Here is a 124,010-nt window from a genome sequence, read left to right on the forward strand (position 1 = left end):
TTTTACCTGTTTTAAGGGGTAAAGGCTCGCAAGTTTTGAGCCATAGAGAAATGCGAAAAAAAATGTTTGCATCAATTTTTAATATAAAATCAAATTTGTAATCGAAAAGTCCTTTACAGAAATTTTTATTAAGTGCGCCATTTTAATGAATCAGTTTAACTTCAACTAATTTTGAAATTTGTTTGTTAGTGTCCATTTCTTGAATTTTATTGTTAAAATTTTCAGAAAATTTCCTATAAATTTGTCTAAAAAACATTTAAGATTGAACCTCTGATTACTGAGACAACAGACAGAAAAAAATGGAACAATAAAATTTAAGTATTCTAAATTTCACCCCTAGTGATGGAATATTGAAAAAATCGTGGAAAAATGCATTTCTAGAGTTTTTATTTTAATTAGTCCTATAAACATATCCAGAGTTTTTTTAAAGGTCTTATAAACTATTGTCTGTCATATATTTATAAGACCTATTAAAAAAAACTTTAGATATGAAACACTTATAGGCGAGCTTATAGGACCTTTTTAAATAACACTCTAGATTTCGTAATTTAATAAGCAATCGCTATTCAAATTTGACTAAAATGAGGCCGCAGAACTCGAATTAAATGCTAGATTGAAAGATAACAGAAAGAAAATAAAAAATATACGGACAAATAATTGGTTTATTCATGATTCAATTATAAGAAGCCCCATACAAACCTTCGGATAAATGAACTTTGGATAATCAAATCTGTACTGTAGTGACGTTTGACTTTTTTTTTATTCTTCCATGGATACACATTTAAAAAAAATAAAAACTAAAAACTAAAAACTAGGGGTGTCAACCCCTCGGTGGAAAAGTGGTTAGAGCATCTGACTACCAATCCAAAGGTGTGAGTTCGAATCCCACCTGATTCCATGCGTTTTTTGTTCATATTCAAAGTTCAATTATAGTCGAATAATTTCAAGGAGACCGGTCGGAGTCGAACCCGGAACCTTCCGCTTACTAAACTAAAAACTAAAATTAAAAAAAACTAATCAGTTTTAAAATTTTTAGATTTTTAGATTTTTAGATTTTTTTGATTTTTAGAATTTTAGATTTTTAGATTTTTAGATTTTTAGATTTTTAGATTTTCAGATTTTTAGATTTTTAGATTTTTAGATTTTTAGATTTTTAGATTTTTAGATTTTTAGATTTTTAGATTTTTAGATTTTTAGATTTTTAGGTTTTTAGATTTTTAGATTTTTAGATTTTTAGATTTTTAGATTTTTAGATTTTTAGATTTTTAGATTTTTAGATTTTTAGATTTTTAGATTTTTAGATTTTTAGATTTTTAGATTTTTAGATTTTTAGATTTTTAGATTTTTAGATTTTTAGATTTTTAGATTTTTAGATTTTTAGATTTTTAGATTTTTAGATTTTTAGATTTTTAGATTTTTAGATTTTTAGATTTTTAGATTTTTAGATTTTTAGATTTTTAGATTTTTAGATTTTTAGATTTTTAGATTTTTAGATTTTTAGATTTTTAGATTTTTAGATTTTTAGATTTTTAGATTTTTAGATTTTTAGATTTTTAGATTTTTAGATTTTTAGATTTTTAGATTTTAGATTTTTAGATTTTAGATTTTTAGATTTTTAGATTTTTAGATTTTTAGATTTTTAGATTTTTAGATTTTTAGATTTTTAGATTTTTAGATTTTTAGATTTTTAGATTTTTAGATTTTTAGATTTTTAGATTTTTAGATTTTTAGATTTTTAGATTTTTAGATTTTTAGATTTTTAGATTTTTAGATTTTTAGATTTTCAGATTTCTAGATTTTTAGATTTTTAGGTTTTTAGATTTTTAGATTTTTAGATTTTTAGATTTTTAGATTTTTAGATTTTTAGATTTTTAGATTTTTAGATTTTTAGATTTTTAGATTTTTAGATTTTTAGATTTTTAGATTTTTAGATTTTTAGATTTTTAGATTTTTAGATTTTTAGATTTTTAGATTTTTAGATTTTTAGATTTTTAGATTTTTAGATTTTTAGATTTTTAGATTTTTAGATTTTTAGATTTTTAGATTTTTAGATTTTTAGATTTTTAGATTTTTAGATTTTTAGATTTTTAGATTTTTAGATTTTTAGATTTTTAGATTTTTAGATTTTTAGATTTTTAGATTTTTAGATTTTTAGATTTTTAGATTTTTAGATTTTTAGATTTTTAGATTTTTAGATTTTTAGATATTTAGATTTTTAGATTTTTAGATTTTTAAAATTTTGATTTTTTTTTGGTATTTTTTCTATATTTTTTCATACTCTTGGTAATCACGTAGTTATAAGCAATAATCGTTCCAAAATGGATTGAGATTTAACACATAGCTGAAAGAAACTCCAAAACTCTGTTATGAACTGCAAAAGAACTTATTGTAACATGATTATTCACTAATAAAACCGAATTGAAATTGAAAAAAAAATGATTTTGATTTTGAGTCCCCCATCCGGGGCTTTGAATCACAACTAATTAGTTGTTAAGAACCCTGACTTCGTACCGCTGCAAAAGTATCCGATCTCTGGAAGTTTGTTTACGGCGTCCACACATATTTTTCATCAGCGGCACGAATTTTGACGTTTCGTTTTGTCGCACTTCCCCTCCGCGCGCTGTCAAAATCAAGTTTCATTTTCGTTTCATCCGCTTCTTCTTCGCAGAGGAGGAGGCCAAAACCAGCCTGGCTGAAGCAGAAAAGTCCCGTCAGTTCAACCCTCGCGATTTTTATTCCAAATCGTCATCATCATTGTTATTTTTTTTCGCCACTCGCTGCTTTCCGATTAAAGTTTAGCTTTGTCGCGAATTTTTGGTGATAATTGCGTGCTGAAAAGTTAAAAAACAATTCGAGACTACGTTGACATAATTTTATTTTTGGTTTGTCCATAAGTTCAATCAAAGTGGGCTGGCTGGCGAAAGTCGGTTCCCCCTCCGACGGGAGAAGGGAAAAAGGCAGACGAAATAGTTTTGCAACGCAACCAGGTGGAATAATTAGCATACGGAATCGGGCTCGGATTGGTCGGTGGCCACTGGCTGTGTAGTTAGCAAAGTTGGGGCGGACTCATGGCGAGATAAGTCGGCGGCGCGCAGCATCCGAGCTGAGCTAAATGCGTCTTAAGTCACTGCTGGTTGAGCTTATCAGCATCAGCCTACTAGATTAGAACGGAAACGTTCGGGTTGACCCAGGGGGGACAGTTTGTCTCGGAAAAGGGAGATTGTTGGTAGATTTGTGAGGAATCAGAAAGACATAAAAAATGCAGTGGCCACGGTTCTGGACGATGATGCCACTTGTGCTGGTGATAGCGACCCGCAGCGGTGAGTCACGGAGAAAACACCCCTTTGTTATCAAGTTCTAGTTCTAATTTGCTTTCTTTCAACAGTTCTGGCCGCCGATTACACCATTGACCTGAAAACATCCGGCTCGGTGGTGCTGGGAGGAACGGTGGAATTCCTTGCCACAATAATGACCGACGGGAAGCCGGTGAACGACCAGTACGAGGTGACCTGGACGGACGACTTGGGCAACAAGCTGCAGGTGAGGTTCCGCCTAGTCACGTCCAGGAAATTGTCTTTCCTGCTCAATACAAGTAATTTAAATTTTGCATTTGAATGCAACGGAAAGTGCATTAGAAATTACAGTCGATGAGGAGGTACTCTAAACCCTTAATCAGCTTATTGTGCACTCGTTAGAGGTCTTGGTCAGCGATTTGCGACGTGTGTTGCATAACGAATTCAATATAATCGTTTAACAAATGTCTCTCCGCTTCCCCCCCAACAGGCCGAAAGTAAAATCCCAACCTTCAACTGGACGGTATCGTACAGCAACAACATCAACGCCGGAACCTACTCCACGCAGGTCATTGTGCGGCACTATTACTACATCACGTACCTGGAGATCGCACGCAAATCCATTTCGTTCAATCTGACCAGCCTGCTGAACGGCAAGATGGAACTCACCCAGAACACCACCACGGTGGACAGCGAGTACGTGTCCAGTGCGGTCCCGCTGAACCAGACGATCGTGCTGACCCAAAGTGACAAGCGCGTGCTCGAGAAGGCCACCTACTTCCGGACGTACTGGTTCGTCAACTGTCAGTACATTGGCACGTCGGACGAGTTTACGCAGCTGGCGAATTTTACCAAGGAGAACGAAGAGTACACTATTGAGGCGTTGGTCGTGGTTTCGTACGATAAGCTGCCGGAACCGACGACGACGACGACCACAACAACCACGACAACAACTACTACAACTACAACCACCACTACAACTACTCCGGCGACGACAACAACTTCCACAACGTCTACGACTCAAGGTAGGGAGTTCCTTAAAAAATACTTTCCCGTTAACTGGAGATAATCGGGACTACACATGAATATTTCAAATTTGGAATTCGATATGCTGAGTGTGTTGTTCCGTGTATCCGGAGTTTCGATTATCCAAAGGTTTCTTAAAAATTTCGGAAAATCGTATCAACGACATTTTTTTACTGTCTCACTTTTTTAAACATCAAAATCAACTTCTCCGACCCAATTCTAGTCAAATTTGAGCGATCGTGCATAAATCACGTGGTCTTCAAATTTGAAAGAATTGTTGAAATTATTTTTTTTTACAATTTTGAATTGTTTTGAAAATATATGTTTTATTTTTATTTTTAATATTTTAATTTTGTTTAATTTTTTGTGAAATCTAAGATGGCCAACATTTTATTTTTTAACGAATGTAACAACAGGTCAAATTGAACTAATTTGGGATCGCAAAACTGAAATTTCCATATAAGGCCTCTAAATTAAGGCCGTTGCAAATATTTTTCAAAGTTTATGGCTCGAAAAATCAGGAAGCCAATTTTTTTCCCGATAAACTTTAAAATGACAATTAAATTAGACGCGCAATGAACTGAAATCAATTTAAAATGCATTTCCTGCTTTGATAACCATTTAGAGCCATTTTGAAATAGTTGAAACAAAGGCCTAAAAAATTAATGTTTCCATTGTCCATTCTCTTGCTCCAGCAAAAATGGGATATTTTGTTTATTGGATCTTCTATGTATTGATAACATTTTCAATCAATGCTTTTTATACTTTTTACTTATTTTTTGACCACGGATTACAGCTTTGATAATTAAGGATTTTGTACTAACCTTATTATATTTCCATTTTTAGTTTCTAAATTTGTATTTTTTTACATGCAAAGTTCTTATTTTTTGAATTTTTATATTATAATATTAACATTTTTTATTTTTTTGAATCTTTGAACTATTTTTTTTATTTTTCACCTTTAAAGCTTTTTTTTTCATTTATTTTGTTGTTTAAGCATTACTTGAGTGATGTTACTATCCTAAGCTGAGATGTAGACTACCCTTCAACAGCTGATTAATTTAAAGTTGGGAGCAGAGTTTGCTGGAAGAATCGAGTAAATCTACTGAAGGAAAAAATACAAAATAACCTTCAAAATAGCTGATAAATAGGAGAATTTTAAAGAAAACGATTCCAATATTTTTTTTATTTTTAAACTTTTAATTTTTTTTTAATTTAAATTAAAATTTTTCATAGGGGAAGGTGGGGCAAGACGACCATATGGGGCAAGAGGAACAATCGTTCGTAGTTAGTTCATGCATTGTTCCTCTTGCCCCAACGGGTTGTTCGTCTTGCCCCACTATTTGAGTAGAACGTATGGAAAATCAAAAATTTTAAAGTCAATTTTTTACATTAAAAAGCAGGATTTTTTAAAAACTTGTTCTATCAAAGTCTTAGTCAAGACCTGGAATAAGAAGATTATAAAAAATCCGACTGTTTTTTTACGTTTTTAGTGGGTTATAACGAGCATTTCCTTAGCTTGTTACACTTGCCCCACTTTCCCCTATATGAAGTTTTTTTTTATTGTTTAACATATTTTTTAAATAGAAAAAGAAGCGCTCAATTTAGACTACAATTGAGCGCTTCTTTTTCTATTTTTTTAATTGGGTCCTAAAATTAAGCCTAGATTTGGGATATTATTGTTAAAAATGATAAAGCTTATTTTTTTGAGCACAATGACTCTTTGTACAAGGATTTAAAACGGATTTTTAAATCAATTTAAAAAAATTAACCTCGCGGCCCTTCTTGACAGAAAAGGTCCTACTTGACTGCCCATAATTGAAAATTCGGCTATTATGCCAAATCAAGTATTCCGAGAAAAACGCGTTTTAGTGTTTGTGACAAAATCTCCGTCAAGGCAATTTCCCATAAAAGTGGCATATTAGCCGTTTGGTTTTTCGCATCGGCAGCCAAGTCTAAGCACTATTTCAGTAAAATTCAAGTTCCAGAAGATGCGTTGGAACATCCTCTACCACCTGGTGCTAATATCTCGTTTTTGCCAAAAGTGGATATTAGCCGTTTTTTCAATGGTGGGCAGTTGACAGCTCGTTCCAAGGGTTACCATAGTTGTTCCATCAATAAAATGTTGTATTGTCATTTTTTTTTTGCATTGAAATGAAAAAAAAAATGATTAGAAATCAGAAACCGTGTTTTAACCGTTGTACATAAAAATTTACAACGGGCTGTAGGACCCTATTGTAAGATTTTTCATTTTTGTTTTTATTTTTCGTTTTTTTAATGATTTTTTTTAATTCAAGAATTTTGAAAATTTTTATGATTTTTTTTTAATTTTGTATTTTTTAAATTTTTAATTTCGACGGATTTTTTTAGTGGTGTTTCCTTCTCTTTCAATCCCATTGCACAGTGGTCCAGATCGCAAAATTAAGTAGAAAATATATTTTCCGAAAAATTGAGAAGTTTTGGAGCTATGAAAATGTGGATGGTCCGCGGTTAACTTTTCAGGAATATTTGTGGGATTTTTTTTTGTCTTCTTAAAAGTTGTTGGGCTTGCCAATTCAAGCAGCTTTGTTGTAGACACCAAAATTTTATCTAGCAATCTACACCTTTTCGACCAAATTTAGAGAAAGCATCTGAGCAAACCTTCAAAAACCCGTTTTTTGAACGTAGCAATTCAGGGTTTAGTTTTAGAGAAAAGAATTGAGCCGATGTGTCAAAAAAAATGATTTTGTGTCATATTTTGGGTTTCTATGTGAAATTGTCATATCAACCCAAAATATGACCAAAATCAATTATTTGACACTTTGGCTCAACTCGGAGGGCAGATTCAGATTCAGCAGGCAAAATTACATGGAAAAACATATAGTTGGACAATTTTGGAATTTCGATAGGGTGGTCCCATACACATTTTCCTTGAAAGTTATACATTTAAAAATAACTACATTTTCAAATGAAAAAAGCTCGAGTTTAAAGAAAATCACCCTGAGATTTTTTCAGCATTTGTAGTGCTAGATCTTTTCTTTCAAATGCAACCTAGTGCTTAAAATTTGACCTGCGTCTTTTCGAGATATTTGAGTTTTAAATTTGTATCTTTTTTACTTTAAATGGCTTATGTTAAATTGACTTGTCAAAAAAATAAAAATGTGTCTTTTTAAGAGCTTTAAAAGTACCCCCAATACCGAAAACGAAGTTGACTTTATAGCTGTCGGCCACCATTGCTAGTACCAACCACTAGTGTCTTCCTTTTTATCTACAAGGACTTCGCCGCCCTGGGCTCCTAAGTGTATGAAAGTATGGCACGGAGCGACGGCGCCGAATACCCATATTTACACAAAGAATTTTAGAGCGCCCGCCGCGGGATTCGAACCGGTGACCTCTGGATTGTGAGTCCAGTGCGCGGTCCGATTGATCCACACGGGCGGGACCCCCAATACCACTTTTCTCTAAAACTTAACCCTGAATTGCTACGTTCAAAAAACAGATTTTTGAAGGTTTGCTCAGATGCTTTCTCTAAATTTGGTCGTAGATGGCCTAGATTGCGAGATAAAATGTTGGTATCTTCGACAAAGTTGCTTGGATTGGCAAGCCCAAAAACTTTTTTAAACACAAAAAAAGCACAAAAATGTTACTGAAAACATTGATTTTCAAAATCACCCTAATGGCAAACCACCCAGAAGACAGAAAAATACCCAAACATATTCCTGAAATTTAAGATTTCTCCTAATCGTGAACCACCCTGATTTCAATTAAACCAGAAGTTGCCTCTTTCCATTTGCAACAAATCTTCTGAAGACACCAAAGCTCCAAAACATCACATTTTTTTTGGAAAATCCATTTTCCACTTAATTTTACGATCTGGACCACTGTGCATTGTTAGAATATCGAATTACATCCATAGTTGAAAGGAATTCCTCAACTCTATTAGGTAATAAGCAATACGAAATTGAGAACTGATTATCTACTTATAAAATTAAATTAATTTATTGAAATTGAGAATTCTAATTTGAATTAAAAATGAATTTAAATTATAAGATGCTAAATTTATAAATTTCTGAATTTCCTTAATTAAAAAAATCATTAAAAAGTTTACGGCTGTTGCAAATATCTATCAAAATGTTTGCCTCTGATTTCAAATGCTTAGGTCAAGGCTTAGGTATATCTGGAGTTTTTTTTTATTATTTTATTTTTTTGAAAAGGTCCAGTGAACCAAATTTCCAGTTTTTGCTTTTTGGGTGTTTTTAAAACCGCCTTGAGTCAGGAATATTAAAAAACACCCAAAAAGCAAAATCTGAAAATTTGGTTCATTGGACCTGTTTGCGGTCGAAACGAAAAAAAAGAAAAGTCGCGACGAACTCTAAACAACGTGTTGCTCTTTATTCTGCTTGTTCGAGAATGATCGCTCCTAACGGAAGTTTTTGGGGGAAGTGACATTTACTGGGCCTTTTGCTGTGTCAGTGTATGTGTGATGTTGTGTTGGGAAGTGGACTGTACACGGTTAAGGGGTTTAAGTCAAAATTCTACACACTACGTTGGTTCTACCCAAACATCCTCCCCACCTTGAGGCAGTAGCCTCAATCAGTCGGTAGTGGAACCAACTTCTGGATCGGTCTCTGGTACTCCGTTGTTCCTCTGCGCAGCGTGACGGTCCGCACGATTCCATTGCGATCCGGGTGTGTCGCAACTACTCTGGCCAACTCCCACTGGGCCGGCGGGGTGTTCTCGTTCTTGACCAGCACCAAGCGGTTGACCTGCAGGTTGTCGATCTCCGATTGCCACTTGCTGCGCGGTTGCAGGGACGTCACGTACTCGTTGCGCCAACGAGTCCAGATTTCTTCCACCTTCTGCTGGACGAGCTGCCAGTTGTCCAGTCGGTTGCGCGGTACGTCCGAAACGCTGGGTTCCGGCAGGAGGTTCATCGGTTGCTGGATGATGAAGTGTCCGGGGTGAGGGCCTCGCAGCTATCGGGAGAGTTGGAGATGGCGCAAAGCGGACGCGAGTTGAGGCAGGCCTCGATTTGCGTCAGGATGGTGTAGAGCTCTTCGTAGGTGGCCGACTCGTTTCCCAGGACCTTGCGCAGGTGGGTCTTCGCACTCTTGACCGCAGCTTCCCACAATCCTCCCATGTGGGGTGCGGAAGGCGGAATGAAGGTCCACTTCATCCCAATGTTGGCAGCGAAGTGGGCGGCTTTTTGCTTGAACTCGTCGGTTTCGAAAAACTCCTGCATCTGCCGATCGGCTCCGACGAAGTTCGTCCCGTTGTCGGACCATATCTCGGTGCACAGTCCTCTCCTGGCGATGAACCGTTTGAGTGCACCGAAGAAGGCCTTCGTGGACAGGTCGCCGGCGACTTCCAAGTGCACAGCTTTCGTACAGAGACATACAAACACTGCGATGTAGCCCTTTGTCACGTGTGGTTTCCTTGGGTTGCCGCTCTTGACGAGGATTGGTCCTGCGTAGTCGACTCCGACGTGGACGAATGCTCTGGCCGGCGTTGTTCGCACCGCCGGAAGACTTCCCATCAGTTGCTGAGCGGTTCTGGCTTTCATTCGGCAGCAGCGGACGCACTTTTGCAGTTGCTGTCGCACGACCGTCTGGCATCCCATCACCCAAAAGCGCTGGTTGAGGGTTGAGATCACCAAGGTAGGCCCTGCGTGTAGGTTGTCCAGGTGAAGGTCTTGAATGACAAGTGTTGTCAGTCGGTGCTGCTGCGGCAGAATGGGCGGGTGTCTCATGTCGTAGGGGATGTCGGCGTTCTGCAGCCTTCCACCGACACGCAGTGTTCCGTCCCGGTCGATGAACGGAAAGAGCGGGCGCAGCTTGCTCTTGTTGGAAACCTCGGTCGATTTGCGCAGGCAGGCAATCTCCTTCGCAAATGCTTCGTGTTGTGCTAGTCGTACGAGTTGTAGACCAGCTACCTTGAGTTCCGCCGGTGTCAGCGGTCCGGTTAAGCGCTCCACCTTCGGTCGCGCCAGGTTGAACAGGAACCGTCGGATCGTCGCCAGCGTCCGAGTGCAGCGGCGTAGCGAGGAGAACCGATCGAGAAGGTAGCGCTCCAGGGTGAAGTTGCTACGCGGGGAGCCAATCTCCAGACAGAATGTGCGAATCTGTCGTTCTTCGAGGGGTGGTGCCTTCGGTGCCGGTGCTGCGCAGTGTTCCAAGAACGACTGCTCGCTGTGGGCCCAGTAGGGGGAGTCCCACCACAGCGGATGGTTGAGCAGCTCGAGCGGCGAGATCCCTCGCGACGCACAGTCGGCCGGGTTGTCCTTCGATGACACATGGTGCCACATGCTCCTGGGCAGGAAGTCCAGGATCGCTGACGTTCGATTGGCGACGAAAGTCTTCCACTTGCGGGGGTGCGCCGACAACCATTCCAGTACGATTGCCGAGTCCGTGAAGGCAAAGTGTTGCAGCTCGAGGTGGCACAAAGCGAGGGAGACTCGCTTCATCAGGGCGGCCAGCAGCCAGGAACCGTTGAGTTCAAGCTTTGGGACGCAGATCTGCTGAATTGGCGCAACCTTGGTTTTAGCGCAAATCAGCACGATGTGGATTTTCCCGTTGCGGTCTGCAGACCGACCGTAAACAACCGCAGAGTACGCCGACTCCGAGGCGTCCGAGAATCCGAGCAGCTGCAACTTGCCGTTGAAGGCTGGAATTCGGCGGGGCACTCGAATCCGCTCCAGCAGGTGAAGCGTTTGCTTGATGGTGTTCCAATCTGCTTCGGGAAGGGGTGGCAGCGGGTCGTCCCACAGCAAGTCGTACAGCCACAGCAGTTGGAAGATGATTTTGATCTTGACGATCACTGGAGCGAGCCATCCGAACGGGTCGAATAGCCTGGATGCGTCGGAGAGGAGTTGACGCTTCGTGTTCGGGCTGTTGATGTCCAGGTTGACCTTGAACTCGAACCAGTCACTAGTTGGAGACCAGTGAATCCCAAGTGCCTTGACCGATGCTGTCACGTTCGTGAACTCAACAGGGACTGGTCCCTGTCGGCTGTCTGCGATGTTCTCCAGCAGCTCGGGTGCGTTGGAGGACCACTTTCGGAGGACGAATCCAGCTTCGCCCAGGATGGTTGTGATCTGGCCAGCTAGCTCTTGAGCTTCTTCGACTGTGTCGGCGCCGGACATCAGGTCGTCCACGTAGAACCCTTTGAGGATCCTGTCAGCTGCTACGGGGTGCTTCTCAGCGTTGTCTCGGGCCGCTTGTCGGAGAGACTCGGTCGCTAAGTAGGCTGCGCTTGAAGTGCCGTACGTCACCGTCGTCAGACGGTAGTGCTGCACCGGTTGGTCGGGATCATCGCGCCAGACGATCCGCTGGAAGTCCGTGTCCTGCTTGTCCACCCGTACTTGCCTGTACATCTTCTCGATGTCGCTCACGAAGACCACGGGGTAGGTGCGGAAGCGGCAGTAGACGTCGTACAGGTCCTCGTTGTTGTTTGGACCAATCAGCAACCGGTCGTTCAACGACACGCCAGAACTGGTTCTGAACGAGCCATCGAAGACGACACGCAACTTCGTTGTTGAACTGTCCTCCTTCTGGACTGCGTGGTGAGGCAAATAGAAGCACTCGCTGGGGTGCTTGTCGACTTCGGATTGCGGAATGAGCTCCATGTGTCCCAGTTGCTGGTACTCGGACATGAAGTTGCGGTAGGCTTGCTTGAACGGCGGATTCGAGAGGAACTTCCGCTCCATCGCATGCAGCCTTCTGAGTGCCGCACCGAGCGAGTCGCCCAATGCCGGCTTGGAGTCGTCGAAGGGGAGCCGAACCACGAATCGGCCCTCGTCGTTGCGCCTGGTAGTTGTGTTGAAGATGTCAACAGCGCGCTTCTCGTCGACGGTGAGTACCTTGGCCGCTGGCACTTCTTCGGTTTCCCAAAACTTGCGCAGCGTCTGGTCGATGTTGACATCTAGCTGCACCGTGAAGGACACCAGATTTGTTTGCAGCATTGTTTCACCACCGAACTTGCCAGCGACGAGCCAGCCGAGCGATGACTTCTGGGCCACGGGTAGACCGTCCTCGTCTGTAACCTGGCCCGCTTGTAGAATCGGCAGGAACAGCTCGGCGCCTAGGATGACGTCTACCGGTCCCGCTTTGTAGTACTCCGGATCGGCTAGCTGGAGCCCTCGGAGTAGTTCCAATTGCTTGGGCTTGAAGCTTTGGCACGGTGTGGGGGGAGCCAACACTTCGAGCACGTACGCCTGCGTCTTCATCACCACTTCGTCGCTGAAACGGGGTGCAATCTCCAGTAGCGCCATTCCCCGGGTGGTTCCTACTTGTGTCCCGGCAACTCCGGTTACTGGGAACCGCGCGTTGCTCCGGCTGATCCCGAGTCGCGTCATGCAGGCCTCGCTTATCAGCGACGCGCCAGAGCACGAGTCTATCATCGCCCTAGCAGTGTGGAAGACACCATTCTTACCGCGCAGCTTGACGAGCGCAGTGGGTAGAACGGTGATCTTTACAGCTGGATCACTGGTGACCTCCGCCTTGAAACTCGGAACCGTGGGTTGAGCTTCCATGGCCGGTTGCTGGACCGGCATCGCTGCTATCTGTTGACCCGGAAGCCCTGCGGTAGCTGCCTGTCTGCCGCCGTGTTGACAGAGGAGCGTATGATGACGCTGGTTGCATCCATCAGTCTTGCAGGTGTGCTTCGAGGAACAGGTTTTTGCCGTGTGCGACGTCCTCAGGCAGTTGAAGCAAAGTCTGGACTTCTGCACCAACTCCCGACGGTCGGCGACGCTGGACGCCTTGAACGCTTCGCACAGGAACAGCAAGTGCTCTTTGGAACACTTTGGGCAGGATTGCGGTGTTGTGACGTAGCTCTGCACCTTCTTCTCAGCTGGCTTGGCCGGCTGCTTTCGTATCTCCTTCTTCGCCCCCGCTCCACTCAAAGTGCACTTTCGTGTGAATGATGAGCAGGTTTCGATGGCGTCGCACCGGTCCTCAAGGAACTTCAGGAAATCCGTGAGGCTCGGGTTCTCCAAGGTGACGAGTTTTTGCGCCCAGAGCGCCTGCGTCTCCTCGTCAATCTTCTCCAAGAGCAGCTGGATCAGCCAGGGGTCCCGCGACTGGTACTGCTCGCCCAAGACGTCGAGCTGCCGAACTACCTCGTCCGAGGTCGTGACCAGCTTCTGGAGGTTGCCAGCGGTTGCGTCTGACACGACAGGTTGGTCCAGGAACTCCTTCACAAGCGCGAACACGGTGTACTTCTTCTGGTCGTACTTCCTCAGCAGCTTGTCCCACGCCAGCTGGTAGTTGTCATCCGAGATGCCGAATGAGCTAATTTGGGATGCTGCGTCGCCCTCCAGCAGCGACTTCAAGTACTGCAGCTTCTGCGACGGCCGCAGCGACTCCTTGCTGTGGATGGTGCTGACGAACAGGTCCTTGAACGGAAGCCATTCTTTCCGGACTCCCGCGTACTTCGGGATGTTGATTGGAGGAAGCCGGACGTTGATGAAGGGATCCGGTTGTGCTTGAGCTGGTTGTCCTGCTGGAGGTGGGTTTCCCTGCTGAATCTGGTTCAGCTGGGCTGCGTGGGCCGCTTGGTTGGACAGGAGCGCTCGTTGCGTTTCCAACAGCGCCGCTACCGCAGTTTTCAGGTTGTTCGCCGGCTCAGCGAACGATCGATCGCTGGCGCCGGAACCTTCGTCGAGGGCAGCGTAGATCGCCTTCGCTGCATAGTACCGATCTTCAAACTCCTTCCGGTAGTCGAAGACCGAGACTAGGTTTTCCAAGGTGGTCGCTGAGGTTCCATCCTCGAACTGGTCCTGGACGTCGAAGAAACTGTTCCCCAGCGCCTCGAGGCGCACCAGACGCTCACGAACCTCAGAGAGTGAGGGGTTTTGCGTCTTCACTCGTTCCGCGGTTTCGAGTTCGCGTTTCACTTTCGCAAAGAGAGAATTCCGTTTCGCGGTAATCGATTCCATCGGGAAATCGCACGGTTCAACTTATCCGGCTCGAAGGACCATAAATGTTTGCGGTCGAAACGAAAAAAAAGAAAAGTCGCGACGAACTCTAAACAACGTGTTGCTCTTTATTCTGCTTGTTCGAGAATGATCGCTCCTAACGGAAGTTTTAGGGGGAAGTGACATTTACTGGGCCTTTTGCTGTGTCAGTGTATGTGTGATGTTGTGTTGGGAAGTGGACTGTACACGGTTAAGGGGTTTAAGTCAAAATTCTACACACTACGTTGGTTCTACCCAAACAGGACCTTTTCAAAAAAAAAAAACTCCAGATATCTACTTTCAGACAAATCGAAATCATTCGATTTTTGCATCGTTCGATTTTAAATTTGGCAATTTAGTTTTACTATAGAAAAAAATAAATTTTTATAAATGTTTTAAAAATGCAAAGAATTCGAAAGTAAAATGAGCGGCTCCCTAACAGCGATGTGAACTTCGAGTACCTAGAATGTATTAAATTGGGGCTCCATACTTAGCTATAGACATGGCCAGAATTGCAAAGCACACTGTCCAAAACTCAACTTACAAAACAAAAATATTTCAAAAGTTTGAAGGAAATCAGAACATTACCCGTTGAAACTACAGTTTTGGAATAACCTCACAATTGCTCGATTTCAGCCCCAAACACGACAACCACAACAACGCCAGCCCCTACAACTACCAGTACGGCACCAACAACAACCAGCACGAGCACGAGTTCCAGCACAACGACGACCACCGTCAAACCCAACCGAAGAAGACGTCAATCCTCTTCCCTGCGGGATACCCTGGCCAGCGTCAGTCCCCTGCTGCTCAACATGTCCGATCCAACAGGTACGTTCGCACGACTTGAAGTCGCTGTTCGTAGTTATGATCAAGAAAACTGTTTTTTTCCACAGCAATCGTCGGCGAGCACATCCCGGAGCATCTGTTAGAATTGTCCGACGACTCGGGTGAACTCCCAGCCCACATCATCAAAAAGTCCGACTTCAACGTGGACGACTCGCGCCAGCCGTTCGTGTGCGGCAACAGCTCGATGGTGCCGCCCGACCCGAAGAAGACGTACGGCCACTTTGTCCGGAAGGTGATCGTGCAGCGTGAGTGATTTGAGAAAAACTTTTTAGCGGAATTAAAACAGGCGTTTTTTCCACAGATCCAATCTCCAAGTTCAACGTGACCGGTTCGCAGTGGGTCCACCAGGGCAACATGGCCAACCTGGTGTTCCAGTGTTCGGGGACGCCGCCGTTCCACATCTGCTACCACATCGTTGTCGGTAAGATTTGTTAGTTTGAGTTTCAGCGAAGATTGTCCCTAACAGATTCTTCTCTTGGTCTCAAAAGGTGGACACAACATTACGCAGAACGAAACCTGTCCCAGCGTGTGGGAGCAGTCTGATCATTGTAACTTTGTGTTTACGCGCTTCTTCTACACTCCGGATCAGCGTTCCGTGCTGGTCTTCCTGAAGAATCACGTGTCCGAGCACATCGGCCAAGTTGGGCTGCAGTTCTACGAAAGTAAGTCGCACATTTTATTAATTTAAACCTGAAGCTTATTTATTAAACTTCAAATTATAATAAATTATTCAATTCTTAAATTCTTAAATTACGAAATAGTGAAATTGTGAAATTATTAAATAATTAAATTATTAAATTATTAAATCATTAAATTATTAAATTATTAAATTATTAAATTATTAAATTATTAAATTATTAAATTATTAAATTATTAAATTATTAAATTATTAAATTATTAAATTATTAAATTATTAAATTATTAAATTATTAAATTATTAAATTATTAAATTATTAAATTATTAAATTATTAAATTATTAAATTATTAAATTATTAAATTATTAAATTATTAAATTATTAAATTATTAAATTATTAAATTATTAAATTATTAAATCATTAAATTATTAAATTATTAAATTATTAAATTATTAAATTATTAAATTATTAAATTATTAAATTATTAAATTATTAAATTATTAAATTATTAAATTATTAAATTATTAAATTATTAAATTATTAAATTATTAAATCATTAAATTATTAAATTATTAAATTATTAAATTATTAAATTATTAAATTATTAAATTATTAAATTATTAAATTATTAAATTATTAAATTATTAAATTATTAAATTTTTAAATTATTAAATTATTAAATTATTAAATTATTAAACCATAAAATTATTAAATTGTTAAATTATTAAATTATTAAATTATTAAACTATAAAATTATAAAATTATAAAATTATTAAATTATTAAATTATTAAATTATTAAATTATTAAATTATTAAATTATTAAATTATTAAATTATTAAATTATTAAATTATTAAATTATTAAATTATTAAATTATTAAATTATTAAATTATTAAATTATCAAATTATTAAATTATTAAATTATTAAATTATTAAATTATTAAATTATTAAATTATTAAATTATTAAATTATTAAATTATTAAATTATTAAATTATTAAATTATTAAATTATTAAATTATTTAATTATTAAATTTTTAAATTATTAAATTATTAAATTATTAAATTATTAAATTATTAAATTATTAAATTATTAAATTATTAAATTATTAAATTATTAAATTATTAAATTATTAAATTATTAAATTATTAAATTATTAAATTATTAAATTATTAAATTATTAAATTATTAAATTATTAAATTATTAAATTATTAAATTATTAAATTATTAAATTATTAAATTATTAAATTATTAAATTATTAAATTATTAAATTATTAAATTATTAAATTATTAAATTATTAAATTATTAAATTATTAAATTATTAAATTATTAAATTATTAAATTATTAAATTATTAAATTTTTAAATTATTAAATTATTAAATTATTAAATTATTAAATTATTAAATTATTAAATTATAAAATTATTAAATTATTAAATTATTAAATTATTAAATTATTAAATTATCAAATTATCAAATTATTAAATTGTTAAATTATTAAATTGTTAAATTATTAAATTATTAAATTATTAAATTTTTAAATTTTTAAATTATTAAATTATTAAATTATTAAATTATTTAATTATTAAATTATTTAACTATTAAATTATTGAATTATTAAATTATTAAATTATTAAATTATTAAATTATTAAATTATTAAATTATTAAATTATTAAATTATTAAATAATTCAATTATTAAATAATTAAATTATTAAATTATTTAATTATTAAATTACTAAATTATTAAATTATTAAATTATTAAATTATTTAATTATTTAATTATTAAATTATTAAATTATTAAATTATTCAATTATTAATTTATTAAATTATTAAATTATTAAATTATTAAATGATTAAATTATTAAATTATTAAATTATTTAAGTATTAAATTATTAAATTATGAAATTATTAAATTATTAAAATGGTCGTTGCAAATATTTTTCAAAGTTTATCAGAAGCTTACAAACATATTGCCGCTGCATTAAATTATAAAACGTTTTTAAATTATTATTTTTATTTCGATGTATAAAGTATAGCTTTATTTTTTTTACTGCTTGACCTCGTACAGAGATGAGGGACAAAACCCCAAAATTAAATTTCTACTAGCCTTTTAAAATACAATTATAAAAAATAAAAGGTAGGGAAATCAGTACAAGCAAAAAGAAAATTTATGAAATTGTAAAATTATACAATATTAAATACTCCAAAAAATCTATTTCTTTTCTGAAATTGTAACGTTTAAAAATTCTTAAATTTTTAAGTTATTTGAGTTTTAAATTCTTAAATTGTAAATTAGACATTTAAATACAATTAAACTTTAAACAAATAAATTTCGGTTTTATAATTTTAAAATTTCAAATTCATGCATTTGCCTAAATGTCTACATTCTTAAAATGTGCAAAAACGTATATTTTTAAATTGTAAAAAAACGAAACTATTGGCACTACGCCCCCCGGGGCATGGCCTTCCTCTAACGTGGGATTTCTGCTCCAGCGCCTCTGACGAGACAGGAGAAACCGGGACCGACGTTTTACTTCACCATCCGATAGAAGCTCAGTGGATAAGGCGGGAATCGAACCCGCGTCTCATAGCATCATCGGGATCGGCAGCCGAAGCCGCTACCCCTGCGCCACGAGACCCATCATTTTAAATTGTATAATTCCTTAATTTTTTTAATTCTTAAATTTTTAAATGCCTGAACTTTTTATTTCTCAAATTTTAAATTCCTGATTGTTTTGTTCTTAGTACTTTTTTTTTTAATTTTTAAAGTTTTTTTTCTTCAATTTTATATTTCTTTATTTTGTTAATTCTTTACTTTTTTAAATCTCAAATTTAATCCTTAAAACTCCAATATATTTCAATTTCGGTTCTTAAGTTTTCAATTTTAAAATTCCTTAAATTTGAAAAGTTAAAGTTTTATAATTCTTAAATTTTAATTAATTTTACATCATATAGTAGTCCCGCCCGTGTGGATCAATCGGACCGCGCACTGGACTCACAATCCAAAGGTCACAGGTTCGAATCCCGCGGCGGGCGCTCTAAAATTCTTTGTGTTAATATGGGTATTCGGCGCCGTCGCTCCGTGCCATACTTTCATACACTTAGGAGCCCAGGGCGGCGAAGTCCTTGTAGTTAAAAGGAAGACACTAGTGGTTGGTACTAGCAATGGTGGCCAACAGCTATAAAGTCAACTTCGTTTTTTTTTTCATATATTAGAAAACTTTCAAAAATGTCCTTCAATTTTATAATTCAAATTCCTACATTTCAAAATTCCCAAAAAATTCCTACATTTTCACTTTGAAGTTAAAGTTTTGTTATTAAGTTTTGAAATGCCTTTTTTTTTAATTCCCAAATTCCCAATTCAACATTATTAAATTTACAGAAATTTTGGAATTCCGGAATATTAATATTTTTAAATTTTTGGATTTTTAAATTCTTAGATTTTTTTTATAATAAATTCTTAAGTTTTTTAATTCACTGGTTTAAGTATTCCTTAACTATACAATTTTAAAGTTTTTGAGTTTAAATGTTGAAATTCCTATTATTTTAATTCCTATATTTCCAATTCAAGATTATTAAATTTGAAAACTAAAAAAAAACAATTTCGTTTTATTAAAAATTGTAAAATTTATTGTTTCAAATTTTTACTTTTTGAAGCTTAAAAGTTTTAAGTTCTTAAAATGCCTGAATATTTAAATTTTTAAATTTTTTGTAATAAATTCTAAAATTTTAATCGAGAACGCCAAGGCAAAGCAGTAGAGCGAATAATTTGATTTAATTTTTTTTTCTTAAGTTTTTTATTTCACTAGTTTAAGAATTCTTTAACTATAAAATTTTAAAGTTTTTAAGTTGGCATTCCTAATATTTTAATTCCTAAATTCCCAATTCAACATTATTTTTTTTTTTTTTTTTTTTTTTTTTTGGGAGGGTGGTCCAGCCGCACATCGTTGATGTTGAAACCTCTAAACTGGGCCCTCGTCCTGTCACGTCCGTCAGTAGTCTTGTCGTACATTACAACTAGAATCAGATCTGCCAATGAATTAGTACACTTCGACCAAATAAACACTGACGCTGTATGGATCTGACCCTAGAATAAATGCACAGTTGTGTGTTATTCATAAGTCCAACTTATTCAATTATTCATTTAAGTCCAAATATTCATTTGCTAACTACTTTGGATTGAAAATCTAACCTTTAATCTAAAATCCTCTCAACTTAATGTTCAAAACTAAACGTTCCTTTAACTGTTGCAGTACTACTTCTATCAAAAACAATAAAAATTTATGAACAGATATACAAATAGGATAGAAATCGCGTTTTTAAAAAGAAATGATCATTTACGTCAAAAGATCCGTAGTTCCTCGATTCGCAACAATGGTCAATACAACCATTATCCGAAAACCGTTAGTTCAACAGATCAACGAATTTTGTCCGATATCATTACATTATTGATTGATCGAGACTCTATGGACAATTTGACATAAAAGAATGCCTAGTATTCTACATCTATCAAAGTTTATTGACAGCATTACTCTAACTTAACAATTGCAACTAAATTTATCATCAAATAGATTTGGAAAAGATACAGATTTATTTTAAATGCTAGTGCTAAGCAACAAATCAATTGTACTATCCTAAAGTCCCACCTAAATCCCACATTGTGATAGTGAAAAAGTCACAGAAGCAGCGGTGTCTTGTGCAATTGTGATATTTTCACTATCGGAGAACTACCTAGTTCACGAAGACAGCTTATCGGTCAACGCTTAAGCCCTGGGGCTGCGGCAAAGCGAGTTCTCGTAGCATGAAGTGGTGTCCATAGTGCTTATAAAAAAATAATGTATACCCAAATTTTAACTAATGCACTAGGATCAAATCATGCCCCTTGACTTTACAAGGCCCAGGGTAAATTCCCAATTCAACATTATTAAATTTTAAAACGACAATAAACTATTTCGTTTTATTTAAAAATTGTAAAACTTATTGTTTAAAATTTTTACTTTTTGAAGCTAAAAGTTTAAAATAAAAAGTTTCTCAAATTTTGAAACTCCAGAACATTTAAGTTTTTGGATTTTTAAATTGATAGATTTTTTTTTAAATTCTAAAAAAAGTTATTTCACTAGATTGACAATTCTTTCACTGTAACATTTTTAAATTTAAATTTGAAATTCCTTTTTTTTTAATTCCTGAATTCCCAATCCAATCCAAAGTTTCTCAAATTTTGAAAAACTTTTTTTTCAATTTTTATATTTTTAAATTCTTATATTTTTTAATAATAAATTCATTATTTTTTAGTTCATTTGTTTAACAATTCTTTAACTATACATTTTTAAAGTTTTTAAGTTTAAATGTTAAAATATAAAAAAATCTTGTTTAAAAAAAAATAAAATGAAAACTCCAAGCAACTTAACAAAAATTGCGGTTTAAAAATTTTGAAGATGAAAAATAAGTTTTTTTCATAGACTTCGGCCAGAATGATTAAACAAATTCTAACCCCTCTTTCAATTCCTCGCACAGACATTCCCAAGTCGCAGCTGTCCGTCATCGTGGTCCCGATCGGGTTCTGCCTGCTGGCGGTCATTCTGGTGGTGTTTGGCGTGGCCTACTACATCCAGAACCGGGAGCGCTTCATCGTCGAGGTGGCCGACTTTAACTTTGGCGACACGAGCTCGCTGGACGACGAGGACATGGAGTACAAAACGTTCCAGCAGCGGCTGTTCGACAGTCTGCGGGACAATCTGCGGCTGCCGCGGTTCCGGCTGGGCTCGAGCGGCGCTAGCCACGACGGCGGCGACGGGGACATGTCACCGTCGGCCGTCGGCGAAAGCTCGCTGCGTTACGGGTCGATGACCTGAGGCTTTCGTTTCGTATTTTGTCATTTTAGGTTGCTGAATCTGAAGGATTAAAGGGTTTTTTGTCAAATTGAGGCTTTCAGTATTCTTGGACGTACCCGTCCGACGGCCGTTGCTGGCCGGAGTGTTTTTGTAACAGATTCCTGCAGTTCCACGAATAATTCAGCGGAAGAAATTCCCCAAAAAAAGATTGATTCGCACTCTCTCTCTCTCAAAATTTAAAGACTGTTTTCGAATTACAAAGAGTAAGAACCTTTCCTAAACCTAAAATTTAGTCAACCACTTAAAAAAAGAGGGAGGAAGCAGCGTTGGATGAGCACATATTATTCGTCCTGTTTTATTTACTATCTTCCCCCCGCAAACTTATATAAATATATATTGCAGTTTATTTCTTATCTTGAATAAAATTATGATACAAAATGTGATAACGATAGTGAAGTTTGAAGAGAAGAAAAAGATCTTTAAAATTGGCCCCCTTTCTGGCGGCCTTCACGTTGGATACTAGCTTAGGTTTAACAGATTATGTTATTTTATAAATTTAACGAGCGGCAAAGATCATTCTTTGCTACCGATACTAACAATTAGAAAAAAGAATAAAACTATCAGAAACCAGAAAAACAACACAACACAGGTGTGGGTTCGTATAATTGTACATAGCAATATCAAAGCTCCCCGGAATGTAATCATAACTTCAACACACGTGTATGAAACCCCCTAAACTTTGAATTAAAGCGAACACAGCATAAGAGACGATCAAAATTAAGGATTTAGAAATGGTTGCGCGCGCGTTACACGCTTGGCTTAACTAATAGAAGAAAGGCTCTAAGCAGAAGCATAAAGAAAGAAGTAGAAGTGAAAATATCTCTAGCCAACAGAAGAAAATGAACAAAAAAAAATGGGCAACAAATTATGAAATTGTCACGGATTGAAACCAAAAACAAAATAAAAATGAACAAGCTTATTGATATGGAATAAATCGTATAGGAAAAAGTATCGATAACTTCAATTATTTTCTCCGAAATTCCTTGCATGAATGTTATTTTTTATGAGAATGGGCGGTCACGGTTCAAAACGTATACACAAAGCAGAACAAAACAATAAACTATTCTAGGAAAATTTGTAACACTGATCTATTTTTTTTTTGTATGGACGATCGTAAAATCATCATAATCATCACCGATCGCCGATCTAATTATTAAATTCAGGAATTAAAAATTCTTAAATTCCAATATTTTAATATGCAAAATAGCAATATTTAAAAAAACATTGACATAAACTTTGAAAAATCGACGGTAACATTTCAAAAGGCATCATGTAAATTTTGACACTTTCTGGGTTATTGCATATTCTGAAAGTACTCCTAATAAGCTAACTCTCCACCAAAAATGAGCAAAAGTTACTTCAGTAAAGTCTGTTTAATCATGATTTTAAATAAAGTAACATAAACAAAATCCCTGCCATCAGCAGTCCCTGTTTATATAGCCCTGTCAACCTGTCAAATAAAAGACTACATGAACCTCGTGACGAAAAAAAAGCAACATGAACAAAGCGCCATGTACATTCGGCGAAGAAAAACGAATCATAACAAAGCGACCCCCTCAATGACAGCAGGGTGATATAGACGTTGGTGATTTCAAAAGAAGTTATGTTTGTTTTTCTCAAATAAAATTACGGAAATAATGTTTTATTGAATTTGGATGATCAAGTATCAATAAAAGCAACGTTTTTCATCGTTTGTTATCATTAGAACATCTTATTTTGCTTTTATATTAAAATGGGAATTGAAAATGGATGCTATAAATGCGTTTTTCTCAAAAAGGATGGTGTGTACATGATGCTTTTTGAAATGTTGGCATCGAAATATTTGCAACGGCCTAAGTATCAAAGTATAAATACTAAAAACTAAAAAAATATCACAAAATACCGTATTTTCTCGAAATTACTCAAATTTTTATAATTCGCAATATGGTTATCAAATGATTTGAAATTTTGCATGCATTTCCACTGTTTAAAAGTTTTTTGAATGAAATACTCAAATTATCACAAAATACTGTATTTTTTTTTTGATACCCATATTTCAAATTTGGAAAATTCGAGTACTTTCAAAAAACTACAGTTTTTGTTGAAAATTTGAGTATTTCATTCAAACTCTAAAACGGTGAAAATGCATGCAAAATTTCGAATTGCTAAAATTTGAGTATTTTCGAGAAAATATGGTATTTTGTGTTTTTTTTTAGTTTGAAGTATTTACACTTTGAAACATACCATATTATCAAAAAAATATTTTCTTATAGAAAAAAATTGAAAATTCGGGATTGCCTCAAAAGGCCAAAACTCAAAAGGCAGAATCTCGGAAGGCCGAAATTCAAAAAGCCGAATTTTGTCTTTTGCCCAGAATGCAGAACGTCTCAAAAAGCCGAATGTCTCGAAATGCAGAATGATTATGGAATTCATGAATGTTGTTCATTTTTCACGATTTTCTTTGATTTCATGATGATGTTCAAAGATACAGTAAACTAACGAACTGTGTTCTTTTTTTTTATAATTTTAAGCGAAATAAGTACATAATGAGAACATTCTGTTTATCTTTACCGATCATATTGTTACCATGCATACACATGAGTAGAGTAGAATGAATAAAAGCATTTCAAAAGTGTTTCAATCATGTTGTTGATTGAATTATGGTAACGATAACCGAAATTTGATCATTCGTCACCAAGTACTTAAATTAATTCAAATAATATCAATTATTTTTTTGCGGCAAATAAATATAAAATTTTAAAATTTAGTTAGCAGCAATGCTAGAAAGTTATGCCTTCTTTATTTCGAAACAAATGTCTATTACATAACTATGGTTTATAAAAATAACTATAACAAACCGCGCCCAAAAAGGCGGAAACGCATTCCAAACTTCGTTTGTAATGCGTTTCCGCCTTTTTGGGCGCGGTTTGCCTTGTGGGATTTTGCCTTTTGAGCATTCGGCCTTTTGGGATTCGGCCTTATGAAAATTCTGCCTTTCGAGTAATTTGGCCTTTTGAAATTCGGCCTTTCGGGATTCGGCCTTTTGAGATTCGGCCTTTCGTAGGAGACCCGAAAATTCAACATAATTTGGTTGGATTAAGTCAATTTTAGATATATTTTTAAAACAAGTTATCGTCCGTCCGAAATCATCGCCGATAGAATTATCAGAATAACGATAAAGATAACGATAGAATCATCGTTATCGTTATATCGTACCTCGATAAGGGTGTGTTCAAATATTACGTCCATAGATTTTCGAGATTCCAGACCCCCCGACCCTCCCCCCTGTCACGCACTTTTCCTATACTTTTAACATGGGCTGTCACAAACCTCAGACCCCCCCCCCCTCCCCCTATTCGTGGACGTAATTTTTGAACGAACCCTAACAACCTTGGTTTTGAGATGTAACAAGCGCTTCTGTTAAGTTTACAGAATGCGACTCAGAAGGTATTGTTTTGGTTTGCATGGGTTTTGGAAATTTAAAAAAATCGAACTTTTAAGAAAACAAAACAGGTACACGGAAAGAAATATGTTTTAGGGGACTGAAAAGCGACTTTTGCGCTAGAGTTTAGGATGGTGCAAATCTGTCAGCGGAGATATGATTTTTAATGGTGATTGTTGGAAAAATCAAAAATATGAAGCAAAATTTTAAAATCCTTTTTAAGATGCAACTGCGCTGTTTTCAATTTATAGGAATTTTCTAGTTTTTTTTTAATTTAGTGTTTTTTTTTTTAATTTATAAAACTTTTTGAAAAATATTTGTCTCTGAACCGCTAAACAAAAGTTTCCAAAATTTTCCTCTTTTGACTTTGTTGATGCGATTGGTGGTTGTTAAGATGCAACATCTTAAAGCTTCAATTTAAAAAAAATAGTTTTCCCAGGGTCATCTACTTACCCCTCATTTTTGGACCCATCTCATCTCGGAAACTATTGGTTCAATTTCAACGTTAAAGAATGGAAATTTTGTGAAAAAATAATTTTGCAATTCAAGAATCTAGTATAACTTTCTGATAGGGCTACAGTCCGCTACACAAACTTATTTTAAACATTTTAAAAATGTTGGGCTTGATTTTGAAATTCAAGATTATTTTTTATTGAAAAAAGCAAAAATTAGGCAAAATATGAAAAAACAGTTTACAAAATGACGAAAAAAAAATCTAGGGAATTACTGAGCTGTTCTTGTTTGTCAATTCCGATTTAGGCCGTTGCAAATATTTTTTAAAGTTTATGTCGCCCCTCCCTTCAAAATTGGTCTGAAAAATCAGGGGGCAAAAAAAATATTTTTCCAAAAAACTTCAAAATTTCCATGAAAATAGAAGTCTAATTAACAAAAAACAATCTTAAATGCATTTTTCTACATGTTTGGGCTTGTTTAAAAATGTTTTGAATTTTTATGAAATTCCAATGTAAAATAAAATTATCGTCAATACTTAGATATTTTGGAAACTTATGATGGCAAAACAGCTGGACAGGTGTACAATGCATTTTAAAACACTTTGCGAAAAAAAAAAAAAAAAAAAAAAAAAAAAAAACAAAAAAACGGAAATGCTGACTTTTTAGACCTGAGAAAGGTGCACTTTGTCGAATAACTTTGTGGAGTCATTTTTGACTGCAAATTTGATTATGTAACAACAAAAATTATGACCAAATATTCTACGTTTTGCATACATTTTTTTTTTCTTAATTCACCATTTTGAAATGTTAATCAATATTTCAAAAACCTTCAATATTTTGTTTCCGGTGGATCAGAAATTTTTAAAATTGTTTCATTTATTAACAATGAAAATTGGAACATATGAATTAGTTGCTGAGGCTTTAGGAGGGCTAATTAATCTGTTTTTTTCCTTCATTAATCTGCTGAATCTCAGAAACCAGAGGTCCAATCTTCAATGTATCTTAGACAAAATTTATTTAAGAAATTTTCACTCATTGCAACACTCAAAAAAATAAAAACTTTAAATTTTTAGTTAAAATCAAACATAAGGAACGATATCTCGAAAATTGGCAATTTATCAAAATTTCTGTTATGCATCTTTATTTGCAAACTCGCATAAAAACTTCAAAAAATATTTGCAACTGCCCTAAACAATTTTTTTAATGAAAAGTCACAGCTACAACCAAGCAAATTATTGCTACAAAGCGATGTAATCTAAAGTTTTGCTGAAATTAATTTGAGCAGATTTCTAACGATTTTGTGAAACTCAACGAACATCACATTTTGTCTCTATTTTCATCACCACAACACGCTCCAAGAGTACCAAATTTCACGCTTATACGCACCACGCTGAGTGACTGTTATCATACTGGCATGAAGAGTAGTAACTCGCTGCCTCACCCAACACCCCCCGCACACGTGTGCGAATGGGCAACTCTCACGAGCGACCCAACCCAGCGTCGACGTCACGAAACGAGTTTCTTCTTGGTGGTTGATTCACAGTTTGTGAAAACGTTGAATCCGACGAAGGTATGGCAGTCTGTATGTTACACAAACGCTCGTCAGACTGTTTTGCTGCTGCTGCTGCTGATTGCGATAATCCGCACTTGGGAATAGCTCCAACATCGGTGCAAGTGGGTTGTTATCAGTGACTAGTTCAAATTGGGTGGTTCGTGGCATCAGCTGTGCTTAATTTGAGGGAAAATGTCGCAAAACTTTTTCAAATCCACTCGGAAGATTATTGGTGCTGGCGTAAATTACAAGTAGGTTTCGAATTAAGCACTAAGCATGATTCAGCGTAACTCTTCGGAGTCTTTGCAGAGAGATCCTACGCGCCACGAACGGCGCCAAACCGGAGAACCCTGTGATATTCTTCAAACCAATCTCGTCACTCATTTCGTCGAACGATGAGGACACCATCAAGGTCAATGCGCTCGCATAGCATAACATACAACATTGTCGTCATAAATACACGCACAACTCTCTCCTCCTCGCAGGTCCCGAAGGTGTTTGGAGCAATCAACTATGAGGCCGAGCTGGGGGTGGTGATCGGGAAGCGCTGCAAGAACGTGGCCCCGGACCAGGCGATGAGCTATGTGGCTGGGTATTGTTTGGCGCTCGATATGACTGGGATGGATTTTATTTTGGACGCGAGGCCAAAGGGATTGCCGTGGTGTCTGGGAAAGGGGTTCGATACTTCGACTCCGGTGAGCAGGTTGATTCATCCCGAGGAGCTTGAAGATCCGACGAATGTGCGCGTTTGGTGCAAGGTCAACGAGCAGATGAAGCAGGACGATTCGACGAGCAATTTGATTTTTTCGGTGAGTTGATTTTGAATCATAGTAATAATTGAGTAATTTTTTTCCGAATTTCTGCGATTTATTTCAGCTATTGAATTCTTTATGTACCATGTTTCTCCATAAAAATGCAATGATAACTTTTTATGGAGAATCATGGTACTTTAAGTTGGATATATATTCCATAAACTGGAGCAACATCGATTACATGTTTTCTTTTTTAAATTAGGCAAACATTTTTTAAAGTTTATGTCGCCCACCCCTTCAAAATTGGTCTGAAAAATCAGCGGAACAAAAAAATATTATTCCAAAAAACTTCAAAATTTTGATGCAAATGGAAGTCTGATCAACTGAAAACAATCTAAAATGATTTTTTTGCAATTCCGTCGTGAAACTACTTACTTTTCCTGTCATTCTTGAACGACGAAATAGCCTACTTTTCTGTACCAAAAATAACAGAATCGAATAGCAACACTTTTCAAAATAAATGCTGAAAAGTTCTACTTTTCAGCACTGCAATGGGTGCTGAAAAGTTGAACTTTTCAGCGCTTGTTTCGAAAAGTAACACCTTTCAACATTTTTTTGATTTAAACGATTTATTGACAAAATACATGAAAATTCGACCTAAAATTTCACTCAATGGGTGTTTTTCGAAATTGCAAAAAATGGTGTATGGAACTCGTTGCAAAACTTGATTTTTTCAGCACTCGTCGTATTTATCCAACTCGGTGAACCTCGTTGGATAAATGTACGACTCGTGCTGAAAAAATCCTCTTTTTGCAACTTGTTGCATAAACTACTATTTTTCTGCGTTGATAATCATATTTAGCATGTTTGGGCTTGTTTAAAAATGTTTTGAATTTTTATGAAATTCCAATGTACAGCACCGCAAACATTTTATTTTTCGCAAAACATTTTTTTTGTCAATAGGGGAAAGTGGGGCAAGTGTAACAAGCTAAGGAAATGCTCGTTGTAACCCATTAAAAACATTGAAAAATCTGTCGGATTTTTTTATAATCATCTTATTCCAGGTCTTGACTGAGACTTTGATAGAACAAGTTTTTAAAAAATCCAGTTTTTAATGTAAAAATTGATTTTAAAATTATTGATTTTCCGTACGTTCTACTCAACTAGTGGGGCAAGACGAACAACCCGTTGGGGCAAGAGGAACAATGCATGAAACAACATGTTAATTTGCTAACAATTGAACTGTTATCACTTAGATACATCAGATTAGAATGTATTTAAAACGTTTATTTAATTTTTAGATTAAATAATAATATTTTACTAAAAATATTATCGTTTTTACGAAAAAAAAAATATTACTAAGATGATAAATAGTGAATTTTCATAACATCACTACATTTTGTATGGACAATTTTTTTTAACAATTGTTTATCAGTTTTTAAGTACTTTTATGTATTAAGTTCCCAATAAAATATGTTATTGCAGCAATTCGCCTTTTTTTTCCATACTAGAAATACATATGGTACACTAGCCCCACATGAACAAACATTTTTAAAAGTCCCCAATAAACATAAACCTCAAAAAATATTTGCAACCGCAAGCACGGTGTATTTTTTCGTTAAATTTGAGATAAAAAAAAATCGGCAGGTCTGATATTTCAATCTGAACCATCAAAGTGAATTCTTTTCCGACATTATGTGTGGTGCATCAAGGTATTTCGTCAGAGGATTTAGAGTAACTTTTATCTAAAGATTTTTTAACGATTTTATAGGATATATTATCAGAAAGGCTGAAAATCGGGTAGCCACCAAATTTAAATTTTTAAATTCCCGGATTTTTTTTTAATACCAAAATAAATTTTCCCGGAAAGTCTTTACATCAAACTACAATGTATTTTAGTGTGTCACATTTGGTACACATTTTTTGTTAAATATTTGGGTAATTCTCCGTTAACTCACACAGCAGTTGCCCCCTCTTCGATTTGCGTGAAAGTTTGTCCTAAGGGGTAACTTTTGTCCCTGATCACGAATCCGAGGTCCGTTTTTTGATATCTCGTAACAGAGGGGCGGTACGGCCCCTTTCATTTTTGAACATGCGAAAAAAGAGGTGTTTTTCAATAATTTGCAGCCTGAAACGGTGATTAGATAGAAATGTGGTATCAAAGGGACCTTTATGTAAAATTGGACGCCCGATTTGATTACGTACTAAAAATTCCGAAATAACGTATTTTTCATCGAAAAAACAGCGAAATTTTTCATTTTAAAATTTCTTGTTTTTTCTAACTTTGCAGGGTTATTTTTTAGAGTGTAAAAATGTGCTACAATGTTGTAGAGCAGACAGTTACAAAAAAATAATATATATACATAAGGGGTTTGCTTGTGTCACGAGTTTTCGCGATTTTACGAAAAAAAAACTTTAAAAAAGTTATTTTTTTGTTTCTCTTTGTTGTTGAAAATCTAAATGCTCAGCATTTTTTTATGTGTATTTGTGGGGTAAAAATGAACCTTGAATTTTTTTCTTGAATAACTATTCAAAATATCCTATGTACGTTACATATATTTCAGACATTCTTTTCAAAAAAAAAACACACAATAATCTAAATTATCTTAAAAAAAAATTGCAGAAAATTCTCAAGGATTTATTATAATTAGTAATAATTTAATAAAAAAATAACCAAAAGTAAAAAAAAAGTTTTATAATTAAATGTTTTTAGTAAAAGTTGTATGAATGAATACAATTATTTTGAAATTAACTTTGAAATAATTGTTAAAATAAAAAGGAACATTTCACTCGGTTGTTTATTAAATTCAAAAAGGCAGAAGACCAGCGATGGAATAATCATCATCAAAAGAAAATCATTGAACGTTCATCAAGAGCAAAAATCCGAACGGAGCATGGCTCTCCTCTCTCGCGCACGAAAGATCGGTAAAAGGAATCTAAAAAAATCATCATCTTGATTATTCGGCGGAACATCTTTTTCACTACTACACTTTTGAGTGTAACGTCACACGTCAAAAAACGACCTCTCACATTTTGTAGATGGGCAATGTGTGTAAACAAAGTGAAATAAATATTTTTAAGTGGTGCTGATAAGGAAATTCACAAAAATCATCAGCAGATTGATTTTCTTGGAGAATTTCGGGAGCGATTTTCTTTTGCGTGATTTGCCTCCTTTCTCTTTCGCGGGTGAAGAAAGTTCGCTAGCGAAATTGTTTTTTTTTGCGATTATTCCATCCCTGCAGAAGACTCAAAAATACATACGGCTGTGAAAATTATCGAAATTTGATTTTGACAATGAATACGACAACTTTCTGGGAAACTACAACCCAACCTCTAGCCTCTAGACGGGCTTCGATCTTAAAATTCACCAAAAATCAATTTTTCAACCAATTTTTGATCTTTAAAAAGAATTTATTATTTTATGTGACTTTGCCAATGTTTTTTAAAATGTCATTTGTATTTCACGGTTTTGCCGGTTTTTCCCGAGTTGGCCACCCTGATTTAGACCGAGTTGAATGAATCCGCCGAGTTCTGATAAAGTCGAATTTTGCAATGAGTTGCACACATCTTTTTTTTTTTTTTTGCAATTTCGCAAAACAATTTTGAATAGGATTTTTCAGTGTTTCCCCGCTTTAATTTGGGGTCCGTGTGTTTGGTCAACTCAAAAACCTGAACAGTGTCGAAAAATATTACTTTCGATACAAGTGCTGAACGAATGCTATGATGATGAACTTTCTAGCACTGTTAACAACAAAACAATTTAACAATTTAAAAAAAATCGTTGATGCTAAATAATAAAAAAAAATCTTCACATTTTCTTCCAGATCCCGGAGCTGATCGCCTTCTCGTCCAAGTACATGACGCTGGAGGAGAACGACCTGATACTGACGGGCACCCCGGCCGGGGCTGGCCCCGTCAAGCATGGCGACGTGGTCGAGTGTGGACTTGGTGATATCGTACAAATGAAATTCCACATCAAGGACGAAGAGTAGTCGCACTTGCGTTATTTTTCCTGTATTCATGCATTTTTTGTTTGTTGTTTTTGTAAAACTGTTAGGGACGTTTCGTTTGTAAAATCGTGTACAATTCACAATTAATAAATCTACTCACTAAGCTATTGGACTCGTTATACTGTAGTAACGTTCGTTGAAGATCAGGTCCACTTTGAGTCACCTACCTTGTCGTCACCCAGTAGCGCATCCTGCTCGGAATCTACACTGGAAGACTCGTGTTTGAAGGTTCCTTTCCTGGAAGGACACGCCAGCACCAACGCGTCCCCGCTGCCATACGGAAGATGACACAGCTGGGAGTTCAGCGCAGGGTAATACTGCCGATAACCGACGTAAGCCAGAACCGCTCCGATCATCGAACCCACCGAGATGTCCTGCCAATGGTGGTGATAGTCGCAAGTTCGCGAAATCGCAACCATCGCTGCCATCAACAGCGGAGAACCTGCCACCAGCAAACGCCACGATTGGCCTCGACCTCTCCGCGTAAACACGTGCAGCTTGGCGAACAGATACAGCGAAAGGTAGCCCAGGGTGGCAAATGCAACTGTAGAATAATAGTTTCAAAAGTTAGTACCAAACCTCCCAACAACTAAACTTTCAACTTACAGGACGAGTGACCGCTGGGGAAACTCTTCCGCCCATCCCGAATGTCCCGGTAGTCCCCCGTACAGACCATGTCCTCCCTGAAGTTTCCATCCGGAAAGCACCGCCACAGATAGTCGGGCCGGGGTCGTCCGACGGCGGCCTTGATCGAGTGCGTCACGACGCCGTTCAGCGTGTCCGCAAGCGTTATTCCCAGCACGGCACACTTGAGCTCGCGGAAGTTTCGGCTGTGGTAGTAAAAGGTAAGGAAGACCGCTCCCACCAGGCAGAACACGGACGGGTAAAGGGTGGTGAGTGGGACGTAGCTCTCGGTGCGCGGGTTCCGGTACAGCCACATTTCCTCCGGGTGGATTTTTCGCACGAACGGGTCCTGGAACTCGAAGAAGCTGCGGAGGAGAGTCAAGTTGAATGGAAGGTATTAAAAAACTAAACAATATGTAATGCAATCTGTAGAAAAAAAAAATTTTGGGCCTAAAAACAAAGTTTTTTGAACTATTTGCTAATTTCTTTCTAGATTATTTTTTGAGCATGTATAATAATATAATAAATTATATTATATCGTTTTTAAGCCTTTAAAATGTTTTTTTTTTTTGCAAATTTTGAATTGACATGAGCAATTTTCTAGCTTTCGCAATTTTTTTTCACTTTCTATTACAAAAACTCGGTTTGCCCAACTTTACCCCCTTCGATCGCCTACTTTTGAGCTTGACAGCGTATTTATTTTGACCAAGTTTATGATCTTTTTTTAATATAAATTTTTAAAACGCTTTGAAAAAGACTTTTTGATTTTCTTATTTAAATTTATATTTTAATAATCCTGTCTATTAAGAGATAGCTGTGATTTCTCTACAATTTTCTTTTTTTAAGCATTATTGACAACCTTTTGATCATGAAAAAAAATAATATCTAAGCCCTTCGATCAAGGGTCCTGATTGCTCAAAACAGACCCTTTCCCTCTTGAGCACATCGAACGCGACGCAAAACTGCTCTCTTCGCAATTAGGTTTTACAGCGTGACGTCATGAGCGCACACGCACACACATTTTTACTTAGACACACGTGCAAAAAATGTAAACAGTGCAGCCGAACTGTCAAATTTCAAACCTAAAAATCGAGTCGGCGTAAAACCTAATTTTGTTGTTTACACAACAAAGACACATTTGACAGCAATAGAGTTATCTGAGCCCGATCTCACGCACACTAGCACACCATTTGTTTTGCTAGCCGGTACAAAATTTAACCTCAATCTTTTTCGTGTACGTACACGCGATACAAGCGTACGTAGATAACTCTATTTCAACCATATACAAATTTACGGCAAACTTTGGTAGTACAGGCCAAGTGAGCGCCACACTGGTATTTTATTAAATTCTCTCCTCTCTGAGCATATTTGTTGTGACTCGGGTCGACGGACGAAGTAGGCAAAGAGGCTAGCGAGTCAAAAGATTCGTTCGGCGATGAGTGAGTGATTGATTTCTGATCTTTGAACCGAAAATCAGGACCCTTGGATACGATTTTTAATACAAAAAAAAAATGAAACCTCTGTGAAATTTTTTCATCGCAAAATTTTCAAAATTTAATAATCGCACCCAAAATTTCAAAAATTGCTAAATCATAAGTTTTAAGCTCTTTTTTAAATTTAGTTTAGGTTTTTTTATTCTGTTTTAGATTCGAAAAAGCTATTTTTTCGAAAAAATTTAATCAAAAATATATCACAGAAATTTCACAAAAGTACTTTTCGATTGCAAATTCAATTTGACATTCTAAAGTAAGTTCTCGGATTTGTTTTCAAAAAGACGTAAGAGCCAATGGTAAATAAAGCCTTTTTTGCATCGGTATTCGACCTACTTACGAAAAACCAATTTTAAATATGCTTTAGATTGATTATCTACACTTCTTTCAAGTGCTCCAAACTAAAAATTAATGATATTTTGTTACAATTTGGAGAAATTCTAATTTTAGTATCGGAGGTCACGGTGGCTCTTACGGCTTTTTGAAAACTCATCCGAGAGTTAAGGATTTTTCCGGGTTTTTTCGAAACATTTAAAAAATCTTCATTTTTTCAAAAATGTATGACTTGGCCAAAATAAAAACGACTGTCATGCACTTTAGCCAGACATCGAGTTATTGAAATAAAAAGCCAATTAAAAATGTTTTTTTCGCGTGCGCATTTTTTTGACAAGTCCTTAACCTACAACTTCGCTGAGGATATCAAATCAATAAGAAAATCACTTTTCAAGATACAGCTTTCCGGTTTTTTTAATAGCTCTTTTGTATAACATTCATTATAATTTTATAGAAATTGTCTCTCTATATAGTTTGTAAATTATTATAATACAGGCAATTTGATATATTTTTGAGAAAACGTGCCGCGAAGATACAAAAAATTAAAGAAATTTGATTTTTATGATAATTACAAAAAGGCCACAAACTTGTAGTTTTTTTAATATCAACAATAATGGATTTTTTCTGTCAACCTAAGAATAATTTCCTAGAAAATCTAGAATTTCTGACCACAAATCGGAAAAATATGTTCAAGAATTCATTGTTGCTAATGTTTAACATAAATGTAATTGTTAGAAGGTGTAAGGCATTTTGAGACGCTTTTTATTTTAATTTAAATTATGCTTAAATTTTTGCTCCATGTTTATTTTCAATTGATGTTACATTTAGTTTAGTTTACAAAAAGGCCACAAACTTGAAGATTTTTTCTGTCAACCTAAGAATAATTTCCTAGAAAATCTAGAATGTCGCAAGATGTATCGTGCTCGTTTTTAAATATGAAAAAAACACAATAAAATAAAAATTATAAATATTTAGAATCACTAGTTAGGCAAACGTTAATTATTGGTGGTTGAAGGCCTGATATTGTCAAAAAAAACAATATAAAAATAAATGAAATAAAAAAAATAAAAAAATATAAGAAACACGTACGACAAGAGAAGTAAAGTTTTTGTCCAATAAAAGTTGCTCAAAATGACATACTGGACACGAAAAAAAAAAATAGAATGTTGTAAAAAAGAAGCAGTAAAGGGTTAACGAGGAATTTGACATGATTGGGTTTCCCAAAAAGTAATCCCTTAAAAAGTTGTTTTGTGCAAAGTTATAGAGACAATTATTTAGTTATCCTTATGGACTGTTTAGATAATATTTAGTTTTCAGAACGAAACGGAAAAATGCCCTTTTTTTTACTAAACTTAACGGTTTTTTCCTAAATTACGTTTTTTTTAAAGAACTTTCCTCGGCGATTCAAATCAAAATGTAAATTCAGCTGAATGGTTCTCCAAATCTCTGAATTGCCAATGTTATATTCTGTAGTAGCACTGATGAACCCAACTAAAACATTAATAGAAATTTATGTAACAAAAATAACTTTTTGCATAAAAAATACTGATTTTCAAAACATTCTTTAGTACATCATAAGAAAAGTTCCAAAGTTATAATTTTTTACTTTTCTGCTGTTTTTTAAGAAAAAAAAAATCGAATCTGAATCGCGTCTAACTGAAAAACTAACTTAATCCACCTATTTGGTTGGCGCCTTCCTCACTTTTTACCAACATTTGGTGATATGATGGGTTTGGACACCAATTCCATCTATTTCTCAATAAAAAAAAATACACAAATGTCACTTAAGCGGTCATAACTTGAGACTGAACGTTGCCAGATCTTCAAACCTAACCAACGATGGGTCGGATGATGGATCCGGACATAGTTTACATACATTTAAGTGAGATCCGGCTTTAAAAAAGTACATAAATATCACTTAAGTGGTCATATCTCGAGACAGGGTTGCCAGATCTTCAATGTTTTGGACTCATTGGAATGGTCTTTTGATTACCTAACCAACGATGAGTCGGATGATGGATCCGGACACAGTTTACATACATTTAAGTGAGATCCGGCTTCAAAAAAGTACATAAATATCACTTAAATGGTCATAACTTGAGACAAGGTTGCCAGATCTTCAATGTTTTGGACTCATTGGAAAGGTCTTTTGATAACCTAACTAACGATGGGTCGGATGATGGATCCGGACATAGTTTACATACATTTAAGTGAGATCCGGCTTCAAAAAAGTACATAAATATCACTTAAGTGGTCATATCTCGAGACAGGGTTGCCAGATCTTCAATGTTTTGGACTCATTGGAAAGGTCTTTTGATTACCTAACCAACGATGGGTCGGATGATGGATCCGGACATAGTTTTCATATAGATAAGTGAGATCCGGCATCAAAATTCCAGCACCTGATTCGCAACTCTGACACTTTTTTATACGTAACTTTTGAACTACTTATCGGATCTTCAAACAATTCAATAGTGCAGTATGGGGCACCAAAACAAATCGAATGCAACTTGTTTGACTCAAATCGGATCAGCCAGTGCCGAGAAAACTTGGCAAGAATTTTGAGCACCAAGGGGAATACGCACACACATACACACACACACACAGACATTTGTTCAGTTTTCGATTCTGAGTCGATAGGTATACATGAATATAGGTCTACGAGCTGTTTTTCAAAAGTTCATTTTTCGAGCAGGATTATAGCCTTACCTCAGTGAGGAAGGCAAAAGATGAGGATATTTTAGCCATTAATTAAAAAAAAAATGGCTGTCATTAAAAAAAGAAGTAGGTTTCGTTAAAATTTTAAAACTTTACAAATTTATTGGTTACAGTTTTTTAAACCATATTAATTCTAGATTAACTTTTCAAAATGTCCATATGCATAGGAAACCCATGAATCACAGGTTGTTTTGAAAATTTACTCTAGAATTTATTTTTAAAGAAGTAGGATACAATTGCTATTTTTAACCTTTTGTGTCTCGATTTTTCTTCTTCTAAAATTCAGTGAGTAAAATAATATTGCTAAAATTATTTTTTTTTTTAAATCATAGATAACACTTGTTTAAATGATTGGAAATTAATACGAATACATTTAAAACTTTAAATTAAATGGGACTCTCTACCAATACTAAATTTCTTACCACAAATCGGAAAAAATATGTTCAAGACTCTATTGTTGCTAATGTTTGACATAAATATAATTATTAGAAGGTGTAAGGCATTTTGAGACGCTTTTTATTTTAATTTAAATTATGCTTGAATTTTTGCTCCATGTTTATTTTCAATTCATGTTACATTTAGTTTAGCTTTTTTTTTTCTGGCTGAGAAGTCTCAGCGCGTAGTCGTGTTTTTTCGTGCTCTATCGAGTTGTGTTTGGCGCGTTTTTCACGGCGATTCCGAGGCGTGTGCGAGCGGACAAGCCCGTTCCGGTGGTCAGAGGAGCCACAATCTGGTCGTCGTGGACACGGCGGCGGTGCAGAGGCGGAGAAGGAACGAGTTCCCGAATCCGAGCAGCAGCAGCGGCTGCGGCGGCAGCTGAGACGAGAGACGGTCGTTGGTCGGTGGAATCGGCCCCGGAGAGTCGACTGCGGTCGGCGGACCAGTTTTCGGCCAGGCCAGGTCGGAGACATCCCCGTTGTTTACGTGGCTGGCAGCAGGCAGCACAACAACAACAACAAGCGCGCGAAAACGAGCTTCCCGCGCATCCCGCTGCGGGCGGCAGCCAGTGCGGCCAGTTCGGCGGTGAGTGTGAAAGGCGAGTTTTTTGTTTGCTTTTAGTTTTTTTTTTTTTTCTCATAGTTTTTTTTTTGTTAGTCATATTTTTTTTCTCTTCTTCCTTGGGTTTTTTTTTTTCTTTTTCGCGTAAATCTTGAGTAGCTTTTGTATTAGTTTTTGTTTCGTTTTTCATTCCAACCATGGATCCGGATGAGGACCAGGTGGAAAAAATGTCCGAGTCCGAAGACTGGGACACGGACAACGAGGGTGAAGTTGATCCTCTCCCAGGAGTGCCTTCTAACCAAACCGCGTTGGAACTCTACGGAAAGGACACCAAGGTCGTTGTGAAGGGCACTGGTGGGCGCAAGGCGAAGAAACGCAAGTCTCGACTGTCTCCGAAACCATACCCAAAACCTGATCCCACTTCCCCTCCAACACAAAAACCGGATCCAGCTCTTCCACTGAATCCAAGTCCTCTGGTCCCAACAAATCCAACTCCTATTCCAACGAACACAACCCCTCCGATCCCGCCAAATACGAATCCAATTCCACCGGCTCCAACCCCTCCGATTCCGCCAAATCCGAATCCTATTCCACCGGCACCAACCCCTCCGATCCCTCCAAATCCAAATCCACCAGGTGACAAGGAAAGACCAGTTCAAGCTCGCGCTCGCCAGTACGTGGGGGGCTCGCAGACGGAGTGGGTGGTCTTCTTCCGGCCCAAACAAAAACCCCTTAACTTCGTTCGGATCACAAAAGATCTGCATAACCATTATCCTGGGCTGGTACAATGTACTAAGCTGAACAAGAGCAAGCTCAGCGTGATCGTGAACTCCGCGGAGGAAGCTAACCAGATCGTGAAAGACATTCGGTTCTGTGTCGAGTACCGTGTTTGGATTCCGGCCCACAAAGTCGAAATCGACGGCGTGGTGACCGATGACAGTCTGTCGCTTGTCGACCTCTCAAGGGCGGTGGGACGCTTCAAGAACCCTAAACTTCCAGCTGTGGAGGTACTCGAGTGCCGGCAACTGGGCAACGTCACCACCGAGGGTGGCCAGAAGAAGTTCATTCCTTCTGCCTCGTTTCGGGTGACTTTTGCAGGGTCAGCTCTGCCGGACTACATTGAGCTGTACAAGCTTCGGCTTCCAGTTCGATTGTACGTTCCGCGTGTGATGAGCTGCGAAAACTGCCAGCAGTTGGGACACACCAAGACCTACTGCAGCAACAAGAGCAAGTGCTCAAAGTGCGCAGGCCCCCACAAGGACGTGGAATGCCAAAAGCAGGCTGAAAAATGCCTGCTTTGTGGCGGGGAACCGCACAAAACTCGGCAGTGCCCAAAGTACAAGGAGCGCGAGGACAAGATGAAGCGATCCTTGAAGGAACGCTCCAAGAAGTCCTTCGCGGAAATCCTTAGTCAGGCTAACCAATCCAATCGTTTCGCCCCCTTGGCAGATGATTCGGGGGACGAGGAAAACGAGGAGGAAGTCCTCTTCCGGAGAGACGAGGAAAGTGACTCTTCCGGACCAAATCCGAAGCGCAACAAGGTTTCCAAGTCCACAAAAGCCGCTGGCGGCAAGGGTAAGGAAAGTGACTCGTTGAACTTCGAGGAGGATTTTCCTTTCGGTCCGTCGGGTAAGCCCGCTCCGAAGCCGACACCGAAGCCGGCACCGATTCCTCTCAAGCCGCTGAAGCCCGTTCCCAAGCTGCCAAAGATCCCCCTAAAACCGGTTCCTCAACCGAATCCGATCACCGATGCCTTCAAAGGAGTCCTTCCTTTTTCCACAATCGTGGAATGGCTGTGCTCTTTCGTGAGTGAACCGACGCGTTTAATCATAAAGCGGTTTGAGCCTCTCGCTAGACACATCGGGAAACAGCTTGCTACCACGATGCCCCTCTTGTCGTTCATTTCCTTTGATGGGTAATACACCAAAAACGAAAAATGGCATCTCCTTCCTACAATGGAATTGTAGAAGTTTAACCCCCAAGTTAAACGATTTTCAACAATTCGCATTCGAACGGGACTGTGATGTGTTTGCGCTGAGCGAAACGTTTCTTATCGGAGATGAGACGCCAGCTTTCCGGGGGTACAACATCATCACAGAGAGCAGGGCAGGACCAAATAGAGGTGGAGGCGTACTGATTGGGGTCAGGAAATGCCACACTTTTAGAAAGGTCACGCTCCCGAAGCTAGGAGGAATCGAAGCAGTCGCAGTACAGGCCAGGATCAGAGGACTGGACATTTGCATTGTGTCCGTCTATGTTCCCCCACAGGTGTCGTTAACTCGACAAAAGTTGTGGAGTATGCTTGAGCTGTTGCAGGCACCGCGACTGGTTCTGGGTGACTTTAATCTTCACAGCACCGAGTGGGGAAGTCACAAGACAGACCCTCAAGCATATCTGATTCATGAACTGTGCGACGACTTCCAGATGACCCTCCTAAACAGGGACAAGCAAGTTACGCGGATTGCAACACCACCAACGCCAACTACGTCCGGTACGAAGGCGAGTGCCATCGACTTGTCGCTCTGTTCCAACAGTTTGGCAGTTCTCTGTGACTGGAACGTGCTTCAAGATCCTCGTGGCAGTGATCATTTGCCGATCGCTATTCTGGTTAGCCATGGCCCACAGCAATCGACAACGGTGGAGATGCCTTACGATCTGACGCGAAATATCGACTGGAAACAGTACGCGGAGGCAGTCTCCATTGGAGTTGAGTTGCGAGCTGGGTTGGCACCGCTTGAAGAATATGCGTTTCTGGCTAATACGATCTATGACAGTGCGTTACAAGCTCAGACGAAACCCGTCCCGGGACCATACATCCGAACGCGCCCTCCACTTCCCTGGTGGAACAAGGAGTGTACGGATCTCTCGGCGGCCAGGTCTGTAGCTTATGTGGACTTCTGCAAGTGTGGATCTCCAGCGAACTTCCAAAGGTATAGAGCTCTCGATCGAAGGTACAGTAATACTCTGAAGCGGAAGAAGCGAATGTACTGGCGGGAGTTCGTTGAAGGACTACCAGCAGATACGTCCATGAGCACTCTGTGGCGCGTTGCGAGGGCCATGCGTAGAGGTTCCGTTCCGAACGAGAGTGTGGAAAAATCGGACAAGTGGATATTGGATTTCGCCAAGAAGGTGTGCCCGGACTCGGTGCCGACACAACCATCATTCGACGTTGTTGATGGGAGCGATGCTAATCCTCCCTTCTCGATGGTAGAGCTCTCCATAGCACTATTGACGGGCAACAACACTGCTCCTGGTCCGGACAAGATCAAGTTCAGCTTGCTGAAGAATCTTCCGGACGTTGCCAAGCAGCGTCTGTTGAATCTGTTCAACACGTTCGTGGAGCAGAACGTAATTCCACACGAATGGCGACAGGTCCGGGTGGTTGCCATTCAAAAGCCCGGTAAGCCGGCGTCCGACCACAACTCGTATCGTCCAATCAGCTTGCTGTCGTGTCTACGCAAGTTGCTGGAGAAGATGATCCTCGACCGCCTCGAACCATGGATGGAACGAGAGCACTTGCTGTCTGACACGCAGTATGGCTTCCGGAGAGGCAAGGGAACAAGCGACTGTCTAGCCTTGCTGGCCACAGGGATCGACATAGCCCGTGGTAAGAAACAGCAAATGGCTTCTGTCTTTCTAGACATCAAGGGTGCATTCGATTCAGTCTCCATCGATGTGTTGGGAGTAAAGCTGCGGCGGAGCGGTCTCAATGCGACGATGTGCAACTTCCTCATCAACCTGTTGTCAGAAAAACACATGCACTTTGTGCAAGGTGATCTGGCAATCACCCGGATAAGTTACATGGGTTTGGCACAAGGCTCACGCCTTAGCCCATCCATGTATAACTTCTACGTCAGCGACATCGATGATTGCTTGACCGGAGACTGCACCCTTATACAGTACGCAGATGACGCAGTGGTTTCAATCGCTGCCAAGAAGGAAGTCGATCTGCTAGAACCCTTGCAAGATACCCTGAACAACTTGGCCCATTGGGCAGTTGAAAAGGGTATTGAATTCTCTCCGGCGAAGACGGAACTGGTCGTTTTTACGGGGAAGCATGAACCGCCGCAGCTCAATCTTTCTCTCTCGGGAAAGACTATCGAGCAGTCGGACCACTTCATGTACATGGGTACCATCTTCGATCAAAAGGGAACATGGGGGAAGCACATTAACTACCTGAAGCAAAAGTGCCTGCAAAGGACTAATTTTCTGCGCAGCGTCTCTGGCAACCGGTGGGGTGCTCATCCTTCTGACCTGCTTCGACTGTACAAGACAACGAAACTCTCGGTGCTGGAATATGGCAGTTTCTGCTTCCAGTCAGCTGCGAAATCACGCTTGTTGGTTCTCCAGCGGATACAGTACCGAAGTCTTCGCATTGTCTTGGGATGCATGCACTCAACTCACAACATGACCCTCGAGGTCTTGGCGGGAGTATTGCCTCTGCGAACTCGTTACTACGAACTGTCTTACCGGTTCCTGATCCGGTGTGATTACAGGAATAAACTGGTAATTGACAACTTTGAAACGTTGCTGAACCTTCACGTTGAGTCTCGGCGCATGCTTCTATACTATGACTTTATGTCATCGTGGGAGTGGAGCCCGAGCACAACGGTACAGCGCACGCCTCCGTTAACCAACAGCACCCTGATTGGCTTCGACACGTCCATGAAAGCCGATACTCGCGGTATCCCAAACCATCTTCTGCGGGGAGTTGTACCGTCGATCTTCGCATCAAAGTACAACCATGTTCCTCCAAACAACAGATTCTTCACCGATGGCTCCAAGCTCGACGGCTGTACGGGCTTCGGTGTTTATCATGAATCTTATCAGCTGTTCTTTAAGCTGAAGGACCCGAGTTCGGTTTACGTCGCAGAGTTAGCCGCGGTTTACTGCGCACTGCGAATCATCGAGACCATGCCACCTGACCACTACTTCATCTTCACCGATAGCTTTAGCTCTGTTGAGGCTATCCGGTCTCTGAAGCCGACCAGGGAGTCTACGTTTTTCCTCACGGAAATACGCAAGACTTTAAACAACCTGGCGGCTCAGTCCTTCAGCATCACGGTGGTGTGGGTCCGCGCTCATTGCTCGATTCCGGGTAATGAGAAAGCGGACTTGCTCGCCAAGAAGGGTGCTGAGAGTGGAGACATTTTTGAAAGGCCAATTAGCCTACAAGAATGCTACGGTTTGCCGAGGCAGCGTGCGCTCCTGGATTGGCAAAAACAATGGGACGACGACACCAAGGGACGTTGGATGTATTCCATACGACCTAAGGTGCAAAGAAAAGCCTGGTTCAAGGGAATGGACTTGACGCGTGGATTCATCAGAACGATGTCCCGCCTTATGTCGAACCATTACTCGTCCAAGGCTCATCTTTACCGTATCAACATGAGTGATACAAACTTATGCGACTGTGGGCAGGGTTATCAGGACATCGACCATCTCGTATGGGCGTGTCCAGATCACCAGGCTCACAGAATTAAGTTGAAAGATACCCTCAGGGCCCGAGGAAGACCACCAGAAATCCCGATGCGAGACGCGTTATCTCAACTAGACCTTGATGTTCTCTATCCGATCTATCAGTTCCTCGTAGATTCCAAAATATCCATTTAGTTTTCTTCCAGTTAGTTTTCCTTCAGTTAGTATAACTCGCCTTCACACAAAGCCGTCGTTTCTGGATTGCACCGGAAGCAAAGCAAGAACGCCCCAGCAGCTGGACACCGAGTTGCGGCTGAGGACAAAACGCAAAGGCCAGCAGAGCCAACCAAGACCCCTACACAATCCCCCTTCCCTTCCCACGCCTTGTCTTTAACATCAATCCCTTCCCTACTAACCCCGAGTAGGCCGCGGGTAATCGGCTCCCCTCCCACTAACATTTACACACAAGATCCTCTGTAATTATTAAGTCAAATGTAATTACAAAAGCCGACTCGGTCCTAACCAGGTCCCAGTACCGAAAAGGACCTAATAAAAATAATTTTATGAAAAAAAAAAAAATACATTTAGTTTAGTTTCATCTACCGCTTTATCAAAAAACTTTGGGATGCATTAAACCTCTACTGCCCAAATTTTGTTTTCGATTTATTATTTTTCCCGTGTTTAGGAGGTCATTTTGAGAAACTTTTGTTTTACGAAAAACTTTACTTCTATTGTTTTATGTTTTTCTTCTTTTATTTTTAAGTATTTTAATTTGCATTTATCCTGTTTAGTTTTTGTTTGTTTTTGGTAGAATTTGGCCTATTCAAAATCAATTACAAAAAACTGCTTCTACATTTCATAGTTTTTGACTAAAAAGTCAATTTGAAGCGCAGCTTTTGTTGAATAAAGTAATAAATCAGCTTGATAATTTAAAATTCGTCATGGGACTTGTTACTTATTCTTCGCATTGGATATTTATTATTTCCATCTGGTATATCACCAATTACCGCCCAATTCATGTGCATGTGCAAGCAAAAAAGTTCCCCAAAAAATAATGACCCGCTGATTTCACAAGTCAATTTGCGTGAATTTAAAAGTCATCAAAGAAGTTTTTTGCACTTCACTAATCCAAGGGTTTGTTTTAAGATTTTATGATCATCGTCTGAGGACTGAATCTTCCATATTGAGTGTCTAACGAAGCTCTCTTGAACTTGCTGTAGTCCCATCCACTAGAACGACAGATAGCACACATGCTAAACTAAACAAACCGAGTCATCTGAGTAAACAACACTAAACACTTACATGTACACCGCAAACAGCGCCAACCGGAGGATGATTTCCTGGAACAGGTTGATTTCCGGGCTGGAGTTGGATCGCTGGGTCACGGCAGCGGTCGCCGTCGCCGTCACGGTCCCAGTCCCGCCAGTTCCACCGTTTCTGTTCATCTTGTTTTTTTTTGTCGTAAATTTAACCCGACCACGTCATCCGGAACTTGCCAAAAATGTTTGCCAATTTGGCACACTATTTCACGAAACTAGTTTAGAGTTGCGATGGAGAAAGCGAATAAATTTAGAGGCTCCAAAAAATGATTCCTCTTCCTGGGTGGAAGATTTTTGACACTCTTCACCTCCGGCTGGCTTCGACCCGACTGTGCACGGTTTAGTCACACAAAAGCCGTCATAGCGGGTTACCTGTTTTTTTTTGCTACTATTTTTTCATTTTATTTCCTCTTCTATTCTCTTCGTCTCGCGGAATGAGGCATAATCACACGGCCGCGGCCTGCGACAACGTGAGAGCATCGTGAGAGTTTCTCTATCCTCTGCTCTCGGGTTCGTGCAAAAACATCACCACACCAACGAATCAGCTGATGAGATGTTGTGTGTACGAGAGGGAACCAGTTTCAAATACGTACGGTAAAATGGTGTGCTGAATGGATCTGCTAGGGATGGCATGATTGTGAGCTGAAGAAATTTAATAAATTTATATTTCAAAAGTAAGGAATGTTGGTCACGTACTTGAACCCGAATGTCGGAGTGCCTTCCGATCAATGGTGATAGAGAAAGGACTTCTTCAAGAGGCGTTTAGAAAAAAATGTGTACAGTCCAGACTCGATTATCCGAAGGCCTTGGCAAAATTTCACTTCGGATAATCGAATGAAGAAAAAAACCATTTTTTCGTTGTTTCATTTTTTCAGGGCTGCGGAGTCGGGTCATATTTCAAACGACTCCGACTCCGACTCCGACTCCGGCTTTCTCAGATTAGCCGACTCCGACTCCGACTCCGGCTCCGGCTTTCAACAAATGGTTGGCTCCGACTCCGACTCCGACTCCGGCCTACCAACTCTAGCCGACTCCGACTCCGACTCCGACTCCAGCTTTCAACAAATGGTTGGCTCCGACTCCGACTCCGACTCCACATATTGTTAAATGTTTCAAAAGTTAGTTAACTATTATTAGTTAATTATTTTTAAAACATTGATAAAAGGATTATTTAAATACTCTCTAAGCGTCATGTTTTTCTCAAGAAAAATAAGTTAAGTAAAAGTAAAGTAAAGAAAATAAACGGAAAAAAAGTTTCTAGGTTACAAGTTTTATACGTTATGGAAACAGAAATCAAAAAATATCTTCAGTTTTAGAGGCATTTTGAGAAGAACAGTTTTGTAAGTAAATTTGGATTTATTTACTTAACCTCAAATTTGAAAATATTTTTTTTCAAAGCTAATAAATTTAAATATTAAATTGTTATTTTTTAAATGAATAACTAATAGAAATCTGGCCTTAATGATCTATTGAACATTAAAATTAAATTTGCTCACATTCAGGCTGACATTTGTAAGTAGCACAGTGATAGGCACCTTGTTTTTAAATGACAATTTTAAACGAAACATTTTTTTTTTGTTTTTTTTAAGACGTACATGGACATCACGCCATGGCTGAAGGAGATTATTATTGCAAATCAATGGTTCTAAACTTTTTTTTCGTGGAAAGGACGCTTAAGATGTCTTTTTCAAATATCTGTGACAAGGAAAATATTTTACCCTGGAAATTTTTAATTTATTTTAATTTTAAAATTTTATGCTTTAAAAAGGAGGCGCACGATACTTCTTAAATCTTCACCTAAAACGAAGCATTATGAATGATCTTGCGCCTCCATCAAAATATATGAAAAAACTTAAAATATAATAAAAAACAAATATCCACAAGTAAAATATTTCCTAGGTCACAAATATTTCATTTTTTTAAGGTACATTGATATGCAATGATTATCACCTTCCGTCATATTGGCGTGGGACAAACAGTATGAGAAAATTCGTACCAGTTGATAATATTTTGATTTTGTTTTTTTTTTATAATATTTGAAAAAATAAATTAAAATCCTATATTTTGTTCTACACATTTTTTTATTAGTTCATTTTTGTACTGAATTCTTGAGATTTGTTCAACGATAATTTGCAACGATATCAAAATAGTTTACCTAAAATTAACATCAACAATCAATGATTATTTTAAAATTTGTTGCAACTTGTTTTGATATTTTTTGTTAGTTTCAATTATTTTAAATGCAACACTTTGATTTTCTTGTACTTTTCTCATCTATGATTTTCCTTTTCATCAGTAGTTAGAATCAAAGCCGGGGATTGGGGAGGGAGCATCAGGGCAGTGGACAGTATGCTGTAATGGCGGAGACTGGATGTGGATAGTGGAAGACCAGAACTACGTCACAAGGGGAAAATGGTTTAGTAATTGTACAATTCTTAAGGATTGTCCAATTACTACATCTATTGACCTCTGTCAGTTTCCAGCTGTCTGCCGCGCCCTTTTAGGCCCCCAACAGGGTGCGAGCCCTGTTTTTCAGCTTTGTCAGACTTTTTTCGGAGTTATTGGAGGTTACTGTCGGAAGGAGATTCTCTCCCCCTGAGGACACCGTGAGTGATTTTGCTTGTTCGCGTCCAACCACCCCCTTTTGGCCCTTCACACGGCAGTAATTTGAAGATGCTCCCTTTAAGTCTGAGCCACTGTAATTCTAGGCAACCGCTACATAGGTCATCCTTGTGGCCCTGTTGGTTATCACATCAAATCAAATCAAATCAAAAAACACTTTGATTTTCTTGTACTTAGTTATAAACAAAATGCGCATGTTGAGTTCCAAGTAAGAGATTGTTATTATCGTTGATTATTTGTTACAAAAGTTAAACTGTCAGTGACTTTTTTCGATTTGCAAAAACAGTGATTACTATTTTTAATCTTTTTATGAACCTCGTAATTTTTTCCTAAAAAATTATTTAACCTAAAACTTCCAAGACATATGCTATCGTGGTAAAAGATGACTGTGTGTGTACTTTTTTTCAGAAATAACTGGATGAAATTTGGTCAAATTTGAATTGAAAAGGCACATAAAAATAGGAAAAAGGAAGCATTCAAGAATCAATGAGATATGTCTGACTACATAACCAATATTTTTTATATTTTTTTAAATTATGATACTACATACTTGGGTAAGAGGTTATCATTTAGTGATTATAGTGTAATAACACAATTAGAGCTTTTCAATCACAATAAAAAGTTTCAAAAACTGATCTGATAAAACAATTAAAAATATAAGATGTTTTGTAAATTAAGCTGTTCTATAGGAAATACTGAATAATAAAAAAACATATTTTTTGTTGAATTTAAGATAACTCCGGCTCCGACTCCGACTCCGGGTTATCAGAAATATTCGGCTCCGACTCCGACTCCGACTCCAGCTCTTAAAATTTAGCCGACTCCGGCTCCGACTCCGACTCCAGCTGCTCGAGTTTTGACGACTCCGACTCCGACTCCGACTCCAGGTCCCCAAAAAGACCCGACTCCACCGACTCCGGCTCCGACTCCGACTCCGACTCCACAGCCCTGCATTTTTTATTGTTGACCTATAAACTACTCTGAAGTAATTTAGAATTTTTAAATCCAGGATGGCGGCCAAAATAGTTAAGATAAATATTGAAAAAAATGCGTTTTTCAATTTTATAGACAATCAACCATTTAAATTTGACTAAAATGGGGTCGCAGAACTCGTATTTGATGTTAAAAGTTTCGAATGCCTGAAGATTTTTTTCTCCTGGGACTTCGGTTAAGAGGCTTGAAAAAAAGGCACCTTACTTGTAAGTTTAAATAATTTAAGTATAAATAATATGTTTTTAGGCAAATATGAGAGAAAAGTAATTTGTTTCACAGTTCCTGAAGGGTTCAAATCAATCAAATCAATTTAATAACAATGAAATTCAAAAATGCTTGAAATTGTTTTTTTTTGTGTTACATTATAAAACAATGAAAATTTCGTTTATTGCGAAATTTAAACAAGTCCTTGAGGTCGCAAGGCTGCTAGAAACTCTTGCAAACTAACATAAAAAAAATATTAAATTATCAACATATTAAAAATTATTATCTTCCTACGTTTTAAAAAAGTTTTCAACTGATTGCACGTCTATTTCGAATGAATCAAGTTTTGTGAAAATATATATTTTTTGCCCACTGGTTTTTTTTCAGGCCGATCTCGTAGGGGAGGTATAATGTTTCTAATACTCAAATTTTCATAACATTCAATTCAATTTAACTTTCAATATAGGTATCAAACGAAGCAAAATTTTAAAGCATTTTCAATATATTCAAGTTGTTTTGCAAAACACTACATTTTTTACAAATTACCGGTTTTTTTTTTCGGAAACACTCAAATTTTCATAATTTGCAATATGGTAATCAAACGAAGTGAAATTTTGTATGAATTATCAGTTTTTTAGAGTTTTGTTTGTAAAATACTAAAATTTTCATAAAAAACCGTATGCCTCAAAAATATTCAAATTTTAATAAAAACTGTATTTTTGTGTTTTCTTGTGAAAATTTTAGAATTTAAAAAAAAAGCTTTGACTAAGTAAAAATACATGCACAATTTCGCTTCGTTTGATACCCATATTGATGATGATTAAAAATAGTGTTTTCGAAAAAACATCCCATTATTTGTAAAAAAAAGTAGTATTTTACAAAACAACTTGAATACATTGGAAATGCTTTAAAATTTTGCTTCGCTTGATACCCAATTGCGAATTATGAAAATTTGAGTATTTTTGCAAAAAATACGGTATTTCATGAAAGTTTTAGAATATTACAAAAAAAAAATTCAATAGAGCGAAAATGCAAACAACATTTCCCTCTTTTGATGCCCATATTGCAAATTATTTGAAAAATGAGTATTTTACTAAAAAAAAGTAATACAGTGATTATTATTAAATTTCACTTCTTGTGATAACCCACATTGCTAATAATGAAAATTTGAGTATTCTCGAAAGAATATGGTATTTGGAAAAGAAAGTATTTTACAAAAAAAATATAAGGTGAAAATAAATACCTACAAGATTTTGCTGCGTATTGCAAATTATGAAAAAACAGTATTTTCGGAAAAATACGGTAATTTGTAATAATTAGAAAATTTGACAAAAAAAACTTTAATAAAAGTAAAAAGCATGCCAAATTTCACTTCGTTGATAACAATATTGAAATTTATGAAAATTTTAGTATTTTCAAAACATTCGGTATTTTGTGAAATTGATTTTTTTTATACTTTGAAAGTTACTGCATCGGAAATTGTATTCTTTAACTAAAGCACAACAAATTTAACATGACATGGTTGAATTAAGTCAACTTTAGAAAGATTATCGACGTTATCGCCGATATAATTATCGAAATATCGTCAGTTGTCAGAGCTTGGTTTAAAATTATAGGACGATTTTTTACGACGTTTGTAACCGGAGGCGGTCGGTCGGATCGCATTGGCGTAATTAAACGAATGGCTTAAGCGCCACTCCCAAAGGGAGACCATTCATCATGTGCTGCTTTGCCCAGCTATGAGACCCTGCCACAGGGCGGGTGTATCCTTGATGCCAAATTTTGTGATTGAGAACGATCCGACTCATCCGAGAACTCGGCGGTTAGCCGAGGCGCTACAAACGGAAGAAAAAGATCGCAAACTAAAAAAAATACTTCAGATCTAGAAAACAAAAGATTGTACTTGCCCCGTTCTTATCATCACAGGTAGAAAATCTTCCCAATCAAATTTCTCCAGAACGCTTCAGAAGCCAGAATGGCGGAACCAAACATCAGAAAACTACCGCGAAAGTCGTGAAAAGATGCCTCAGAAAACATTAGAAAAAACCACAAAATTACTCCAGAAACTCAAAAACGTATATTCAGGTTCGCATAATTCAGTAGCTACAATTTATTCATTACAAAAAAATACTTCGGGCCCTACGAGATTCGATCCGGAGATCTTCTGCATGCTAGTCTACCACGGTACCTCGGTACCACAAGAGAATTCCTGTCTCTCTACCTGACGGCAGTGCACTGCCTGGCTAGTAGTGTGCGTTGGCTTGGGGGGTGAAATTCATTCGGGGATCGCTATAATTCACTGAGGCTTGCGATCACGCAACATAACATGGGGGTGGCTTATGTTGCCCACTGGGTTGGCGGAAAGAGTGTTGGCCAACGATCGATCATGCGCATGTCGAAAAAGGGTTTGTACTTACACGACCATGGATTTACGTGTGTTGGTTGGCGATCCGGCGATCAGGTGGTGGCGCGCTTACAGCTTCGGCTACGGCGAGATGGTTCCGCCGGCGGCTAACAGCAGACGGGTTGGCACTATCGGCGGGTGCTCAGCATCACTTCCGGTGTGCGGGGGCGCACGGGTGTGCAGCTAGGATGCTGCGATGATAGCGTCGGTTGCGACGACGGCGCGGATGCGCGCGGGAACTTGGTGTACCTAGGCCTCCACGAGGCCGTCCCGGTTCGGTCGGTTGGTGGTCGAGGGTTCGACCGCGGCGTGTGTTGACGGACGCCGCTCAGCTCGTGTGTTGACGGACGAGCTGCTTGGGGGTTCACCCCGGAACTTTGACCCCTTGGTGGAGTCCAGAAGCGCTGGGTTGTCGGTTGGCGTGGTCGCTCTGCTACGGATGATGCCGGTTGCCACCTGTGCCGAGAAGATCGCCCAACCAATTCCCCAAAAATGAGCCAACGCACTTAGGTAACCTCAATTAACTACGTTACCTGGAGTTTCAGGGTTTCAATCTGGTTCGCCACTACCCTACTCCTAATTCTACCACTAGCCGCGAGATCTAAAATAAAATTGCAGAATTAACCTCTGCCACTGAGACACTTCCACGACTTTAAACTACCTAACTCAAACGATTCCAAAACGGTCCTTCGACCACTCCTGCTTCCTCCACGATCAGGGTAAAAGTGACCGAGTCGAAGTCCTAGAACCCTCAGTAGAGGTGCAATTAGAACAACTTCGGTTCTCTAGAACTCGAGCAACATTACAATTGCAATAATTGCGCGAGTTTAGCCGAAGCATCTCTTAAGAATTTGCAATCTCTGACTGCCGAACTGGAGTGCATCGACCTCCCGTTCGAGTCAAAAAAGTGCTCTTGTCGCAAACTTTAGCATCTGAAGATTCTTCCTTCTTGTGCGGATCTCATAACAGGTCAAGGCAAAGTATTTTGAAAGTCTCCCATAAGGGGTGGCGCTCAACCCATGACATAATTAGGTCGAGGCGTAGCGCGAGAAGATAAGCCAACCATAATTATGGCACGCTAAAATATTGGCGAATTCATCTTTTCTGTCTGCCGATCTTGCGGCAGAGGGTTGTACTGATGGTACTGCTACACGTTTCAGAAACAAATTCTTCGTGATTAGAAAAAAAAAATCAATTTAAAAAACTATGTACATCATCAACGAAATTGAATCAGATGCTTGTACATTTAGGATGGCGATTTTTCGGAACATGTTTTTTTTCGGTTGCTTTTACTGCCGTTCTACGCATAATTGTCCCATGTCAGTTTTGGACGATTCTGACTTTTTAACATTTTTCATTTCAGTTTGAAGTATACTTTAAAAAAAAAACACATAAAATCTAGTACTTTGTTCGGAAACTCATTGAAAACAACACCAAGTCTGTTTGTCCCATCGTTAAACTACACACAATTGTCCCACCAAGTATTTTCTTACACGGAATCAATAGTTTTACGAAGCATTATGTCGTGTTTACCTATTGTATAGCAAGAGGATCACAAATAAGAGTGATAAACTGCTAACTGGGGCAATTAGGGACATATAGAGCGAATAGGGACCCAAGGGACAATTATGCGTAGAACGGCAGGCTTCTAAATAACTCCCCACAATTTGGGAGCATTTGGTTTTGTTTGGGAATTAATATGGAAAACCCTCTTTTTTACATCTATGGTTTTTTCTCAAAAAAAATTCACTCATCTAGCAAAATCTAAACTTAGAAATATGTACCCTCCCTGCAAAGGCTTATGAATTAATCTCAGTTGAAAGGATCTCGAAATCTCTGAATTTTTCAAACCAACACTCGACCAATTCTCGAAAACTTTCTCCAAGAAAGTATTGTGCTATCTGCTCTTGTCAATAGATATATCGGGCTCAAAACTGATCTAAACAAACGGTCTAAAACGTGTTTTTTGCTCGGAAATCACGTTTTAGACCAGTTTTGAGCACGCTATATCTATTGACAGGAGCAAGATAGCACAATACTTTTTTCGGGAAAGTTTTAAAGAATTTTCTGAATTTTAACGTGTTGGTTTGAAAAATTTTGTGGAAAATAAAAATGTTAAAAAAAAAATCTAAGAAAGAGGGTTTTCCATTCCCATGCAAAATGGAAATGCAATGCGCAAAGTGTGGACGCAACCAATCGCTCCAAAATCACGGGGAGTTGTTTTGAGGCCCAAAAGGCATCAAAAAAACTTTGTTCTGGTTTGATTTGATCATTTGTTAAATTTTACATAAAACGACGAACCAGTCTAGTACATATATACAATATACACACTTCATGATCACATGCAAAATTAAAACATGCGAAAAGGTTGCCCCGGCCAGACAAAAATATCAAAGAATGAGTCTGGGATGTCATCAAAAGGAATAGTTTGCCCAACGCGATAAGATGCAATACAATTTTTATTAAAGTTGAAAGTTCCATACCTTGACGCAGCAAATGCAACCACAATCCGCAAAACCTCTTTAATGCTTACCCTTCTTCTTCTTGTGCTGGCTCTTACGCGGCAGCTGGCGCGGTGCCGGTCCCGTCGGCAGGTTCGCCGCCGGCGTAGCCGGGCTCTCCTTGGTCTGATTGTAGGACTTGCTCATGTCGCTGGAAAAAAAAAGAATTTGATTAATTACTTTTAATGCTCAAAACCTTTTTTGGCTAGACTCACTATTGATCGGCCTGTCCGGACGACACGCCCTGGCTGCCCTTCATCACCTCCTTGACGCGGCGGTCGCGCTTCTTGCGGTAGCCGGTGCGCTCGTAGCGTGGCAGCCAGCGCTCCGGATCGGGCACGGCACTGGCGTCGTAATTTTTCGGCAGCTTTCCCTTGCGCTTGCGGACCGTCTTCTTCTTCTGCTTGGTCATTTCGCTTCCGGGCGTTCCTGGCGATTGGTCGGTTTTTCCGCCGGCCGACGAGGGCATCTTCTTCTTGACGGCCTTGGCGATCATCATCCAGTTGGTGGCCTCGAGGGCGTCGATTTCGGCGCTGGTGGCGAGGGTTTCGAGGGCGGGAAGTTTTTTGCTCGCTTCTTGGGCTTTCTTAGGGTTGAACTGGGCGTAGGCGATGACGAGTTGGGCGAGGATCTTCATGTCGGTGGGATTGGAGCGGAGCAGTTCTTCCAGGCTCTTGGCAGCGGTTTCGGCTTCGCCACCGCGGAGATGGAAGCTGGCCGCTTGGCGCCACATGTCGGTAAGATCTCCGCCGGCGGTGGCCTTGTTCTTTTTGTACCATTCGACGGCGGTTTTCAGAATGTTTGAGGCAGCGTTTTTGTTGTCGAGACCGAGGTAGAGAGTGACCAAAGCGGAAACAACACCTGGGCGGTATTTTGCTTCGCCGAGGCTTTCGAGGATTTCGACGGCCGCCTTGCGGTTTCCGGCAATCAGTTGGAGTTGGATGATTGCGAACTTGACCTCGAGTTCTTGCTTCGGTTGCTTTTTGCAGTAGTTCTGCAGCAACTCGACGGCGTCCTTGAACTTCTTGTCCTTGGCCATCTGGCTGACGCGGATCAACAACGACTGGAACTCCAAGTCCTGGTAGGAATTGCCCAGACGACTGGCCAACAGCTGACAATCCGCTTGGTTGGTGAACAACGCCAGCAGACAGTTGTTGAACGCAATCAGCTTCTTCTGCTTGGAGGTCAGCTTATGTTCCGCCTGCTCGGAAGTGGCTTGCTTCATCTTCTTCTTCGAATCGAACATGTTCTGGTCCTTGTTGATCACCACCAGATTGTTGCTGGCCACCGCCGTCAACGCTTGATCGTTCGTCTTGTGCTTCAACGCATCGGTGTAGATCGCCGAAGCTTCCTTGGACTTGCCCTGCATCTGCAGGCAGTACGCCAGCTGGACCTTGATGATCGCCACCTCGTCCATGATGTCCTCTTCCGTCGCACCGTCCTCTTCCAGGAACTCGCGACACAGCTTCTCACTGGTGCGCAGCTTCTTCTCCGCCTCCGGAAATTGCTGCTTCCCGGCCAGGGCACAAGCGGCGTTGTAGGTCAACTCGTACGTGTCCTCCCGCAGCTTGGGCAGCTCCTTCTTCGATCCTTCAACACACAAATTGGCCGCCACGGCGCTCATGTTGGTCGTCCGCTCATCGTCGTAATCGTCGTGCGTGTTCTTGATAATGTCCCGGTACAGATCGAAACATTCCTCGAACTTTTCCAACCGATACAAGATCTGCGCCATCAGCTCCTTCAGATTCGGCGGCAACGGCTTCACGCCACTTTCCTGAATGGTTTTGTACGCGGCCTCCGGCTGGTTCAACCTGTACTGGCAGTAAGCCCTCTCAAAGGTACAATCGTACGCCGGTTGGGTGCGGTCCAGAAACTTGAGCACCTCCTCAAACTTCGATAGCTGAATCAGGCAGACCAACTTGCACTGCAGTGCCTTCGTCTCGTTCTGGTCCAGCGCCAAAACTGCAAAAAAAATCCTTATTTCAAACCCACACCATTCGACGGTAGCTCATGGACACTTACTCTTGTTGGCCGACTTGAGGGCCTTCTCGTACTCGCCATTGGAGCCCTGCTTGTTCAGCTCCGTGTACAGCTGCCGGATGGTGGCCTCCCGGTTCTCGTTCTTGGACATGGTGCGCCGATTTTCCTCGGAAAATTCACTTCAAAACCATTCGCGTGCAGCACCAAAGAGTTCCACGACGACTTTCGTTTTCCAAATGTTGACAGATTGGGGGGTGACAAGCTGGCAGGGGTTTGGCGCAAAAGATATAAAACTATTTTTTTCGAACTCGCTTGTTTTGACATCGAGAAATGTCAAAATCACATGACTTTTTCTGAGTTTATTATTTTCAAAGTCGAACGAAAGTTTCATCATAAACTAAAATGCCGGAATCCCGTGACGAAATCTGCCAGCTTATGGACAAGCTCCTGCTGCACTCCCTCGATCTAATGGAGCAGGAGGTCAAGCTGAAAACCACCATCGAGGCCATCGCCAACGACGGCCAGCTGGATTTGGCTCACACTCGGTTCACGAAAGGTGCTACCGCGGTATCGGCCGTGCAACTCCCCACCGAGGATTACAAACCCTTTTCGGCGCTGAACACCGTCGCAGAGGGAAAGGACGACCTGGATAATCCGCAGCTGGACTTGGAGCGGAACCTGGTGGACAAGGAGGAGGGTCGGATCGATCCGATCCGGTGGTTTGGGATTTTAGTTCCGGCCAGCCTGCAGAGTGCACGGAAAAAGTTTGTCCAGTCGCTGGATTACGTGGTCGAGTGTGCGAATGTTCAGATTCAGCTGAAGAATGCGCTGTTGAGTTATGAAAAGTTGAATAAAATGAAATCGGAGTTGTAAAAGTGATGCTGTAGAAATTAGTTTAACAAAAAAAATTAATAAAATTAAGTATTATAATTTTCACGCTTTGTAGCTATAACTACTTTGTTTTAAGTCACTACAAAAACAGCTATACGGGAGACTGGACACTTATGGGGTTGTCCAGCTTCTCAGTTTGGAGGCCAAGACTCCGGGAAAATCCCAAGGGTCGGCGTACTACTAGGCTCGGGGTGATGGCGCAACAACGACAACGACAAATCGTACCAGAACTTTTGGGCTATGAGAAATTGTGTCACTGTTCTAACCAGACAAGAAAAACTATTTTAATTTATGTAAGAAAACCAAGATTTTATTGAAGGAAAACTAAACAACTAAGGGGGGGGGGGATCTTTATTAAAACTACGTGTTAAGTGTGTGTGTGTGTGTGTGGGGTTTATTGAGTAACGTACCGGTACGATTTCTGCTGCTGCTGCTGGGCGACTTTTTCTTCTGCTGCGGATGGGAGGTTTTGGCGAGCGCTCGCCACTGCTACAACGGCCTGGAACTCGAGATCCTGGCCGGCTTCGCCGACACAGTGGCCGCACACGTGGCCTCGCACTTCCGGTGTGCGAGCTTGGGTGGACCGACAGGGTCCGGATTGTCGGATTGGGGTTTCGGGGTGGCGTGGAGTTGATGTTGGGGTTATTCAGGCGTCCTCCCTCATTGGCGCGATCCCCACTGTCCAGGCAAGGCCGGAGTGACAGCAGGGAGAGGGGTCTCTCCTTGGGAATTAGGGCAGTTCTTGCCCGAGAGATCGCTCCTTAACGATGATGGCCCGCAGGCCAGAGCGCGGTAGGTCTTTTACGGTAAGACGCAACCGGAAAGCTTCACGGCATTCACACCGGCTGGGCCGACTCGTGTGCCCGTTTCGATCGACCGCGTCGGTCGGAACTCAAAATGGCGGTTCCAAAGGCACGGATACCAACCACTCGCGTACAAATTGTACGTCTTTTACAAGGTCCTGGGAGGAAATCAGGGAATTAGTCCAGCCGTACTAACCATTTCTAGTCAGTAGGTTAAGTTAGCGTAAGATACCACCCCGACGATGGTCTCACCTGATTGACCTGGATCTAACACACAGGTTCTGGATCCACTTCTCACACTGGACTTTAAACTCCACTTTAACTTTTTGGTATTGGGCACAAGAACGCCTGGGACTAAGTGACCGGTGGCGGTCTTCAACATGTCCTCGAACCCTCCTTTTGGCTTTAGGTGCCACCCCCATACCCTTTCCACTTCTCCTTCTCATCACCAAGCGGGGCGAGAGATGTTGCAGATGCGTTCTGTGCTGTAACCCTTAACGGTATTGTTGTTGTTCTCGAAGACAAGTTGTACCCACTGTGTGTAACCCCGTTGTGTTGTTCAGTGTGTTAACAATTAGTAATCTCCTGCATGACTCTACCCTACTAATCTACTTTTAACAATATTTATTTATTTATTTATTTATTTATTTATTTATTTTATTTATTTATTTATTAAATTGATGTATATTGCTTTCAAAAGCTAAACCCTACTAACATGTAACACAAATGACCATAGAAAATACTGGTACAAATAACATTTACACATTAAAAAGAAGAAAACCTGAGGAAATTGTAACAGTTGGTTACATAGCTTTCAACAGTTGTGTAAAGAAAAGTTGCGCATTCTTTTTTTTATATTTGAATAATTATTTAATATTTGATTTTTTTTTTTATGTCCTGAAGCTTTACATTCAAAAATTATTGACTATGAATTATCTAAGGTTTGAATCTTTGATTTTAAATTTTCATAATATAACATAATTTTAGATTTTTTTTTGTATTGTCAAGATTATCCAATTTTAAAGTTTTAGAATTTTTGAATCAAAGAATTTTAGTATTTTGGGATTTAAAAATTTAAGAATTTTTGAATTTTAGAAATTATTTTTTTAGGATTTTGATGATTAGGAATTTTAAAATTTTGGAGTTTCAGAATTTAAAAATGTTAGAATTTTAGAACTTCTGAATTTTATAGGTTTTTAGGATTTTAGGGATCTTAGAATTAGAGTATTTTGGAATTTTAGAATTTTACAATTTTTTTTTCAATTTAGATTTTTGGAAATTTAGAATTTTTGAATTTGAGAATTGGGTCCTAAAATGAAGCTTAGATTGCTGATATTATTGTTTACAGCGATAAAGCTTATTTTTCTGAGTACAATGACCCTTTGTACGAGCACAAAGAGTTTAAAATGGATTTTTAAATCAATTTTGGAAAATTAACCTCGCGGACCTTCTTGACAGAAAAGCTCCTACTTGACAGCTCGTTCCAAGGGGACCATAGTTTATCCATCGGAAAAATGTTGTCTTGTCAAAAAAAAATTTGCATTAAAATTAAAAAAAAAGTGATCAGAAATGGTTTTTTATCGTGTTTTTTACCGTTGTACATAAAAATTGACATAGGGCTTTAGTACCCAATTAAAGAATTTTAAAATTTTAGAAGTTTAGAATTTTAGAAGTTTAGAATTTTTAAAGCTTAGAATTTTTAAAATTTAGAATTTTTGGATTTTAGAATCCCAAGTAACAAGAAAAACATCGCTCTTTATTTTGTTGTTCAACAATTGCTGCATAAGTGTTTTTATTCGTTAATTATTGAACAAGTGTCAACAAATTTGGTCAATTCGACGCCAACATTTCAAAAAGCATCATGTACAAACCATGCGTTTTGAGAAAAACGCATTTGAATGTTGAGCATCCATTTTTAATTCCCATTTTAATATAAAAGCAAAATAAGATGTTCTAATGATAACAAACGATGAAAAACGTTACTTTTATTGATACTTGATCATCCATATTCAATAAAACATCAGCTCCGTAATTTTATTTGAGAAAAACAAACATAATTTCTTTTGAAATCACCAACGTCTATATCACCCTGCTGTCATTGAAGGGGACGCTTTGTTATGATTCGTTTTTCTTCGCCGAATGTACATGGCGCTTTGTTCATGTTGCTTTTTTTTTCGTCACGAGGTTCATGTAGTCTTTTGTTTGACAGGTTGACAGGGCTATATAAACAGGGACTGCTGATGGCAGAGATTTTGTTTATGTTACTTTATTTAAAATCATGATTATACGGACTTTACTGAAGTAACTTTTGCTCATTTTTGGTGGAGAGGTAGCTTATTAGGAGTACTTTCAGAATATGCAATAACCCAGAAAGTGTCAAAATGTACATGATGCCTTTTGAAATGTTACCGTCGAATTGTTCACATTTTGACCAAAAAACCATTGTTCAACATGGCTGTGTAACACAAATGCCAAATCTAGCAACGGATTACAAACAGTTCATTTTGAAGTTTATTCTGACCTCAATGCAACATGCTTGTAGAACTCGAAAAGCAAAATGACATTTGCAGACATGATGTTTCATTTCAGTTTGCTAAACGTGATAACATAGTAGATTTGACGTTTTTCTTCGGCTGGGATTTCCTGTAAACTAGTTGTTTATGTGAAGTTCGCGTTCGTGTTCTAAACACCGAGCACGGACATGTTGACGAAACAAGCAAGGATAGTTCTAAAAATAGAAGCAGCTTATGTTCGAAAGAAGTTTTGGCAAACTGTTAGTGAACTTGGTAAAATCTAGATGACCGCAGCCTTCTTATTGACGTTTAGGCCTGCTCATCCAACATAACCCCTCGTGGAAAAAAGCAGACGCGCGCACGGACTTGTCATTTGGAGTGATCTTGAGTTTTCGATACTTGCCCTGAGCATTCTTCATCAAAAAGGAAAACTGAAAATGCAGCACCGGGAACCAGCAGCAGTAGTAGAGTAGTAGTAGTTGCAAGCGATGTTAGCACTCAATTATAATTGAAAAAAAAAATCCCAAAGGAATAATTAAGAAATTGAATGATTTTTTATGGTTGATATTTTTTTATTATCCATCATTCATAAATGGCGTATCCCTGTCCAAACTAATAAATTACAAAAAAAAACTGGTAATTAAATATCGTAAAGCGACATTTCTCACAAATAAAGGATTAAATGAAGAAAAAATAACTTTTGAGCGAACACCTTGAACATATTTTATGAAAAGCCTGTTAAACATTCTTGTCTGCCACGATATGTTCTTGAACGGTTATAAAAACGTTTGCCTAACTCCCTCCTGAATCTTAAAGCCAGAATGTTGCTAAACGGTTCTAACAACGTTATCCAACCCGGTTCAGAATCTTATAGTCAAGAGTTCTTATGACATGTTCAACAAACGTTCTCTATGCAAGTATGACGTGCGCTCGTAAAACTTAATTAAACCACGCTCATTTCTAACGGGTTAAGAGATGTGCAACAACAGAAAAACGTGCGCTTTTTCCAGCGTTCAAGAGTTCTCAGGGACGTTGGGAAAACATAGTAAATGAGTTCAACAACAAGTTCGAAAATCTTTTGGCGAACAAAGTGTGCTACTTGGGATTTCTGAATTTTAGAATTTTCGGATTTTAGAATTTCAGAATTTTAGAATTTTGGAATTTTAGAATTTAAGTATTTAAGTATTTTGATTTTTTTTTTGAATTTAATAATTCTAGAAGTTTAGAATTTTGGAATATTTGGATTTAAATTTTTAGAACTTCTGAATGTTACAATTTTATGTGTTATTAATTTTAAAATTTCGGAATTAACCTTAACGTACGCGACCTCCGGTGGGTTAAAAAAAACTAAAATTTAAAATCCTAGGATTTTAAGAATTTTAGAAGTATTTTTTTGAGTTTTAGATTTTCAGAATTTTATAATTTTAGAATAATTTTTTATAGTTTTCGAATTTTTGAATTTTATAGTTTTAGAAGTTATAATTACAGATTATCCGAATTTAAAAATTTAAGAGACAAAAAAAAACATGGAGCGTATCAGCGTATTCTAATCATATGTTTTTTCATGACGCTTTCTTCAGACTGGCTGAGTTTTAGAATTTTGAAATTTTAGAATTTTTAATAAATCAAAATATTTTCATTTATGCTTAAAGTGATTATCAACGCAAGGAAATGTATATTAAATAGTTTTAAGTTGATTACACATTAGGGTGACAGTAAAAATTCGGTCAAAGACCTTAAAAGTTGGTGACAAAATCTGTTAATGCAAAAACGTCTTCTTTAAATCCCTAATAGTCATCAGGGTCAACTCGGATTGTTTTGTAATCTTCGACAAAGTTGTTCGTCATAAAACAAACGGGGGGCGTGGAGGGGGTCAAAAAATCTGTTTGCATTACGTTATACAAGAAAGCTCCCTGATTACTTAGAGCAAACAACAAAATCCTTCCTTTTATTTAATTGTCTGTGTTTGAGATTCGGCATTATAAAGCAATTGGGTCCTTAAATGAAGCTGATTGCTGATATTATTGATTCCAGCGATAGAGCTTATTTTTTCGAGTACAATGACCCTTTGTACGACCACAAAGAGTTTAAAATGGATTTTAAATCAATTTTGAAAAGTTGGGCACTAAACCCCTGTGTTTTTTTATGTACAACGGTAAAAAACAAGATTAAGAACCATTTCTGATCACTTTTTCATTTTAACGCAAAAAATATTGACAAGACAAATTTTTTCGATGGATCAACTATGGTCCCCTTGGAACGAACTGTCAAGCAGGACCTTTTCTGTCAAAAGGGCCATGAAGTAAATTTTTCAAAATTGAATTAAAAAACCATTTTTAATCCTTTGCGGTCGCCTCAAGAGTCATTTTATTCAGAAAAATAAGCTCTATCACTGGAATCATTAATATCAGCAATCTAAGCTTCATTAACCTCGCGGTCCTTCTTGACAGAAAAGCTCCTAGGAGACAGCTCGTTCCAAGGGGACGAGTCAAATTATTGCATTGAAATGAAAAAAGTCATCAGAAATGGGTTTTAATCTAGGTTTTAATCGTGTTTTTCACCGTTGTACATAATTTTTTTTATAGGGCTTATGTTTATGCCTTTCTCATCCGTCCGATTCCCCTCGCTTCGAAATTTTCGAAATCAACGAAAACAATCACGCGACGTTTGCTAGACCGGTTTGACAGTTACCCTTTCTCTCTTTTCCCTCCTGCTTGATTCGCAGCGATTCTCTCGATTTCGCTCAGTACGTTGACGTCATTCGTGGAGAACGGTTCGTACAGTTTTTCGACGGCTCGTTCGCTCGCGACGATCACTCCTTCCTTGCCTTGTGTGTGCTTGCTGCTGCTGCCATTGAATTGCATTTTCTTCAGTGCTAAATTCGCGTTCTCCACCCGCACGACGTTCGAGCGTGTGTTTTTTGTGATAACCGTGCGTGAAAATGCGTGCCTGATTGGAGTGAATTTCGCACGCATTTTTCCACACTGCGGGAAAAATCGAGGAATTTTCGTGGCCCAAGAGGGAGCGCGCAAGAAGAAGACGCCGCGACGAAGCAGGCGAGAGAGAAAGAGGGAGTGTGTGTGTGTGTGTGTTGCGTTGCGTTGCGTTGCGTTGAGTTGAGTTGAATGTGTGTGTTGGTAGTTGTGCAATCCGCGCGAGCTCGTTTACACGCTAAATCGGTTTTGTCATCGACGCAAGCTGTCAAAAATTTATTTGGTGTCATTCTGTGAGCGCAGTTTTTTTTGTTTTCTACATTTCTGCAGGTTTTTGAAGCCTTTATTTTGCTGGAACCTATTCTGTTAATCCGTGAAACGGAACCGTGGGCTGTGACGGTTTCCCGTGGGGGGATCGCGACGAAGAAGTGGGCGAAATATTGACGGTTTCACGGAAGTTTTATGTAAGCAGCCATCATCCGTCGTCGTACGGGAAATGAAATTTTAATCGAAGAGGAGTCTTCAGAGTGGCCAGAGTCAGTGTCTTGGGGGGCGTGTGTGCGTGTGAACCGCGAAAGGAAGCAAAGAAAAGCTGGGAAAAAACGGTGCGCAACTGCGGCTGTATTGGTGCAGGCCGTCGTCCACTGGAGAGGCAGGCATCGACGTCGTTCGACGTCCGAAAGTGCCCACGGAACAGAGGCCTCGGAAAGTTTCCACCCCAGAAGTTTGTGCTACGCGTGAAAACGGTTCTTCAGAGCCTATCCCGTCCCGTGTGTTGTTGACTCGCCGCAAAGTGCCCCGCCGTGCTCCGAATCGGCGTTGAAACCGCGACGACCTCGAAACCATTTTGTTTCGAGTTCGAGTTTGTGCGAAGAGTAGCAGAAGGGTTGTTCGGGGATTCGGATTAGGAGCCAGCAGCGGAATCAACATAGACATCGACGACGGCAGCAGCCTCAGCAGCAGCGCCGAGATGATGAAAATGGAGACCGATAAAATTATGGACGAATCGACGACCAACAACAGCAGCAGCCCACAGGTATGCGGGTGGATGGGGAGGTCGGGTCAGAGGGGGGAAGGCGATTATGTTGCACTGTAGAGAAGACAGCGAAGAAGAGGCTTGAGCTAGGGCGCAGCAAAGGGATGGGCTCAAAATAATAAAAAAAGACGCATAGAATCCGGTTCTGCTGCAGCTTTGTGGGAGGCCTACATTTTAAGACTATCGCGTTGGGGGGAAAACTGGTTCCAACTTCTAGGATAGGAAAATATATAGGAACGCGCGAGCGATCGAGTGTCACACGTACTGGGTTGTGTTGTGTTGGGGGGAAATTGGTGCGACTTTTTATTCATGCGTTTCTATGATGATCTTTTAATATAGAATTACAGAAATGCATGAAAGTGTTGAAATCCGATTGATGAAATGGTTTGCCTTGAAAATTCTCCACTAGTTCTTCAACTATTTCATGTTTGAGTGGTTCTCTACGATTTCGCAAATCGACTTTATTTGTACTTTGTCCATGCATTCCCTATGCCAGGAGTAGTCATTTTGCATCACTAGTTTTTCCATACAAGTCTCACAATTTTGGGGCTTGTCATACAAAATGGGTATGTAAATGTATTAAATTCTCTATTTTCTAATCGATTTGGTGTCTTCGGCAAAGTTGTAGGTTATAATTAGGACTTTTCGAAAAAAATAGGCAGACGAAAAAAAAAATAATTTATTTTGTTTTTTTTTTACTTAAAGTTAAATTCCTAAAATATGTACGTATTTTTTTTATTTACGAATTTTTTCGGTTTGTTTTAGGGGACTGAAAAAGACATCTTCTGAGCCATTGTGCGTGATGGAGTAAATTCTGGTTTAGGAGACATGATTTAAAAAAAAAAGACGTTTAAAGCAAAATCTTCTTATTTGATATCAATTTTTTTTATAAGATGTACCTTTGTTAAGATAAATCTATTTTGGAACTTTGAAAATAAAATGGGGCAATTAGTTTCTGAGATACTGCCTCAACTGACGATATCTCGGAAACTATTGGTCCAGTTTCAAATGTTAAAAATTAAACTTTTGCAAAAATTATAAAATTAAGCTTTACTTAAAAAAACTACATATAGAAATTTTCCTGATTTCATAGCTTAGACCAAATATAAAAAAAATCAACTTTTTCCGTATACCCAAAATTTTGCCGAAGACACCAAATGGATCAGAAAATCTCTACTCAAGTTTCTGAATTTCTTACATTTACATACCCATTTTGTATGCCCAACACTGTATGAATGAAGACTTGTATGGAAAAACAATTCATTTATCATTAATCATTAAATCGTAGAGAACTTTCATTTAGTTAAGGAATGATTCTACGAAATTGCATTCAGAGAGAACTAGTATCGCAAGGTAATTACTTCAATTTTTGTTGTGGTTGAGTTGAATATAAAGGAGGTGTTAGACTATGACCTGGGTGCAGAATAGTGGTTCGCAAAACGGCCTCAATTTCGAACTGTCAAAGTGGTACCAATTTACTGTTCGCCAAAAGTGTGATCGATCATTAAAAATTGTTTTTTTTTTTTTGCAAGAATGAAAAATTTGTGGCTTTTGAGAACCTGGGGTTGAAGTCAAGAGACCTTGAGAAAGTTGAAGGCGAGATCGTATTTTTTTAAATTATGAATGGAAGTTGTTTATGGAGTCGATGCGGTTGTATCCATCCAGAAGCTGTCTCTATTGTTTGATTCCGTTTGAAAACCTGGTTTAGTGAAAATCCTTTCTATTTGTTGGATCAGCTTCGCTAGAATTAGTGATGTTTTTTTCGCTGGATCAGGAAGAGATGCAGGATTCCAAAATCAGCCAGGGAATTTATTTGCGACATCGCAGAATTACACTCTCGCCGCAGATCTTCGTCACCCGTAGAAAAGAAAAATCTCTTCTAACCGATCGAAACACGACAATTTTCAGCAAAAAATTTCAAAAACTAGACAAAATAAAACAGCTTATTTACCAGTAAGCAAAAAGTCATGCTTGTGCTTGAACATCCTCCTACATTGTAGATGTACACAAAGTGGGATCATTCGAAAATCACGTTACGCATTCTTTATTCATCACCCAGACTATGACAAACAAACTCGCAAATAATCTAACTTTTTCAAAGTTTGCCTGCTTTGTTTGTTTTCCTTTATTTATTTACAGAAACGTCAGCCTGGTGAGCGTTCTTTTATTACGTAACGCAAGAAAAGATTTTTTGTGGCCCGCGGACCCATTTTGCATGATCATGTAATTCAAGCAAAATGGCCCTTTAACCAGGGCCCCGGCGATGGCCTGATATTAGCTACCGAACAACATTGGCAATATGGCGTCGTTTGTTTACAAACATGAGATTATTTGTGGACGAACCGAAAATTTTACTTTTTTGTAAAACATTCTATAACCATTGTGCAATAACATTAAGTCTTACAAAACAGACAAAATTTCGTTAAATTCTAGACCAGAATTTGTTGTATTATTATTTTTCAATTTAAACCGCTTTTATCGCGATTCTGATCAAGATTGCACATCAAATCATTGTGCCTTTAGTGTATCTTTAGTTTCACATCGATTCGCTGTAGATTCGTGTTTAAATTTTAAAATTTAGCATAAGTTAAAATAAGTTGCAAAATTCCCAACTTCAGTCATGTGCAACAATTTCCACATCACCCATGCGGGAAACCGATAATGGGGTAATTCATGCGTTCCAAACTGTCAAAATTCCAAAACGTCATTGCCAATCTTCGGTTCGCTGCTTTTGTTCGTGTTTGAAGTTTCGGGCCGAGACTCTGCCTTTAACGCATCTTTAAGTAATTAAATAATTCCTGGAAATTAAGGTTAAGTTTATGCCTTGTGAACCTTTTTAGATTTTGTTAACATAAAACTATCAAAGTATCGAAAAGCCATACTTTGATCCCGATTATATGAAACAAATATTGTGTTAAAAAAAATATTTTCATCAAATATTTATTGAAATGTTATTAAAATTGGAGAAATAAATTTTGAAAAATCCTCAAGCAGCTATTTATAATTAAGATTGCACATAATTTAAAAAAATAATAACACGCTTTTACAAAGTTTGTTTCACTCCTTCTAAAAAAATTATAAAAAAACATATATAACAAATCGATTTAAATACAACTTTAAAACATTCATTATATTTGTGAAATCACGATAGTTGAGGCACGAAAGTTGCAATGAAAAGCAGATGAATAATATTTATGCTGGTATTTTTTTGGATTTTCTGATTTTAATAAAATTTAACCAATTGATTGGAGGCTTTTTTGTACATTTTTTTTTGTTTTCTAATATTTTGTTTTTTTTTTTTAGCTTTATAGATTGAAATAAAAAAAAACAAGTTTTTCTCATATGGCCCGCAAGCTCATGTGAGCTTCAAATTTGGCCCGCCATTCAAAAACTTTGAGCACCCCTGTAATAAAAGAACGCTGCCCTGCATTTGGCTTTGTTTGCGAGTTTGGCAAACTGTCAAACACAGAAAAGCGCATGTTTGTTTGCCATAGTCTAATACCTCCTTTATATTCAATTCACCCACACAAAAAAGTAAAGCCAAGAGGATAATTTAGTAACATCCTTATTCTTAACTCCGTAGTAACAGTTAAATAGGGCGAATCTGCGTTTGTAAACAAGCAGTCTATCCCCCTCTTACTTGACGTGAACTGTCACTTGAGCGAAAGGGATAGACTGCTTGTTTACAAAAGCAGATTCGCCCTATTGAACTGTTACTACGGAACTACCAAATTTTTTCAGTTTTTTTTTCTTCGATTCCGTCTTGGAGAGACAATTTTAAGAATCTTTTGTTTAACAAAACTCTCAACTTCTTTTCTCGTAGGTTATTTCCTTGTGAATTTGTATTATTTTTGTACGCAATTGTGTTGTTCACTTATATGTATCGACTCAGAATCAAATTCTGCTTATCAAAAAACAAAAAAAAAACACTCGAATATCTTGGGACCGATTATCTCTGAACCGATTTGGACCGTTTAGGTCTCATTTGGTCCGTTTTGATTTATTCTCCACTAGTACGTTTAGTTAAGTACTTCAAAAGTTATGCTTGACAATAATTTGGGCCTTAGTTCGGAAAATTGTAAAAATCGTGGTTTTTGTAAGAAAACCCCGACATATTATACATTTTTAGGAAGGTATTTAACAAAAAACTTTTCTAATGAGTCCTAAAGATTGAAGTTCTGACAACCCTATCAAAAGTTATGAGCACTTAAGTGTTATTCATACGTTGATTTGAGGCCGGAGATCCAAGATATTTTGATGAAAATGATGACCAAAATATCATGATAATCGTGAAACCTTTCTGATGTAAGTAATTTTTTTAAATGACTAATGGAGAGCATTGTGGTCGCATTTACAAAGCGGATTCTGTGGAAATCTATTTCTTAACCTAATTTTGATGTTAACATGTTCAGGTTAGTATTAACATTCCTTAGGTTGCCTTCCCTAAGGCAAAGAGTATCTCTCTGCCTAAGGTGTCGTGATAAGGTCCAGCTACCTTTCCTTCACTAAGCAATCGAATCCAGAATCGGAAACGATCATCAGTTGTGTTGGTCCGAGCCGGGTTTTGATCCCCGATCTACTGCTTACGAGGCGGTGTATGCCAACTCTTTCTAACAAATTCTTAATAAACGGTTCGGCACCACTGTAATATCATCCATCAGGAACCGTGTATTGGCAGATCAGGCCTGAAGTTTAATTTTTGCTTCTAGAAAGGAGTTTTAACTGAGATCAACATAGCTTGTCCGAAAGTGAGCAAGCATCTTCCTTAGGAAAAAATAAATAAAATTTGCATTGGTCTAATCTGACGTTACTTTTGTAAACCGTTCAAGTATATTTTACTAAATGCAAGTAATTTTCAGTATAAATAGTGTTACCTAAACTTTGAGTTGCTTCAGAGTTAAACAGTTCAAAATCACGATTTTTGTCTATTTTTCTATATGAAACAGAACTGGTTGTTGAAACGATGGTACTTCCAGCTATAAACACACTTATCAACGCTCCCAGCTCGCGTATGATAATTCCTAGAAGCAAAAGTGCCATGCATCACCAGCTGAAGCCCCACCGGGACCTCGTTAATCAGCTTTTAATATTAATCCGACAGCCGGGCGCAACTTTCTCCCCCTTCCTTGCGTATGTGACGACTCCATCGCGGCGATCCCTTCTCGGCACGACTGGACTTCCAGACAATCGATAGATTCAGCTTCAGCTTCAAGCCCGGGCTCATGAAGCGAGACTAAAGTGCCAATCACGTGACCCCGATCTAAGTCCGCCAAATTGCGGGAGAAGATGAAGAAAGGGTAAGTCGGTCCCGCCCTGGGTTTGGAGTAGAGTGCGAAAAAAAACCTCAAGTTTCCCAACTCGGATGAAGTCGTGCCGAGATGATGATGGTCATTTGGTGGGCACAGTCGATTAAATCGCTGAACGCTGCTGAGCGCGCCAATTTGGTTGATCGATAAAATCTTGTTCCCTTACGTAAAATGTACGCGGCCTGGACTTGAGAGATATACTCGCAAGTGGCCCAGTTCTGGCTGCGACGACGACGACAACGATTCTCCACGGTCCGTTCAACGTGCGGGCAGGCAAGCTGGCCAGCAACACTTTCTTCAAATTAGATTACGACAGCTTAAGCGATTCGCGAGCGAGTCCGTGGCTCCAGCGGGTGTATAAATAGGATAGGTTTAACGTAAATGTGGGGGTTAAGAGTGACAGGTTTAAAAATACTTGAAGAAGGAAGGTGATATTTCAATACCAACTTCCAATGCTTCGGGAATTTTAACAGTGCCATAAACAATCCCGCCCGTGTGGATAGATCGGACCGCGCACTGGACTCACAATCCAGAGGTCGCCGGTTCGAATCCCGCGGCGGGCGCTCTAAAAATTATTTGTGTAAATATGGGTATTCGGCGCCGTCGCTCCGTGCCATACTTTCATACACTTAGGAGCCCAGGGCGGCGAAGTCCTTGTAGATAAAAGAAAGACACTAGTGGTTGGTACTAGCAATGGTGGCCGACAGCTATAAAGTCAACTTCGTTTTTTCATAAACAATGTAACACGACTTCTAGTCCGGACTAATCCTCTTCTGGTGAGGGAATAAAATGTGGCGCTTTCACCTAACATAACACGTGTTCATGGTCCGGCCACCCTTTTATTTGATGCTCAAGTTGTAGTTACAAGTCTCTCTAGGAAGCAACGCTTCAAGTCTTACTCAATAACAAAAGTCGTTCGAGTCACGGCAATTTAGCAGTTTTATTGACGATGTTAACAATGAACAGCGGTTGTAGCCATTTGTTGTGGAAATTGTCCATGGGAATTGTGTCGACAGAAATAGTAGTTTAAGGAGTACAGCTTTGTACTAGTATGTCCTATAACTAGGGTATATGGCCCTATTTTGGACCTACTATGCAAAGCATCAACATAATTCGCATTGTTCTTAGGAACGGTCTAACTAATTTGGCTCGTTTCTGGATTGTTTTGTGCCTTTATGCTTAACAAAATGTACTATTGAAAATTGAAAATAATTCAACCATTTTCATTGTAATAAGCATTTCAAGTAAAACATTTTTTGGATGCTTTTTGGACTTATGTATTTTGGAGACATCGCTGAACCTATTTTGGACCCACACTCTGATTGGTTGAAATTTTGACAACTCGAATTGCGGCGTGCGGCGACAACACTTACAAAAACTCGGTTTGATAAACCAAAGGGCCTATCCACGATTATAATTTCGAAAATATTTATTTCAGAAATTAAATAATTATGATAAAACAATGGATTTGAATTTAAAAACGCGTTTTAATTATATTGAATGGAAACTCACGTATCTTTAGCAGGTCTCTGTTCTATTTACAATTTGCGTATTCTTGCGACCTAATTGTTCAAGCACAACCCGTTATTAGTCGCAATAAAAACACCTCAGAACAAGATACAATGAACAATCATCGAAATATGTTGATCAAATTCATGATTAAATTGTGTTTCTAACATGATTGACGCGGTAAAACCCAAAAGTGTAATTTATTATAAGCCAACGCTGCAAATTGTGAAAAAATACGTTATACCTGTATTTAAAAAAAATATATGTATAGATAGATATGCAAAAATCAGTTAAAACTTACAATATAATTCTCATATGTATATTTCTCTGATTAGTTTGCAATACGTCGTAACAGCCATCACGATCTCCGACACTTATTTGATTTTTTTTTCTCTGAATCAAACCAATTTTTTTTTTTTGTTTTCCAGTAAAAAGCATTTAAAAGACGTGCAGATGACAATTCAAAGCATTTTTTATTTATAATTCGTAAATTGATCGAGAACTGATCGAAAAATTGATTTGTTCACAACTAGCGCTTAGGATCTTTTTAAAACTAATCCAAGATTTTTAAAATTAAATTCATACGACTTTTTCAAAAACCACTCATAAGCAATGTTGACAGCTCCTGTCACGGTGACAGCTGACGATTTAATGCCCTTTAGGTTTTTCAATCGTGTCCACTTCAATTCCAACAGGGTAGCCAGTTTGCATTTTTTGAAGCAAAATGTTAAAATGTATGCAGCTAAATTGGTGATAATGATGTTAAGACAAAAATAAATCAACATATATTTTGGGATACTTTGCAATCGGTCCTAACAATCATCTAAATCTCTATCATCAATTTTGCATTTTTATCGTTTAAAAAACCTATTTTCATTGTTTCTGTTAATCATTTGCTTTTTAAAGCTTAGATTTCTTACAAAAAATTACAGTGAAAAAATGCAATCCAAAATATTAAATTAAAAATTTTCAATTAATTCCAATGAAATACGAAATAAAATGAAAAACAAAACTGGCAACATGTGTTGGTGATAGCCTTGAACCCACGGCAAAGTAGCTCGAAAAACTGATCCAACGCGACTGATTTGAAAAAATATTTTGAATTGAGTTTTTTTCGATAATAGAATAGTTATTTCAATGGTTTAGTGACGAAAAACATAAAAGAATTAAATAAACAACAGTTACATTGCTCGGAAACCGGACGAAATTGCTTGGTGTCAGTGCAAAACAGAAAAAATCTTCAAGGTGTCGCGAGCCAAATCTGATAAGCAACGAGGCTGGAATTTTTGGACCTAATCTATGTGCTAGGAAAATGAAAAGCGAAAATAATCAAAAATGTTTACATTTTTGGAAGAGGTAAGCTACAAAACGATCCTGCTTACACTTTGTGTTGGTTGGATTCAGTAAATTCGGACTTTAAAAGCCTGAACTATCCGATTAATAAAAATAGGTCCAAAATAGGGTATCGGTTCAGAAATATCTATCATACAATTCCCCTAGAAAGTTAAGATTTCAAAAAGTACAACTTATCCGGAACAAACCGGTAGCAATCGCGACTGACAAATCGATTTCCAGCCATAAACCGTTCACCAATTAACACCCAGAAGACCATCGTGATGTTACGTGCCGTGCCAGACACACCCCAAAAATGAAGCAAAAATCGTTTCCATATCTGGCCGACCAACAACCAACGAGGAGACATCAGTCATGCAGCAAAGTAACAAAAACGAAAGTGAGTTGCGTTGTGCGGAGCTTATAATGATAGCCCAAAGCAGAATCCTCAGCAATTAAATTATCGAATCTCAGCGACGACGACGACGACGATAATCGTTTTTGATGAATGTTCCAAAACGGGCGACATCTGCGTATTTTTTGGGGAGTTCGATTTCGTAACAGTAGTCCGACCAAAAAAGAGCTTTTTTCAAGAATTTTCACGATTGCAAAACTGGCTTGCATCATTGTAATAAATCAACGTATGACCCAACTGATGTGATTATCTGCTGCTTAAATTACACCCAAAGAGAGTTACACCAGTGCGTGTTCATAAAAAGGAGTAAATTTATGCGGAGAGTGTTGTAACATCGCGCACTGGCAAATTTTGGTAGACCAGGTCTTCCTCACTTGTAGTAGCACCAGCAAATGAGAGTGATTTGAATTGCTATTAGGTTGGGACGTGTGTGCTGTAATCGAATGTTAATTCAGTTTGCGGAGATTTTTAGGCTGAATCAACAGTTTGTCGAACAATTTGAATAATTTTGGCAAAAGCGTAACTTCCATATAAATGAGCTACAAATTCCAAAATTCATACTATTGTTCTACGATCAACAAGGATGACCTCAATTTATCGCACGTGTGCCCCGGATGTTGGTGAAACCCAAAAAGAGCCAACCATTAACCGAAAGAGCGTAAAACCGGAACACTTTCCTCCGATATACAACATTGTGGTAACTTAATGGCAGTTAGCAACAATAACTACCGGAGGTGCACATAAACAAAACCAAATAGAAAAAAGAAATAGCGCACTCGCCAATAACGATGGCGGATAAGACCCCACAGTCCAATTCAAATTAGAAGTAAACGAGACAGAGAGAGAGGTTTCACTTTTGCTTTCCTGACCGCAAACAAAACAAAAACAAAACCAAAAAACTTTCGCTCTTGGCAAGTAGTTATACCCCTTTGCTTGCACGCTGGGCTGGGTTTGATGTTCGTGGTGTCCGAGATTGTGCAATTCGCGGTCTTTGGAGCAACGGAAGTGTGCTGGGCAATTGGTAGTTTGATGGGGTTTGCATGTGAAAGTGTAAGGCTGGACTGGTTCCTTACCTCAAATTTAGAAAAAGAAATGTTAGAATTAAATCGTTATATGAAAAAAAGGAATTAGGCTAGTTATCGCTAGATATTCAGACGTACACAATTTGGTTAAGAGGGTAACAAAATTATGAAAGTACCACCGTACCTGCACAGATTTCATCAAAAACAGTGAAATGAAAAAAAAAATATAAATTAATGTAGAATACCCCCTAAAAGTTATTTAAAAGTACTCCAAAAATCCACATCTGTCTTTGCAGGATCGATTCCCAGTGCTTTGCCATGTTATACAAAGTTGTTCCCCGGATCAAAACCTATAATCTAAAAAGTACGACTTTTCCATAGTAAATAGTTCCGTATCCAAAACAAACTTCAAATGTTTGGGGATACCGTGGAGATTTTCCCTCATTTCCTTAAAAAAGTGGAATCTTCCAAATCCTTTTCCTTGTCCTTGGTGCGCGGTGGAGATGGGAGCGGCCGGTAATGGACGGCTGTCATATGGTGTTGAGAATCTGGTTCAGGTGGAAATGGTGAAAACTGAAACCACAAAACCTTAACTAGGTAAATGGGCTCAAATTGTCAGGGTAGCTTCAGGGGTTCTTCCTTTAGAAGCGCTAAAAAATGACAACTTTTGTCGTTTTCATAAACCTGTGAACCACACTAGTGTTTATGCATTCGCGAGATCATAGTCGAGTTCAGTGACAACAAATTGGAAAATGTCGGGAATTCCGAGCAAACTTGATTGAAAAATAATTTCTTTTTTTTTTTTCATTCATGGATAAACGGAAAGAAAAATATCATTAAAACTTTTGAAAAATTTCGCATAAAATGAGAGGCATGGATGAATTCTTATTAAATTTGCCTTTGCATTAAAAACAAAATCAAATTATTTCAACTTGATAAACCAGCCATAATTTTTTAAATGAATATCAAAATCTACAAAATACATTATTAAGGAAGCTTAGTAAAAACGTACTTTTACACGAATTCCTAGATATTTCGATTAAAAAAGAATATCTACTGTTATGACAATTTAAGCATTTTTTTTATTAAACAAAATTTTTAAAACAGAATTATTTTTAACATTTTCCAGCCCTTTTTTTAAACATAGATGTTGAATAGTTAGCAATATTTAAATTGAAACTTGAAATTGTATGTTTAGTAGAGAGTTTGGTTTGTTTTCGGCCTGAGTAAAAACATTGTTTTTTATCACTTCGAAAAAAAAAATTAATTTGTTGTTTATTCACTTTAAAAAATATTAAGAAATTTTGACTTCTGCAATATTTTTTTTGGGTAACAAATGCCTATTATTTGAGATTCTAGGAAAGTCGGGAAAAAATTTGGGATTTGAATGGCCACTAGGGTGACAAGAATAAAATGCAAATTTTGGAGCCAAATTTGAGCCAAATCGGTAATGGTTTAAGGGTCGCTTTTTATCGTTGAATTTTATATGGGTAAAATCGCGAAAATGTATGGGGAAAAACATCGCTTCAAGATTTTGGCAGTAGGTGGCGCAAGTCTCGCCCAAAACTGCCCAAGTGTGAGATTCTTTTAGGAAATTTCATTTCCTACAACTTTGTCGAAGGGTGCAAGAAGATCCGAGTTGATCCTGATGAGTTTTTAGCAATGTGATGCTATACTTAAAAATAAATAAGGGGTATATGGGAAGTATATAAGAAAATACTTTTTACTAAAAAAAATCCCCAAAAATCAACTCGGGTCGTTTTGCACTCTTCGGCAAAGTTCTAGGGAATTGAATTTCCTACAAGAATCTCACACTTGGGCGATTTTGGGTGAGACCCGTGCCACATGACAGAAAAATACTGAAACTATGTTTTTCTGCATACATTTTTGCCATTTTCCCCATATAAACTTCACTGATAAAAAGCGACCCTTAAACCTTAACCGATTTGGTTCAAAATTGGCACAGATACTTATCTCTGCCTAAGGAATCGAGTCAGATGGTATGGCCACCCTGATATTATATCGTGATGATTTCGACAAGTTTCTGGATGAACTTTCATTGAATACAAATCCCAAGGGAATCATCGCCAAATCCCAAACAAAAATTCGATAACAATAAGAAGCCATCTTCCCGTAATAGCTAGCGGTTACATTGTCAATTTCACTTCTTTAAACCTGTAACACAACAAGTTTCCTCAAACAATGACAATGCATGTATTTTCCCTTTCGTCATAAGTGTTCGCAGAAGCAGCAGCAGGCCCGAAAGGCTTCCGCGTTTTCAATACCTGCGCCGCCGGTTACAAGGGAAGCCCAAGCGCCAAGATAGAAACTTGCGCAAGTCTATTTGCATAATTGTGAGGCCAATTGCATCTGCTGCACCAGCTTGACGCTGCATTTATTTTATTAAATTATCCTACGCGCCGGAGGACCGCGGACAGGTAGCGTTTCCTAGTGTCTCCCTCTCGGGGTTATTGAAAATCGCGACGCCGCGACGAGTGCCAATAATCCGCTATTCAAATAAAGTCACTGCACCACGATAGTTGATTAACCATTGCTTTTTTTCTTTCTCTCTTCTCCCTTCCAGGTAAGCTAATCATCTGGTCTCCCAGCTTTTCAAGCTGCTGCTAGAGGTAACCTAACCCGTTGCATTGACTGACTGACGTGCAACGGAACATCATCCCCCAACCGGTAGTTTAAAGCTGTCTTAGATAAACACACAAATCTGAAGACAAACAGACAGACAGAGGTAGATTGAAGTTGGTGATAAAACTTTAACCTGTTCGCTTTCTGTCATCTTGCCGCTCTCTGTCACAGTGTCGTAATTACCGGTAATTAGCAAACTCTGTATCCATTCTGGATTCGGTCGGTGTAGAGATGTGTCAAGTTCCACGCCGTACCCGCGTATAGTTCCGTAGCACCTCTCTATGAAGTTATATGTGAGTGTCTTTGTATGGTACAGAGTTCGACCAAGGCGACGACCGCGACGGAACTGCCGGTAATGGGTTACCTCTCTCTGGTGCTGCTGACTGGCGCAGCGCGTACCAAAAGTTCAAAGACACGCTAATTGCTTTGACTTTCTAAAACGCTTTACAGTCCGCCTCAGTCTGGTTGGCTGGCTGACTGGTTGGACAGTCTGCTCTAGCAGGGTTAACATGTGGTCTCTCCCGAGTTGTTTGGGGAATGAAATAAGTTTTAGAGGTTTAGTTTTTTTTTGGAACGAATTGGAAAGAGAGCTTTCGTTTGAAACGGTACAGAACAAAACTGTTAATTTATAATCAATTATGTATGTAATTTAGAATCTGCTGCATAAACATTACAGAGATATCATTGTACTAAAATCTTCTGACCCATGCCCAATGTAATAATTTTAGCTAAACATAAAAGTTAGGGGAACTAAACCCTTTTTCAGCCTATTTCTATTATCGGCCTATCAGCACTTTGAACATGAATTACAGCTTTCATAAAGGGTTTTTGACTGTTCCAAAGTAATAAATAGCTCAAATAAAAGTGAGCAAGCAACTCTCCATTGTTGATACATCTGAAAATGTTGATTTAATAGCGGAAAACGGCAAAAGTGATGAGAATTGGTCGAATGGCTTAGAGTGATTAAAATGGGTATATTTCCCCTACTTAGTAATCAGCTAACAAATTAATTGACTGAGAGATACATGTTCGATATTGAAACAACACATTACGACCAGGCAGTTATCTGTCATAAAACAGTAGAATCAGGGAAACAAGCTTAGTTCGATTCTTGCCACTGTTGACATTTAACGTGCACGGCCAAATCATCAACATGGGAACAGTTTTGACGTCTACAATCTTATTCAGCTTGTTGGGACTATCTTTCGGAACTCGGGAATTGCACTACGATTATTTTGAGCAAATCAATGGTACCGACTTTGCCGAGTTCAAGCTGAGGGTTCGAAAGCTCAACCGTACCACGTCCATCCTCACTGGAGATGTACTGCTGAAGAAACCAATAACTGATGACTTTATTGTAAGTGATATCAAAGTGATCCAAAATGTCACAATGATTTCAATCAACACAATCTTCTAGATCGGAGTCCAGTTGTTTCACAGTCCGAGAGGAAACAATCAGTTCAACCTCTACCCGATGAAGATTGCCCCAAAGTCGGTGTGCATTATCACGCATGAAACCTGGCCGGATTTCGTGGGTTTCTTCCAGGACAACGTGGAGAACCTGATTCGCGTAGATGAGTGTCCGTTGGAAGCGAGGACCATGGTTTTTGGGAATGTGGTAGCTAACGATGGGATGCTGAGCTCGTACGTTCCCACTGGGTTGTGGAAGGCAATAATACACTGCTATAACGACGCTGGCGAAGGATTCACGGTGGTTATACAAATGAAGCTGCTGCTAAATGGATACTTTTGAAATGAAGGACTAATAAAGTTTGTTTGCTTTGGGTATTTAATTGAATGTATCAAAACGAGCCAATTTTGTGGGCATTTCAGGGAAGGATCTCCTGGACGTACTGATCCCAAATATGAGCTCAATGGGTTGACATAGGAGTAGGCTCTCCGGTTTTGGAGTTTAACATGGTTTAACGTTATTTTGTCGATGGTGAGTCGTAATTTGTCGATAGCAAATTGAGATCATTCGATACTAATTTCTCGATCAATTATCGACAATTTACTACTAATAATAGAGCAAATCTCAATATGTGTTCGTGACAAAAAAAATCGTTTTCAAAAATTCTAAAAATCAAAAATTCTAAAATGTAGACATTTGAATAAAAAAATATTTTCAATTTATGAAATATTTAAAAATTAAAATAACCGCATAAACTTTTTTAACAATTTTTGTGTCAAATCTTACATTTATTGAAAATTTATGATTGCATATCAATTGTACGAGTGTATAATGGATTTTCCAACCCAAAAAAAAACAATCAAATATTTAAAAATTGATTAAAAAAAAATCTCCAAAATTCTGAAGTAGTCGAAAATTTAAAATATAAATAATCAAAACTTAAAAAATTAAAAATCTAAAGTTTTCAAAATTTCATGTCTTTATTTTTTTTTGTTTTTGAAAATGTTTAAAATGTCATAGTGTTATACGGCACAGGATAAAAAAAAATTTGGGAACCTTTTGAGTAATAAATAGCTTTTAAATGGAATACTCTTAGTTGCATCATACTTCCTTCGGGAAAGTTTTAGAGAATTTTCTCAATTTTATCGCTATTGTGTTGATTTAAAAATTCAATGCAAAAAATGGTAAAAATCAAAATACTTAAAAGCAGGTTTTCCATTACAAATTTTCATCCAAAATTAAAATAAAATGCGCAAAATGTGCGCCACCAACGGTTCCAAATTTTTGGGAGTTATTTTGAGGCCCAAAAGTCACAAATAAATTCTCATCAATATACTAAGATGATAATATCTATAACCAAAAAAAAAAAACTATTTTGATTCAAAATCAGAAAGCGTGTCTTTTTATAACATGCTTCCCATTGAAGCAAAATGGCTGTTACCCTTTCGAAAAATAATTACATTTTTTTATCAAGACTAACATTTCAAAAGGGTGTAATATTGAATGTTTGGCCCTTTTGAAATGTTAGTCTTGAATATTTTTTTCGAAAAGATCTGAAAATTTCACGAATGTTTCATATTTTAACATTAAAAATCGGACCATTAGTTGCTGAGATATCAACATTAGAAAATGGTGGGTTGTTTGGGTGAGACTTAGAAAACAGCAATTTTCCTGTTTTTTTTTTAATCTTTGCATGGCTATATCTCAGCAACTAAGGGTTGTATCAACAAAGTTCAAAAATGCAAAATATAGAGAATTTTCTAAGTTCAAAAAAAAAAATTAAGGGTGGGCAAACATGGGCACTTATTTTAAAAAATGAATAACTGCTACTTTTTTCAAAAAAGTTACCTGAAAATGGCTATAACTTGAAAACGGTGAGCTTTATCAAAATTTCACTTAAGCACTTTTTGATTGCAAATTTGATTTTACATCGAAAAATGAAGTTGAAAAATGTTTGCGACCAATATTTCGATGTTTTGAAAAAAAATTGTATTGGTTAAAAAAATCATAACTCGGTCAAAGATTTTTTGCCCATCCTGAAAATTTCTGAAAAGTTGGCAAAGATGTTCCCTAAAACATATCAGAAAATAAAAAAAATAAAAATAGTGTTTTTTGCAAATCAAGTTTTAGTGACAAAAAGTAAAATTAAAAATCACCTTTTGTTTTTCCGTGTATCATTTTTTTTCAGTGTAGTCCTATCCATACCTACAACTTTGCCGAAGACACCAAATCGATCAAAAATTCCTTCCAAAGAAACAGATTTTCGAATTTTCATAAATCATTTTTGTATGGACAGCTGTCAAATTTGTATGGAAAATTATATGGACAAACTAATGATGCAAAATGGCTTCTTTGGGCATACCGAAGGTACCAAAAAAGTTTCAGCCGGTTTAAAAAATACAAACATTAAAATTTAAGAAAAAATACCGATTTTGTAGAGAATCGCATTTATAAAGAAGCCCTTAAACAATGATTACAAGGTAAACATGACAGATTCAATAGAATGTGGCGTATAACATATGCACAGAAAAAAAAATCATGGTAATATTACATCTGGGAAGGGGTACATTTTTTATGTCAGAAAAAAGGTGTAATTTTACCTCTGGAAATGTGTAACTTTACCACTTTTCTGGTGTAATGTCACTTTTTTAGTCTAAATTGAGGTAAAATTACATCATAAAAGAGGTAATATTCAACCTTCCAAAATTACAGCTTCCAAATTTACATTTTTTACTGTGTGACGTTCCTTCTTTTATAGATAATGTTGGATTTCTGGCACAGTCCAATGGGAAACCAGCAGTTCAACTACTATCCAATGAAGATTCCGCCAACGGGAATGTGTGACTTTTCCAATTGTCCAATTGTCCTTAAGGGACTTTGGCAAGAGGATGAAAAGTTTTACAGGAACTACGTCACCAACAATCTCCGCATCGGGGAGTGTCCGATGGAGCCGAGAACAATAACAGTTACCAACCACTTGTTGGATCCGGCAATGTTGAACGAATACATCCCGACTGGATTGTGGAAAGTGCACGTAATTGTTCAAAAGGACGAGGGCGATGGGTTCTACCTGGTGTGGCAAATGAGAGTTTACAGTGATGGACACTTTTGAAGAAGTAGTGTTAATGGGGACCAAGTCTCGCTCATTAAGAGCGAGTTTTTCACCGATGTGAAACAGGTCGTATCGAGGTGCTCCGATTTGGATGAAACTTTCAGGGTTTGTTTGTCTATACATGAGATGAACTCATGCCAAATATGAGCCCTCTACGACAAAGGGAAGTGGGGTAAAACGGGCTTTGAAGTTTGAGGTCCAAAAAACATGAAAAATCTTAAAATTGCTCGCATTTCCGTAAAACTTCATCAATTCCAACTCTCTTAGATGCATTCGAATGGTCTTTTGAAGCCCTTCAAAATGTGCTATAGACATCCAGGATTGGTTTGACTTTTTCTCATAGCTTTTGCAAATTACTGTTAAAAATGGATTTTTTTAAAACCTTAATAACTGTTTGCAACAGCCTCCAACACCCATACTCCCATAGGTCAAAAGTTAGGGGATTTCATGGACTTTAAGCCTGCGGTATTAACTTTTTGGCCAATCGCAGTTTTTCTCATAGTTTTACAATTTTTCTATAACAAACATTTTACAACGTTGGGTTTTGCCCTGTAGGCCAAGAAGACGGCACTTTTTGGTCTCAATTTCGTCATATTCTGAATCCTCGGACAATTTCACGTATGTTAGAAGTATTGGAGTTGTAATTTTGATTTAAAAAATAATTAAATAAAACATTTATGAAAAAAAGATAGATTTTTCATACCCTGTGTTCAATACGTCAAATGCTGTATCAAGTAGGCGAATACCTGTTTTACCCATAATCCAGCAAAATGCTAAGTAATGTTTTAATTAATTATAAATGGCATTTTTTCCAATCAAATTCAAAATTCCAACACCTCAATCTAATGTAAAATTTTCTGAGGATTCCGAATATGTCAAAATTGAGACCAAAAATTGCCGCTATGGAAGCCTACAGGGCAAAACCCAACGTTGTAAAATGTTTGTTATAGAAAAATCGTAAAACTATGAGAAAAACTGCGATTGGCCAAAAAGTTAATACCGCAGGCTTATAGTCCATGAAATCCCCTAACTTTTGACCTATGGGAGTATGGGTGTTGGAGGCTGTTACAAAAAGTTATTAAGGTTTTAAAAAAATCCATTTTTAACAGTAATTTGCAAAAGCTATGAGAAAAAGTCAAACCAATCCTGGATGTCTATAGCACATTTTGAAGGGCTTTAAAAGACCATTCGAATGCATCTAAGAGAGTTGGAATTGATGAAGTTTTACGGAAATGCGAGCAATTTTAAGATTTTACATGTTTTTTGGACCTCAAACTTCAATGCCCGTTTTACCCCACTTCTCTTTGTCGTAGAGGGCTCGTATTTGGCATGAGTTCATCTCATGTATAGACAAACAAACCCTGAAAGTTTCATCCAAATCGGAGCACCTCGATACGACCTCTAGAACAAACCGAGCAGAATCTACAAATACTGCCTCTTAAACATTAGCCACCCGCGATGCCGCGTTGGTCGCGCTCTAAAAGTGAAACACAATTGAAGCTTGACCTGGAAAGGCGATGGCAAAAAGGTGATAAAACTATAACAAATGAGCAGTTCTCTAGGATTTCGGTCATTCGATTTTTTTTGTATTTTTTAATCCGACTGAAACTTTTTTGGTGCCTTCGGTATGCCCAAAGAAGCCATTTTGCATCATTAGTTTGTTCATATAATTTTCCATACAAATTTGGCAGCTGTCCATACAAAAATGATATGTGAAAATTCAAAAATCTGTATCTTTTGAAGGAATTTTTTGATCGATTTGGTGTCTTCGGCAAAGTTGTAGGTATGGATATGGACTACACTGGAAAAAAATAATACACGGTAAAAAAAATTTGGTGATTTTTTTATTTAACTTTTTATCACTAAAACTTGATTTACAAAAAAAAACACTTTTTTTTAATTTTTTTTATTTTTTGATATGTTTTAGAGAACATAAAATGCCAACTTTTCAGAAATTTCCAGGTTGTGCAGAAAATCATTGACCGAGTTATGAATTTTTTAATCAATACTGATTTTTTCAAAAAATCGAAATTTTGGTCGCAAAAATTTTTCAACTTCATTTTTCGATGTAAAATGAAATTTGCAATCAAAAAGTACTTTAGTGAAATTTCGATAAAGTGCACCGTTTTCAAGTTATAGCCATATTTAAGTGACTTTTTTGAAAATAGTCGCAGTTTTTCATTTTTTTAAATTAGTGCACATGTTTGCCCAGTTTTGAAAAAAATATTTTTGAAAAGCTGAGAAAATTCTCTATATTTTGCTTCTTCGGACTTTTTTGATACGACCTTTAGTTGCTGAGATATTGCAATGCAAAGGTTTAAAAACAGGAAAATTTATGTTTTCTAAGTCTCACTCAAACAACCCACCATTTTCTATCGTCAATATCTCAGCAACTAATGGTCCGATTTTCAATGTTAAAATATGAAACATTTGTGAAATTTTCCGATCTTTTCGAAAAAAATATTTTCAAAATTTTCAAATCAAGACTAACATTTCAAAAAGGCCAAATATTCAATATTACGCCCTTTTAAAATGTTAGTCTTGATTTGAAAATTTTGAAAATATTTTTTTCGAAAAGATCGAAAAATTTCACAAATGTTTCATATATTAACATTGAAAATCAGACCATTAGTTGCTGAGATATTGACGATAGAAAATGGTGGGTTGTTTGAGTGAGACTTAGAAAACATAAATTTTCCTGTTTTTAAACCTTTGCATTGCAATATCTCAGCAACTAAAGGTCGTATCAACAAAGTCCGAAGAAGCAAAATATAGAGAATTTTCTCAGCTTTTCAAAAATATTTTTTTCAAAACTGGGCAAACATGTGCACTAATTTTAAAAAATGAAAAACTGCGACTTTTTTCAAAAAAGTCACTTAAATATAACTATAACTTGAAAACGGTGCACTTTATCAAAATTTCACTAAAGTACTTTTTGATTGCAAATTTCATTTTACATCGAAAAATGAAGTTGAAAATTTTTTACGACCAAAATTTCTATTTCTTGAAAAAATCAGTATTGATTAAAAAATTCATAACTCGGTCAATGATTTTTTGCACAACCTGGAAATTTCTGAAAAGTTGGCATTTTATGTCCTCTAAAACATATCAAAAAATAAAAAAAATTAAAAATAGTGTTTTTTTGTAAATCAAGTTTTAGTGATAAAAAGTTAAATAAAAAAATCACCAAATTTTTTTTACCGTGTATTATTTTTTTCCAGTGTAGTCCATATCCATACCTACAACTTTGCCGAAGACACCAAATCGATCAAAAAATTCCTTCAAAAGATACAGATTTTTGAATTTTCACATATCATTTTTGTATGGACAGCTGCCAAATTTGTATGGAAAATTATATGGACAAACTAATGATGCAAAATGGCTTCTTTGGGCATACCGAAGGCACCAAAAAAGTTTCAGTCGGATTAAAAAATACAAAAATTAAAATTGAAGAAAAAAGACCGATTTCGTAGAGAATTGCTCAAATGAAAACAGGAGGAAAAACAACGCACTGCAGAGCCCATGCCAAGCACACGTGCCGCCGATCTACCGCTGATGGTTTCTGCCTCATTTTCAACTATTTAGATCACGAGGTCAATCGCGGTGGGAAGGCACGCGTTTTTTGCAGGTACATTTTCCTTTGTAGTTTGGCTCAGGGGTGCACATTATCTTCTGAAAAAAAAATCTCCATGTAGGTATTAAAAGTCTTGAGTTGTTTAATACGTTCATGTCCCAAAAATACGAATCAATAGCAGGGTGGCCACTCAAGTCGGGAAATCGGGAAAGTCGGGAAAAAGTCGGGAATTCGCCAAAATCCGCCAAAAATCGGGAAAAAGTCGGGAATTTATGATTTTTTGTCAAAAAGTCGGGAAAAGTCGGGAATTCTGAGCATACTTGTTTGAAAATTATTTTTTAACTCTTGAATAATTTTGTAATATTTTGTACAATTTTCAAATTGAATTCACTCATTTCTGCTTTAGTAACTTACTTTAAATTTAAGGTTCTTTTCACTATTTCAATATATTTGAGTACCGTCATCAGGGGTGACATTGGGTCTGGGGGGTGAGATTGGGTCATACAAAAATGTTGAAATTTGTATGACCCAATCTCACCCCCCAGACCCAATGTCACCCCTGATGACGGTATGGAAAAGCTGTTTAAGACATTCAAAATCTTTATGAATTTTGGAGTCTTTTATGAATCAAATGATCGCTATTAATTTTTTTTCATAAAACAAGAGGTAAAGTTGATGAAAAACTAATATAAAAATAGAGCCTCATTAGGCCAGCTTAGAATTACGATTCTATTTCATTTTGTCACACAATTGAATATTTAAACTTGAGTTTGGCAATGGTTTTTTTTTTTTGGGTAAATATTTGTAATTGTTTAACTAAATTGATTAAGTAATTTAAAATATGTTTTTTTTCCAAATGTTGCCCTTGAACTTTTTTTGTGAGTATGGGTAAATTACCTACCATTTTCAGTTGATTTTCAGTTTGCGGAAAACTTAAATATCGAATAAAATCCAAAATTGAAAAAACTTTTTTACGTTTTGAAAACATAAAGAAAATATTGAAATTGCAAAAAAAATAATCCAAGAAATTTTGAGTTATTGCATAATTGTTATAAAAATTGTCTCCTCAAAACATAAACCATATCAAACTGAATTTTCATTGAAAAAAAAAACAGTTAAATACAGCATACCATACCGATAAATTAACATTGATTAAAAAAATCAATATCAAAAATTACAAAATTAAAAAGGGAACTTGGCAAAAACATTTTCTTTTATGAATTCCTTGACATTTTTCTAAATCCTTTTAATGAATAATAACAGCAATTATGTTTTAATCATTCTTTGATTTAAAATGATGATGAAGTTAAACAAAAATATCAAAAACTATACGTTTGCCAATTTAAAAAATACCATGGAAGTTATAAGTATTGTTGAACTTTCGATTATTTTTTCAAAGACTAATTGTTTGTGTTTCTACTCTGAATCATAATAATGAAATTACATTTTTGAAGTTTTCTTTATTTGTTGTTTAGTTTCTGTATTTACAAAAAATACCTACATTTGGGTTTTTTTAAAAATTCATTGAGATTTTTTTTTCGGTGGTTAATATTGACTTTTCTTATAGAAAGTTTTTTTTTTTGAAATCATTCTTTAAATAAGAAATGCCTATTTTTTGAGCATTCTGGAAAAGTCTGGAAAAAAGTCGGGAAAAAGTCGGGAATTTGAAAATGGAATTTGAGTGGTCACCCTGCAATAGTCCTCGTACCGGCATCCGCTCAACATTAAACTTGCAATGGAAACCTGTGCCTATATGTTTGTACATCTTGCACATGCGAGTGTACAGCTCCTATATTGATCCGTTCCCAATATCATGCGAAATGAACCGTATCGTTGGCTGTGTGAACTCGAAAGAGAGGGAAAATCTGTTTCAAAGTACGTTCGGTTCGGTCATTTATCCGTATACACGTACGAAACGGAACCAGGCCGGTCTGGGGAACCGAATCGATTCGTTTCGGCCACTTTTTGGTGCGCGAAATCTTCCTCTTCTTCAGTGTGTTGTGTGCTGCTGCATTGATTCAATATAGTGCAAATGGCCCTATTTGGGGTCTACTAAGCAAATCCTAAAACTTTTGTATACATTTTCTCTGAATGCAGCGATTTCCAAAGATTTGATAACCTTGGCGTGTTGCTGCTGCGTGCCGTTTCCCACAAACGATGTTATCCACTGTGTCTACAAAACTAACCAAAACCGTAAGTGGTGTCTTGCGTGGTACCTTTGAATCGAGCTGACAGATTTCCTGTTTCTTGTTCACGAGCACGCTTGGCTAGACATACGGCTGCTGCTGCCGGTGAAGTGAGGTGACTTACGATCTATACGCGGTTCCCAACCGAAAACCCCGAGCGAGCGCTGACTCATACTTATTATACACAGCTGCGCGCGCTCGTGTTCAGCTGACCGGAGGTAGTCGCTGCAATTTTTATGAGGAAGTGCCAGAGTCATTAATCTCTCAATGCCTCTGTTTTTTTGAAAGTCATTCGCTTGAAGTCGAGGAATAATATAAAAAACTTTATGTAACCGGACTCTTACCCAATACCTGGAAAGAATGAAGCTCTTTCTAGTTAAAACTGGAGTCTATTTACTTTTTATCATTTATTTTAATAACATGAATAGAACTATAAATACCGAAACTATTAACCGTAACCTTGTTTGGACGTTAAAACATTCAGTGTAAACATTAGGATGGTTCACGGAAAAAGAACAAAAGTGTTCAATTTCGTTTGTATCAACCGAAATTTTAAAGTACTATGACCCAAGAAGCTAGCCTGAAAGTTTGAGCTTATTTGGTTAAGGTTTAGTTGCTCCAGTTTTGATCTGAAGTTAGAATGGAATTTCAATAAATTTAATTGATTTATGTTTCACTTTTTAACTCTTCTTCTAGAAAGTTTTCCTCAACCCAATAAAGTATTATCATCTAAGAGATTTCTTATACACGGAGAGACCGGCCGGGGCAAATCTAAGAAAATCTTGGTTAATTTAACTAAAAGTATGGGTTAATTTTTTACACAGCTTTTTTTCAACAATCGATTGTTGATTTTGTTAACCCGAAATTGCTGACCACCGGTAATTAAAATTAACTAAAAAATACTTGGAATTGCAATTTTTGTTGGTTAAATGGCCGAAAAAAATTCTAGCAGTCGACTGCTACACTGAAAAAATCTGACATAGCAAATTCATATGCTTTTTCACGTGAGCTGGCTGAAAAATCATCACGATGATTTGCCATGCTTTTCCCTTGACATAGATGTGTTTTTCATATGACATTCAAATGATAATCATCAGAAATCAGCTGATTGCAAGCCAGATGTTTTTCATTTTTTTATTGCGTGGTGTTCACTTTGGATTCAATAGAATTTCACTCGGATTTGCCCCATTTGACTTTTTCCTTGATTTCCAAATGGAAATCACGTGAGATTGAAATGTATTGGATTTAAAGGTGTTTGATGAAAAAATACTCATTCGTAAGATGGCGACGGACGAAGACAGTCCAAATTGCGTTTTTTTTTACTTTTTGGTAAGTATTTAATAGAAAAAGAGTGAATATTGAAATATGTACGTTTAGACTAACAATGTTAATGAATTTCCAGGATATCCAACCCCGGTGAAGGGTTAGATCCTGAATTCGTTTTCCCGGACCGACGCTGTATTGGCCGATAGATCCGGCAACTTCGGCATCTAGCTGCAATATGATTTGCGTTCCGGAAAGAACAAAATGTGCAACTGTCGGCAATTCCGTGACGCGGTGCTTGGCGACATTGCTTCCCATACCCGTGTCCGTGGCTACTCCAGATCCAGATCATCAAGGTTGAGTCGATGGAGGCCTCCAAGAATTGAGGTCAAGCAGTTTGACGACTTCAAGAAACGGTTCCTGTTACCGGAAGCTATTCTCGTTCCGTCGCCCAGGCATCTGCTAGCAGTAAAATATGCCGTTGTCTCCGATTTTATTTTTTTTAATTCAACTATTGGATAGGAACAGCAAGAAGTGAAAAATGTAAAAAAGACTGTAGTCCGGTTGTTTTTTGTGCGGCATTCTGTATTTATATCAAAGGGGGCATATAATAAAAAGTTTTTTTTTTCAATAAAATTTATTTCTAATCGTAATAAAAAATCTATCGAAATAAACAGAAAATCGTATGCAATATTCAATACACATTAATATCGCTGGAAAACCATTCAATTTACACTACAAAATCATTTGGAATGCAAATGCACACCATTTCAATGTCATGTGAGCTTTCACTTAAGATTCACGTGTTTTGTATTTGGATTTGCAGGGTCACTCGATGGATTCTTTCAAGTGATTTACACGTTACATTCACATGCAAAGTCGTATGGGGCAGATTCATGTGTAAAACATGTGATATTGCTATGCGTCTTTCTTTCAGTGTAGAATATTTTTTTCAGAAAATTAACTAAAAATTTCTTGTTTTCAGCTGAAATATTGTGGAATATTCTGTTAAAAACAGGCTGGGAAATGTTTTCAACTATTTTTCAACAATTTTTTTTCGTTGTATCAACCGAAATATTTTTGCATGCAGCAAATTATTAGTATTTTATAACAAAACATTTTTTAATTAGACATAATTTATGTAAGTGTTGATATATATTTTCTTTAATTATCTAACGATATAGGCTGGGCCGAATTTCTAGCTATATTTTAACTATTGTCTTACTTGAATACAGAAAAATATTTGTACATGTAGTCAATAATTAGGTGTTGTTAGCAATTGTTGAGATTAGGTAGAGTCGGCGTCACTGAATTTCTTTGAGCAAATCCGGGCAACCGTGTTTAGTTGGCGATTAGCTAAAACTTTATTTAATTCATTAGTTTGGATACAATCATAGTAGAAGGTTTACTTACAATTTTTCAGTATGCGAATTACTTTTTAACCAACTTCTACGTTAATTCTCAAATGGCATCGGCTTGGCCGGATCTTTGTCGTACTTGTGATTTCTTGTCGTTTCTTTTGCCTTTCTATCGATTTTCTTCACTCTACTTTTAATTCTCCTTTCTACATTTCCAATAGTTGGTAATGGCCTTAAGAAAGATTTGTTCCCACTCGGCTAAACCTGTAGTGGAACGTTATTCTCGTCGCAACAGCAATATTTTTATTGAATTTGCAGTAAATTTTGTAATAATGCCTCATAAATTAATGCTGAGTGTTTTTATTTTCGCATTTATTCTGCCTAAAAATTTAACATTTTGTATCAATTTGTTTTTTTTGCATGAAGTTGTTAAGCTACTGTTAAAAAACAACAAAACAAAACTTTTTTTCAACTGTTGTTAGGGACCATCCACAAACCACGTGGACACTTTTTTGGGAATCTCAACCCCCCCCCCTCCTTCGTGGACAACTGTCCATACAAAAAAAATCCCCCCCCCCCCCCTAAAGTGTCCACGTGGTTTATGGATGGTCCCTTATAAAACATGTAATGTTTGATTAATGTTTTAAAAAATTACGTTGCATTAAACTAAAAATAATGAAAAAGCATATTACAAATTTTGTTAAACATATTTAAAAAAGATGTTTAATTTAACATGAATTCCTGAAAAATAGAAATCTTAATTTCGGCTATAAACTGAAAAAAGGAACGTAAATAAATGAAATTATATTGAGGAAAGAAGAAATATCAATAATGCTACTTACCAAGGTTGCATTAATTTAACAATTACTTTTGGCAACAAACTTTCATTGGATTTGATTCAATTTATTCAACGTACTCCGATTTCTGAAAAAAATATTTTGAGTTTTACTTACCAGTTTATTGAGCAGTCGTATTGCAACAAAACTTTCAAGATAATAATTATCTTCTTTTATATATTTTATATATTTTAATTTTTTTTATTAACATTTTACTTCATCTCTATTTTTTATGTTGTCATGTGTACGCATTTCTATGTATTTTATAATTGATGATTCTGAAAAAAAATAATGGTTCATTAAGATTTTATCCGTCGTAAGCACGAAGCTTTTTAATGATTCAGTTTTCTAATAAGAATCACATTAGATAACTTATTGTGCAAAAATAAACCCATACTTACTTGGATTACCCAACATTTTGTTAAATTTGCCCGGGCTGCTCTATCCGTGAAGAGTCGGCCCGTGAAGAGTCAACCCTCTCGTTCCATCAAACATTCTTCTAACGTGTTCAACTCACTCGCATTGGAGGTCCTCATGGCGAAGGTCGTCCTCTTGCTCTTCATAGTTTATCACCTGCAAAGAAATCATCAACAAACCTACTCACCAATTCCACCTCCCCAGTTGCAACACTTTGATTTGCCACTTCAACATTAGCTAAATAGTGTAATTTTCACCTTTCACTTCCTCTCACTTCATAATTAACAACACATCCTCAACAAATCGACCGCTCTCGTTCGAATCCTGACTTCAAATGACAGACGTAAACAAACCTAAGTTCATCTTTTAAATATTCAACCAAATGTAAATTATATTCAACCAACATTTTTTTTGATTTTCCTAAAACCAAAGCTAACAGTCGAGCACGTTCATTCAAGTTCGGGAAATCTGTTAGCTTTTTGCCTCTAGCATTTTCAACAAACAGGTTATTAAATTAATACTAAATTTTAGTTATTTTAACGGAATATTGGCAGTGACAAGTACGTTTTTGTTAAAATTTACGAAAGTAAAATCAACAATTTAAATTGTTAAAATTTCTGGGCACGGTCTCTCCGTGTATGCATTACATTTTCAGTTCACATTCAATCTGTGCAAGTATGATGTTCATTATCTCAGTGTTTAGTAAACTAACGATAACCAAACATATTTTACAAATTTTAGAAATGGTAAGCAAGTGTTTACCGAAAACATGGACCAAAATGCATCTTTACAGGATCAATTTGTATTGCTTCTCGAATATCATGTAACATGTCAAAGATCAAAGTTTTACCCACTGATATGTTAGGAGAGATGGTTTCAATTATTGGTTTGTATGTTGTGTTTGTGAATTCTTGTTAAGTAAAGTTTATATTACTATCACAGTAAAAAAATATGTAAACTGGGAAGGTGTAATTGTGGAAGGTCGAATTTTACCTCTTTTATGATGTAATTTTACCTCAATTCAGACTGAAAAGTGGCAAAAAACGGATTACCGTTTGGCTCAATAAAAATAAATTAATTCGCTCAAAGAGGAGATTAATTTATAGCACCACATCAACTTTAGCAAACACACACACACTTCCTTCCAATTATCGAGCCTCATTCAACCCCGAATGCAAAGCTCGAGCGAATGGCAGGCAGGTTCCTTCCGTGTGTGTGAGGTCCGATCGCTCGGAATGGGTAATTGAGCGGTCATGAAGTGGTTGACCTTCCGTTCGATTATTGAACAGGGAACGCGCGAATCGTGCGGACAATCTCCACATCTAGTGTTTTTTTTTTTTGCATTGCTGGTGAAACCGTTGAACGGATGCATAACGGAAGTGGGGGTACCGTTTTGATTTAATTACTCCGGTAAGTGAATGCGATTCAAGGTTCAAAATATAAAAGTTCATTTTGAAAAACAAACACGCAATTACCTGAATTACGGGCACAGCGGAAGAAAGTAGTGACCAAACGATACCGACATTAATCAATTTTACAACCGACTGCTCATTTGCAGTAAAAACCGGGTAATATATCCAGCGCACCGGCGGTGTGAGGTCTACCACGTCTTTATGGCGCGGTACAAGAGACAACAGAAATTACAAACCCAAACCCATCCCAGGCACGATCCCAACGATCGCGTTCGACACAAAGCTGCACCTTGAACTGCAGAGGCAAAACATTGCACTCACCAGCAGAAGAGGGAGGGAGAGGATCGTAAAAGGAGAACGATCTTGCTGAACAACAAGCTGGGACAAAGAATGTACCAACCAACCATCCCCGTTTTGCAAATAAGCAACGGGACTGACCTATCCCAACATCAATTACCCGTCTGGCAAGGTGCAGCAGAGGTTCAGATTGTGCAATCCCATCCCATCACTGCAGGTGCCAATACCTGCAATTTAGCGTAAATGTTGGTCGTGACGCCAGGGATTACGTGTGTGCCTGTGTCGTGAGTCGGAGAAAGTCAGATTTTTCAAGTGTGCTGAAGAAGCACCGACCTTTGCTGGCTCTGTGACGTCCAAGGTAATTAGCATTACCATACACACCACGATGGAAACTGTAACAGCTGTGTACACGTTGTGAATGAATCATCATCACGCACATGGTTATTAATAGTTGCAGAGTACATGCACACAGCTTCTTCAAGCTACCGTACAAGTAACAGTGTTTTTCCAAGAACGCACTTTCTTTGTCCCATCGTATTTGCATAAATCGTATACAATCTCAACCTGAGTTGGAATTTGTTTTCTTCGCGTAAACAAGAAACATAGTCCACAAGAGTCGTCAGTCTTTTATTTCCCCTGACTGACAAACAAAAAAAGGGCCCTTCCGACTAAAGCCCCACTTGTTTGTGGTTGACGAGCAAATATACAGCGTGTGTGCGTCTTCAGAGCAGATCTTTGCTCCGTTTGCTCTGCTTATCAACGTCGTCGTCGTCGACCTCAAGTAGCAAGTAAGTAGTCGTCACATGCAACGATGCAATTTATCACACCTTTCGTGGTTAGTCGACACACACTCGTCGGGTTGAAACTGGAGTACCCTTGTTGAGGTCGACCCGTCACAGCGACTCTTGGGGGTAACGGATTCGTATTTATTTAACTTGGTTCAGAGGAAGGGCTAATTTATATTAAATCATTTTAAGAACATTACTTGCTACTTCAAAAACTGGAATTAAAAATGGAATTAAATTATACAAAAACTAAGGATTGAGGTCTAAAAAGGAAAATCGTGCGATCTTATGTAAATCTTCCTGTTGGTGTGATGAAACAAGGACCGACATATCTTAATTTTGAATGTTTTGAAAATTATTCTTAGATTACTGTTCCAATAGATCCTATCAACATAGGATTCGGGATTCTCTCTAATATATGTGATGACCATACAGCCCCGGATATGCTTAGGATTTATTAAGGAGAATTAAAACCAACCCTACCAGGCCAAAAAAGGGATTTGGAAGATAGGAATTATTGATGCACTACTTTTTAAAGGGATAAGGGAAATTCTCCACGGTATCCAAAAATGAGCAATTCTCTTCCAAAACCGGAAATGGATTTTTACGCCCTTTTGTTTTTTTATTTAATATTTTTTAAAAGATCGAAATATTTTACGAATGTTTCATTTACCATTGAAAATCAGACTATTAGTTGCTAATATATCGACATTAGAAAATGGAGGGTTGTTTGGGTGAGACTTAGAAAAGGTAAATTTGCCTGTTTCTTTTTCTTTTAGGGGTTACATACATGTAGAAAATCACAAAATTTCATATTACAGAAAATTCACTAAATTTACTAAAAAAGATGATTATAATCACTCCTGAAAGTTTCACGAAGATATTTCATGGATGAACTGAGTGAGAGACGATTTAAGTTCACAATTTTGCCATGCGCAAAGCGAACTGTCAAACTTTGTAAACGTTTTTATCTAAACAAGGAGTTGATTTACGGGTGCCACGATATCTCGAGATGGGATGGACCCAATTGGCTGAAATTTGGGGTGAAGATTCCCAATACATATCCCGTGTGCGTGACGAAGCTCGATTTTGAAATTTTGCTTTTTTAAAAAATACAAAAAATCAAAAACTAACGGTTTTTTATATGAAAAATATAAAAATATTTTTATCTTTTTTTTAAATTAAGTTTTTGAAAATCGGCTTTCGTCATGCACACAGGATCGGTTTAACGAGTCTTCACCAAAATGTTGAGCTGATTTGGTCAAAGCAGTGTTGAGATATCGTGGTACCCGTTTTTTGAAACTGCTAACTTAAAATAGCTATATCTGAGCAATGGTACATCCAAATGACTTCATGTTTATTTTGTTAATAGATCAAAATGTACATTTAAATGCCCTGCAAAAAGATTATAAAAAAGTTTTAAATGTGTGCTCACACTAACCTCGGACATTTTTGACGATTTACATGTATGTAACCCGTTAAGCCACTTTTTCTCAGCAACCAGAGGTCTAATCTTCAATGTCTCTTAGATAATTTTACAGCCATACTTGGACGAAGACACCAAATCAATCAGAAAATTGAGCCAAATACAAATAAAAACAGTAAGGTGAGGAAGGCAAAAATGGTCGTAATCGGCCAATTTCCTTGAAAATTGCTCAAATAAGGTTCCCTTGAAGTTAGACTATATTGAGAGGATACGAAATTTGAATACTTGATAACTTTACAAATCCCTTCAAAAGAAGGTTAGAAGAAATAGGAAAATAGAAGGTTAGAAATAATAGCATTTTCTCAGTACACCCAAACGGCGGTCGCATGATCATGATGCATGGCGGCATGAAAGTATATCAGAATCTGCATGAAAACTGTCCTCCTGCATTTTTTGCGATGTAAGGGTATGACATTTTTGCCCGTTACCGACAATTATCGACATTACCGACGGCTTTTTGGTTGAATTTCACAAAAAAAACCCTTAACAGAACGAGAATTGAACCACCAACTTCTTGGTTATTGATCCGACACGCTACCACCGCGCCATGGACGCTTGATGAAATGTGAGTGAAAGAACACCAAAACATTCTTCTCTTTGGGGTGTTGCTCGGGGACGGGCCAGCATTATATGTGTTGGTGAAAACTGCAGATCGCCGAAATGTTTACACGCGGGCAAAAATGATCTACGGGTTTGCTGCAAAAAATGTTATAAAATGTGACATTTTCTGCAGCAAATCCACTGTTGCAGATTTTGAGATATATTTTTCCTTTGGGTGAGAAAAAGACAAAATTAATCAAATCAAATGAAGCGAGTGATTGATCGTAGTAATCGGTGCGTGCGGGCGTGAAATTTTTTTTTGCTGCGTCATGTTTTTTTCGAATTTAAAATTAACCTTCTAGGAAAATTTTAGAAAATTAAAGTGTCTAAACCAGATATTAGATCCGTATTTTGCCTTTTCTGACAGTTGGTTGTAATGTCATCATCCGCGGAAAACTTTGTGAGGTGTAAGCTGCCAAAGCGAAGAACTGGACATTTCTGCAGAAAGAGTGAAGTCTTCCGAGTGTTGGTCCAGAAGGGATTTATACTTTCTTTTCGCATGGATATCGTTGAAGACGTCGGGAAGCTGTTCCAAGGAAATTGGAATGTTGGGTTCCGATCCCTACGAAATCTACCAAGCCGATGGATCGGAATTTTGCTTGTGAAGGAGGTTTATTATGGATCGTTGAATCTGAATCTTGATTTGGTGAGATATATCCATTTTATCTATCATTATTTGATTTTTTTTCCCTTATTTTATATAATATTCTATTGATCAAATGATATATCCATATTATCCCTTTCCCACCTTCCCTTTCTCCTATCCTCATTTCCTCCCCCTCCCAACCTCCCCCCCCCCCCCGCCTCTAAATATTATTATCTGCCAAATTTACACTAACACACCACACCACAACTGATTCGGAGCGTTTGGTACGGTATGTCCACGCATCCTTCCTCCCCTGATGATTCTGTGAAATGTGATCCGTTCACAGAATCTGTCTCTGCGGTTAATGCAACGCAGTAGGCCTGGCCGCTTTAATTTTTGCTATACATTTTCGGGGTAACTCGGATGTACTGTAATCATTAATATTGACAAGAAAGGACTTGAGGCGTAATCTTACCACAAGTTCTTCCAGGATGCTTTCTTCGGACTGGCTGCGCTTGTGTTCGATTAGATTAGATTAGATTAAATTAATCAAATCAAATGAAGCAGAAAACAAGTTTTAAACACTTATATTTCATTTCCCAAAAAACAGCAAAATAGGTCAAATGACAGCCGTGTGTTTCCGCGTAGTTTAATGCGTCTAATATTGGGTCATCGTCAAATTATCGGTTCTGGCCACAATTGCCACAACTCTGGTGCTGCTGCTGCTTATTATCGCAAGCATCATCATTAACGAGCGTGTCAATTTCGATTATTTTGCTGTGCTCTGGTAGTGTTCCAAGCGCGTGGGGCTGATGAGTATTGGCGGGGAAGCCACTCAAACAATAAGCGCGCACTCTTTGCCAAGAGGCATCAAGCAAAAAGGCCATTAGTGGATTATTTGCCCTCTTTGGCAAAATTGGCACACTTGCTGCTGGACGAGGTCCTGAGATCTATGTGTATTAAAGATATACTTAAAGCGATGAAGCATTCCGTTGGCTTGGTATGGTATAAACAAGTTTCGATTTCTGATGAAGAGCTTCACATTCATAGAACTTTGAGACTGCATCGGTAAACTAACGGACCGCCCCAGAGTTTGGTCTACAATCCAACAGAAAACAAACCTTGTCCTCCGGAGGTGGCGTCTCAAGTTCAAAAAAGTAAACTTTTATAGCTTCGTCGCTACCCCGGAACGTAAATATTATCATATCATCATTCTCCAGTATATGTGTAAATAAATAAACAAAGTCGAAATCGTTGACGGTGCAGCGCGCGCGCGGGTGTTTGCCTTGAGACTACTCCTCACCAGTTGTTCAGCGGCGTGTATTGAACCGCGATCACGATCACTTGCCAAATACAGTTATTCTCCCCTGGGGCCTCGGGCAATTGGTTCCGGTGCGACGACGGAGCAATAACTTGGCGAAGGTTGGCCCCTTCCCGAAACTCTGTCGTTTTGGATGGATTTTTGCATTTCCTCACCCATTTCGTCAAAGCTGTTTGTGGGATTATCTTGTTTAAAGTGGACAAAGTGGTTAGTGGTCCCTATAAGGCAAACGCTTTGCTCGTGTGTTTGGAAAGGCCAAGTTCATTCACATTTTTCAGGTCATTGAAGTGAATCTTGGGTGCGCATGACTTCGATGTTTTGATCTCTTGCCACAAGGTATTACATTCAGATTCTTGAGATATTAGTTAAACAAACGAAACGAAAGGCATTTGAGCTGATCGTTTCATACACCTTGAAACAAAAAGACTGCGATTACGGCAAGACAGCTTGATGGCAAGTGCTTCTTGAAAAACCAGTCTATCTGGAAGTGATCACTGACCAGACGACTGTGGCTGTTGAACTACTTGCAAATGATGCGACGTACTTGAATTTAATATTAATTTATTTTAAATATGATTCTGGGTTCGATTCCCATCTGCTGCAACCTTCCATCGGATGAGGAAGTAAAATGTCGGTCCCGGCCTTGGTTGTTAGGTCGTTAAGTCATTCCAGGTGTAGGAGTCGTCTCCATGCCATAAGTACAAACAACACACCAAACCAAGCCTACTCCGGTGGAATCGCTGGCGGCGGTTGGACTCGCAATCCAAAGGTCGTCAGTTCAAACACTGGGGTGGAAGGTTCCTTGGAGTAGAAAGAGGTTTGGGTGCTCTCCCCATTCAAGCCTTCGGACTCCTAGGTTCGAGCAGAAACTTGCAATAGAGACCACAAAAGACCCGGGGGTCGTTAATGTGGATGGTTTGATTTTTTTGATTTTAAATATTGGACGAATTTTATAAAGTATTAAGAATAAGGTATTCGTTTCTTAAATGCTAATTTCTGTTATACCTCTGATTTTGCCCGTGTATCTGAAACAGGTTTCTGACGCTCCGGAAACGCCACTAATTAATTACGTTCATTTTCGCGCTAATTGCCGATCCGCTGCAGCAGCTCGATTACTTTGGTATTTCTCAACCTCGCGGATTCCTCAGGATGACCTAATGGGTGCCCTGAACAAATCTTGTCTCCTAGACTCGAGTCCAAACGTTAATTGCTAGCTTTTAGTGATAAAATCAGCCAACGTTTAATTTCTCAATTCCTCCTCGACTCGAGGCTACAAATTCGCAACTTCCCCCTGAAGACGAAATGTTGCTCGTTAAATTTTCAAGAAGGCAGAAAGTTATACCTGCTCAACGTGGTCTGAAAACCTCCTCCACCACCTCTGGCATTATTGCCGCTGTTCGTTGGTTGGTTCGATGATGGTCAGGAGGTCGTCGAGCGAAATGGACCCTGAGGGGCTGCTGTCTGTTGTTGGGCCGTCGTTTCCGCGCGCGCACCAAACCGCACACCGGAAAAATAGGTCATGTGAAAACGAAATGTTGGCAAACGGGCACAGCAGCAGCACAGTGAAATGGTTGAGGCATAATAAATTATAAAGGAATGGAAATATACAAAATCTACCATACTTGTTATTCGTTTCGTTGAAGAAGAGCTATTGGAGTGGTACAGTGCAGACGACGACGACGACGATATGGGAAAAAGAAGGGAACACGTACACAATTCATCTCGAACTTGCACTTGGCCCGATTGATAGCCGTGATTGCCATAAGGAAAAGTTGTTTCTTTTTTGCAGAAGAGGTGAGTTTATGTACGTGCAAGACTAAGAGCATTGACATAAATAATTAAGTTAATTTCCACTTAGTTATAATTTTTCAAAGATTATACCTTACAAAAAAAAATACAGTTTAGTAACGAAAACGGTAGAATTTTTTGAAACAATTTTTGCATTTTTTTTTCGATGAAAATTTTTGGAATACGTATTGAGTACGCCATCAAATCGGGAGTTCAATTTTACATAAAAGTCCCTTCGACACCAAATTTCCAAACCATAACCATTTCAGGCTGCAAATAATTGAAAAACAGGTCTTTTTTCGAATGTTCAAAAATATAAGGGGTCGTACCGCCCCTCCGTGACGAGATGCCAAAAAATGCTCGGATTCGTGATCAGGGAAAAAAGTTACTCCAATGAACCACGTTTCACGGAAATCGAAGCGAGGTCGGGGCAACTTTTTCTGATTTCGTGTGAGTTGGCCTCGTGGCGCGGTGGTTAGCGGCTTCGGCTGCCGATCCCTATGTTGCTATGGGGCGCGGGTTCGATTCCCGCCTTATCCTCCTGGCCTTCTATCGGATGGGGAAGTAAAACGTCGGTCCATTTGCGTAAAAGAGGTTTTGGGTGACTCACCACACATTACCTTCGGACGCCTAGGAATGAGCAGAAACTTGCAACAGAGACCACAAAAGACCCGGGGGTCGTTAAAGTGGATTGCTTTGCTTTGCTTTTTTACCCTTTTTTATCTGGCTAAAACTGTTATGTCCAATAAGATAATTGATGCATTTCGACCAAAATCATTACAGTCTTCAGCTGCATTAATCCGCTCTTTATATAGTTTGTAAGTTAGTTTTAAGGTATCCCTTTTCCTTTTGTACATGTAGGACCTCCTACATTTGAAATCACTGAATAGCGAAAGCTACAATATTTCATGAATAAATGAAAGTTGGTAGTATTTAAAATTGAGGTGAAAAGTCATCGATTGTGATTGGACACTCAATAATATTTTAACTGAATGAATGTACATGGAAAAGAAAATCTGAAAAAATATAAATTAAAAAAAATAAAAATAGAAAATCTGGGTTAATCTACGTGAAGCAGAAAAATAATCTTTTGAGCAACTTTCCCAAGAATTCCAAGAATTAGCATATTTTTTTGCAAATTTAAGTTTTGTAATGCTTGATTTCGGTGAAACTTTTCTGTGTTCAAACAAGACATTTTGCATTATTAGTTCGTCCATACAAGTCTCCAGCTGTCCGTACAAAAAGGCTATTGAATTTTCAAAACTCTGTATCTTGAGAACGGATTTCTGATCAATTCGCTGTCTGATTTGCAGATATTGCTTAGGACTTCTCATGAAAAAAAATTTTACACTCAAAAAAAAATGCACTCATTTTTTACTGAGGGCACTTTTTTTTAAATAAAATTTGGTATCGTGCACCACATAAAATTATTATTTTTTTTTTTTTGCTGAAAATGTGACTTTTTTACCGGTAGAAATCATGACCAAGCTAGATCATCTCTAATTTTTTTTTTCGAAAATATCAGAAAATTTCATACTTTGCTCGATATTTTCTTAGAAAATACTGAAGATTGGACCACACTAGCTGAGATACAGCTTCTGACAAAAGTAAACAGAAAAAATGAAGTTTTTTATTCATCACCAAAATATCCAAAAATTTCGACAATTTAAAATCAACCCTTTTTTTTGCAAAGGCTTTTTTTCATATCACGTTTCCATCTAATTCAAATATTTTTTTTTTTTGAAAGTTGGCATCACTTCCAAATAAACTTTGATCAATTTGTGCTATTGCTCAAAAGATGCCTTTTTATCATCTGAAACATATAAAAAATTAGATTTTTCAAAAATGGTACTTTTGTACATTTCAATGTTTTGTGTGAAAAGTCGAAACTTTGCCGAAGACACCCAATTCATCAGAAAATCCATTCTCTACACAGCAAAAAAAGAAGTAATCTAGTAAATTTTATGTAATATTACACCCTGAATTATGTAGCCCATCATGGGAAACCTACTTGACAGAAATGTCAAGCTCATATATGTGTTTATCCTTTCCAATCTTCATCAGTCTGATGGCCGAGTGGGCTAAGACGTCAGTCCTTACTGTTGATGCTGGGTTTGAATCCTGTCGGTTGCAAGGTTTTTTTTGTGTTTAAAAAAGTTGTACATGAAGTGTGTAATATTAAGTGTCTTTTTACACAAAGGTGATGTACGTGCTTTTGCATGCGATTTTACCATCGGATTTTTTGCTGAGTTGACTTAGATTTTTGAATATTCTCAAGCTTCAGTTTTTGTTTTTTTTTTTTTTTAAAACACAGTAAAAAAAATCTGTGTAAAATCGCATGCAAAAGCACGGTTGGGGTGCGGACTTGGTGTTCTGGATATAACTCTCACCAGATTGATGTTGTTTTTGGGGCGTGCAAAATTTATTTATTTTTCTTTTGTACATGCTTTTTGTGTACACGTTTTCTCATACAATATTACATGCTTTTGCTCACAAAGGTGATGTGCATGCTTTTGCATTCGATTTTACCATCGGATTTTTTGCTGTGTACAGATTTTTTAACTAATGGTCCATTTTTCAATGTAAAATAGAATAATAAGTTGAAATGCATCGATTTTTTTTAATTTTTTAGACTAAAATTTCATGAAGCCCGAAAGTTCAATTTTACGCCCTTTTCAAATAGTAGTTGAAAACTTCACAACTGATTAATTTTTCAACATTGCAAATTGGACGATAGTTCAGAATGTCTCAAGAGTAAGAGTATATTTTTCTGATTAGTTTTGATCAAATTCCAAAAACATTGCCGAAGACACCAATCTTATCGGACAAATTTTGGAATATTTACATTCAATTTTGTACGGACAGCGCCAAAACTGTATAAAGATTTGTATGTAATGTACCGTCATCAGGGATGAAATTGAGTCGTACAGAAACGCAGAAATTTGTTTGACCCAATCTCACCCCTGATGAAAATACCTGTATCCAACGAATGAACACCTCCATGATGTGTTAAAATTCTTGCTGAGTATCTTCCAGTTCGCATAAACTACTGCAGCTATAATCCACTTGCAAGCTCCAAAGCGGCCGTGTCTGGGTTAAAAGTAGAGCGAATAATTGCAAAAAACAGCACAAAAAAAAGATCTACATCTTTTGACTTGACCCAATTACCGGCGTCGTCTGCCGACCACCGAGTTCATTCGTTTTCTTCTGTCTTTTTTTTTCTTCCTCTCTGTTCGTACGCCGAGATTCCGCAGAATGTATGGTGTCACCAGTTCGCAGGGGATTTCGCTTTGAGTTAAGACGACGTTCTCTTAAGAAATTCAGTGAACTCATTTTGTAATTAGCCGAGTCAGAGCGTAATGGGTTTGATATAAATCTAAGCCAGATTCGTCGGTAGACACTGGATAATCTAAATTGCTGTCATCAGCCCAAAAAAAAAGTGGGTCATCAAGTGCAGATATTCTTGAAACTGTTGTCTTTAACATGTCCTATAGCCTCGTCAGACGCTTTTAGATCTGCCGCAAGATCCATACGACATTGACCCCACAGAGTGTTGTTTGCACCGTCGCGCTTTCACATTGTCTGCAATTCCAAAATAATGTTCATACTTGACACTGACTGCCTCTCTCTCTCGCTGTGTAATGCTTAACCTACTTGCAAAGTCGTTGGGGTTGTCGTAGCGGAGAATAGTTGAGGCTATTAGTGAGAAGTTTTAGAAATTTTGATTTGATATCCAACTAATGAGAAACACGTTTAAAAAAATCATCAAAACATTTTAAAAGATTTTTTTTTTTCTGTGGACTTCACTGCAGGCATTCCTCCCCTATTGAGTATGACGACAAAGTCCGATGAGGTGGAAAGTTGGGTCGTCTGCCCGTTGTAGCAAAAAGAAAACTTGCAGACCAGACAAACCTTGCGGAGAAGTGGTTTTGGTGTGCTTTTCGTATGACGCATATGCCACTCCACTTCGATGGATGTTTTTGACAGCGACAGAGGGGAGAGTGGACGGTGATGGACGGACGGGGCTTTCTAGCAATAAATGTGCAACTGCACGTGAGACATCCTGCGATACACTGACTGTCGTCAGCGAGCGGAATTCAGTTCAATATCACTGATGGCAACAATGTCAGGTGCAAATGGTTGCATAAACAAGGTGTTTTGTATGGATTCACTGCAACGTGTATGTGGACGAAGTTTAAGGTCGTATTGGATCGTATCTACTTTTTGTCTATGGAATCAATATTGTTACAGCTAGAATTAATAATCTAAAACTTTGAAATCCTTTAACGTTTTCTTTTCACAATGCTTCTTTTCTAATTTTTGAGATTTGATCAACGGAAATAAGGAGAAAACCATTTATTTGCAAACTATTTTGGTATAAGAAAAATTACCACTCCAAAGCAAACAACGGTGTAGTAGTAACTAATAACTTATTTTCAGTACATTAATCGTTACTTAACACCTGAAATCAACCCCCTTAGTGCGCCTAGCTGTTATAATACCGATTAAAATAGCGTAACAAAACAATCTCAGCGCCAAACAACAAACACCAACATTAGCCGGGCCCCTCCGTACAAGCATTCAGCATGATACGACGCTCTTTGCTGCAATTGCCTCACCATCGTCAGCTGAGCAACAGCAACAGCACTAAACCACAACACAACATTGTTTTGCAATTAGTTTTTCCCTTTCGATTCGAACTGCTACGGAAACCTTGAACACCGTTTTGCGATTGGCCGGATTTCTACAACTGGTCAGGGTCTTTGGATATGAGTTATTGTATAAATTATTGTGTTTTTGATTGAAATTTAATGCAAAAGTTCAATTCAACACAAAACTGATGTTTTTATTGGAAAATGGCAAAAAGGTGACTCAGAGTTCGTCTTCACCAGCGCTAGAACCATAAGTATATCGTATCAGAGAACGAATGCGGCATGTGCCAAGTCGGTTGATGATTCATCCAGCTGACTGTTGTTGCTAAACCAAAACATAAACCATCAATGGTGGCAATAAGGCGAACATGAAGAAGATTACGGTGCAACTTTGCCACCTTTCCGCGGTTGCAACAACAGTGCCCTCTGTGGTGATGTGACGCTTCGCTGACGTTGATACTCAAGTGGAATTAATAGAATTATAAGCTTTCATGGTTTCGTGAGCATTGCTAACAGTTTTTTTTAACTTAATTTATAGAAAATATTATCTAAATGACGGTGCACATGTGTGATCAAAGAGTATTTTCAACTATCAATAAGTTACCACAAATTATTAGCTGCATAAAAAACTGAATTGAAATTTAGCTAAAAGCATAAAGATTTTTCCCTGGGCCTTGTAAAGTCAAGGGGCATGATTTGATCCTAGTGTATTATACATTCTTTTTTATAAGCACTATGGACACCACTTCATGCTACGAGAACTCGCTTTGTCGCAGCCCCAGGGCTTAAGCGTTGACCGATAAGCTGTCTTCGTGAACTAGGTAGTTCTCCGATAGTGAAAATATCACAATTGCACAATACACCGCTACTTCTGTGACTTTTTCCATGCAAAACATTTTTGTATGGAGCGTGCACAAAAAGTGAATTTTAAATATTTTCGAGGCAATTTTACACATTTTTTTTGGACACAAATCTGTCTACATTCTTAGATCGCAACAATTCCTGGCCCTAGGGGAACTGATGATCAAGCACATCTTTAAAGGATACAAAAAAATCTACGATAGTTTAAATCCTTTCTCTCTCTATCTCATTTATTTAGCAAATTCAGCATGTTTAATTTCGGTTCGATTCCCGCCTTATCCTCCTGGCCTTCTATCGGATGGGGAAGTAAAACGTCGGTCCATTTGCGTAAAAGAGGTTTTGGGTGACTCACCACACATAACTAGGCTTAGTGATTTTTCACGCTTGAAAATAGCAAATTTCACGGGGACCTCAATTTCAAAACACAGAATTTCACACAAATTTCGCGGAACGTGATAAATGTTAAAATAACTCTGAAAATCTTATGTTTAAATCACAAACTACTTTTTATGCTTCATTATATATTATTCTTCAATAAACTGACGCGAACGTGACAAAAAAAATCTCCTAATTATAAAAAAAAAACGTTACTTAATCCACCTTTAGGTGGTTGGTGCCTTCCTCACATTCATAAAGTCAATACATTCAGTAAAAATAGCAACATTCCCTTAACATGTTTAACAAATCAACTTCATTACTCATTTCTTTTGATAGGGTTCGCAGACCTTAAATATTTCTGGCTCATCGGCAAGGTCTGATAAAAAACCTTTTAAACGATAGTACGCATCGAAGATTCAGACAATATTTCTATCACAATATCTGAGATCCGGCCTCCAAAAAGTGTATAAATGACACTTAAGTGCTAATAACTTTTGATAGGGTTGTCAGATCCTTGATGTTTTAGGTTTATTTGAAAGGTCTTTCGATTATCTAACTAACGATAGGTCGCATGATGGACCTGGAAATTATTTTTATTGAAATATCTGAGATCCGGCTTCCAAAAAGTGTATAAATAACACTTAAGTGCCAATATCTTTTGATAGGGTTGTCAGATCCTTGATGTTTTAGGCTCATTTAAAAGGTCTTTCGATTATCTAACTAACGATGGGTCGCATAATGGACCCGGACATCATTTTCATTGAAATATCTGAGATCCGGCTTCCAAAAAGTGTATAAATAACACTTAAGTGCTAATAACTTTTGATAGGGTTGTCAGATCTTCAATGTTTTGGGCTCATTGGAAAGGTCTTTTTAATATCTTTCTGAAAATGTATATCATGATAAGGTTTCTTGCAAAAACCACCCTTTTTACAATCTTCCGGACTTTAGTCAAAATCGTTTTTTTAGCATAACTTTTGAAGTACTTTATTAAACTTCATAATTTTCAATAGGGACTTATGGGACCCCAAGACAAATCGAATGAGACCAAAACGGTCCAAATCGGTTAAGCCAGTGCTGAGATAATCGAGTGCATATTTTTTGGTGCACAGACCCACATCCCTACACACACACACACACACACACACACAGACATTTGCTCAGAATTTGATTCTGAGTCGATATGTATACGTGAAGGTGGGTCTAGGAGGTCAAATTAAGAAGTTCGTTTTTCGAGTGATTTTATAGCCTTTCCTCAGTAAAGTGAGGAAGGCAAAACCGTCTGGTTTACGGATGGGCTCAATTTATATTTTGAAACAAAATGTAAGGCATGCGTATTCTCATTTATTGAATTGCTTTTTTAATATCTAACTAAAAAAGATTAAAAAGTTTTCGCTGATTTGCTTCTGTTTTATCAGTTTAAATTTTATTGAATTTTTAATATCAAAGCAAGATTCAACAATCTTGTCCATCCCAAATATGTAAAATAGTTTAAATTTTCTTCAACTTTTAGACCATTCAAAATAATTTTTAAGGTTTTCATCTCTCTTTAAAAAAAACTAAATTTAAAATCCATAGGCAAAAATATTATAAATTGTTACGAAATTGAATTTTTTAATTCAAAATAAGAACAGAAAACAAAAAAAAATGTATTTTTTTACTTTCAAGGGAATTATTCACACAAATAATCAAATATTTTAAAAATTAAACAAGACTCAGAAAAAAATCAGAAATGTTTTAAAAAGGTGATTTCAAAGATTAAAAATACTCTTCATTTTATTTTAAATAAAACAAAGCTTGATTCTTTTAATTTCTTTTTAAATCATACATTTTAAATAAAATAGCAGTAAAATTTGTACTACAGCGAATTAAAATATTACTAAATTTAGTTAGTTTCTATAGAAACTGAAAATTTTAATAATTCTTCAAATGGTTCATATCAAGCTTATCAAACGAAGACTAATAAAATTTTCTTAAATAGTCTTTATGGTTGAAATATTTATTATGAAGTCATTTGAAAATGACTTGATTTGAGAATATTGATAAATTTCAAGAATTTTTCACCCTTCCGCGGAATCGTCAAAATTCACTAACCCTATATAAGTAATTGAACATAAAATTTCACGGGATTTCGCGGAAAAAGCCAAATTTCGCGAATTTCACGCAGTCCGCGAAATCGTGAAATTTCACTAACCCTACACATAACCTTCGGACGCCTAGAAATGAGCAGAAACTTGCAACAGAGACCACAAAAGACCCGGGGGTCGTTAAAGTGGATTGCTTTACTTTTGCATGTTTAAGTAGAACTGAATTTGAAGCGAACAATACCATTTTTTTTAACTTTGTATAATATATAAGAATGTTCGAGTCAATTTCTTGTTATTGGTATTTTCAAGAGCATTTAGATTGATTTATTTCCTTGAATATTTAACATTTTTCTTCCTTCAAGTTGTAAGTATATTTAATTTGTTGTGTTTTATTTAATTCAATCCAGGCTAGATTATCAGAATTTCCACTTTTCACGAATCACGGAAAACAGTTTTTTGTGGCTCATTTTGGGTCCATGAGCTTAAATACGACCTCACAAATGCTCTGAAGTGATCTGAGAATATGTAACCCAAGATAACGAGCATTATGGTGGTAGTGGAATGTTGAGAATAATCATTTGACTAACAGGCTTCGGATAATAGAGTCTGGACTGGAAAAATGTAAATACATTTTTGAAGGGAGGAGTAAATAAATGCAAAAAAAAACCTGTATTTCCACACTGAAATTACATAACAACTCCAACTGTTATGTATCTCACTAGGTTTTTTAAATAGTGGATTTCATAGTAAATCATTATGTAGAATTAAGAACAAAATACTGATACTTTAAAAACAATTTTTTTTACTATTTTTCTTCTCACACAAAAAAATGATCGAGCAAAACAAACAATTAAATTGACATTTTCAAACAACGTTTTCAGAGTAATTATTTTTTCCCGAATTCTTCCTTTCAATACTTACAGTTTTATCGTATTCATCAAATAGATCAGAAAATCCGTTCTCAAGAAATAAAGAATGCATTTTTTTTTTTAAACAAAACTTGGAGAGTTAGGTTTAGATGAAGTCGTCCATCATTTTCAAGAAAAATAGAGCAACACCCTGAAATGCTCTGTAAATAAGGTGCAGCTTCCATCATTTTCGAAGCAAATTTCTCAGCACTGTAGAACGCTCCGCATTCAATTTTATTTCCCTAATTTCTGCACCAAAGCGAATCAGCATGTGTCAGTTGTACCATTCCTGAAGGTTAAAAAGTATTATTTTAAAAAACATGTAGAAGTAATTTGTCAAAATATTGCAAGGGCAGCAAAATTGATATCTTCGAATGATAACTCATGACACAGATGGAAGTTTTCGATTTTTTTCGAATAAATGGTGTTTTGAAAAAAAAACCTTATAAAAATACACAGATTAATAGACATATTATAAAAAATAAAAAAAAAACTGGGACCCAGTATATTAATGAAATCTTTATCTTTCTCCTTTTTTTCCCCCGATCCACAGTTCACCACCTCGATACTGTACGACCCGGCGCGGAAAAAAGAACCGTCACAGTCGTTCCAGACCGAGCGCGACGCCTGTCTCTCCTACTTCACCAAATGGAACGAGTCGGACCAGGTGGACTTTGTCGAGCAGCTTCTGTCCCGCATGTGCCATTACCAGCACGGCCACATCAACGCATACCTGAAACCGATGCTGCAGCGAGACTTCATCACCCTGTTACCTAGTAAGTGGAGAACCCAAGGAACAACACTTTCGCTTTCGTACAGTGCAACAATGCAACAACCACGTCGTTCATGCACCGATCGTTAAGAAGAAGGGCCTCATCAGGTCTTTTTCGGGTTGGGTTGTAATGTCGAATTAGTGGCAGTGGTGGGCAATTTCGCGTGTCTTCTGCAATTTTGCCTCTTCTACAGTGGTTCGGCACGCGCGCGGGCTGGGTCTTCCCACGACCACGTTAACGATCTTGAATGAATTTGGCGTCGATTACCACATGCATCAAGGTGTGTGTGTTTGTGCCGCCGTCGTTGTTGCTTTAGTGGCGTTTTCACGTGGTCCAACGTGGTTGTAAGGTATATGATTAGCAGTTGCAATTAACGCAGTCGTGGAAAATGTTACGTTCTTGGGCAAGGGTTGATGAACTTATGTGATTCGGTTGCGTTTGTTTACTTGAAATGTTAGCTTTTGTATGGGAAAATTTACAATAAGTCTCTTTTTTTTCTGCAATAATAAGTTGGATTTAATCTAGTGACTGATTGTGCATTTGAAATAATTTTGTTTTGTGAAGCATTTTTTTGTTTGTAACTCATGTCCGATTTGGTCGAAATGTCTACAATTTCCTTTTAAAATATTTTTAACTTATTTTTGAACATCGATACCTCGATCATCTTTTGCCTTCCTCACCTTACTCAGGAAAGGCTATAAAATCACTCGAAAAATGAACTTATCAATTTGACCTCGTAGACCCACCTTCACGTATACATATCGACTCAGAATCATGTTCTGAGCAAATGGCTGTGTGGATGTGTGTAGGTGGGTGGACAAAAAAATTGTCACTCGATTATCTCCGGACTGGATGAACGGATTTTGACCGTATTAGTCTTATTGGATCCGTCTTGGGGTCCCATAGGTCTCTATTTAAAATCAGCAAGTTTAGTTAAGTACTTCAAAAGTTATGCTAAAAAACGATTTTGGTGTATGTCCGGAAGATTGTAAAAAGGGTGGTTTTTGCAAGAAAACCTACCATGTTATACATTTTCAGAAAGGTATTGAAAAGACCTTTCCAATAAGTTATTAGCACTTAAGTGTTGATTATACACTTTTTGGAGGCCGGATCTCAGATATGTCAATGAAAATGATGTCCGGGTCCATCATGCGACCTGTCGTTAGTTAGATAATCGAAAGACCATTCAAATGAGCCTAGAACATCGAGAATCTGACAACCCTATCAAAAGTTATTAGCACTTAAGTGTTATTAATACATTTTTTGGAGGCCGGATCTAAGATATTACAATAAAAATGATGTCCGGGTCCATCATGCGACCGTCGTTAGTTAGATAATCGAAAGACCTTTCAAATGAGCCTAAAACATCAAGGATCTGACAACCCTATCAAAAGTTATTAGCACTTAAGTGTTATTTATACATGTTAAACATGTTAAGGGGGAATGTTGCTATTTTTACTGAATAAATTGGCTTTATGAATGTGAGGAAGGCACCAACCACCTAAAGGTGGATTAAGTAACGTTTTAAAATAATTTTCAGAAACTTTGCGAGTTACATAAAGTAATACTGTTTTGAGCTTTCCCAATACTTTTCTCTAAAAGAGGGTTAATACAATTTGGCAGCTATCCATACAAAAATGCTACCAAAATATTCAAATTGAAACGATTTTCAGATCAATTTGGTGTCTTCGGCAAAGTTTCTCTTTTGATAAACTACATATTTACATTTATATATAAATTTAACTGAATTTACTTTTTTATATGTGTTTCAAATTACCATCTTTTCACAAAATGGTCAAAATTCATTTAATCATTATTTTGTCATCATTATTTTGTTTTAAAAATGGTCCACCGGATTCCAAATATTCCAGGGTCATGCCAAAATGACCATAATTGGTCCAATCGTGTTTTGGGTAACTTCACTGAACTTATCGATGCCAAACCATGTTCTTTGTCATGGCGCAAGCTATAGTTGACAATTTTGTGAAAATGGTCCACCAGAACCGGATTCCAGATATTCCAGGGTCATGCCAAAATGGCCATAATTGGTCCAATCGTGTTTTGGGTAACTTCATTGAACTTATCGATACCAAACCATGTTCTTTGACATGCCGCAAGCTATAGTTGGCAGTTTTGTGAAAATGGTCCACCAGAACAGGATTCCGGATATTCCAGGGTCATGCCAAAATGGCCACACTTGGTCCAATAGTATTTGGGGTAATTCCATTGGACTTATCGATGCCATACCATGTTCTTTGACATGCCGCATGCTATAGTTTGCAGTTTTATGAAAATAGGCCACCGGAACCGATTCCGCGGAGTGGCCATATCCGAAACCGGTTGCCAAACATCCAAAAAAGGTAAAATATTGTCCCATATCGGTTTTAGTGCAATTTTTGGTAACTTACAAAAGGTTTTGCTCTCCTATTCTTTTTTTTTCCTGGATGTGGTACCCGGGAAAAAAGGTACCCACTACGATCCGGAATAACTCCGATCAAAAGTGGCCAATCTCGGATTTCGCATTTCTAATTTTATTTGATTGATTACACCAGACGTTTACCTTGCTAGCGTTCGTTATTCTCATTTTTTTTTTATAAATAAGGGAAAATTTGTTTTTTTTTTTAAAGAAAAAGAAATTATTTAAAAAATCATTAGGAATATAAATTTCTGTACAAAAAAATTGTAATTTTCAAAGATTTTTTAATTTTCTAAAGATAGTAAAATTCGCATATTTTTCAAAGAAAGGAACATTAATCAACAGGGCAATGAAGATCTTTAGAAACAAAATCAATTGAGCTACGATTTTACGAATTGTGGTTTTCAAAAAAAATCCATTCCGGAAAAAGGAATCCGGATATTGTCAAAGAATCGGAACGGATTAGATTCGAGCGACAGTAAATTAATTCCATAGTTTCTAACAGCTTCTTTTTTCTTTCCCCATTACAGCAAAAGGTCTGGACCACGTGGCGGAAAACATTCTCTCCTACCTGGACGCGAAATCGCTGTGCCGAGCCGAGCGCGTCTGCAAAGAATGGAGCCGCGTCATATCCGAGGGCATGCTGTGGAAGAAGCTGATCGAGCGAAACGTCCGCACCGACTCGCTGTGGCGGGGGCTGGCCGAGCGGAAAGGATGGTCAGTATTTCCTAAATAACTTCCAATGAGATTTCTAAAACAGTTGAACTCTCCTTCCAGGATCAAATACCTGTTCATACCGCGACCGGGCGTGACGCATCGACCGCACAAGTTCTACCGCGAGCTGTTCCCCAAGATCATGAAGGACATCGAAGCGATCGAGAACAACTGGCGCACCGGAAATCACAACCTGCAGCGGATAAACTGCCGGTCGGAGAACTCGAAAGGCGTTTACTGCTTGCAGTACGACGACGACAAGATCGTGTCCGGCCTGCGGGACAACACCATCAAAATCTGGGACCGCAACTCGCTCCAGTGCTGCAAGGTTTGTGACCATGGTTTAGGGTCGCGGGATGTTATTGAATTGTTATTCCCCTTTCCCGTCGCAGATCCTCACCGGTCACACCGGTTCGGTTCTTTGCCTGCAGTACGACGACAAGGTGATCATCAGCGGTTCCAGTGACTCGACGGTACGCGTGTGGGATGTCAACACCGGTGACATGGTGAACACGCTCATACATCACTGCGAAGCTGTGCTGCATTTACGCTTCAACAACGGCATGATGGTGACCTGCTCCAAGGTTCGTAACGCGCGGCAGACGAGAAGTGACTCCTAAACTAACTCGCTTAATCTCTCCCTCGTAAAGGACCGCTCGATCGCCGTGTGGGACATGACATCGCCGACGGAGATCGCGCTGCGGCGGGTACTGGTCGGCCACCGGGCGGCCGTCAACGTGGTGGACTTTGACGAGAAGTACATCGTGTCGGCGTCCGGCGACCGCACGATCAAGGTGTGGAACACCTCGACGTGCGAGTTTGTGCGAACCCTGAATGGGCACAAGCGGGGCATCGCGTGCCTCCAGTACCGGGACCGGCTGGTCGTGAGCGGCAGCTCGGACAATTCTATAAGGTAAGCTTGGACGAAACAAGCAATCATTATTTTTGTTTTTCAATATTTATGTCACCTTCTTTCACAATTGGTCCGAAAAATTATAACAGATTTTTTTTCAAAGAACTTCAAAAATTCAAGAACTGAAAAAAAATTAAATTATTTTTTCTGCGTTTACAATCACCAAAAGTTGCGTTTTTCAACTACGAAAATTTTGGTACCCAAACATGTATAGGTTATCGCTGAAATTTTAAAGTTATCGCAGTTTTAGTGAAAAAGATCCAGTTTTTATTTTCAAATATCATATCTCGGAAACGTACGGTTCGGAATCGCCAATGTGTTGATATGTTATGTGGAATATGCGACCGAATCCGACAAAAATATTTTCAGACATAGGCTCTTTGGTCCAACCACGGTCAAAACGTCATTTAAAGTTTTTTTTACGACTTTTTTTAAATGTTTGGCTGTTTTTTTTTTCTAATCATTTTTCCTTGAAAGGTAAACTAATCACCTTTCATTTGCATCCAAAACAACTGAAATAGTGCGGAGTTATGAATTTTTGAAAAATGTGTTTTTTTGCTAAAAATGGTCGAAAATGGCCATTTTTGTAACCACGCTAGCATGGTGTAGGTCATCCTAACGACCAAACACAAAAATATTGGTCTAATTATTTCGGTTAAAGAATTCCAAAAAAAAAAATTGAGACCGATCGGAGATTTTTTTTTTCGGTTTAGTTTATTTTCAAATTGAATTGCTGTATATTTATAAAAATTAAGATTGAGAAATTAAAAAAAATCAGAAATATAAAATTTTTGAATGAGACTTACAAAAAAAATTAAACACAAATTCAAATAACTCAAAATTAGAAAAAAAATATTAAAATTCAAAAAAATTTAATATAAAAAATTCATCTCAAAAATTTTGAAATTCGAGGATTTAAAAAATTTTAGACATTACAAGTTCAAAAATTTTAAAATGCTGCAACTGAAAAATACGAAGAAATTTTTAATTTTAAAAATTATAAAACTATAACTCAAAAATTTTAGTATCTAACCTAAAATATGACTCAAAAAATGCAATAGCCTGCCTTGAAAATAATATTCCATTCTTTAATAACATTTATGCCAATGGTCGCATCGCTTGCTTAGGGCGAATCCCAGACCTTTGCCCTTCACAAGAATCAACTCCACTCGCCACTTAAGAAGCTATTACACTACGGCAAACAAACTCGCACTTTTTGACAGTTTGCCTGCTTTTTTTGTTTGCCTGGATTTGTTTGTACAAACGTTAGCCTGCATACATTTTGCCTTGCTGCTAGTTTGCCGCAAACAAGTTTGCGAGTTTGGCAAATTGTCAAACACAAAAAATGCAAGTTTTTGTTGTTGTTTGCGGTAGTGTAATGGCTCCTTTACGCAACCTTGTTGTTTAAATACGACAAATTTGGTCAAACGGTCAATTTGATCGAGTTCCACAATAGGGTTGGGAACAAGAGCCTGCGGTTTCGCTACCTTCTTCTAAGTAAGTCAAGCATCAACATTTCCCGTGCTCCTAATCCTTATTCCTCCCCGGTGAATGGTGGAGATGGGAGCGGCCGGCAATGGTTGGCTCTCATGGCACTGCCTGCCCTGCCTGGTAGAATTGGTTTTAACTCCCTTTAATCAATTTTTAAGCAACCTGAGCTAGACAATCATCACACAAACATGACGAAATCCAGTCTGCAACCCGCTAAGATCACTCCATGCGAATGCAAATGCGAAAATATGACTCCAAAAATGGCTATTTTTTTGTAATTTGAGAAGGCGGCAAATATTACGGCATCTAAAAATTTAAGAATTTAATTCCTGAATTGTTGAATTTTAGATTTTTTTTTATTCTTTGAGAATTTATGAATCTAAGAATTTATGAATTTAAGAGTTAAACATTTAAAGAATTGAGGAATTCATGAATTTGAGACCACATTTTTGTGTTTACACACTCGCGTTTGACATTCTCCTTTACTCACTCATTCTCGCATTGAAAAGCGTGTTTATCTCGTATCTCGCGTTCTTTCAATGCGGTATTCTGAGAGAACAAAATAATCAGTGGTGAGAGCGTGTGCACGAAAATAAGAGAAATAGTGATATAAATTGAATACTCTTGTTGAGAATCAGAAGACAAAGAAAAAGAACTCGCAAGCTACAGTGAAGGTCGCTATACTCTTTGATATTTTGGTGCATGAATCCTGAAATGTGGTTTTTTTTTCTGCCACTCATGTACAACACTGGTTGCAAAGTTCGTTCGTGGCCTGGACTTCTATATGGATAGACTTTTCAGATGAGATGGAGTTCTTTTGAATAGGTCAAATAACCCATTTTTGTTTTTGCTCTTTAAGTGTTTTTGCTCTTTAAGTTAATTGAACCTTTAACCCCTTCCCGCCCAGAGCAAAATCGAGATTTTTTTCGTTTTTCTTCATTACTGGTAACTGGATGGACCAAATTGGATGGAATTTTAATGGTGATAAGTTAACATTCTATATAAACTAATGCAAGTTGAACCAGGTTAAAAAAAATGCATGGTTGTAGAGAAATTTAATTTTGAAGGCAACAATTTGTGGTGCTCTGGAGTAACCATGGGCGTGAGAGGGTTAAAAAAATAATCATTTGATAGCTTATAGGGGAAAGTGGGGCAAGTGTAACAAGCTAAGGAAATGCTCGTTATAACCAATTAAAAAGTTAAAAAATCTGTCGGATTTCATTATAATCATCTTATTCCAGGTCGTGACTAAGACTTTGTAAGAACAGGTTTTAAAAAAATCCTGTTTTTTAATGTAAAAAATTGATTTTAAAATTTTTGATTTTCCGTACGTTCTACTCAACTAGTGGGGCAAGAGGAACAATGCATGAAATAACATGTTAATTTGCTAACAATTGAACTGTTATCACTTAGATACATCAGATTAGAATGTATTTGAAAGGTTTCTTCCATTTTTAGATAAAATAATAATATTTTACGAAAAAATTTATCGTTTTCACGAAAAAAAATATTACTTAGACGATAAATAGTAAATTTTCATAATTTCACTATATTTTGTATGGACAATTTTTTTTAACAATTGTTTATCAGTTTTTAAGTACTTTCATGTATTTATTTCCCAATAAAAAATGTTGTTGCAGCAATTCGTAATTTTTTCCATACTAAAAATCCATATGGTACACTTGCCCCACCTGAACAAGATTTTTTAAAAGCTCTCAACAATTATAACCAAAAGTTAAATCAAAATTTGTTATAGGTGCATGTCATTGGTAGGGACACTACTGATCTAGGAAAAATTGCATTTTGATAAAATGAGCCTTAAAACGAACCCTAAGCCTTATTTTGTACTTTCCAAATATTATAATAAAACAAAGGTTTTGAAAAAAAAAAATCTTATGCCCCGTAGCGTTTACGTCGTTTTGGCGGTTATGTGGTAGTAGAATCAGCTAATTGCATTGCTAGCAATAATTCCTCATACTGGAAATAATCAAATTGTAAAAATTACGGCCGTACGAGCGATTGTTCCTCTTGCCCCATATGGTCGTTTTGCCCCACCTTCCTCTACCCAAAAACCCCAAAAGTGAATTCAGTAAAAATCACTTAAATTTTAATTAGAGTTCAGCCAATAATTTTCTAAACGTATCTAAAGATTTTACGTGTAGATTGATGGTAGATTTGATAAATATTTGAACTGCTATAATTTTCAGTCAAATTTGACTGAAGCTAAGTAATAAAATTCTCAGAATTTATCTACAATCGATTTTTGATAACAAATTTGCTCTGTCTATTGATTTTTCTAACACAGATTTTCGATCAAAACGATAGGAATATACTGTGAATAAGTTTTGAAGGTACACTCGATACAACGAATTTAAGAATACCAACAAGATTTTTTTTTTCTCAAAACCGTTTTTTTATCCACCGATATGCCTTGCGAGCTACAGTGCTATGAGCTGAACTTGCAAAATGGTTAGCCCAACTGAATTTTTATAGGTAAAATTGGGCAAGAAAAGATAATAATGATTTTTGTTTTGCAATTCTATTGACCTATTGAATTTGCTAGAAATAAGAATTAAAATATTTCTTTTTTTCTTTCCCTCTTTGCAGACTTTGGGACATCGAGTGCGGTACCTGTTTGCGAATCCTCGAGGGCCACGAAGAGCTCGTCCGCTGCATCCGGTTCGACTCGAAGCGCATCGTGAGCGGAGCGTACGACGGCAAGATCAAGGTGTGGGACCTGCAAGCTGCCTTAGACATCCGGGCGCAGACGAACACGCTCTGCCTCAAGACACTGGTGGTGAGTTTTTCAATCGAGGGCACTTCGCTGGATGCGCTGAGTAATGTTTTGTTTTGCTTCAGGAGCACACGGGGCGCGTCTTCCGGCTGCAATTCGACGAGTTCCAGATCGTAAGCAGCTCCCACGACGACACCATTCTGATATGGGATTTCCTGAACTGCTCCCAGAAGGAGGAATCGGCCACGCCCCAGGCGCTGGTCCAGGTGGGCCGGAGTCCATCACGTGAGTATTCCTCTTCCTCCGCCGCTGGTGGCCGAGCTCAGCCTCAGCAAGAGACTGACGATGACGATGCGTACTGAACAAAGAGAGAGAAACACAGAAAAAAAAATCTAACTAAAACAAAAACTTTAAAAAACAAGAGAAAGATGTGAAATAAAGCAAACTATATTCATTAATAATCTGCGAAACTGCAAACTCAAAAGCCACAACGCGATTGTACGAAAGTCTTGAGCAGCAAAACTATTGCTTTTAATCTCGTTTTCCTTTCTCCTTTCTCTCCTCTCTCTCTCTCGCTCCTTCACGACGACGACGACGATGACGACGATTCGCTCGCGCGCCGCATCCGATTGACGAAAATGACGACGAATTCCATAGCTGATCTCACGTAGAAAAACAATACATGGGGACACACACACACACAGTGCAGGGGTCACGAGAAAAAGTGTTGAGTTGAGATGATGCAAAAAGGAGAAGAGTAAAACATTTAACAATAGAACCTATATTTGAGATATTATTGAAAAATAAAGAAAGAAAAAAACAATAGAACATCTATATCTATTACAGAAGAACAACTGAAATAAATTGTGAAAAACAGCAGGTTAGTAGAAAGATACTTGTAGCAGCACAGAGAAAAAGGAAAGGGAAACTATTACATTTTAAAGGGTCTTTCGTCGTGGTTTGCCGTTGGATGGATGTTTGCGTGAGGGTGTCTCTTTGTTTTGAGGTCGTAAATTGTTGTCGTCGTCCCCGCCCCCCTTTCAAGGAGAAGGAGCACGAAGAGAGAGGGAAATCCGTTTTGACCACTTCTACTATCCAAGCAAAAAAAAACGCGTTTATCTCAAGACCACACTGATTCGCAACATTAAACTTCTTGATTTTTTAAAAACTTGAGAGGTGCAAAAAAGGTCGTTTAGGCGCTTGTTTGGAAATTAATTTTCGTCTGTTTTTTTTTGTTTCGTTTAGTCGCTTTTAAAACATTAAACTCTATATATTATACAAGTGCACGGACGTGGGCTTCAGCTAGCCGGAAATAGGCTGCACGCGCTCTATTTTGGTTGATTAGGTGCGATGTGAATGTGAGTGAGTGTTGTGCGTTGTGCGAGGAAGTTAGGTAAATTTTAAAACACTGTTTAGTAATAGCTACATGAATGAAGAACGAAGACAAGGACTTGTATGTGTGAAACTGTGAGACGTGTTGCGAGTGTTTGTGATATCGGAGTATTGGCAAATAATGGAAAACCGCTGTTGTTTATTAGTAATACCAATAATTTATGATGCTCTTAAAGGGGCAGTAATTAAAATTTAATTCGACACATTAGGAGTAACAAAATAAAAAAAAGCAAATCTGTAAAATTGTGTAGAATTCTCCCCCCACACTTTCAACAAGTACATCTTCAAACAATAAGCCGTAAAAATAGAAACAGAATGCAAGCAGGAAAGAAAAAAACAGTTGTTATCTATTAATCGTTTCACGTTTCGGAATACAGACAAACAAAAAACCAGGAAGCCAATATGCAAACAAAAAATCTAGAAAGCAAAAGTTCATGTAAAAAGGAAAGAAGCAACTATTCACTTAAAAAAAATTAGCTAACGTTATATTTGAAATCAAAAAACCCAACAAATGTAGACAAAAAAACATAAGCATTACTCCTTACTCTAAACGAGAATAGCGCAGGATATCGCGAAAGATCTGACTCTGGATTCCGGGGAGTGGGTGTGCGCTGTAGCAAAAGTTTCGCACACCCACGGCAGGGAGATGGATTGATGCTTGTTAACAGAGAGAGAGAAAAAAATACAAATGCCAGATGAAGGAGAAATATATTCAACTGATGATAATGTAAAGTATAGCAAAAGAAGCGGGCTTTCTCTCACCTCTAAATCGTCTCCGAAACTATCCTTTCTACAATTTGGTAATTTGGACACCAAGTTAAAAATCATTTTTTCTTCAGATATAAAGTTTACCATTTTCGTCACACTAAGCTTATTTACCTATTCTCGTCACAGTTGCAGTTTGCCGCTATTACAACGATAGAGAGTTGCTTTCCCACTTTTATTTGAGCTATTTATTACTTTGAAAAGAGCAAATTCAATTCAAATAGTCCAAACACGTTATGAAAGCTGTAAATGATGATCAAAGTTCTGATAAACCGATAAAAGAAATGGGCCGAGAAAGGTTATATTTCCCGTAGTTTTGGTACAGTATGTAAAAGTTTACAGAGGCACTTTCTTAATTTCTATAATTAGTCTATAATATAAAAAATTTCGACGGTTTTGTTCGAACGCGGATCAGTTCAATACGGAGCATCGGATCGAGGTGCTCTTTGTTGCGTTAGGTTCGTGTAAACCCAAGGAAGGTTTATACGCTTACTAATTGACGCTTTGGCCACTCTGGAACCGATTCCGGAGCATCGGCAAATTGTATGGAGAAAGTTACGTGAAATCATATTTTAATCACAGGAGGCTGAATAAGGAAAAAATCAAAAAACGTCAACAAACGAAAAAAGGCAGAAAGAAGTTTGTCGGGTAAGGCTTGTTAGTCTATAATTATTGTCTAAGGGAGTTGTTTGGACGGTGTATGGGACATGTACGTGTACGTATTGTGAATTTTTATCCATTTTTATCACGATGGGAGTAAATTGGAAATGAACCGTGGGGTAATTTGGACATACCTGAAAGACTACCAGTGTCCACGTGGTTTATGGATGGTTCCTTGGTCGATTTGGTAATTTTGATCAAATTAGCATTTTCGGCCTTTTTGGCCATTTAGGTCGATTTGGTCATTTTGACCCTTTTTGGTAGTTTTGGCAATTTCTGTGGTTTTGGTCGATTTGGCATTTATTTCGATTTGATCAAATTTGTCATTTTGGTCGATTTGGTAATTTTGATCAAATTGGCATTTTCGGTCCTTTTGGTCATTTAGGTCGATTTGGTCATTTTGACCCTTTTTGGTAGTTTTGGCAATTTCTGTCGTTTTGGTCGATTTGGCATTTATTTCGATTTGATCAAATTGGTCATTTTGGTCGATTTGGTAATTTTGATCAAATTGGCATTTTCGACCTTTTTGGTCATTTAGGTCGATTTGGTCATTTTGACCCTTTTTGGTAGTTTTGGCAATTTCTGTCGTTTTGGTCGATTTGGCATTTATTTCGATTTGATCAAATTGTTGTTTTTTGTCTATTTTGGACGATTTTTGAATTGTTGTTTTTTGTCGAATTGGTATTTTAGGCCTTTTTGGCCATTTTAGCCAAATTGGAATTTTTGGCCGCTTTGCCCTTTCTGGTCGATTTGATCATTTTGGTCGAATTGGTCGTCACAGATGCACAATATTTTTTTTATTGAAATATAATTATAAATATTTTCAGACCTCCCTTTCCACTTTTCTTTTAATATCTGGAGCAACATTTGAAAGGGGCGGTACGACATTGCTTTTACGGCCTTTCGACCCATTTAAATGCATGTTATGAAAGGCCGTAGGAGCAATGTCGTAAGGCCCCTTTCAAATGTTGCTCCAAATATCAAGTAAAACAATGTAAATGGGCCAATGTGAGTTTTTAACCAAAGAGTCTATCCTGCTCACGTTAGGGATCGAAGTAAACCATGCGCGTGTGCGGATCGAAATATTTTTCGCTGTCAATTTTGTGCTTCAAATTTTCTTCCAAAAAATATAATAAATACTTAATTTTGCCCTTTTTTGGCAATATCCGGTGGAAAACTTGGTGGTCACGGACAAGCGATTCAGCAGTTGTATCCAGCGGAGCATTTGGAACAAAACCTTCTGGAATTTCGACGGCAACGTCACCATTCCCAGTCAAACGTCGTGATTGGCTGTTTTAAGTTTGTTGAAGGGAGGTCATCGGATCGCAAGTTTATAAAATCGGACAACTCCCGGAACTCAAATGAAGCTGTCTTGAAGCATACATTATTTGGTGAGCCCGTTCTTTTTATAAAACATAAAACTCTCTCACTAATATTCTAACATACGCTCAAACCACTCAAGACAACCACGCCAAATTACCATTAAATACGCGGTAGGGTGTTCCCTTGGTCGTTCGCTGTGAGTTGTGGATTGCCTGCTTCTCTAATGAAGGTTCGACTAAGGGGGCATGCTTATTAATTTCTCGTCGCTCCATACCCTCAGTGACGTGATGGGAACAAGGGCGTCTATGCAAAGTGTCCCTACACCCGCTACAAATTTCCGGCGCTTGGGGAGGGAAAAGGGGAATGATTTTGATTTATGCGCCGGTGTCTGTAGCAATAAAATTCGTGCAAAAAAACTTATGCACGTGGGTGTACAGATTATGGAGTAAAAGATGATCGAATTGTTCACCTAGCGCTCACATGTGTTCCAGGACCAAGTAGCCTGCGGGTATGGGGATCATACATACATACATACATACATACAAGAGTCTATCCTGCTCACGTTAGTGAATGTTTACATTAGGAACGAGCAGGATAGACTCTTTGTTTATACTTCGACATTGGCCCAATTACATTGTTTTGCTTGATATGTTGTTTAACATTACACAAAAACCTAACCAATATTATCCTCTAGTAAACATGGTTTTGCATCCACTGACCCCTCTTATTCGTTTTTATTGTTATTTTACGCCATGTCATCTTTCGACGATCTAATTTTTTTCTTGTATTTATTTTGTTGTACATATATTTTACAAAAAAAGCATAAAATCTAGTACCAATTTCTTCAATTTCCCAAAACCCGCAACTTATAAGAAGTACCTTGATATACAAACAACATTTTTTGCGGCTGATTAACGCTGTAATAAATAGTGTTATTTTTTTTGGAACAAATAGAAATCTCACCCATACAGTTTTGGCATCACTTTTTAGCATGAAACCAATATTCAAATTAAATTTTGATATGTATAGTGCGTTTTTTTTTTTCGAGATATTTCCACTAAAATTTGATTTAAGCTAAATAATTTCCTTTTCCATTTTCCAATGTCGATATCTCAACAACACGGATAGAAATCCTGTAACCTTATCCGGTAACTCTGTACATTTTCCATTTTTTTCCATGGAAAATTGGCCCACAGGTTCCCGGATAAAAATCCTGTTAGCTAATCCGGTAGCTCTGTGTTGTCGAATTCGAACACATGGAAACGTTTCCAAAATCGCCGTTTTTGAACAACAATGTTGTCGATTTTGAAAACATTTACAGCAAAATCGAGAAAAATGTTGATGATTTTTGAATCATTTCCATGTTGTCGAATTCGACAACACAAAGCTACCGGATTAGCTAACAAGATTTTTATCCGGAAACCTATGGTCCAATTTTCCATGATATAAATATGAAAATATTCGCAAATTGAGCGTCTTTTTGCAATTTGTTGCAAAAAATGTTGTGCGAACAGCCCTTCCAAATTTGAGCTTGAATTGTTTAATCTGAAAATTAAAATTTGTTAATTAAATTGTCAATTTCAAATATTTAAAAAAAGCATAAAAAAAAATCTTCGAGTGAGTGATTCCCTAATAACTACTTTTTTTAATGTAACCTCAATCAATCGGATCGATTTACAACAGTGAACCCCGGACGTTCGAAAAAAGCTACAACAAACACAACGCTCAACAGAACACAATTATGCAGTTGCAATCCCATCTCTTGACACGTTCGTCCCAAACAAGTAGGTACAATTTACTGGCACGCGCCAACCCAGACAAGCCAGTCTGCTTCCAGAACCATGTTGGTAGGGCGTCCAATTTTCCCGGGTTTTGAAATTCCCGGGAAACGGGAAAAATATTTTTGGAATCCCGGGATTTCCCGGGATCCCGGGAAATTTTTGAAGCAATAATAAAATCTATGTTTTCATTATATTTGTTATGTTTTTCAAGCCTAAAATTACAGAATTAGCTCAATACTGTTAATTGGTGATAATTCACACTTCAATCTTAACAAGGACAGCAGTTTTTAAGATAGCTTAAAATACATTTAAAAAATCGCTCTTTGGTGTGCTTGGAATTTAAATGAACCGCAATTTTTAATATATTTCTCTTTTTTTATTTATTTATATAACATGACCACAAAAGCTTAAACAATTTCATTGAAACTGTCTAAAACAACAAAAAATAAAAAAAAAACAACAACACTTTGAAAAGTTTAGAATTTTATGTTTGTTGCGACCAACATGGTTGTTCTGTACCACCCTAATATTATTTCTCTCTTGTGTTCTTCGTTTCTACTTTCTTCCCTGTACCGTACTGTTGTAAATAAACGTTGAGTATCACCGCGACCACCGCCTAGATCGGTCGGTCCTAACAAGGCCCTTTGTTTTATTTGTGCACCGAAATCTGTCTGCTGCTCGAGTTCACTGGGACAATCCGCGGGTCGGGGTCCTTCTGCGTCGGCCGCCTGGCCGAACATTGGTGCCGTGACCAGGATCGAAAACACAACGTAGCCCACGGATTCGTCGCCAGAAGCCTGCCTCCTGGACCGTTTCGTTTGATGACCGCCATCTTCTTCATCGGGATCGATACCAGCCGCCATCGCTCAAGGTTCGGACATCAAGAACTTCCAGCTACAGCGACCAGGCCAATCAGCAGTCCTGTAGCATTTTGTGGGGCAAACTTTGGACCATGTTGCGCGCAAGTGGCATTCTTCGTCGCTTCCCAGCTACCGCGGTCCGGCAACCTACACGCAGCCGCGTAGCAGATCACTCGGTAGGGCAGTCTTCTCTGCAGCCGGTGACAGGGTTCAAAGGTTTGGCGAAATCCCAGCGAAGTTTCGACGATGTTCCGGAATAAGGACGAGGCTCTCAGGTTCGCGCTATTATCCGGGGAGATGTGCTGAGCATCATTCAGCGGTAGCAGTAGATTAAAGTGCTCCCTTTACGTGTACTCCATTTTGATTAAAAACATTCGTTTTTGGTGGGGAGTATGTTGCGACCAACATGGTTGTTCTGTACCACCCTAATATTATTTCTCTCTTGTGTTCTTCGTTTCTACTTTCTTCCCTGTGCCGTACTGTTGTAAATAAACGTTGAGTATCACCGCGACCACCGCCTAGATCGGTCGGTCCTAACAAGGCCCTTTGTTTTATTTGTGCACCGAAATCTGTCTGCTGCTCGAGTTCACTGGGACAATCCGCGGGTCGGGGTCCTTCTGCGTCGGCCGCCTGGCCGAACAATGTTTTATATTAAAACATATTTTAAACAGTAAGGTGAGGAAGGCAAAAATATCCCTAAGTCACTACTAGGGATGCGGGTTTTGGCCGGATATATCCGTTATCCGGATATCCGGATATCCGAATCCGGATAATATCCGGATCCACTGATATCCGGATAATTATCCGTAATTATCCGCTATCCGGATATTTTTTTCATCTAATTAAAAAAAAAACAGGAAAAAACGCTGCCGAAGCAGGGGGTGCTGGATTTTGACAAATTATTAAGGCTAGTGATTTTTCGCGATTTCGCGGAAGCCGCGTAATCCGTGAAATTTGCCCTTGACCGTGAAATTTCGTAAATACCACGAAATGCCACAAAAAGCCTATTAATTAATCAACCAATTTTCCCTAGATAT

General features: G+C 37.7%; 6 protein-coding genes across 10 annotated transcripts; 4 read left to right on the forward strand and 2 right to left on the reverse strand.

The window, feature by feature from the left end:
• Positions 1-2,685: 2,685 nt before the first annotated feature.
• On the forward strand, positions 2,686-22,478 carry LOC120432380 (uncharacterized). The gene is made up of 8 exons (XM_039597574.2): positions 2,686-3,320; positions 3,386-3,540; positions 3,784-4,318; positions 14,890-15,084; positions 15,150-15,347; positions 15,404-15,523; positions 15,591-15,764; positions 21,262-22,478. The coding sequence occupies exons 1-8, from the start codon at positions 3,260-3,262 to the stop codon at positions 21,597-21,599; spliced, it is 1,776 nt and encodes a 591-aa protein (XP_039453508.1). The 5' UTR covers positions 2,686-3,259; the 3' UTR covers positions 21,600-22,478.
• A 4,688-nt stretch (positions 22,479-27,166) lies between these two features.
• On the forward strand, positions 27,167-31,932 carry LOC120432389 (acylpyruvase FAHD1, mitochondrial). Its single transcript, XM_039597584.2, has 4 exons — positions 27,167-27,314; positions 27,373-27,475; positions 27,549-27,872; positions 31,640-31,932. The coding sequence occupies exons 1-4, from the start codon at positions 27,256-27,258 to the stop codon at positions 31,805-31,807; spliced, it is 654 nt and encodes a 217-aa protein (XP_039453518.1). The 5' UTR covers positions 27,167-27,255; the 3' UTR covers positions 31,808-31,932.
• Positions 31,800-45,070, reverse strand: LOC120432388 (phospholipid phosphatase 5). Its single transcript, XM_039597583.2, has 3 exons — positions 44,710-45,070; positions 32,432-32,814; positions 31,800-32,369 (listed from the first exon to the last, which is right to left on the reverse strand). Exons 1-3 carry the CDS (start codon positions 44,850-44,852, stop codon positions 31,969-31,971), a joined length of 927 nt encoding a protein of 308 aa, XP_039453517.1. The 5' UTR covers positions 44,853-45,070; the 3' UTR covers positions 31,800-31,968.
• An 8,320-nt stretch (positions 45,071-53,390) lies between these two features.
• On the reverse strand, positions 53,391-55,691 carry LOC120432376 (signal recognition particle subunit SRP72). Its single transcript, XM_039597570.2, has 3 exons — positions 55,473-55,691; positions 53,666-55,412; positions 53,391-53,601 (listed from the first exon to the last, which is right to left on the reverse strand). The coding sequence occupies exons 1-3, from the start codon at positions 55,579-55,581 to the stop codon at positions 53,472-53,474; spliced, it is 1,986 nt and encodes a 661-aa protein (XP_039453504.1). The 5' UTR covers positions 55,582-55,691; the 3' UTR covers positions 53,391-53,471.
• An 81-nt stretch (positions 55,692-55,772) lies between these two features.
• Positions 55,773-56,370, forward strand: LOC120432377 (coiled-coil domain-containing protein 115-like). Its single transcript, XM_039597571.2, has one exon. The coding sequence runs from the start codon at positions 55,833-55,835 to the stop codon at positions 56,301-56,303; it is 471 nt and encodes a 156-aa protein (XP_039453505.1). The 5' UTR covers positions 55,773-55,832; the 3' UTR covers positions 56,304-56,370.
• A 6,006-nt stretch (positions 56,371-62,376) lies between these two features.
• On the forward strand, positions 62,377-117,845 carry LOC120432353 (F-box/WD repeat-containing protein 11). 5 transcript variants are annotated; one of them, XM_039597541.2, is made up of 9 exons: positions 62,377-62,410; positions 62,901-63,606; positions 107,705-107,927; positions 110,871-111,057; positions 111,118-111,382; positions 111,447-111,638; positions 111,705-111,967; positions 116,066-116,255; positions 116,318-116,653. In XM_039597541.2, exons 2-9 carry the CDS (start codon positions 63,541-63,543, stop codon positions 116,552-116,554), a joined length of 1,623 nt encoding a protein of 540 aa, XP_039453475.1. In that variant the 5' UTR covers positions 62,377-62,410; positions 62,901-63,540; the 3' UTR covers positions 116,555-116,653. The 5 variants fall into 5 exon arrangements, with proteins under 5 accessions (XP_039453475.1, XP_039453473.1, XP_039453474.1 ...); XM_039597539.2 differs by lacking the exon at positions 62,377-62,410 and adding an exon at positions 62,423-62,548; XM_039597540.2 differs by lacking the exon at positions 62,377-62,410 and adding an exon at positions 62,440-62,568.
• The last annotated feature ends 6,165 nt before the right edge of the window (positions 117,846-124,010 follow it).

The sequence above is a fragment of the Culex pipiens genome, chromosome 3 (assembly GCF_016801865.2).
Source record: "Culex pipiens pallens isolate TS chromosome 3, TS_CPP_V2, whole genome shotgun sequence".
Lineage (NCBI taxonomy): Eukaryota > Metazoa > Arthropoda > Insecta > Diptera > Culicidae > Culex > Culex pipiens.

Bases quoted from the DNA above. Each gene is read 5' to 3' on its own strand.
- LOC120432380 (XM_039597574.2), top strand. From the start codon at position 3,260: ATGCAGTGGCCACGGTTCTGGACGATGATGCCACTTGTGCTGGTGATA. The intron at 4,319-14,889 runs GTAGGGAGTTCC...GCTCGATTTCAG, and splicing joins CACAACGTCTACGACTCAAG to CCCCAAACACGACAACCACA. The intron at 15,524-15,590 runs GTAAGATTTGTT...TGGTCTCAAAAG, and splicing joins CTGCTACCACATCGTTGTCG to GTGGACACAACATTACGCAG.
- LOC120432389 (XM_039597584.2), top strand. From the start codon at position 27,256: ATGTCGCAAAACTTTTTCAAATCCACTCGGAAGATTATTGGTGCTGGC. The intron at 27,476-27,548 runs GTCAATGCGCTC...TCCTCCTCGCAG, and splicing joins ACGATGAGGACACCATCAAG to GTCCCGAAGGTGTTTGGAGC. The intron at 27,873-31,639 runs GTGAGTTGATTT...ATTTTCTTCCAG, and splicing joins CGAGCAATTTGATTTTTTCG to ATCCCGGAGCTGATCGCCTT.
- LOC120432388 (XM_039597583.2), bottom strand. From the start codon at position 44,852: ATGAACAGAAACGGTGGAACTGGCGGGACTGGGACCGTGACGGCGACG. The intron at 32,815-44,709 runs GTAAGTGTTTAG...TCTCCTCCGCAG, and splicing joins GCGCTGTTTGCGGTGTACAT to CTTCTTCGAGTTCCAGGACC. The intron at 32,370-32,431 runs GTAAGTTGAAAG...ATTATTCTACAG, and splicing joins CCCCAGCGGTCACTCGTCCT to TTGCATTTGCCACCCTGGGC.
- LOC120432376 (XM_039597570.2), bottom strand. From the start codon at position 55,581: ATGTCCAAGAACGAGAACCGGGAGGCCACCATCCGGCAGCTGTACACG. The intron at 55,413-55,472 runs GTAAGTGTCCAT...TTTTTTTTGCAG, and splicing joins CCTCAAGTCGGCCAACAAGA to TTTTGGCGCTGGACCAGAAC. The intron at 53,602-53,665 runs GTGAGTCTAGCC...TTTTTTTTCCAG, and splicing joins TCCGGACAGGCCGATCAATA to CGACATGAGCAAGTCCTACA.
- LOC120432377 (XM_039597571.2), top strand. From the start codon at position 55,833: ATGCCGGAATCCCGTGACGAAATCTGCCAGCTTATGGACAAGCTCCTG.
- LOC120432353 (XM_039597541.2), top strand. From the start codon at position 63,541: ATGATGAAAATGGAGACCGATAAAATTATGGACGAATCGACGACCAAC. The intron at 107,928-110,870 runs GTAAGTGGAGAA...TCCCCATTACAG, and splicing joins CTTCATCACCCTGTTACCTA to CAAAAGGTCTGGACCACGTG. The intron at 116,256-116,317 runs GTGAGTTTTTCA...GTTTTGCTTCAG, and splicing joins TCTGCCTCAAGACACTGGTG to GAGCACACGGGGCGCGTCTT.